The sequence below is a fragment of the Acipenser ruthenus genome, chromosome 3 (assembly GCF_902713425.1).
Source record: "Acipenser ruthenus chromosome 3, fAciRut3.2 maternal haplotype, whole genome shotgun sequence".
Classification (NCBI taxonomy): domain Eukaryota; kingdom Metazoa; phylum Chordata; class Actinopteri; order Acipenseriformes; family Acipenseridae; genus Acipenser; species Acipenser ruthenus.
This window is the reverse complement of record NC_081191.1, coordinates 18462990-18607168: the sequence shown is the minus strand read 5'-3', so window position 1 is coordinate 18607168 and position 144179 is coordinate 18462990. Positions and strand designations below refer to the sequence as shown.

The 144179-nt window shown below is 35.7% G+C and overlaps 1 protein-coding gene across 1 annotated transcript; it reads left to right on the top strand.

The window, feature by feature from the left end:
* Window positions 1-52833: 52833 nt before the first annotated feature.
* LOC117394235 (angiopoietin-1-like) lies at window positions 52834-141846 on the top strand. Its single transcript, XM_033992327.3, has 9 exons — window positions 52834-53566; window positions 101668-101823; window positions 102603-102724; window positions 105010-105242; window positions 118140-118270; window positions 118580-118681; window positions 125615-125781; window positions 136964-137094; window positions 139772-141846. Exons 1-9 carry the CDS (start codon window positions 53258-53260, stop codon window positions 139930-139932), a joined length of 1512 nt encoding a protein of 503 aa, XP_033848218.1. The 5' UTR covers window positions 52834-53257; the 3' UTR covers window positions 139933-141846.
* The last annotated feature ends 2333 nt before the right edge of the window (window positions 141847-144179 follow it).

The window sequence follows — 144179 nt, the reverse complement described above, 5'->3', positions numbered from 1 at the left end:
AAATTACATTTAAAGTTTTTTTTTTTAATTCGTGATTTTATGCAGCATTACTTTTTTTTCCTCATGAATATGAACATTTTCCTCATTATTCCAATTTTCCTCATTATTCCATGAGTAATGGTTTACTCAGAATTCCGTCTGTGGTCTGATAGCCTTCAGTCAGGCTTCATTTTCCCAGCGGTGGACTATGTTGCATTGCTGGTATTTCCAAAAAGCCTAAATAATACCTCAGTACGAAAAAAACAAAATCTTCTACTTACATATAGCTGTTCTTTGAGTTCAGGTACCTCATACAGAAAGGCGAACACGGTTTGTGAATTGTTTGTAAAACATGTAAAAGAATAAAAGTACAGCTAACTTGTGTATTGTTTAATTGGGATTTGAGTACAGGTTCATGTGTTTGTGTAAGTTTCAGTAATTTATTTGCGAAATAAAAAAAAAAAAGTTTTAGTAATTCAAAAAGAACTAGTAGTGTATGTGTTAATGTTGATCATGTTGTTTGTTCAGTAACGTGTTCACAGTGTTCATAAAGTTTATTCAAAGCCTCCTTCCTGGCTTTGTTAGAGAAGAGAGCACCATCCTGTGCTGTTACTGTGATATGCTGAAATAATGTTGCTGAAAGTAATCAGACTGCGTCCCATTGTTTGATTTCTTCAACTCGTCATTCAAACCAGAGACTAGTTGCTATTGTGGTTACTGTATTGCAATGACAGAAAACACCAGTCTCGATTTATTTGCTATACTAAACTTAAACAGATAGATTGAACGTGCAGGACAGCGAGAAAGCAGACTTAGGCTGGGACCAAACCAAAACTTTGACAACCCGCTGATCGCACTTAACAAAACTGTATTTAAGAGCGTTTTCTTTTTATGAGTAGAAGAAATAAGATACTTACAAAAAAAAAAAGAAAACGCTCTTAAATACAGTTTTGTTAAGTGCGATCAGCGGGTTGTCAAAGTTTTGATTTGGTCCCAGCCTTACTCCACATTGACAGACAACATTCAGAGGGTGTGTTACAACAGAGATTTCCTTTTGTTAAGTAGAAAAAAAAGTTACACGAATATTGCATTTTCATTTTTTTTTTCTGGCAGATTGATTTGTAACAGTGATTAAACATAGTTTGAAAGATAACATTCAAGGCTGTTTACTAGAGATTAAGGCCCTTGTACTGGCCAATCAGGTTAAAGTAAATAATTTTCTAATTCACAATAATTATACACATTTCAATTAGGAATGCCAATGGCAACAATGGGCTCTACTGGAGTTTCCTGCTGAACTAATCAAAAGGGAAAGGAACAAATTGTTCTTGATCAAATGTTACAAACATGTAGCGCTTTACACTGTTAGCCTGAGGTCTAAACCCTGACATTGGTCTCTTTCAGTACCTTATAAACCAGGTTGACAGTAGAAGTAAACATGTTCTTCAGAATACTTGCTCTCATTTCTTTAGTTCACCAATATTGACACTGTGGCACCTACAGCAACGATTAACCTTTGGTGGAAAGATATTCTTGTCTTTTTTATTTACATACTTTGCTTTTCATGTTTTCCATTTGTAAGGATATTATACAAAGAATATAACCCACTTCTGATGAATAAGATACTCTAATCTCAGCAGTGTGGAGTAGTGGTTAGGGCTCTGGACTCTTGACCGGAGGGTCATGGGTTCAATCCCCGGTGGGGACACTGCTGCTGTACCCTTGAGCAAGGTACTTTACCTAGATTGCTCCAGTAAAAACCCAACTGTATAAATGGGTAATTGTATGTAAAAATAATGTGATATCTTGTAAGTCGCCCTGGATAAGGGCGTCTGCTAAGAAATAAATTATTATTATTATTTAATCACAAGCCTACAATACTTACCGCTCTGTGTGATTTCACCGAAAGGAAATCTTTTTAAAATCCACTCTTGAGGAAGTATCAATGCAACCCACAATCGAGGAAGTCTGTAGTCATCACACAATCTAGGAAGTCATTGCAAATCCTACTTTGGGTACAAAGAGCCAAGTAAGCTTTGTGGTAAGTAGGACATGATTGTTTAAATAGGAATATATCAATCCAGAATGTTTTGGTAAACTTTACTGTTCTTTTGACTATAGCCCTTTGCACCCTATTTATTTTTTGTATGTATTTATTTATTTATTTTTTGCTTTATCTAATCTGCTTATGGGGACTACAGTAAAACAAATCAGTGTGCTGTGATTTTGTGTGAGAATCTTGTCATCTAACAGCATATCTTTTCTGAGCCAGACAGTTTTGAAATGAATGTTGTCATTGCGGCTCAGTGGGTTTAGGATTACTGTGATGCCCTCTCAGCTAAATGTTTTAATGAACAGCAGAGACAGTTCACATTTAATGTCTAGATATACTGTATGTGGTGGTGAGAAGATCCAGGTCAGGTATTTAAATGATAAGCACGAGACATATCTTTAACAGTCCTTTAGTGTCATTGAAGTGTGGTGTGCTGAACTCAACTCCGGATTGGACTCAGTGATTTTCACTTTAAAAATAATGTCCCTTTCTCTAACATGAAATACTGTACTACTATTATGGCTTCCAGTAGACTTTTGCAATATCATTTTGTATTTTCTTTGATTACATGATGTTAAATAAAAAGATTTAAATTTTGTTCATATAGTTTTTCTTTTTTCTTTTTTTTTTTTTGGATGTCTCAATCCTAATATTCTAGGTGATGCAAAACGTTTGGCCATAGCTGTAAAACCTCACAACAGCAAGAAACAGAAAATATATTTAAAGAAACCACAAATATTAAAAAAAAAAACCCAAAACCAGCTGTAATAATATAATTATCTAACAATCAAATCATTGTATTTCTTCATTTTGGACCAGGATCCTGCAAATGAGGTGTGTATTGGCATGTACAGGAACATTTTTATTCAGCCTCTGCCAATACCACACACAGATTCTTACTAGTGTTTCCAAAGTGTACGTCCCATTATTCATAATCATTACATTTCCACTGCAAAAACAACATTTAAATAACAACCAAAAGGTAATGCTGTAATAAGGTCAGACATTAACATTCCCCTCTTAACCACACGTGAGAGCACTGAAACCCCCAAATTGGTCATTATTTTTAAATAATTCACTCATAATGAATATTTATGGAACTACAATACACTTTATTTCTGCCAACAAGGGAACTGGAAGGCATTTTAAATAGATCATTAAATATATTGTACAGACTGAAATGATCTTCTGTATTAAGAATGTACTGGCAGATTCACCATATAGTAAGTGACATAGTACTTCAGACAATGCAGACACAGAGTCTTAGCTGGGATCCCACAAGGATTGCTGCATTGACCTTTGAGTCCCCGTAGGTTTAAGGAGGAAAATCGACCAGGGATAGTTTGCCTTAAAGTGCGTCAATGCTCCCTACTGATCAGATGCCAAATGGTCCAGACAGAGACTTCCCTGGGTGGACAGCTTGGTAACATCCATTGCTTGATTCTGTGAATGTAAGTGGATTTCAGAGGTGAGGAGACATTCACATTGGGCATTTTAAATTGATAGAACACTGGTTTATGGACTGCTTAAACCTCCTTTTGATTATCCACCCAGTTTTTTGACTAAACATCAAATGCCATGATCCAGTTCTGCCAGTATTGTAGGCAGTGTTTAATTATAGCAAAATGTTTTGTAAACAGTTAAGGTGTTATATGAATATAACCTTTAAAAAAAGTTAAATTGTCCTTAAATTGTCCTGTTTCTTGATCACAATAATCAACCATTATTTTGAGTACTGTACATGTGAACTTGAGAAGACACATGTTAACTTGTATACATTTGAACTCACTATAATTGTTCAATGTTCTGTTTTTCTATAGTGATAATTATTCAGGCAGTCACCATGCATTTCAGTATCCATAGATCTATATAATAGATTTATAATACACAATTCAACCTTATTATATTATATTACAATTTCCAGATTAATGCAAGAAGGCATTCAGAAATAATAAGCCTCACAAAATAATCAGACTTATATCCAAAAAATAAAATGTATAAAACAGTATGGTTCCCTTTAAGCTTGTGCACATAATAAATACAGTACAGCTTTCTTTGAATGAAATATTACAGTACTTTCATTTTTTAGAGACAGATTGTATCATAAGTATGGGATAAACAACGATAAGTGAAAATTAAACTAATTAGTATGAACTGAATATTATTTAAAGATTTTGGTAAGACTACATTAATTTGATTATTGCTTTGAATATAACACTACCAGTGGAAAGTCAAGGAACTTAAAGAGCATTTTCACCAGCAGAGGGAGTAGTGAATCATTTTACAAGATCCAAGGAGAGATTCTACCCTGAAAACCAACATACTGTGGCAATGGATTTTAAAATTTAGTGTCACTGATGAAGGCATTAGCCAAAATGTCAATCTGCTTTCATATCTGCCACCATGCTCTCACTGAAGTTCATTAATACATGAATAAATAGAATGTTTCTAAGCATCTTTAAAAAAGAAAAGAAAAAAATAATTGGAGTTAATACATTCTGAGACAACGTGTCAGTGAGGCTGCCTCTGAAAAAATAATAATGCTGGCTTGGTAAATAAGCCATCTTGTCTTGTCATGCCCTACTCACCTGCACTCGTGATGTATCTAGTTGTAACACTGTTAATGGCATGGGTGTAAAAGCTTAGATGAAACCCACAATAGACCGTTATCAGACCTGCAGCCCTTTATAACCATGTTGAGTGTACTTGGCTTCCTCTTCAACTATCTGTGGGAATGCTCTTTACATCCTCTGTAATTAGTGTTTTAGAGTGTATGCACAGTGTGAAGGACATCTACTGGTTTCTGTCTAAAATTAACACTTTAGTTGTGGTGTTTTAAAATGCAAGCAACATGTACAGACTGCATGATAGGACAGACAGTCAAAAATACATTTTTATTTTGTTCTGTTTTGGATCAGGATTTAGAATTATTGGATAATCTGAGTTACTGTCAATTCATTATATTGGTATGCTAAATGTTAATGGCACAGTTTCCAGTTTTTGTTTGGCAATAAGAAAATATAACATATTAAATTGTGTAAAGAAAAATAGCTTTCAGCTTGTTCACAATACGTCAAAACCTGTGTGAATTTGACTGTAGCCTCCTATCTATAAATGTTATTTAATAGTGTAATAATCAAGGCTTTTCTTTTCATCTGTTTGCTTTCTAGATGTTTTCACTTTAGATTAGGTGAGGGTGATTTATCCTGCAGAACATCATTTTAATTGATGCACTTGGTTTCCTATCCCTGTTAACATCCTGCAATACAGATAACAGAACCCCAGAAGAAGCCACTTCAAAGTGACAAGAAAGTCAAACAATGACTTTATTGTTATTACAGAGACTTGTGTGAATTTTGTTATGCTAAAGGATTTTCTTTTGTAAAAGGTCTGGTACTTGATATAAAAAACAACATCTAAATATATTACTTTAATCTTAAGAAACTGCAACAAACGTTTGTTGAATTGGAAAGAACTGAGGTCAGTTTCTTCAAAGTTGGGTGCCATTGATTTCAACTTTTATTCAAACAAAAACCTGGAGTTGCATTGTACAGAAAATACAGTAGATGGCAGTAAAACATTGCTTGAGATGCAACATTTTCCACCCACTGACAGAAATGAAAGAGACTGGATTTTGGAAGCAGTATAGTTCTAGCCCTCTGGATATGTGCTTGCTGTTTACCAGGAACCCTTTTGTTCAGCATTTTAATGGTTATACTTTTGTTAATAATGCTCATTATCTCGGGGAATAGAGAGCTCCTGAACGCTAAAACTACATAGGTCATGTTAAACGTGACAAGAAAGGATGACTGAGCCAACATATATAGACCATTTTGAGAAGGCACTGGTCATAAGCAACAGCAATGCAGTGTCATGACCTCTTCAAGCTAACAGGCACAGTAATCTTGCTATCAGTGCTAATTTATTGTTTTTTCAGCAGTGGTACAAAATGGATTTGGTAGAAGGTCCAACTATGAACCTACAAACAGCTAATTGCCGTGGCAATATATTGTTATGTTTAGAGGAAACAATACGTGTGTTCTGGCTTAAATGTTTCTTGAAAAAGCACAAAGTATCTTCAAATGCCTCGATTCATTAAAAGTCTGAGACCTAAACTTAAAAGGAAAATAAACACAGTTAAGAGTCAGTGTGCAGTTCCTCTGAAACTGATATAATTATATGGGAAATGTAGTTACGCGTTTGCAGAATATAGTATGTAATCTTTGACTAAGTCTTTAAAATCCCTTTTTTGGTACAGAAATATTTGGCCTTTTCAGTTTTAATTAAAAATCAAAATATGTTTACCTGTTATCATTGGAACAGCAAGTCTGACAATGCCCCAAGAGGTCAGCCGAGGAATAAGTGAGGCTTAGGTTTCTGCAATGTTTAACTTGGCTAACTTAAAACTTTTGTGAATTATTTGGTTTAGAGACACATACTATACTGAGATGATAAACAAATTCAATATAAAAGAAATATGAGAACTGTGCCACACACTTCAGAAGACATCTCCTTGTAGCATATTTATGTTCAATTTGTTTTTAATATCATTTTTAAAAAAATGTCTTTGATTCTAAGGAGTCAGTGCTAAACAAGCTTCCAATAAATGAATGGTTATGAAGCACCATACTTCATGAAAAAAGTATTGATTTATTTGAAGAATGAATATATATATTATATAAGATGTTGTTTCAGATTTTTCTAGAATTATGGAAGAGATGTGTAATCATGTGCTTTACAGTGTGTCCAATTTTATCACTTTTTAGGATACGGACCCAGTTTAGTTACCAGCACACTGTTCGTTAAGGAAGGTCGGTTAGGGTTAGAAAATAATTATTGTTGACTAGAAACAGGAGTGCCTTGAGATACTTTAACATGAAAATGTATAAATCTTTAAATGTATAAAAGTTGTTATTTCAAACCGTTTTTCTTAAATGCGAATGCTTTGAGTTGTGCAGATTTCATCATAGTTGCAATCTGCTTACATAATGAAAATTTACTTAAATGAAATACATGAAGATTGCTCAAAAGGCAGTCTCTGCAATGTTCTGCTCAGCAATATAAGTTTGAAAAGGAACAGTTATCAACAATAGACAAAAGAGCTTTATTAAAATGGTCATACAATACTGATAGTATGAAACTTGTTTTTGTCAGAATTAGACCATTTGGATGTAATGTACTAATGACAGTTATCAATTTTTTTCATTTATAAATTTGCCATTTTTTTTCCAGTCATGCAGTATGGGGTGAGAACTGGCTTATTTTACAATCACGACTCCTTAACTTACAAAAAAAAAACCAATCCCTTTACTAGACAATCCAACAGTATATGAAATGAAAACCATAACTATAAGTTGAGGTTTTGAGTCAATATTATTTCCACAGTGAACAGCAGGCAAATTGCCAGGAAAAGCAGCCTCATATCAAACACTGTAGCAAGTGCAAAGACGAAGGCGAGTAAAGTAAATAAAGAATTTTTTTAAAATTATGAAACAACTTAGTTGTTAAAAGGGCTGTATTTTTTATTTTCTCTTAAAAGTTGCCTTGCTTTTGTAAATGCTTCAGTATAGGAATGGCCTTCATTAATACATGTTCTAAAGAACGTGAATGGTACTGGTAGTGAGCTATGATCATCACACTATTCCTGAAAAAAACAACTTTTTACCCTTTTTTATTTTGACAAAGGTTTACAACAAATTTCTAAGTGGCACACCATTGGGTATAGTTTTATGCTAATTAAGGAGGGACTATGCTAATATTTAATTTAGCACGCATCATAAGAACGTACAAATAATTAAACATAGGCTTCATTAAAAAGGTGTTTACAATTACTTTAAGATTTTAGAATATTACAGAAATGTTACAATTGTACTTACCTAATCGTGGCCATCTGGGTTTACAACAGATCTAACTGGAGCGTTGTATTGGTTATTTCCTTTTTTGTTTTTTATATATCTCCAAGGATGGTTAAATGTAATTTAGTTAAATGTTTCTTTTAAGATTCCCTCATAGCACAAAAGGGATTCCTTAATGTGTTGTGCTAAAGCTGTGCCAACATGCTACCGCTACTACTAACTAAATTAAGTTTATTTTTTTAAACTATATAAGTTAATATGTTCTTTGTTTTTTGGATACTCAGCATTGCAACTATCAGAATCACTACACCTGTAAGGCCAGAGATACACAAGCAATTCTTACTGTAGTTGACAACAAAAAACTGACAACTGAATTGCTGTTGCTAAATGTATCACAGGCAGACTGGACAATTTACAATTATTTGAAGCAATTTTAAGATGGCATCTGTTTGCAGTAAACATGTTTCAGCAGCTGCAATAGTAATTGGAATAATTTTGAAAAGACTTTGAGAATACTGAGTTGGGCGGTTCATCAAAATATTTGGAAATTCATCATCTTCTTTATTTTGAGGCCTTTATATTCCTCACATCTAACATACCTTAAACATTTTCTATCATGAAAAAATTCAGTTGCAAAGTTTCCTCATGTGTCCACTTGTCTGATGCCATACTTCCTATTTAGCAAAACTGAGAGTGAAATCAGGTGATTAGAAAATGCAATATCATTGGCTGAACACACACAGGCACGTAGAAAAATTGTCAACTGAATTGCTGAAAATCGAGCAGTGGTCTATTCTAGCAACTCGATTGCCAATTAGTGAAACACACTCAATTTTTATTGTACATTCTTCATGCTTTTTGTGCATTACCATGGTTAGCTAAGGTTTGTACATGGTTTGTATGCTACTAAACATGTCTGCGATATACCATAGTTGCCTGTTGTTTAATGTGCTTTCACTAAGTATATGTCACATGACATATGTGCATATTTCTTGGGCAACACAATGCATGTTGAGTAAAAATGTATTTTACAGGAAGACTAACAGTACAGTTTACTGTTTATTGCTGTGTCTTTCAGATGAATGGTTTATTTAATATTGTAAGCTATCTATTTCATGCAGATGCTTTAAACATTTTATTTATATGAATGTCATTATTTTGGACATAAAGCAGATGTAGTCCTTCACATAACACATAGAAAACTAAATGCAGCGTATCTTAAGAACACTCCTGATAGCGGACATGGAAGACAATTAAACATGGTTATGGAGGGCTGTGGGTCTGATAACTGGCTATATAGGGTATAAGGCATGCTTTAACACCTCTGTTATTAAAAGTCTTACTCAGTAAATGAGGTGACAACTGCGACTGCATAATCTGTGTATAGTAAGTGAGTAGGACATGATTACATATTTGTGAAGCCAGCCTTATCATAGTTACAAAGGCAGGATCACAGCTGACATCTCTTCTCTCAACTCAATTTGGGGACAATAGCTGCTGTATCTTAAAAAGATGAGTATGAAGCATCTGTGCAAAATTCATTTTAGTTGGAAAAATTTCAAGCAAAAATGTATGTAGATGCAATTACAATATCCCAATATTTTGTACCCAATCCACATGTTTAACGATTTCACCTGCGCAGCGAGAATTCTAAAATGTAATTGCATTACAAAGTTGTGGGTGATGGGTTCAAAAATATGTGTGGATTTGGGTTAGTAATTATAAATAAAAGCTTCTTCATCACGTTCTGAGAGTCATAAGATTTAAAGGTCTGTAAAGGCTGTACTGTTTAAAATAAATGTAATTACTGTATATGGTCAATATAGCACCCAGTCTCTACTGTCCACCCGTATTCATGTTAGTGCCCAGTTTTCCTGGCGAAAGGTTAATAAGCATCCACGCAAAAAACAAAAAAAATTTAAAATGTAATGCAAAGGTAAATATCAGGACCCCACTGAGCTTACTAACAATGTGCCAGTGTCCAGTCCATGTATATAACTTCAATGTATATATCAAACTTGAATGTAGAGCATATATATCAAACTTTATTGTACATTTATCAAACATGAATGTATGTATGTATGTATATGTCAAACTTCATATATATATATATATATATATATATATATATATATATATATATATATATATATATATATATATATATATATATACACTGGTACATGATAAAAATTATCTCATTTGCAACAAACTCCAAATAACTGCTGCTGCCCTCTAGAGGATACTAAGTATGGGACTAAGTTAGTCTAACCCTTTCTATAGACTAACAATTTATAGTACCGTACTAAGTGGAACAGTTAAGGGGGAAAAAGGTTTTATTGAGAAAAAGATTATATATTAAAAATATAAAACTGAAAGATCATAATTGGATAAGTATCCACCCCCCTGAGTTAATACTTGGTGGAAGCAACTTTGGCAGCAATTACAGCTGTGAGTCTATTGACATATGTGCATATTTCTTGGGCAACACAATGCATCTCCTTGTAGCATATTTATGTTCAATTTGTTTTTAATATCAGCGTATTAAAAAAAAAAATGTCTTTGATTCTAAGTAGCCATACACCTTCCACTTCTTAATAATCATCTTGACCGTGCTCCAAGGGATATTCAAGGCTTGATATTTTTTTATACCCATACCCTGATCTGTGCCTTTCAACAACTTTGTCCCGGAGTTCTTTTGAAAGCTCCTTGGTGCTCATGGTTGAGTCTTTGCTTTGAAATGCACTACCCAGCAGAGGGAACCTACAGGAACTGCTGAATTTATCCTGAAATCATGTGAATCACTACAATTTTACACCGGTGGAGGCCACTTAACTTGGTGTGTGATTTTGAAGGCGATTGGTTACACCTGAGCTAATTTAGGATTGCTATTACAAGGAGGGTGGACACTTATCCAACCAAGCTATTTCAGTTTTATGTTTAATTAATTTTCTACAAATTTCTAGAATATTTTTTTCACTTGGAAGTTGTGGGGTATGATGTGTAGATAAATGAAAAAAAAAACTATTTTAATGCATTTTAATTCCAGGCCATAAGGCAACAAAAGGTGAACATTTTGAAAGGGGGCGTAGACTTTCTATAGGCACTGTATATTGAAAGCAAGGGATCCCACACAGGTGTGGCTCATGCGTTAATTAAGCAAATAACATCCCAGCATGCTTAGGGTCATGTATAAAAATGCTGGACAGGCCTGGTTGACTATAATTATGGCTAGCATGGCTGCAAGAGGAGACCTCAGTGACTTTGAAAGAAGGGTGATTGTTGGGGCGCGTTTGGCAGGAACTTCAGTGACCAAGACAGCTCAACTTGCTGATGTTTCACGAGTAACGGTGTCTCAGGTGATGTCGGCATGGAACTCTGAGGGAAAGACATCATCAGCAAAGGGCAACAGTGGGCGGAAGCGCATACTCCAGGATCGTGATATCCATGCATTAATTCGAAGTGCAAGGCAAAACAGGCGAGCAACTGCAGATCAATTGACTGCAAATTTCAACCTGAGGCGCGAGCAGTCAGCTTCATCAAAAACGGTCCGCCGAGAACTCCACAGAGCAGGATACCATAGTGGCCCAACGCCCTATTAAGTGACTTTACATTGGTGTTTCCATTTTTTGTCCACTACCTGTATATAGCCTAATGTAACTTGAAAATAGCCTAGGCCGTAATTGTATGGTGGTCTGTTTTAAACGAGTAGACTATTTTAAGACAGTTACCATACAATTGTTTTTAACCATCTGTTCCCCTTTACAACGCGGCCTCAATGCACCCGCTCTCGAGATCTGTAAAGATGTTAAGCCATTACCAGAGTTTTGTATGCGCGGCGAATACGATCTGCCCGAATAATATCCTGGCGTTATCGCTGTTTGCGTGACCCGTTCATTAGCTACAATGAACAGGAATTTAGAATGAGGTATCGCTTTTCAAAAAAATTATTTGAGATACTGGGATCATGGCTGCGTTCCAGGGGAAGAGGGGGTCATTCCATTGACCCCACACTGCAGGGGCGATTTAATCAATGCACACGAGAGCACCGTTTGCCGTACAGTTCATAAAGTCACTAAACTCATTGCAACGCTACACAAATCGTATATTCCCATGCCAAATGAAGTGGAGCAGCGGGACATCTGTACTAACTCTGCAGGTTCGTTGCAATTGACCCACTGGGTTTAAAGCTTTGGAACACTGTTTATTCATAAACAGACAGTAGCACCCAAAAAAGCAGGCAACAGCTCCTCAAATGGAAAACATTCACTCTGGAGCGAGCCACTCCCCCTCTCCTGCAGACTCTTCCACTGCTGATCACATAAATCCAGGAACAACACTGAGTAACACACAACACATTTTCCCCACAACCCTGCAGTCCCAGTGTCCTTTGAGCCTCTATATACCGTATTACTTTGAATTACCGCCACCCTTGAATAAGCGCCGCACTCACATATCATATTTGTAATAGACGCTGCTCTCAATAATGAAACATGTACTTTTTTTCCCCTACCCCATCTCAAATAAATGCAGCACTTAATAAAGAAACGCATAAAAAACACAGTATACCGGTATTGACTGTAAAGTTTCTGGAAGCCAAACAAAAAAAGAATACTGTTGGTACACAGCACTATGTACTGATACTAGTGTAGGAGCAAATAAAGCAGCATTAATTTCTGACTGAATTTGGGGGTCTGATATCTATATTTACAGTCAAATATGACAGGATTCTTTTATTGGGTAATTTTAACCTTCATGTTGACATTGATTCTGATTTCTAACTCCTTGGAATTTTTGGGGCTACTGGATTCCTTAGATTACATCCTGCATGTCAAAGATCCTATGCTTAATCGTGGCCATACTTTAGATCTGGTCATAACCCTAGATCTAACTATTTCTCATCATCTTGCCGTTCTTTTTGAGGTGAATCTGCCAGTATCTACAAAGACTGTGGACCATACATTTAAATCCCGGGTAATTAGTCCTTCAACTGCTATTAAGCTTTCTGATGTATTGAGCTCATTACCACTCTCTGAGTCCTTAGGCTGGTATCTTAGATACTATAGCGCCAATCAAAACTTGGAGAGTGTCTTTTAAAAAAAGCTCACCATGGTTTAATAATTTAAGGCAAACTATAAAGGAATGAAACAGAGACTTAACAGAAGTAGATTAGAGTAAAATAGAGAAAACATCCACAGAGAAAGGATGGCTATTTTTCAAAAATGTAGTACTAGAGATGCAAAATAAATACATCCCAAAAGTAGACAAATCAAAATCTAAAACAAAATGGCCAAAATGGTTTTATACATAAATTTAAAAAAAAAATATTTAGAGAAAAAACACACTTTACAGAGTGTTTAAAAGGGACCAAGAACAAAGTACACAGAAAGAGTACTTGAAACTGCAAGCGCAAGTCAAAAAGGAATTAGAAAGGCCAAGAGAGAGATAGAAATGAACATTGCCAAGGGGGCTAAAACCAATTCCAAAAAGTTTTTCCAATATTACAAGAGCAAAAGAACATTCAAGGAGGAAGTAAAATGTCTAAGAGATACAAATGGCAATATAGATGAAGAGAAAAAAAATAGCAAATATATTAAATTATTACTTTTTACAAGTTTTTACAAAGGAGGATACGGACAACACGCCCCACATGTCAACCTGTTCCTATCCAGTTTTAAATAACTTTAGCATAACAGTGGCAGACGTGTTAAAGGGACAAGGAGCACTTAAAATAAACAAATCCCCAGGGCCGGATGAGATCTTCCCAATAGTACTCAAAGAAATTAAAGAAGTTTTTTTACAAACCGCTAACTAAGATCATGCAATAGTCTCTCGAGACCGACAGACTGGAGAATTGCAAACATAATACCGATCCACAAAAAGGGAGACAAAACCGAACCAGGTAACTACAGACCAATAAGCCTAACTTCTATTATATGTAAACTTATGGAAACTATAATAAGATCCAAAAGGGAAAATTACCTACAGTATATGGTAACAGTATCCTGGGAAACAGTCAGCATAGTTTTAGACAAGGGAGATCGTGTCAAACTAACCTGCTTGATGTTGATGTTGATGTTTTTGATGCAACATCGGCAATGGATAATTGCAAAACATATGACAAGGTTTATTTAGATTTCCAGAAGACTTTTGACAAAGTCCTGCATAAAAGATTAATTCTCAAACTGAATGCAGTAGGGATTCAAGGAAATGCATGCACATGGATTAGGGTGTGGTTAACATGCAGAAAACAGAAAGTACTAATTATAGGAGAAACCTCAAAATGGAGCGAGGTAACCAGTGGTGTACCACAGGGATCAGTATTAGGTCCTCTGCTCTTCCAAATCTACATTAATGACTTAGATTTTGGTATAGTAAGCAAACTTGTTCAGTTTGCAGACGACACAAAAATAGGAGGGGTGGCAAACACTGTTGCAGCAGCAAAGGTCATTCAAAATGATCTAGACAGGATTCAAAACTGGGCAGACACATGGCAAATTTCATGTAATAAAGAAAACTGTAATGTACTGAACGCAGGCAATAAAAATGTCCATTATAAATACCATATGGGAGATACTGAAATTGAAGAAGGACTCTATGAAAAAGATCTAGGAGTTTATGTTGACTCAGAAATGTCTTCATGTAGGCAATGTGGGGAAGCTATAAAAAAGGCCAACAAAATGCTCGGATATATAGTGAAAAGTGTTGAATTTAAATCAAGGGAAGTAATGCCAAAACTTTACAATGCATTAGTAAGACCTCATCTAGAATATTGTGTTCAGTTCTAGTCACCTCGCTACAAAAAGGATATTGCTGCTCTAGAACGAGTGCAAAGAAGAGCAACAAGAATTATTCCTGGTTTAAATGGCATGTCATATGCAGACAGGCTAAAATAATTTAATTTATTCAGTCTTGAACAAAGAAGACTATGCGGCGATCTGATTCAAGCATTCAAAATTCTAAAAAGTATTGACAATGTCGACCCAGGGGACTTTTTCGACCTGAAAAAAGAAACAAGGACCAGGGGTCACCAATGGAGATTAGATAAAGGGGCATTCAGAACAGAAAATAGGAGGCACTTTTTTACACAGAGAATTGTGAGGGTCTGGAACCAACTCCCCAGTAATGTTGTTGACGCTGATACCCGGGATCCTTCAAGAAGCTGCTTGATGAGATTCTGGGATCAATAACCTACTAACAACCAAACGAGCAAGATGGGCCGAATGGCCTCCTCTCATTTGTAAACGTTCTTATGTTCTTATGATATTAAGTCAGAAACATTCTTTGTTGGAACTATAGCCAGCGAATCCCTAAACAGTATGTGGCAGATTTAAAGATGTAGACACAGAACAGGAGCACAATGCATGGTTTAGTTCAAGCCTACTTTCACAATATAATGGTTCATACTGTAGATAATTTAGATATTGGTATTTTAAACCTGTGAAAATATATTAAGAAATCCTTATAGTAAACTGAGCGGTTTAATAATTAAAATGCATAAAACACTATAAAATGGTATATTTTTATTAGCAGTTCTGCTCTTATGTGTGAAGTTATAGCTAGAGCTGCAGGAAACAGGTTAGTCTGGAACTCGAACAAGCCCTTTGTGCAAAGTTTTTGAGCTTTTAGCACTGTTAATGAAAAAGGCTCATATGGAGCTTCCATCACGTATTTGAACCTGAAGCTCTATAAACTGCAGAGCTCGACTACTTTCTATTTCCTGCATCTTCAGTCTGTCTGCATTCAGGAAGTTTGAGATGCACTCAATGGCTACTGGCTTGGTTTGAGAAAGACAGTAATCAATATAAGCTCTAAAATACGGTAACATAAATAGGCTTCCTAACTTAATAGGTACGTTTGCAACTTTGCTTTGTTGCACTGCAGTTTAAATAAATAAAAAAAAAAGTTGTCATGTCAAATTCAATCAATTACATCAGTGCTGTTTATAAAGATATTTAGAGCGAAATGAATGACAACTGATCATGTAGACAAAAAGGTATTGTAGCACTTTTTTAAAAACTTGATTTCTTTCATGTGTATATGTTAGGACCTTTTCGTGTTTTGGCTTGGGGTTGTTTTGCGAACTGTCAAACCTTCTGTCCTGTAAAGACAGATTCAAATCATTCAGCTGATCGAATATACATGCAACGTGAGCTCGTCGGCCATGTGTCGTTTCTGAAGTGCTCTGCCAAGTGAGACTCTTTCTGTTCAGGAAAAGCTGCCAGCACGCTTTTCAGTTTGTATAAACGAGACAAAACCTGACAGCCAACGAACCTCAGCATGGTCAAAACTACAGACACGCTTTCATTTGATCAAAAATGGAGTTGTATACGAAATATACATAAAACATCAATGGACATCCTCTGAGCACCATGCAATCAGTGGCAGGTTTATATTATGTTATGAATGCTTTATTTGTTTGAATACACAAGTCTAAGCCTCTGCAGTAGGTATTGCAGAGACCAGAATAAACATATCCTTTAAGGGAGGACTAAACTTCATAGTCGTGGTATGTGGAGTGTTTCAGTTGAAATCAGCAGACAGATTTCTGAGTTTAATATTCCACAGCTGTGAAGACGATTGCATAATTAAAGACTGTGGCAGGGTTGAGGCCTGCCCTGTAAATAAATGTGATTTGTTATTTATTTAAGTTTGACAGGGATGGAGTGAAAACCCATCCCTGCCAACTCAATGTGAGTGTGTGGCTGTGTGGTGTTGATTGAATGATTAATGATCAATCAACCCCTCAGCCACATTCTCTATAAAGCCTAGCTTCTCCTCGTTAGGGGGAGGTATGGAGAGAAGACAGAAAGAGTGAGTGTGTGCGTGAGTGAGTGAGTGAGTGAGTGAGTGAGTGAGTGAGTGTGTGAGTGAGTGTGTGAGTGAGTGAGTGAGTGAGTGAGTGAGTGTGTGTTTGTTTGTGCTATTTTGTTTGTCCAAGTAAAGTTCAGTGAAGGCTCTGCCCAGCCTGAACAGTTGTGTAGTGAAGCCTCCTGAACCACTGAACCCTCTGAATCATTTGGTTGGCAAAAATATTCACTGAGACAAAGCACATGAAGCGCTTCATGTTCTTTAGTGCCATCTCTTGGTAGATCTGCACAACTTGATACATTGAGAGTAAAAACAGCCTCCTATCTCCAGAGAAGGCATTTAGTAAAGTGGACAATTGCACCAATGCTCAGAGAAGGCAATGTGTTATAAAGTGACATTTCATACACTCTTGACAATATCAAGCAATTTCATTTTTAATTTTCTCGGTTAATTGGTTATCTATTATTTCTCGGTTAATTGCCTGGAATATTTATTTTACATATCAACCACACATGCGATTAACCAGTAAAACCTTCTTAAATAATCATACTAGAAATATGAAAGTGTTGTCCAATCAAAAACAAGCTCTTGTTGCTTGAAATAAAAGACAGCGTAATTTGATGAGACTTCAGCAACCGTAGAGTGTAAGATAAGTAGGATAAGTAGGATAGTCTGATAAGTAGGATATTTTGATTCATGCTTACAACAGATTCTTTGGTGGAACATATAGTATAGCTCTAGCTATAAAGTAGAGAGGTGGAAAATTGTGGGTTTAAATCCCTGCCATTTCCATTTTTAAAGAAATTGTGTACTCTGTATCCTTTATTCACTTATAATAGATCAGAGAATTTTTTTTTTACAAATAATGTTCATAAAGAGCTCTGTCTGTACATAATGCTTTTTTGTTTGTTGTTAATTTGAAAAATATTTAAATGTTTATGAAATATGAAACAAAAAGCAGCGTCTTGATTTAAAAAAAAAAAAAGTTCCTTTCAGCTTGACTGAAACACCACACTGTGAGCACTGTTGACAAAAAGAGTATGTATTGGGTAAAAAAAAATGAGTTTCCTTCCTGTCAGCTCCTGCTAAACACTGTTCATGGGTCACACGGCCTAGTGGTTCAAATTAACCGCATGAACCTTTGCTTCGTAACACTGTTGGCTTCAATTGGTTCATGTGGGGTCGAATCAGCTGAGGCTTCAGTCCCATCAGTACAGTTTTGTTAAACTGTTTATTTTGGCCGTTGTGCCTATTCTTTTGTTCCTGTGGTTTATTTTGTTAATAAATATGCACACCAGTGCTTTAAACTGCAGCTTCCAAGCCTCTGAGATGCTATCCTGACACAAAAATAAATGAAGACACATTTTATCTCCTTTCATGAAGGTTTCTGTAATATTGTTGTTAACCCACATGGTAAAATTATTCCTAGTGACCCTAAATTAACTATAATATTGTGCAACAGTTCTGCACTCTGAAACCATTCTGTAAAATTCAATCTCACCTTGTTCCAATATCAAACTGGGGTTGTTGCCGGTTCCATCTGCAGTCTACACTCAAATCTGCTTGTGGATATTAAACAAAAGTCAAAGATCACCTGTATGTTTATGTTTTTGTATAATTGATATTTGTTAATGTATTCACTAATTCAATATTTCCCTGACTATCATATATTCCCAGCCTTCATGTTTAGCCTGCATATTTTTTTGGGGGGGTGTGGGTGTAGGCCTCTGTTCGGACGGCAGCACCCTCGAAGGTTAGTCAGGTGATATCTTTACAATTGGAACATAAAGATCTATTGCTATTTTAATTAAACAATAATTAAACAATACAAGTTCCATTAAACAGTGCTTGAACCTACCCAACCCTCCACAATCATGAAAGAATGTGAACATTTCACTTGCTCAAATCTTTCACTTCTTTTCCAATCAGTTTGCCTTTTCTGAAGATTTTCACTCACTAATCCCTCACAGTATATTTACCTCCCTACAACAAAGTCAAGGGCACATGTGTAGGGTGTGATGAAAATGTGATGATCACAGAGCACTTAAAATGGCCATACAGCGAGAAAAAATTACTTTTAGTGGATTGTAAAGGTTTGGTATATCTAGGCAATTTGGCTATTACACAGCAGGTGCCTAAAATTAGCATTTTTTTACCAATTACTTACATGTACTGTACTTATTTCCAATTATACCGTTGTAGGTTTAGTACTAAGGTCCAAACACAAGATTGAAAGGAACATAAAATCATCAATATTATTGAAGGATGCACATAACAAAGTGTTTACAGATTATGAAATTGTATTCAAAACAAGATGACTGTAGTCTGTGAACTGGTCCTGGTTGTTTGGAGGCAATTTCGGGATCTTTTTTAAGACCAGGACACAAAGTTTGAAGGCGAAACGCCGAAGCGAGTGTTTATTTACAAAACAAACACAACTTACTGCCAAACGTGCTGCGTGCTTTCTCTGTCTCACACTCTCCACTCCTACTCCCTTCTCTCTCCCTCGCTCCACTCTGTGCACCCGGTCCCCTTTTAAACCAGTGCAAACAATTAACTAGACAATAAAACAATTACCCTCACCCCCATCCGCACGTGGAACAATTAATTAAACACCAACATTCATTATCCCGTCACCACAACACACACACACACCTATATACACAACTCTCACAATACCGGTACACAGAGATAGCTGACGTTGGACTAGGTAAATACAATAAAAATAAAGAAAGGAACAATCTTTCAACTGATGATTCACATTTATAAATCACCTTCATCTGAATCACACTTACTTGTCAAGTTCAATTTCGGCTTCTGTTTTATCAACATTGTTGCAATTTTTGGATCTTCAAAGATCGGTGCAGGATAGATTTTCGGTACGACACGAACACCTGCCACCCTCACACTTAGACTGCTTACAGTCGCAGTTCACAATCTGCAAAATACTCTCTGAAGCTGGGTCTTGTGTCATCCACACAACAGATAGTTCATTTCCCTCCATCTTCCATCCGTACCCAACAGGTGAGGGTGCCAATATTTTTTGGCTCAAAGAGCGTCTCAGAATGGCCACTGGGTAATTAGCTGTATGAGCATGTTGAAGGGCATCTGAGGTCGGTGGCATACTCTGCTGTGCAGGAGATGAGGAGGCCAGGCAGAAGACTTTATATCGGGCCTCATTCACGTCTGATTATGATGGCTGGCCATAGAGATGACAGACAAACTTCTCTAATAGTGCAACATTTTACTCTTTGAGCATGAATTCAGAACCAAGCTGCCTGAAGGCAGTAATGAATACTGGATGTTTCATTGCGAGTTCAAATGCTTTCTTCTTTCCTTTTCCATAGAAAGAACTTGTTGTACCACAACCTGTGAATGTGTGAAGTCCAATCAATGACTCGCAAATTTCAGATCTGAGGGCTAAAGTCAATAATGTCCTTATAGTTAGCACTGGCATGTTTGGCATGGAGGAAAATTTGTGTGTCGGCTTCCTCAGTGGCACTGACTGTCAACAATGAATCCACCACACAGAGCCGGTGACACTCCTCTTCATGAGTTACATATAAAGTAATGTCTTGTGTCAATGGTCGGAAGGTGGTGGCTGTTCAAACAGAGAAGAGAAACTAAACCAAAGCCTCTTTGTTTCGGCCACATGCCAATAACTTCTTACACTGATGCTGTGTTTTTTGTGAATTTGAATGAGTTCTATGCCATCCACTGCTCGCCGTGACCGTTCAAAATAAAGTAAATATGTCACATTCCTTCTTTTTTTTTATTTTTAAGATATATATTCATTAAAGCTGACTAGGACTTGAAGGAATACTCATCAACCAGATGTCCTAGGGAGTACTTAAGATAAATAAATAAAATAATACAAAAAAAAAACCACTTTAACTTAAAAAAAATGCATACATACATTATATATTCAGGGGTGGACAAATCTCTACTACGTGTGGTAGTCCGATGGGCTACCAAAAGGTAAACTATGGTAGCCCACCACAACTTTTTGGTAGCCCACATTTTTCAGTAGATAAACATTTCCATTTGAAGAACCATTAAAAAAATGTAGACAGATACAATTGTAAGGTGGTAAATGTTCAGAAAAGAAACACTCCAAGTACATAAAATAGTTTATGTAATTGTTTTTTTTTATGTTTCACCATTCAACACTCAAATATCAGTAATTTAAACTTGACAACAATCATGTGAAACTTTTTTTTTTCTAATGAAAGGCCTATCTTTTCTAAGCCAGTTAATTCGCTGTTACTAGTGTTAGCCTGATTTGTTCTGAAGGCTAAACGCCCACATAAGCCATATAATTAATGAAGAATGACTGACTCATACAGAGCATTGATAAAATAAACACTGCGCACTGTGATGTGTTGCATTTGAACTTTTAATTGAATTTTATCCCTTTTAGTAAAAGTCTAATTTGTGGAAAACACTTTGAGTAGTAATCCCATGATTTCCTATATGTACACAGCCTGAGTGCATCAGCTCACTCAGCTGCAGTTACAGTTTCAGCTAGGACTAGCCTGTCTATAAGCTTGTGGCTGAAGTTGATGTAGCAATCCATCTTCTTGCAAATTATGCAAATAGCAGGAAGCACAGGACCTGATGATTTTGAAGGCATGGCAGATCCTGAGCGAAGATGATGTATTTTTGATGAGGGTGCTGTTTCAGTATGACCCCGCACCCCCCCTTTCCTTCAGCACCGGTAGCTGTTTCATAGCACTTTATATTCTTTTCTTGTCTGTGAACCGCATATAGCACTCGCTATGAAATCCAGAATCTGGTGGATGTCATTTTCATATTTTGTGGATAGGTAATTTTGCAATGCTGCAATGACCTGTTCTTGACCATCTAATTGTATCCATTTCTCGAAACACTCGCGGTATTTCCGTCATCTGACATCTGTAATTTGTTTTATGTCTCCTTTTGCACTGGTGCATATGTGCATAAAACATTTAAAAGCAACTTGTTTTTTTCTGGGGTTTTTTTGCATTTCTATGGCATTTGACAGGTTCCATACCGGAAAATATCTTCCTGTATCCACATGGAATTGTTTACATTTTTGCGGCTCCTGATTGGTCCATTTGTGTATCACTGCATGAATCAGCCGGAACATGAAACAAAAAAAGTTCCATCTTTGGGCTCAAATTAAAAAAAACAAAAAACTGCAGGATTATACGTGGAGAACTTTTACTTTTGGCTTCGTGGGGTTCATCACAATTTTTTTAAATAATGACTGAGTAGCCCCACAAGTTTTGCTATGAACTTGAACAATAATCACCCTCTGCTGACAGCCTACCACAAGGGGTCATCATTTTTCCTTCATTTTATCTCTTAACAGTTACATGGAATACTCAAAAACTGCACCCTATGCTCCCAAGTATTCAACATTTTACTTAAAGTATTCAAAATTAAACATAATTGAAGTGCAGTCAAAGATATTTAATTCAATTATGGTACACATTTGCATGTCATGATACCAAAACAAATCAAATAGTAAAATATTTGTAATACTAATGCATATTTGCTAGAGGGCACAGATAGCTCAGCAGACACGGAGTTACCGCAGTTAATGAAAAAAAGCATTTAAATGTATACAGCATATGGATTGCCAGTTAATCTGTTTACTGAAGACAATAGGGGCAGCAACTTCTGTAAAATATCCTAGATGGGGTCTCTTTGTTGAGCTTTATTTACTGAGATAACGTAACAGGTTTACTGGAAATCTGAAAAAAGATCTTCCTAGTACAGTATCAGACTGCATCCCCAAAGCTAGACTGACACATGTTCTGATATAGGCTATACTGTACTGTAAAGTGTATGGCTGTATAAATATAGGAACCTCTGCAGTACTTAGTAAACTAATTATTATGTAATTTGCTGTCCCTTTCTGTGATGTATTTTCATCACAGCAGATCGGACAGACTTTGACAGATGTATAATAGTAGGTACTTGTTTGCTTTTGTTTCAAAAACTGCATAAATTGCTGATGTTATGCACGAATTTTCATGCTAATGTAACAGGATCAAAATGACCCGTTATTTCACTTTTTTTATTTTGCACTTTTATTTGTAGATTTTGATTTGCGTATGTTTTCTTTGATAGGGCACTTTATGATTGATTTGTAGCACTTTATTGTCGCTTCCCCACTCAGCACCAGAAGCTAATTAATGAATTACCTGGCAATTGAAAACAATATACTCATCTGACTATAAATACCCTTTGATTTTAGTTTTCTAGGATGGCCATCCACCATTTGTCTTGTCTGTCTGTCTGTGCCTGTATGGCAAGCCAAATTATCATTTAGAGATATCTCAAATTACATTTTAAGATATCTTGAAATTTTTAGAGACATCTGTAAAACATTTCCAGATATCTCAAAATGAATTACAGATATCTTTAATTGTGCAGTTTTTAAGGTTTCCAAAATTAATTTAAAATATATCTCCTCTTGCAGCCATGCTAGCCATAATTATAGGCAACCAGGCCTGTCCAGCATTTTTATACGACCCTAAGCATACTTGGATGTTATTTGCTTAATTAACGCATGAGTCACACCTGTGTGGAACCCCATGCTTTCAATATACTTGGTGTCCCTCATTTACCCAGCTGTTTCCATTTTTTTGTCCACTAAATCTAGTTGGGAATAATGTTTATCAATGTCCCCTCCTCTGCATGCACTGGCCTTTTGTGTTCTGTGTTTTGTGCTTGTTTTTAAACCAGTTGTTTTTATTTTCAGATCCTTTTATTGTGATTTTAAACAAAACCCTAATTTGTTTATTTTTTTGCACAAAGCACCTAAGTGCTTTTGTAATGATCTGCTGCTAACTATTTTAATTATGTGCAATAAAACATTATTTTAATTGACAATGACTGTATCCTGGTTGCTCTGTTCCCTGATTTGCCCTCCGAAAAAAAAGAACTGCCTTCCAGGTGTTACATTAACTAGGTAGATATCGTAATATAGATGTGGTAATTAATTATTGAGGAATTTTCACATCTCTTCAGAAGAATTTAACCAACTTGCTGAATGAGTTACAACTTATCTGTGTTCAAAACCAACCGCAATTTGGACAACAGGTCGACAACAGATCAGGTAAAGCAATTCAAATTGTTAAATATTTTGAAAGGGCTGAATACAGTAATACTGCCTTCTTAGTTGTACTGGTAGCTTCAAATAACCTGTACATTTATTGCCCAAGACATCATATTATTCCAATTGTATGCACCATTTGTACTGTTGCATGTCATGTTGAGCAAGGGTACAGTATGAATCTGAATTGAAACATCAATCATATTTTAGAAACATGCGACTTTTCATGTGACAATGTTTATTATTTCCATTTATGATTTAAGTCACTTTTTTTTTTTTAGGAGTTCAGGATGGGTTCAATAATACTGTATGTCATCCATATACAATACAGTACATCTCATTCCACCTGTACTTTTGTTTTATATTCAGCCACGTCAACCACATATGTTTTACATTACCAATTACTTAAAGTTTAAACTCTTGAGTCAAAATACATCATCAATTTCCCTTACAAAAGTGCATTTGGCCATTAATGGTTTAGATTTAGGAGTATTATTTTTTTTTTGTAATGTGTCAATATAAAAGTCTTTTGACCATGTATATTTGAATGCTATGACTAGAGCCCTACCCATTTTACGTCCGAGTAAAACTTAACATGGACCATGAAATTCATTCTGCACCGTGAAATCTGGTCTGTTTTGTGTACTTTTACCATGCACTAAAACCTAATAAAGTTATATGTACTGGTACAGGTTCCTGATGCAATTATTAGCTTGTTTCAATTTAAAAAATAAAGCTTATCACGAACTGGACAGGATTTATTGATTGACACTTGACAACAGCCAATAACTGGACTCCGGGGCGGGTTTAGTATGACCACAGATCTCAATTGGTAGTAAACCTAAATTTTAAAACGAGGGCCCAAAATAATAAAAAAATAAATGCTACAATCATTACTGGAGTGGATAATGTCTAATTATTTGGAAGCCAAACATATACCAAGTAGTCATATGAAAAGAAGAATACATGCCAATAATACACATACCGGTAATTAAATTATTCCCATTATGACTTTACTGAAAGAAGAGTTTCATAAACAATCCACTGGGATTTACCTTATTTTGGTAAACTTGGTGTCTATCTTTGTTCAAAGCATAACATTAGCAGGCTATTAACTAATAAGTGACAACCTGAAAGGAGTGCTTATGAAAGGGTAAATTATCAAAGGGATTTCCACTGTTTATTTCAGGATAAAGCTGGTTCCAGATCCATAATTAGGTGGATGGCTGCAATTAGTTGCATTTTTACTTTATACTATGGAAAGCTCTTTCAAATGAAATATATTTCCTCTCTGTCAAAGGCCCTCCTACCACCACTTATTGGTTTCTCAAACTGGCTTTCTCATTGGCTTTTTGTATGATGTCAGGTTCAACGTAGAGCAATATTTCAATATAGAGCTTTGCAGAAGAGGACAAAAACGTAAATATAGCCAATGAACTTTAATTTGTATACGTACAATGTATGTTTTCAGGTAATTTTATAAGGAACTTTCACTTTAAGAACCAATAGACTATTTAGGAATAAGCCTCTAGAGTTTTCTCTGACCGGATGTTCACACAAGGTTTAATGAGATTTTCTGTGTTGTAATCCACCCAAAAGAGCTTTTAATAATGGTAGTTATCTTCAAAGATATGTTTCTAAAGACTTACAACTGAGAAGCATGTGTTTTATAATATCCTATAACATACCATAGCATAGCATTACCTACCAATAAGATATAGTGGTTTCTTACATGCTTTGAAAAGGAATATAAATAATCTTATCTGGAAGTTTCTACATTTAGTGTCTGGTGCCTATTCTAATGCATCCATTATCTGTTTTCTTTTCCAGTATTAGGTTGGGATTTACAGGTCTTAGTGTAATTTAAAGTGTGAGAGACACAGTTACTATGACCACAGTTAGGAAACACATTCCTTCGGGCTTCGATCCATGTGTTGAAAGCTTTCTTGGCAGTCAGTACTCAACATACGAAGGTGTTTAAAAGTGGAATTTATTTAGTAAGGCAATGAGTAATGCTATATATTACTAGCTGACTGACTTATTTTTTGATGCACTGTTTTGTTACCTGATGATAACTTCAATTTGCCAAATACCAAAAAATACCAACATTCCACAAGTGTTCTTTGTACTATCCATGTATTATTTGCAAAATATTTTTGACTGCATATATATTTCTATACATATTATACACATATATATATATAATATATACAAAGTTTCCTACAGAAGGATAGTTTCAGCAATTCTGATCATTATGCTATTCCACGAACTAATATACAATCCAGCATTTTAGGTTAATGATATAAAAAAATAACCAGTCAAAATGTTTAAGAGTACATTTTTAAAATATCGGTACTGGTACTAAATCTACATTAGGCTGCCTTACTCATCCACATTTCCCACTACATAATTTTCTCGTAATAATAATAATAATAATAATACCTGACACTTCTACATTCAAAATGGAGCCTTGCAGTGACGTAAGTGCATTCTGTCTCTTAAAGGGATTGTTGCCTTGCCTTAGATTGGATAGCAGATTCCCCAACCTACGCAGCATTGATTTGCTGTGCGCTGTCACTGCGCCATTAAACGCGCTTGCACTGGGTTTTCATTTTGATCAGAATCGCACTTTTGGATAAGCCACGCCCTTCGGGGCAGACGCATTTGACTTTAACCACTGCGTCTTTGATTGCACTTGTTTCATCAGAATCAAGCCAATGTTGTTTGAATTGAATATCTTATGATTTTAATACATACTGTAACTTGTTCTTCATGTCAGTGCGAAGCAGTGGTACACTTGCAAAGTATGTGTATGGTATGGTTATGGTTATGGTAATGAACACCAACATTAACTTCAAAAACTAACTAAGCTAACATCCGTGATCACCTGTGACAGAAATAAAATGATCTTTGGTGGTAAATCTCCCTCCCGACCTGTGAGGGCACTAAGTAACGGGAACAGAGTACCCTTGACTGTTTGGCCTGACAATCCATTCCCAGGCTAAAAGGAAGTCGGTCATCTATAAAGGGGGCAGAGCTTCGTGCAGTAACTCATCGACCTGGAAGGGAAACGATGTGGCAGCCACGGATCGGAGGAGCAGCTGCAATCGTTTACCAAAGGGTCATGTGTGAGGGTACAAGAAGGGGACAAAGCGATGTAATCTGTTCCTTCGTTTTGGTTACAAACAACCCGGAAGTAGCTGTGTTTGTGAAATTGTATCGTGAGTGTCTGTTTGTTTTGTCTCTAATTGTTTCTTGTTATTTAGTAGACAGCTAAATACATCTGGAGCAATCCCCAGAGACCAGCACAAACCCGGACAGCACTTCACTTGTTACCATGAATAATTGTATTTAGCACCACGAGCACTACAACACTCACCCAGGACTGGTGAATGTGTTTGTGTATTGTGTGTGTACTATTGACTGTGTTTATTATTTGGAACTGCAGTTCCTTTAATTAGAACAGTGCAATACCCATTGCTGGATATTGCCTGGGAAATATTATTTACGGTCACCAGACTAGGATTATAAATAAAACCACTTGCACTTGGATTACCGCTGTCTGCCTTTCATTTAATCACCACATCACTCCTGTACCTGTACGCTGCAAGCCACTTTGCCACATCACCTTATTTATACACCTGTGACTATCTAACTCCCTCCCTGCCACCCAATAATCCACACACACACCCTCGTGCTTCGGCAGGGCTTTCATCCTTCCACGCTGCCTCAGTTGGCTACAATATTTCATGAAAAACTTGCAACTTAGTTGTTCTTTGCTGATATTAATTTTCAGCTTTCATATCGAAACGTGTGTACTTACTAATAATTTAAACTCACATTCGTTTAATAAACATTTAGGTATATTATGTAAAAAAAATAAATAAATGCTGATTCATAAAAAGGGCAACTCCTCAATATTTACTAATGGAGTCTTGCAGGAATTGCAGGGTTCGAAATTAGCACACACCAAATGCAGATGGATTTAGTCTGGGGCGGGTAAATTTCACATACTAATCCACTCCAGTTTTTATTGCTGATTTTATTATTTATTTATTTATTTTGGGGCCCAAGGATGCGAGAATTGGGAGTGCTTGAAGTGGGCGCACTCATAACATTTCTCTTGTTAACGTATGAGCATGGTTGATCTGCACTGGCTGTACTAATATCACGAATCAACTGTTTCAACCAATTAACATTACCATGTGGGGGCTGGCATTTAGTGTTTCAACCAATTAGCACTAAGCATTGCCATGTGAGGGCGGGTGCTTATTGTTTCAATGTATTAGCACCAAGCATTGCCGTGCTATAGGGAGCGTTTACTTTCTGAAAGACTTGTAGCAGCTGGTTTCGCTGTGATAACTGAGCTCATCAATGTCTGATGACAAAATGTGAAAAACTACATTTAAAACAAAGCTGAGCAAGGAATATTTGAACTGTTAAACAATAAACAAGCTATATTATAATATTATGTACATGTTATTGTTTGTGTTTGTTTAGCACTTCTAATAAGCTGCATGTTGGAATTATAGGTACTGTATAGCATTGTGCAGATATGCCACTGGAACTGGTTCTGCCATTTGGTGCTACTTGTTTTTGTACTTAATAAATGCTCAATTATTAAATATTCTACATTTTATGTTGAAACACCTGCCCAATGTTGTGGGTTTACTATTACAAAAACAGTAACTTGAAAAAGATTAAACAGTAAATAGTAGGTTTCTCAGAGCTTCTTAGAAAAAAAAATAATAATAATTTTGCCTTGCAATGCTTAGCAGTTATTCGTTACCTCTGCCCCCCAACCCACCCCCCCCCCCCCCCCCCACACACACACCCCCCCACACACCCCCACCCCACACACCCCCACCCCACTTATAAACAAAGTTAGGTGCCCATGGTTAGATTATATTTTTTTTTAAAAACAGGCCAAAGTTCCTCAAGTTTCACTTCTGCATCCAGTAATTCATAGCAAAACGCTTTAATGATTTACAAAAATATCAGTCTGTCTTTAATAAAGTACTGACTATTGCAGCCAACAAAAGCACGATTGCAATTTTGTTAAAGGTGACGCCGGCCACCAGTCCGTTGCTGCTCTGTATCTGTAATTTGCTGCTTAAAGTTAACATGGCACATCCATCAGTTGCAACAATGAAGTATAAAACTGCATGTGGAACAGCAACTATTATGTCAAACACAGTTAATGGGCTCTATGTATGATTGATTTTTCTTTCGTATCTTGACGTTTTGTAGGTTTTTGTGACTTTGTATTATAATATCGAAGTTTCTCACTTACCCTTGATATATTATCATTTTTTCCTGATTTACGACTTCAGTTTGTGCCTGTTATTTTATGCATGTCTCTCATTGGTGTAGATTCAACTAGCTGTTTGTATGTGAAACTTCCTGTTTAAATGTTTACTGGCTTTTAGTTACTTTAAAATAAAGCACCTTAAAATATAAAATAAACCAAAAAATACATATTTATTAATAGTCTATATTAAATAGCATTTTGTTTTGGTTTCTTTTTATATTTTAAGGTGCTTTATTTTAAACTTCACATTAATAATGAAGGAAAACACAGAAACAAATCATTGCAGAGTTCTTTAATTAAACACAAACTGAAATCTTTTCTTCTCAGTAATTTATTATGTAGTGCATAGACATCTGAAACCAGTGCTTAATTTGTAAAGAAAGAGGTGCCGGGGCGCAAGCAATGACAATAATAAAGTTCTTAAGAAGCGCACATTCAAAATCATAACAAGTTTATTTGAAAGAGTATTGTACGTTAGATTTTATAATCACGTATTCTACATCATAGGCAAAGTAGTCGTATGTGCATAAAAATAAATTAAAGGCAAATACAAAAAAAAAAAACACTATGTATTTTGCCCGTCCATATGCACAATTATTCTATGTTTTGTTATGGTTTGGCATTTAAATGGTTTAAAATTAAACAAAAAGTGGAAAGGCATTGAGATGACTCTAGATGGCCGACATTGATAAAAAAAATAAAAAACAAACAATACACACACCCTACACAAACATTGGTTTGACCCATGGTCCGCACTGTAGTAATATCACAATCGTGATTACTTAAATACATTTTGGTAACATCTTTGAAATCTCCCCGCTTGGAACTATTTTACCAATACACAATTAAAATACTTTTTAAGGAATTTTTTGATGAAAAATTAGTATTTTACATTATTGAAATCCTTTTTTTTCTATATTACAGCACCAACAACTTGACTTGTTGATGGTTTTATGAAACATACAGGACATTCACATGGTAGGTATTCCAAAACTGCTTGTTTGGACACATTTTGGAAAATGATTATGAATGTATACTGTAGGTCCATGTCTTTGTTAACATTTGAAAAAGTAATTAAGTAAATATTTGGGAAAGCTTAAAGAACTATTCCATAAGACAGAGTATTCCAGTTTTATTTATTATCTGCACATGGTACCTAACCTCTTGACCATTTGTTCTCCTGCTTTGCTTAGCTTGCTGGTTCTGTTTATTGATCTAGTTGTCTTACAGTTTATAGAGCTGAACTCTGGTTCTGGTCTTCATTTCATAATTTTTACAGATGGGCAAACATATAGGGCAATTATCTCATGTTTTGTGTTGATGGCAGAAGCCCTTTGTTTAAAGGGGAACTGTACTCAAAATAACAAGGCTCTCTAAATGCTCTGTATATATAACAAATGTGTCTTGATGTGCCAATTTTGTTAAAAAGTCAAGTGTTTGGCCAGTATTTCAATTTTTTTTGTCAGCTTTCTGGGTCAGGTGGAAATGCAGGCCGCCGCCATATTGGAACCTTTCTGGCGCCGCTGTTCCGTCATATCGTTGACAGCCACCCACACCAGTGAATGCCGGCAGAATGAATTATGTCGGAATGCAAAGCGTTCGGGTGCAAAAATAACAAATGGAAAAACAGTAACAAAATGTACCTAAGCCTAAGCATTTAAACCAACAAAGGGCGGTCATAACAAAACAATGGCTAAATAATACAGGAACGGGACATACGGTCAATAGAATACTATGAGTGACTATAGAACGAGTCAACGACAGGATGTCACACAAAGCACGACGGAAGAGAACTCCAATGCATTCAATGTTAATTTGTTTTTATGGTTTTTATACAATATTCTGCTCAAGGAGAGGCTGAAAATGCGTAAAAAACTTTATTCAACATGTTTTCTATTGAAATGGTTATACATGCATTTGCATTACAGTTCCCCTTTAACAAATAAATTAAAAACACATTTATATTTAACTTTTTTAAAACCTTTTTGAAGAATAACTTCTAAATACATGTACATTGAAGAGTGGTGTATATGAGTGTAAACATGTAATTGGACACTTCATATCTGGAGATTAAGGATAGATTATACTGCTTATCAAGAATGACATTGAAACATGTTGAGTAAGCGAGTTAGAGGTGACAGTCAGTACTGTGACTTATTTTAATGCCCGTACTGGGTAATAGGACTTATTTTAATGCGTGTCATCCAACGCGCATGCATTCCATCTACTCTTAGTTTAGGTTATCTCTCCTTTAAAGGCAGTGAATCTGTAATAATAAAAGAGCCAAATACATAATTTTACCAATAAAAAAAAAAGCCTGGCGAAATATAGAACAAAAGTCTGTTGTAACTGAAAAATGAATAGGAGCCAGGTTGCCTGAAGATTGTTTTTCTATTTCACTCTTTTCCTTTAATTCTAGTACATGTAGCATATCCAAACATTGCTTATTTTTCACTCTCCTGCAGGTTCTTAATGGTGTGTTTTTGGGTAGGTCTGAATCCAAGAGAACTTGTTTATAATAGTTCACCTTATGTCACATTTTTCCCAGAAAGAAAATTAATCAATATCGACAGATTGGAAGGTAACAGTACATAAAGGAGATATGGTTGTTTAGAGAACAATTCAGAAAACGATTCTCCAGCACTGCAGTTTTAAATACTTACAACACAACATCAATCAATAATGATGATATATGACCTAGTTTTGTACCACTGTTGTTCATTACATCCCCATAGCTAATAACAGAATAGTGTTACATCAAACAAAACTTGACACCTCGAGTAAACACCAAGAGAAATCCTTCCAACATATATACCCTTGATAATAATATTTCTAATTGTTTACATTTTAGAATGAGACTTTCTTGGAAATCCAAGTATTTGAAGAGGATATTATAATAATAAATGCTGACAATTGTTTGGAAAGGTGAAAAACTAAAAATGCAGATTACAAAATTAGATTATTAATATTTGGCAATAAAATAATTCCAAACATCTTAAACGTTTTTAATACATTAAAATGCTTCCTGACCAAGACAAAACACTGACAATGAGAAACATTTTATAAACTGTTTTATAAACATGGATTGTGATTTTGTTTTGTTTAATTAATTTAATATCTTTGGACAAAAGGTTTGTTTTCCCTTTATTTTGCTACTTTGTTTTTCATTTACTTCATCCTGCAATACTTGCAATACCATCAATAAATCTTAAAGACTGTGTGTTTGTGTTTTATGTCACTCATCATTGCCTCAGAAAAAAAAAAAGATTCATTTTATTCATACTGTTAATGTTATGTGCATTTGTGAGGTATTATGTTTGTTATTGTAATCACATAGGATACTCAATTTTTGCTTATTTGTATTAGTCAGTTTTACTTTCCATTATTCATTTTCCCCTAATGTATTTCTATCTTTTTTGCTTTCTTTCACACAATAGTCATTTATTTTTTATTATTTTTTATTTGAAATCGCCAATTATTTTCTCATTTTCTCCCCAATTTTGGAAAGCCCAATTATTATTATTATTATTATTATTATTATTATTATTATTATTATTATTATTATTTTTTATTTCAACCTGACTTATCACTGCCACCCCCACACTGACTCGGGAGAGACGAAGACGGACACACGCGTCCTCCGAAACAGGTGCCGTCAGCTTCTTTTCACTCTGCAGGCTAGCCATGCAGCCACCTCAGAGATATAGTGTTGGAGGAGCACGTAGCTCTAGACAACTTACAGGCAGGCCTGCAGGTACCCGGCCAATCTACAGGGGTCACTGGTGCGTGTTGAGTCGAGGACACCCTGACCGACCTAAGCCCTCCCCATCCGGGCGGTGCCTGGCCAATCTTGCTGACATCAGTCATTTCTATCTTTATTTCTTGGGCCAGTAATAGCTCCTTAGTGAGGACAGTGCCCATTGTACCCCACAATTTAATATTCTCAAATTTGGGGGAAAAAGTTGCATTGAATATAAAGTCAGAAATGGAGGATCAGACCTTGTCCTCAGTTAGGGTGCTCAAGGGTCTACCAAGACCCCATGTGACCATCAGAGAGCCAGTTGTAGTGTGTATATTTTGACTAGTTTAAGTTGCAATCATATAATACCTTATATGAATTCAAAATCATGTAGGACCTACCTATTTTGAAATAATCAGACTGGACACCCCTTCTAGTGAATACAAAGGAACAGTTTTATTGGAAATAAAACTAAATAAAGGAAAAATAAAGGTGTAACAACTAAAGTAATGCAGAAAGGAAAAAATAATTAAACTAAGTAGTACAGAAAGGAAAATGTAAATGACACCCCACTCCCAATAGCTGATTAGCGATCCAGAGCAATCTATGGCAGATTCCTTTAAAGACGTTCTTCGCGTCCAGACAACCGTACGAGAATTATCTACTATCAAGACAGCTGATTTTGATTCTAGCTTTAAATGCAGAATGATAATTGCCTTGTAAAACCCACATCAATTTGTATAAATCACATACAACAAACAATTACTATAGTGTTGAGTAACTCAAAGCATGAATTGAAAGCAATAACACTTTTCTTACATTCTACCTCAAACAAAACGTTAATTTTACTTTAAAGTCTGCTTATTCTCGCATTCATAAGAGGATAAAAACACTTTGTGTTGAATACTTAACAGACTTTCGCTGCCTCTTGAAGCCGGTCCGTAGCTCATCAAAACAGGCGCTCAAAGGCTCTCCTGAAGGCAAGGAAAAGGTCAAATTCCGGGGTCTTCCTTGCGTTGTGTCTATACACTATGGGACGAAAGAAATGTTTTTGCAAAAACAAGAGTCATTAACTGTTTAGAAACAGCAAATCCTCCACACAACGTGCACCCTTCATCCGAGTATACATGGGATATTCCGCCACAGACTCCGGCAATGCTAGCTTAATAACAGACTGAATATATCTCTGTCGACTTCAAATGATATGTCCAACTATCTTCCCCCGGTGATCAATCGGGGCTAAGTTAGAGATTTGATTCCAAGTATTTTTAGGATTTTAGATGTCTTATGCGGTGGACTCCCTCACCAAGGCAAACACCGGGGTCGTTATCCTATATCAGAGTTTCCAAAAACGGTATCTCTGTTCAAGCCGATCGCAGGCTGCAGGTCTTCAAATTGTCAAAGTTCAGAGCCTTGTTTTGTGTGTCAGGGAGCCCTGATTGAAAGTTGTTTTCATGCTTTTCTAATCGTCTTTTGATTGGATATTTTGTTTATTTGGGGCTGTGCCCAAGTCCTCGTGGGATGTTTTCCCATTGGCTGTTCTCGTTCCGAGATGGCACAGTGTTCTCAATTGGTCCGCTGTTTTGCCTCTGTCGGCTGGATTTATGAGGTGTTGTTCTCTGTCCATGGTTTCAAAGCATTCAAAACTGTCTGGTTTTTATCTTTTGGAAGACACCTCTGGTGCCACAGGATTTATTCAGCGATGGCAAAGATAAACCACGTGTCCAGTATTTAGTTTACAACTCTTTTTAAAAGCATTCTTTGTCAGTGGGGGAGTTTATGACAAGAAACCAAGCCGACACAGAGAATGGCTTAAGACACCTCTGTATATTCCATTTCGGTTAATTTCATAAACAGAATGATATTATGACCCAACCTGATGCTACACAGTTTTAAAGAATTATCCACCCGCCTTAGTGACCTGTATATTAGTCAGGAAGGGGCAGGATCTACTGAGGGCAATGATGATGATGGGCAGCAGTGTGGCGTAGTGGTTAGGGCTCTGGACTCTTGACTGGAGGGTTGTGGGTTCAATCCCTGGTAGGGGACACTGCTGCTGTACCCTTGAGCAAGGTACTTTACCTAAATTGCTCCAGTAAAAACCCAACTGTATAAATGGGTAATTGTATGTAAAAATAATGTGATATCTTGTAACAATTGTAAGTCGCCCTGGATAAGGGCGTCTGCTAAGAAATAAATAATAATAATAATAATAATAATGAACCCTTTGCGGTCCATTGTCGGACTGGGTCCGACATTGCAATTATTCCGCACAGGTCCTTTGTCGGACTGGGTCCGACATCATTATAGCAACGCAATAAACGGGCGTCTAGTCGTTTTTTCGCCGGAAAAAGCCGAGAAAACCATTCAATTGCTGAGTGGGAGCGACAGGAGCCGAGACAAGTCGAAAAAAAAAATAAAATAAATAAGGCTTATCTCATGAATAGTCATACATGGTATCAGGTATCAGATAACGGGGGCGGTCTGAAGTAAACAAGTTAGCTGACTGAATCAGTGCACAGAAAACACGGACATTTGCAGAGCTTTTTTGAGATGTTATAGTAATAAAATAATGACTTTGATCGCATTATTGAGGAGTTTGGTGATAAAACGAGTGATCCGGAGATGATCGATCGGTATGTACGACTATTATTATTATTATTATTTATTTCTTACATAGGTGAACGCTATAGCAAACGAAAGGGTGGGGCGGGGCTGGAGATGCCTAGTGAGTGCTTTGTTGATATGCAGGGCCATTTAAACCCGTTTGACTGTGAAAAAAAATACTTTTAAACAGCGCGTTTAAAATTAACTGTGCATGTGAAAATTAATTAGACCTGGCGTGCCTGACGCGCAATTAATAAATGGACTGCAAAGGGTGAAAGGGACCTTACTGACAATGATGCACTTGATCAATGTGTGAGCATACTAAAGTTTTGACAAAGCAGGTGCAAGACCTCAAGAATGAGCTGAGACTCTCAGGAAAGGGCTTACATTAACACCAAACTTGACAGGATGGAAGAATTGGTGAAGACATCCATGGCTCAGCTGGAGAAAGCAGTGGTGTCGTGTTTCCAGCGCCGTGATGCACACTGGGAAGTGCAGTTTTTCTGGAAATCCAGTACGCCATTACCAATGGCAGTTCAAGGGGGCAGAGCCCACTCCAGACCATTTTCTTTTATGTCTACCCCTAATGTCTGTCCGGGGGGCGCATGGGGGGTGTTGGCAGCTGGGCCAAGCTCCCTGTAAAGATTAGTTTTCCAGAGTTCAGGCGGGTGGGGGATGTAGTGATGCTATTAAGTTTCTTAGCCTTGAGACCGATGTCGGATGCAGAAGTGCGCACCTTGTATTACTGCAATCCCAAACTTGCTACTTGCCTGAGAGGGACAGTGAAGTTCGTTACTGAGCTCATCTGGATTGGTACCCTGGTGGCAAGAGACTACACCTAGAAAGAGTATTGGGTGAAGGCACCTCGTAACAAGCAGCCACAGGAAAAGCAAGCCAGCAGAGCTCAGTGTGCTAAAGCGGATAGATAAGACCACCCAAGTGCCAAGCCTGTCTCTTGGTGGTACAGATTGAGATCCGAGACATCAGTGGACCTGCTCTCCTTGACACTGGAAGTACATTTACCCTGATGCGAGAGAGGTTGTGGAAGGAGATTACTCACTCCAATGAAGAACTTACCCCATGCAAAGACCAGAATTTTGTGTTGGCGGATGGGAAGTCCCGCACTGCTTTGGGAAAATGGAGTATTGCTTACCTCTTCCATGGTACAATCTGGACCCTAGACAACTATGTCCTTGCCAACCCTCACCTGACATTTCCATTTGTTTTAGGTCTGGATTTTCTAGAAAAAACTCATATTGACATCTGTAACAGAAGGTATGGATTATCTTTACTACCCATTCTTACAGGTTGCAGAATGGAAATCTTCCTGGCTCCAGTCCATTCCCAACCTCAACATCTACTTTCATATTTCTTGCCAGCACTCCATTAACATCAGTTCAGAGCCACATCAGACCAGCAAGGTGTTATTTAATATCCCCTTGGGGGGACAAGAGACACAGCAGTTATGTCTGGAAGAGGTGGTCATCCGTCTGCACTGATGATGGGATTCCCATCTGTGGGAGAGCATATCGGGTTTCCCTACTTATGAAGGATTTGATAAAAGAGCACCTAAAGGACATGCATCGGGACAGATTGATTGAGCTCTCCAACTCCCCATGGTCTTCACCGGTGGTGCTAACGGAGAAGAAAGACGGGGGTTACCAATTCTGTGTCGACTACAGGAGGCTGAATACCAAAACATCCTTCGATGCATAGCCCATGCACCTTCTCCATGACATCCTGGAATCCCTCAGCGGTGCGGCTGTGTTTAGCTCTTTAGACCTACGCTCAGGATAATGACAAGTGGTGATGGAGGAAGGAAGTAGAAATGAATATATGGCCCTTAGTCATTTGCAGCATCATGCAGATGTTAGCTCTTAGTTATGCTATAAGTTCATATTGGTGTCTTACTAACTCTCCGAAAGTTGTACAGCTAGCCTATTTCTTGCACTTTTATTTACTACTGACATTTTAATATAAAACAATGTGAATTAAGTTGGATTTAAAATGTATCCAAAAGCTTGTCATCACCTATTCTATTTCTAAATGTACCATATGTATTTATAATATGACATGGAATAATGGTAATTTCATAATATTGTATTTGTGTTTATGTATTTTTATTTATTTTAAAACAAAAAACAGATGCATATATACAGGTGTATATATTCACAAACATAACAAATAGATGTTAATAAGTAGAGCTGAACTAATTTCAGGACATTAGCAGAAGCAAAATATCATAGTGGCACATCACTTCTATTATAGTCTTCTTTTTAAACTTACTTTTATTTTGTAGGATTTGATTCGAAAGGAAAGGGAATGTTATTGTTGCATTACTGACAGAAATGTAAAATGAAACTTTTAACAAACTAAACTGTTGTACAATAACATAGACCCTGCAGAAAGAACTGTAATTAAATGAAAACTCCCTTGGATATTTTAGTTATACAATCCTTGTTAGTAAGATTATAAATACAATCTGCCTGTTTGCATTTACACACACAAAAGAAAAAACAAAAAAACACAAAACACATGTTTTTTGAATTGTTTGAATTGCAAGGTAAAATGTAAACAGGTTTGTTATATTGTTCATTAACACAAAAGAAACACTAGACAAACATTTTGTTGAATGTTTTTTTTTTTTCAAAACTATTTTTACAACAAGCAGTTCATTTTATTTTTTATAATGTGTGATGTAAATGATTTGTCAGTCTTGTACATAGCCAGACTTGATTATGCTTACCAGTCAGAAACACAATCTACCACCGAATATAATTTTCGTGCTAAGTTCATATATTTTTTTTTACCGGACCTCATTTTGGAATCTGTCTCGCATTAATTCTATCCAACGACAGAATAACAGGGTGAATTGCACTGTCCTGAATTTCACCTCATTGCTAAGCAGATGTGGAGCTTGATCTAAGGAAAGTAATTCTCAAAATTCAGTTAACTTATGTTTAAACATATTTTCTTTTCCATATTTTCTTTTCTCATTTAACCCTTTGTGGAATTACCACAGTGCTCTGTGAACATTCATGGAGTGTTATCTATGGGGCATTTTACTAGAAATTTATTTTCAGTTATTTTTTCTAAAACTTTGGATAAAACAAGTATATATCTGTCCACTCAATATGCTTGTTCACCTTGAATGTTCACATTATTAAAGGGGTTGGTATGAATAAGCAAAGGGAATTTTTTTGAATTGTGAAGTACTATACTGACACAGCTACTCCAATTACCACTAGTATTGGACTACTGAATGTTACTTTAGTTAAAGGAGGTTAGTGCTAATCATGATCTGTGAAACAAGTTGTATATTATTTTTCCATAGCCTTAATTACCATAAATTGCAGCTTATAAGGTACACCATGTGTATAATGAACATGTCTGAGCTACCTTGGTCTACATCTAGTATGACAGTTCTTGTAAAAGGCACACCTGTTGTATAACACCCTATGAAAAAAAATGATATAATACATAGAATACTATAACCACACTACACCCTGTATATACATGGAACCTGTATATAACATGTTAAAATCTCTAAAATGGTGCAAGTCATACTCCGAAAAATATAGCACCATATTACAAAGAGAACAGCATCAGATTACTTTAACAGCTTGGATTTGCCCAAGTGCTTGATAATTACTAGCATTTAGAAATATTTCTAAAAAACAAATATATCAAAGTAATTAAAATGAGTAAAGAAAACCCTTATTATTCTATTAACAATCTGCACCCTAATATAATAACAGTATTTTATTGTTTGTGGTACCATTGGCTCCATAGTACAGTCTGCGCCACTTTATCAGGACGCCTTGGGAGAAGTAAAAATATCCTGAATAAGCGGATGTCCAAATTAAACAAGAGGCGTTTGAGACAGCCATAGTCACACTTTTTTGTTTCTAAATAAAAATAAAAAGAATGAAATCACATCACATTATGATTAGATGTTAAATACATAATTTAAAATACGAGTCGATTGTTTTTATTTTTTTTATTCCTAAACTAAATTAATCACTGTTTTTTTCTAATTTAAATGAAAAATAATTAAATGACATCTTAACACAAGGTAAGATGCAATGTTGACACGCCAACTTTCCTGTACAACAGCAGCCTGAGAAACCACAGGAGACTCCAGCTCCTTCAAGAGTTCAAGGTGGTTTACGCAATTCATGCAAATCACAGCGCAATCAAGCACTCGCTGCACTGTGCTTTGTGACCTGTCTTGCTCTGAAAAGCGATCTCTGTTCATCATTTGAAAATACTGTATCCCAATTAATCGAAGTGATGTCCCAATTAAACAACATAAATAGCTTTGGGAAGAACCGAGTTGTATCCCATTTAAGCAGAAATCCTGATTATCCGTATCCTGATTGTCATTATCCCGACCACTGTACTGTCTCTTTCACTGCTTATATAAAATTCCATGTATATGCAAGTCACAATAGCAACTGTTTAAAACTGCATAGCAGCAAAAAAAACACCAGAAATATAATTGTGGACTGCGCTGGAAATCCACCAAGAGTCCTAATTGTTAGCTGTTTTGTAATACATAAGTAGTTTGTATGGGTGGCTGCCTGATTGTAAAAGCAGGAACGGGTCAATGCCAGATTGTCCCTCAACCAAACTGTCCACATGTTGTGCAAACGGTATGGTGCTAAATGTCTATTTGAGCCAGCAACACAGCTGTAATTTCCTTCCTTGGACAAGCAGTAATTTCCCACAGTGATGTATGCTGGTATCTCTGGAATTAAATTCAAACACATGTTATTTGTCCTTATCAGATTCTCTTATTTGTCATCTTGTTTTGTTTCTCCCACAACCTTGCCTTCCTCCCCCTACCAGCTGGCTCTCGAGTCTTGAGGGGTTTCTTTATTGATAAAGTCAATCACATAGTCAAGACGCTCAATATCCTTTTCTGTTACCTAACTCCTGCATGGGTTAACATAAAATTCTAAACACCTGTTATATTGTATTCCTTCTGTAGAAGGGGCTCAGAAGTTCAAAAGCTCTCTAAATGACCATGTTCCCAATGTGATGTGCTGCTGTACACTTTTATAAGGTGTTTGGTGATATAATTTCATGTGTAGACATTTTCGAAAGATGGAACAGGAGTTTAGTTTTCACAAAGAGGATCTAGTATAAGATGTTGATATTGTGCCAGGATCCACAATAAGTTTTTGAGAAAGTATATTAATTACCAAAAGGTGAGCATAACTGTAGAAAGAGCATCTGTCTCCCACTGGAGCTTTCATGGCTGTTTATGGACAGAGCTCAGAGTGACCAGCAAGCTCTAAGTGCCTCCAAATTTAAACTTTCATAATCCCACCTGAGGAAGAAATAGACAGGCTGCTGAGCCCTTTATACCTCAGCGTTTTACTGCTCATGGGATGTGAACTCTGCTGAAAAAGATTTGCAAGGACTGCCGTGCTATAAGTTTTTTTTAAATGTGGATTTCCAAACGGGACACATAACTCTATAGTATATGATTAATTTGCTGACTCAGGACGTTTGCGTCAGACAGTGTTACGTGCCTGAACGCTTGGCTAGGGCCCGGAATTTTTTTTTTTCTTTCTTTCTTTTTTCCTTTTTAATATCAAACAAGCTGTGTACAATTTTTTAAAGAATAAAACCTAATTAGGTGTGGCAATTAAAATTAATTAACTCTACCGGTGTAAAAACTAACATTGACTTAGCCGAGCTACTGATTTGGACCCAATGCTGCTTACTGTCCTGTGTAACCTAGGCTGCGCTACAAATGTACCTGTAGTTTGTTTTGGCATGATCTATCACAGGGACTTCTCTGCTGTGTATTTCTGGTATATTTATATGGTCTGATATGGCAGTGTCACATTTATTGGTTTAAACATGTTCCTTTGTGCTGTTCCAAGATCCTGGACAGTCGTTCTAGAATGCAAGAGGATTGGCCCTCAACTGAACTGTAGTGACTCAATGTAATGTTGTGAACAAAGATTATGGGTGACAGTGCAGCTGTTCTAAAATCAGTGAATTAGTACTTCACAGATGTTGACAGCAGGTAGGGATTTACAACATTTGCCATTGTGTATAAATAATGGATTTGGGCAAAGGTCTTTAAGCAAATTATAGGTGTGTGCATATACTGTATTGTAGATTCAGCAAAATAATATGTTTGCAATAAATACATACAGTGCCTTGCATAAGTATTCACCCCCCTTGGACTTTTCCACATTTTGTAGTGTTACAACCTGGAATTAAAATGGATTTAATTAGGATTTTTTGTCACTGATCTACACAAAATAGTCCATAATGTCGAAGTGGGGAAAAAAATCTACATATTTTTCAACATTATTTACAAATAAAAAACTGAAAAGTCTTGATTGCATAAGTATTCACCCCCTTTGCTGTGACACCCCTAAATAAGCTCTGGTTCAACCAATTGCCTTCAGAAGTCACATAATTAGTTGAATGGGGTCCACCTGTGTGCAATTAAAGTGTCACATGATCTCAGATTAAATACACCTGTTTCTGGAAGGCCCCAGAGTTTGTTAGCGAGCATATCTAAACAAACAGCATCATGAAGACCAAGGAGCTATCAAAACAAGTCCAGGATAAAGTTCTGGAGAAGCACCAATCAGGGTTGTGTTATAAAAAAATATCCCAAACTTTGAACATCCCCCGGAGCACCGTTAAATCCATTATTAAAAAATGGAAAGAATATGGCACAACCGCGACTCTACCTAGAGAAGACCGTCCACCAAAACTCAGTCACCAGGTAAGGAGGGCATTAGTCAATGGTAACTGAAGGAGCTGGAGAGATCCACAGCTGAGATGGGAGAAACTGTCCATGGGACAACTATAACCCGGATGCTCCACAAAGCTGGGCTTTATGAAAGAGTGGCGAGAAGAAAGCCATTGCTGAAAATAACCCATATCAAATCCTGTTTGGATTTTGCCAAAAGGCATGTGGGAGACACAGCAAACATGTGGAAAATGTTTCTCTGGTCTGATGAGTCCAAAATTGAACTTTATGGCCTTAGCGCAAAACGCTATGTGTGGCGCAAAGCCAACATTGCTCATCACCCTGAGAACACCATCCCCACGGTGAAGCATGGTGGTGGCAGCATCATGTTATGGGGATGCTTTTCATCGGAAGGGACTGGGAAACTGGTCAGGATTGAGGGCAAGATAGATGGAACCAAATGCAGGGAAATTCTAGAGGAAAACCTGTTGGTTACTTATGCAACCAACAAATGTCTTTTTTTTTTGTTTAATTAACATTTTGCACCTTCAAAGTGTTAAGTATGTTGTGTAAATCAAATGGTAAAAATCCCAATTAAATCAATTTTAATTCCAGGCTGTAACACTACAAAATGTGGAAAAGTCCAAGGGGGTGAATACTTATGCAAGGCACTGTATACACAGAGAGAACGCAGATATACATTTCACTTTACCTATTAAAGAGAGTGAAAAAAAAACAATATTTTTTTTTTTGTCAGCATGCTGCTCGAGGCTTTACAATAAACACAGATCCTTGGGCTTGCTAGTAACCTCTCTGCTGGCGCAAGCGCTCTTCTGGTGAGCATTGGTTAGTAATACCTTGTTTCCCTCTGCAATTGAATGTATGCTGCCATGACCGGCACAGTTCCAGTGCTACTGGTGTCAAAATCCATTACAGTATTGGCCCTGTTGATGATTGATCCATGTGTGTGTTGAGATTCGTATGCTTGCTTCACCCTGAATGCACCTTGGTTCAAAAATGAATCTTTAAAATAGCATTTTTGTTTCCTGTAGAGATGCAATTTTAATTTTACAGAAATATTTAATGTGTTCACTGTAAACACTATGGTGAACACCATCCCACCATCTCAAACACCAACCTTGCTTGACAGTGGGGATAAGGATCTTGTCTGCCAAGGAACTTCCTTGCCATCCTGCACAGACTGAAGCATTTTTGGGAATTGATTATACATGCCATGTAACAGTTCCTATCTCTGTGTATCTGTGCCAAAGTCTGCTTACCACCAGCTGTGACACATTCAAGTGCTCTGGAATCACTTGCACAGCACCATTGTTTAAAGTATGTTAACTTTCAGCTTCTGTCAGATGCCTTTATCTTAAAGATATAATATTGGGCTTTAACTTAATAACACTATTTGTCAACCAAGCTATTTTATTTGATGTAACAATTGTGGCTTACTACATTTGTTTTTACTCCATTGAGTTTCAATCTTGATAATTATTTGATCCTTGGTATAAATATGTCCATAATCAAGCAATGGCAACATAAAGATGAACAGCATTAAAAACAAAGTTTTTTATAAGTTTTTTACAATTAAATTAGAATTATTCTCAGTTTCCATACACACCGACAATAACTAATACATTTATAAGGGTTATCATATCATGACTGACAAAATATTATCAGCAATGGTAGAACTTTTTGCTTTGATGGCTTTAGGAGGCAGTTACACAATTTAAATGTTGAATTGTTGGTAATTGTTTTAAAAGAAGCAGTATGACAGTGCTTTTCAAGTTTTTTTTTTTCAACCAAGAACTAAATATGGGTTTTACACATGTATTGTTTTCCAGTGTACATAACACACCTCTTAAAGTCACCCTGATGACACTTTAAACAGTGTGTGAATGCAGCGATGCATTTATCACCAGACTAAAATACAAATACAAAATAAATAAATACATACAACTTGAGAGCCAACATTGAAAACCACTACTGTATGAGCCTCAAAAAAATGACAGGTTTGTACAGGAACAATCCACAAATCCCATTTTAGAATTCAAATCCTGCTGTATGGTACTGTGCATCTATTGCTTCTTATTACAAGGTCTGTGAGAGTTAAAGCCCCCTTTTGATTTCCAGTTATAATGATACAGTCTATCATTGTCTGCTTTAGGATGTGCCATGTTGTTTGGTAACTGCAAAACAGGTTTGTAGGGGTCCCAGCTGCCTTTGCACTCCCGCAAGTGCTACACAATGCTCTTTTTTCTAGCGACTTATAATTGGTATTAATGGCGACAAATTATTGAATTACCCTTTCTCTTTCTGAGAGTCGGGGCATTCCAGCAAGTAACTTGGAGCTAGTTACACAGACTGTAGAAAGAAAAGAATGTGAGCTTCATTACCATTTGAAAGAGAATATAAATAGTTGATTAGGTATGGCATAATCTGAAGAAATTCATTCAGCTATTGTGAACACATGGTGATTTTAGATGTGTGCGGCGTCACGTATTCACTTGGAACCCTCCTGAGTAGTTAAGCACTGGCATCCAGAAAGAAAGAATGTGTGTCAAAAAGTATTTCTGTATGAGACGGAGTTTTAGAAACAGATAAATTGCATTACAAAATACCAACAGATGAATTGCAATGCAGAATACCAGTGCTGTGACTGTAGTGTAGGGAAGACTGTTTGAGACTTTACCTGCAAAAAACATTAGTATGGGTTATGTGGTCTGTAATGAATATATAACCATATGTCATTTAAAAACATGTACTGCTGTATACCACAACAAAAGAATGATAAAGTGTGGCAGAGAACAACCAGTTAAGGTAAACGACACTGAGGCCTGCTTTTTATTTATAGAGTAATCTTTAACCCCTAAACATTCTGCCACTTCAGCAAAGCACTGGCTGCCCTTAGAAGGTAAGGTGAGGTACATTAATCTGTCCCTAGATCACAACAAGACACCCAAAGGCAGTTTCAACAATCAGGGGAATCACTCTGAATGTGCAGAGATTTATTGCCATTATTGCCATTATTGCCTTTTCAGAACAAATGGCAAATGAATGATCAAAATCTGACTCAAAATCTGGGCACTAATTGTATGCTGTTGCTGTGTTTAAAAAATAAAAAAAGTTTAATAAAAACAGTTGCTCAGTCAAGGTTTTAAATGCGTTTTCAAAATCCACATGTATGGAACTAGTCATGTTTCACATAGGCTTGTTAAAATGACCTTGTTTTAAAAACATACATGTTTAATATTGACTGAAGACCTCCCTTATGAAAATGAAATGTATTGCAACATTATTTAAAATATATTTTCTACCTTCAAATATATTGCAAAATATATATAATATATTACCTGACTCAACATATTTAATACTCATCACAAAATATATAAATGAGCTGAAACAAATGTCAAAATATAAGCAATATCACACAGAAACAGACATTTTATATTGTGTATATAAGACACACAATACAAAATCTTATTTTCTTTAATATTAAGACCATTCATATTTTTGTATTTTATGAATATATTTTACACATTGTACTGCCAGACCTAGAGAGCAGCCTTGAAATGGAAAGGGTAGACATTGTAGATAAAGAATTTAATTTCTTACCTTCAATTTTTATTATTATTATTAATTAGTCATTTAGCAGATGCTTTTATCCAAAGTGACTTACAGAGACTAGGAGGTGAACAACTACTGCTGCAGAGTCACTTACAATAGGACCTCTTTTTATGATTTATCCCAGTTTATATGCCTGAATTAGGGCCCTATGAAATCCGTTTTATTATTTTGAATTTTCGGATTTATTTTTTCTTGATTTCGGATTTTTCAGTTTTAAAAATCTGTAATTTGTTAGTTAGTTTGTTTTTTATAACCACAAGTGTTTGATACATTGACAGCAATGATGAAGCTAGAAATGCATAAAAAAATACGAAAAACAACTTTCTAAACGGTTTTAATCAAAGTGCTTTCAGAAAAAAGGGTACAAATTGGCACAATGTAATAGAAACAAACTAGGAACATTGTAAAATAAAAAAGTAGGCTTTTTTAGTAGTTTTTGTTTTCAACACAAGCTGAACTATAACATTTCAAAATAGATTTAATGTTTTCATTAATAATTAATGACAAACAATGTAAATAAAAGCCTAAATATTTTGATTTATTCTAATTTAATAAAAAAAGGCACGTAGTAATATCTCCCTGAAAACTTTGGAGAACAAAATGCAGCAACTAGACCCTACATCCTGCAGTAGTCATTACAGCACTATCTGCTCAGAATAACTTACAGGTAGTCGTTTTCCCCCCCAAGCGATAACTCCCTATGCATGTTCTTCTTGGCTGATATATTAATATATATATATATATATGATTAAAACAAAAAACAGTTATCAGTAACAGCAGCAAGTAGGTCATTTGCATACACAGACGCAAAGGACACTGGGACTGCATGGCTATGGGGAACATTTCTATTGTCTGTTAAATTGCTGTTAATTACTGTGTTATTGTTACTGTTTATTGTTGTCATATTGAGTGTTACTCAATGTTGTTCCTGGATTTATGTTATGTCACCATTAGCAGTGATAGGGTCTGCAGAAGTGGGGGATGGGCTCGCTCCTGCAGTTAGTAGAGCCAGAGTGGATGTTTCTACTTGATGAGAGAAATCATGTGCTGAAAGACTGGATAAGCCAGTGCATGGTTGTCATGGTCATATTTACTGCTGAGAAGGGTGAGGCACAATATCCAGAGTGGGTGTCAAAAGTATTCTGTATCTTTATGAAGAATACGCGTTAAGTTAAATGATTTTAATAAAGAACCAACATATATCTTTTATTTACACAGACAGCAATTTGTTTGTGAAAAGAAGGTTGAATTAATGAATTACCCTTCAGGGTATACCTGCACCAGAGTTTTTGTTCTCATATTATATATATGCTTTTTGTCTGTTATAAAAATGTGTGTTAAAATGTATTATTCTTATAAACAGGTTATTTTTCACAACAGCTTTTTCCAGGCCCATTTTTATTGTCTTTGTTTTTCACTCAAAGGTCCTTTTTATTTCTTTGTTTTTATACATAGTGGAATATGGTCAATAGTCTTTCTTGTGACTAAATGTTTTCTTCAACTGTATCCTTCCTTTCTTGTGATAATGTAGTTCACTTCCTGTTAATAATTTTAACACTTAACTTTGGATCATCAGGCTATATGTTTATGTGACAGAGGCAACGTTCAAACTATTTAGTTTTGCTATTTTGTTTCTTAGTAGCTTAATTGACTATGATGGAAGAGAAAGTTAATTACTTTGAATATATTACTTGGAGACACTTTAAATGGATTGGTTTCATGAATACTTAAAGAACAGCTTGTTCTGGGTGTTACTTTAATTAATGTATTATTTTTGTTGTTTCAATTGACTTTGTATCACACAGAAAAAAGAAGATTGTAGATATTCACCTCACAATTTGGCACAAATGTCACTGCTTGAAAGCCTATAAATGGCAGGATCTGTGAGGCAAGTACTTATGCTGCCTGCAGACAGTGGGAGTGGGGGAGTGGGGGAGTGGGGGAGGATTTTCAGCATTATTGTATCAAACTTGTGGTGTAGTAACGACAGCTTTAGTCACAAGTGATTTTCAAACAGAATTTGTAAATAAAATCAATCCGATAATACTTTGAAATTGAGTTGATGAGGTCATTAATGAACACATGTCTCAGTAAAAAGCTTAGTTGTCCCAGGTCACGTACATTACTTCCTTTCTCAACGACTACACAAGGGAACTTGTTAATCAAAATGCATGCTAACGAGAGCAAGAAAAATAATTCACGGTTATCACCTGCTGGAAGCGTACAGGGACAACAGACACCTCCCTGTTCTCTGGCTGTGTCTGTCCCTCTGCGTCGCACAGGCTGACATGCAGGTACAGGGGAAAAAAAAGACTTTTAATCAGATTTCTTTTTTTTTTTTCATTAACACTGGAGTTAAAATTTACAAACTTTTGAAAATTCCCCCACTGTGTCTGACTGTAAGCAATGTCATTGTTCCCTGTTTCATGACAACTAAATTGCCAAGAACCAGACAAATGAAAAAAAAGGAAACATTTGTTCTGAACTAACAAGCTATTAATATTACACAGGGAAGCATATCTTAAGGTTCTTTAGTAAAGCAGTAACATCTATTACTAAATTCAATTATTTGTAAACAATAAGGGGCCTATTCAAGAGATGAGCTCCTCTGAAAAAGGAAATTAGTTAAGCACTTTCTGTTAAGATGCTTTTTAATTAGCTAACTAGGGACCCTATTCAAACTATGAGATCCACAAAAGATGTAGAAGTCAAGTAGGTTTTGCGAAGAAGCTTTTCAATTCTTATAAAGCCTGAAAAACTTAATACCAAAAAGTAACTTGACTTACTTCCCCTCTTGATGATCCCATCTTTTCAACAGGGTTCATTATTAAGAAAACCATTGCACATGCCGGAAGTAACAAGAAAAAAAAGTGGCCAAAGAAGAAAATTCACTTTCACATAAGAAATACCGGATTTTACCTAATCAAATGTTTCTTTTCGGTTCAGGGTGGCATCAAATGCAGTCTTTTAAAACATTATTGCATACAAAAACATAGGCATATTAGTATAGAGTACACTTATAAAAAATAAATATTATTTCAACCTGTTGTGTAATTTAACAAAAGAATGGACACAGTGAAATGCTTTTGATTATTTTCACACCTAGCATGTGTTATACAGAAACATTCTGATCATTCTATCTTCATTAAATTCTAGATGTGGATAAATGCTAAGAGTTTAATACACATGCACAATAGCCTGAAAAAAATGAAAGCGTGGAATCTGACAGCTTTGGTAGTTTCTGGCAAGGATTCAGCATTACACTGAGAAATTAAAGAATTCTGTACAAACTCCAACTGTGCTCTGCTTGTATTAAAACAGATGGGATCTAAATGGTTCACACAACCGTGTAATTTATTCTAATTTTGTTCAGTAACTTAACGATTACATACAATACAATTTGCTGGATGGTGGATCAGCCATTAGACTACAACTGTATGACGAATTGTGTTTATGTACTTCGGCCCTTTCGGCATTAATGAGTTAAGGTGGGAAACTTGTTTTGGTTACAATCTGAACCATACAATATCTTAGGAGCAGTTATCCACTATAATAACCAATACTTACCAAAGATTGCATTCATTTTCAGTGTTTTGTTACTCACTGGCGCTTGTTTGTTTGAACCTCCAGAGAACATAACAAAAGAAAACGTTAGTGGATATCATTTTTAAATGTCTATAAAAACTGGATTCCTTTGTATACAGTTGAAAAACTGCCTTAGCGCAATCCCTAATATTATAGTCTTATGTTAAGCTTACACACATGATTTGTGCCCCAGTGGCTGGTTAATACTGGCATAGTTTTCTTTTACTTTGAAAAGTCAGCCTAAACACCAGTCATCAAACTTTATGAAACATAAAGGTGTAGTGCCCTGAGCGGTTTTAAAAATATGTTTTACACATTTAAAGTTTTGTTATAAACCCATGTTGAAAATGTCTAGACTATAGGTGTTATCTTAATCGTATTGGTATAACTGAAACACTGTTTGGTTCCTGACCTGTAACAGAACCTGAAAATGTCATTTATAAATGTACTGCTGTAAATTGTACAGCAAAAGGAATATATGTGTTGTCTCATAGAAGAACACTGAGACAAGCAAGTATCATACACATACATACATACATACATACATTTACATTTGAGGAATAGTGCTTTATGATACAGAATTGAAAAGAAGACTTTGGAATATAATCACATATAACAAGTAGTGATATTTACTGTAAACATTTGTTTGCGGGACACTTTTACTTTGTTTACAATTTTGTATAGCTTCCTTATCAGAGCTGATGCCAGCCAACAGATTGGCCATTTGCTCAAGAAGCTCAGAATGAAATAAAAGAAAGTTATCAATTTATTAAGCAAAGTAAATAATGGTTGGTGTAAAAATGTGATATGTAATCAAACAAGACACATACAGGACTATTAAAAAGTAAAAAGCCATTTACACTACCAAAAAGATACACTTTATTACAATAAGGTACTTCACTATTAAATAGTCTACATGTAATACAATTCCATTTAAATAAGTAAAGAAAACTGCAGATAACATGTATTTTTTCTAATTAATATCCAATTTCATGGACACTTATTGCACTGCATGGAAATAATTGAACAATGCCAATGACACACATTATTAAGTTAGAAGATTATCATGGATAATGTGTTCATTGTTGGTCTACTGTTTTCAAGATGGGTGAATCTAAATTGCCATAATCTAAAGAGGAAATAGCTTGGTTTAACCACAACCAGATTTATTATCCTTTAAACATCCATACCTCCAATCAGTAGGGAAATTGCTTTGTATTATTTATATTTCAAAGATAGGCGATTCATATGTCTTTGTATGGGACATGCAGACTACCATTTGTAAGTCATTCTGCCATTGGGTTTCTACATGTTTGTGTTATGTGACAGTGACAAATAAATACCTAAATGAACCTGAGCAGTGATAAAGTATTTTTAAAGTGTTCTTGCATGCAAAGCATAGTCTATCAATGGACACTTCTGGTATTGTATGGGTTGGAAATTATAGTCCTGGAAGACCATTACACTTCAGTTTAAATATGTATAATGGAATAATTCAAGAGCAAGTAGCTTTACATTTTATTTTACCTTTTGCAACGCCTTTTTATCATGTTTGCAAATATTCAAATGCTGTGTTTTTTATTTTTTTGAGTCTAAGGGGTTTTTACTTGAGCTCTCCACTTCCAGCTGTCTTCCATTGTACATACTGTACATAACATAGGCCCTATCAGCCACAGTGTCTTTCCAGACAGAAGAGCCAGTGCCATCTAGTGCTCTGCCACTTTGGATGAAGACTCCTTTACTTTTTCTGCCAATATACGCCTGTGCACAAGAGGGTGCTGGCGCTTTACTTGATCTAGTCTACGTAACATATGTCTACAGCAGACAACTAGAACAGAAGAGCAAGTTGAATTGGTCAATTAAACAATGTAATTGATGTTTGGAACAGAGATCAGGGCTGGAAGGTTGATCTTTGTTCGTCCATGGAAAAGGATATTCCTGCACTTTTTATTACCCTTCACAACACAGTATACAATGTTGGGCCCAACAAGCACAATATAGTTTAATCTGTACATTTGGGATTTGTATTTTAAAGAAGAATCCATTGTTATGCAAAGGAAGTCCGAAACAGAATTAGTTGCTAAACATTTTTACATTGAAGGTCAGAGTTTATTGGCTGCAATTTTATTTTCCAAGGCTGTGCAGGATTCTTAGGGTTAAACACTGCAGCGGGTCAGAAACTTGAACTGTAGTGGTGGTTCTGAATAATTACCTGTTTACATTCCTGTGAAAGAAAACAGTATAAAATTACACTTCTCGATTATAATACTGTAACTAAAGACAGCTAGTACATAAATCCCTAGTGGGCTTTAATTGCAATTTTATTCAGTGAAACAGGCAGTGAACTAATGGGCTGATTGATGTTAGAACTGCACATCAATACATTGTAAACAGTTTGAGCTAGACTGCCTTTAAATTAGCATTTTTCTGTTTTCACTATAGCTTGAGTATCCCCATGTGGCTTTTACACATCACTTCACTTAAATGGATTGTAGTTTACTAAAGAGTTTTTTTTCTACAGAGTTGTTGTTTGGTTGTCATTAGCTGTGTTTACATGGTCAAGGTAATATATTTTGATTTGGTTTGTGCATGGTATTGTGGGAAATTTTGAACACCCTTGAGTATTCTGACAGAACAGCTTCAAGCCTCTGCAGAATTGTGTATATTCAGCATGCCCTAAATTAAAAGTGTCTGTTTACCAAGAGAAATGAACTGAGTAATGTTTACATAGTATTGATACTTCAACGCTCTGTTTATATTTGTTTGTACTGTAGCATGTTGCGGCACATCTTGTCCTGGATATTCATTTCACACTTTCCAAAATAACTGTAACCAGTCCAAATACTTTACACACCATAACATTTTATTACTGTATCTAGAAATGGTTACATGTTTAATTTTCTGTTTTTGCTTTATTCAAACTAACCCTTCCAAAAAAGGAATGGTAAAGAACACCACATATACTCTAACATTTGATTTACTCACAAATGGAAAGTACAATGAAAAAGGATTACACAAGTCATCAAAGATATTCTATAAATAATTAGCTTGAAACCCTATTTTAGGAATTGCATCTGTTCATGTTGTACCTGACTGCATATCACCTGTCTTTTTAAGATCCTTTAGATTTTGCTTGTTTAGTCTTTACGCATTAGTTTTTAAACAGTGCAGCTTGTATATAGATTTTCCCATGCAGTATTTCCTTTTTATAACATTGAATGCTGGACATGAAACAGTTATAAGATAGGATCAGAGAAACAGACTGATATAGATGCTAGGTGTTGGTGGATCAATCTCAGACTCTTAACAGCAATATGGCACAGGGGGCGGACTACCATACAAGCTTGAGGTCATGCAACCACTCAGCTTGTAAGACGATCCCCCAGCACCAGTTCATCAGACATCCTTAGCATAGGGGCACACTACACACATTCCACTCAAGTCATCGTGTGGGGAAGGCAGTCTGCCACAAGCTTGGTTTAAGCACAGAGCCCCAATAAAACTCACTGAGGACACACAGAGAACTGCAGTACAGAGGGGATTTTGGAGAGGAGCTCTGATTCACACAGCTGGCTGGGAAGTGCTTTATGCTTTGCAAGGAATTATTAGATTGAATAGCAAGCCTATTGATACCATTTTCTATTTAGTTTTAAATCTCAATGTTTGGTATTTGGCTTTTTATTCAATGCATTAAGGATGAAAAGACACTAAAAGATTAGTTTTTTTTTTTTCTTTGTTTAGTTTTTTTTTTTAATTTGTTGTTGTTGGCCAGGATTTATTATCCCTGAAATTAAAGGAAGAAAGGAAAAAAAAAACATTTTCATTCATAAAAAATACTTATTTTTTTTTACAATGTTCTGGAATATGCTAAGTATCCATTTACTTTTCTCTGTCTTCCTGGGGGCTCTGATGGCAGGTGTCAGTGCTCAGCGACGGGGTACAGATAGTAATGGCAGGCGATATAATCGCATCCAGCAAGGACAATGCTCTTATACCTTTATCTTGCCTGAAAATGAAGGCAACTGCAAAGAGGGAACAACAGACAAATACAACACCAACTCCCTTCAGAGGGATGCTCCACTGGTGGACCATGAGTTTTCTACACAGAAAATACAACACCTGGAACATATCATGGAGAATTACACACAGTGGCTTCAAAAGGTAAGGAGAGTATTTGGAGAGCTAATTGTTTAAATATGCATAATTGTGTATCTTAGCTGACTGGCAAATTGCTTTACAAAGACTGACCAGTGTGTCCTGGAAGTGGAAGGATAAAACACTTCTTATAGGTTTACTGATTTGGGTTAATTTGAAAGGACATAGGTAGTTCTGTCAGCTTTTCAAAGAATTGTAAAAATTGTAATTTTCTTTCTGTTTTTTTTTTTTGATCATGCAGAACAAGATAATGTATAAAGGTCTTCAATACAATATATTTAAAGGTTTTCAATACAATATATTTTTCAACTTTGTACTTTCTGTTTTTTATATATATATAATACTGTCATATGCATTCCTTTTTTATTTACCAAATATATATATATATATATATATATATATATATATATATATATATATATATAATGGTTGAATACAGTAATACTATTCTGTGGTTCTATAAATATGATGCATGGTTGTAAATTCTTTTGGGCTCTCATCAAATAGATATCCCTAGCTTGTATAAATTACGCCTATTTCATGAATGTGTCACACTTATTAGAAATGTATCCTTTAACCTTAACAAAACAGAGCAGATCCTGACAGAAACATTTTGAAAGCTGTACTTGATAAAACTGACTTATTGTGGTATACTTTAAATTACTTTTTAAAAAGTATTTAAGATATAATAACAAGTAATTTCTAAAGATGACCAGGAGGACAAACTTCTAAATATAGTAAAGTAAGATTTAGGTTAAAAGAAACTGTTTGTATGTGTTTTTCTTCCCTGGCAAAGGATTTATGACAGTCAATTTATTTGACAAAGCAATGTCAAGCCTGAAAGTGAAAACATTTTTAGGTCTTAATTTCCAACTAGCCACCTGTTTTTTAAACCACTGTTGCCAAAATTGAATCCTAGAATATATTTATTTCAATAGTTGATTTCGATTTCCATTCACAAATCATGCTAGTGTTCCACGGTCATTTAAAAAAGGATGACCCATAATTGGTTTAAAACATTTCATGGTTTTATTTATAACTGTGCAGTATCTGCAAAACAACATCAGATATGTACACAGTATGTTAGAGCATCACCAAGTGTAGTTAAGTAGTGATAAAAAAGAATGTGATGTATCTTTCAAAAAGTGATTTAAAGATTAAATTCAGTCAGGAAAATAAAAATATCTTTCACTTGGGTTGGCTCCAAGCAATATAAATCCTTTTTAAAAATACCATAATGTTAAGTTATAGCACACATCTCTTTGAGCACTTGATTGTAAATAATTAAGTAAGCTTTAGGTTTTAGTTTTAACATGAATATTGTATTTGTATGCATATCAACTGATGTTTCTGTCATATAAATTCCATATAAAATGACATGTTAGTTCTTAAACAAATATATGGGAATTGCTGCTACTCCTATTATATGTTCTTACTAAGACTGGTTCAGACTTGAGACTCCGACAGGTCAGAATGACCTCATCCACACTCTTGTGACATGCATCTTTTTTGGAAAGGCATACTGCCTTTCTCATGCGTCTGCGACCTGAAATCGCATTGGGTTGGATAATGTTGAAAAATGTCAACATTTGCTGCATGGTCAGAGTGAAGCTGCACAGCTTTTATAGCTGTGTGAGCCTGACGTATTGCATTCACTTGTGACAGAAGTGTGAACCAACCCTTACTCCTGCTATAAGCACTGGAAATTACAACGTTGTATTTACATCACATTATTTTAAAATCAGTGGTATAGTATTTGACGTTTATCTGAATGCCTACACCTTTAAAGAAGCATTCTATATAATACAAAGAGGGGTGTGGCACAAGTGGTGGAGGTTTACCAGCTAAATAAATAAATCATGTGTAAAACAATAATTATCGAAAACTTGTGAATAATGACATGCATTTGTTCAGCATATAATTTGACCTACACACTAAACCCCAGACACCCCTCAGTTATGTTTTATATGAAATACTTTTTAATGTTATCCATATATTAAAGAATACAATTATTGATTCATTGAGCCATACCAGTACTTGTGTTATGGTAATAATTGTCATTGGACATTAATAGGAAATAATGCACTAGTTCATGTTAAGAGGGTATGATTGCATAATTGGACACACCTGAGCTTAAGTAGACACACCACTGACCCTTCTATAATTACAGCTCACAATAAAAATTGGCATGGCTCAAACTGCTAAGAAATGTGTCTTTAATGATGCCCTGTTTGTTTCACTTGATTTCTCTGGGAATTACAAATCCACAATAATTGTTTTCCCCCATGGAGGTCCCCAGGCACTTAAAAGTAGGCTGCACATACACTGTTAATCCAGTAATCAGAAATAAAATGCTATTTTTAATGATGCAATAAAGATAGCTACTTGTTAAGTTACACGTGTTAGGTTTAGGCCTTGGTAAAACTGCATTGTAAAACTCACCTTTCTATCTTGTAGCTTGGTCATTAGTTGATAATGATATAATATTTGGATTTAGTTAACTTCTGAAACCTGTTGTGCAAACTGTCAAACTTAGTTTAGTAATATCAATACTGCAAATTAATCAGAAATAGCTTACCTGTGGAGAATTAGTTTAGCTTGTGCTTTTCATGATAAAAAAAAAAAAAAGTTGTGTCATCCATTTCCTAGCAAAACATACATATAAAGTTTAAGCTTTATGAAATTCATATGATTTATGGGTACCTGACTCATTACTTTTTTTTCCAAATGGAAATGTACCTAAACCTATTTTTTGGGGGTTTTGAAAATGGCAAAAATGTGTTTGGTAAGTACAGTTTTAGTGTGAAGAATCAATTTTAGGTTTGACAATGCCAGTAGGTAGTTCGTCAAATACAGCTGCTGGATTGACATACACGACAGCTCTTGTTTGGAATTTTCCATTGAGGAAGGTTTGTGCTTTCCAGTTGTTCATTTGGTACACCTGGCACAGTATACAGTGTTTTGTTTGAGTGTGTCATACAGTAATATTGTTTATGGCATATTACACATCTATGGGGTAGTTTCACAGACCCTGATAAACAGTAATCGTGGACAATCTAAATTAAGTTTAGGTAGCCCAATATTAGTGTTAAGCATAAGTTTCACAAAAGTAGTGTTTTTGGAGTTGTGGAATAGACAAAAAAAAATCATGGTTTCTGGTACAATATGCAGAACTTTTTTTTGTCATTGCCAGACTGTTATTTCTACAAGGTCCATAAAAACAAAATTAGGTATGGTGAGAACTATGTAAACAATGACCCCTTGTGTCAGAGGTTCCAGTGAATTAGGATGGCTTCATTACATTTGGTCAAAGCCATGACTGGAATAATTTCCATGTCCTTGAGAAGCAAGTACATAAATAGTCAATTGCCAGAGGTGACTGTATAAGAACCTCCGATTTTAAACTGTGAAAAATAAAATCAATCTTAACAATTTTCAAACAGCTTTTTTTATGTCTTTTGCTAGGTGATAAATAAAAAGAAAATATGCACTTTCAGGACAATAAATCTTTATAAAAAAAATATTATAATGTGTTTCTCCAGTTATCCTAGTGAATCATCCAGAAAACTGACCAATGATTGGAGTATCATCGGCTGGGGACCTGAAAACTGTTTTTATTTAAAATGACTATTTAGGTTCTGCTTGAAAAAAAAAAAAAAAACCTGGACTGCTACAGTAGTCGGAGTTACTGCCTTATGGCATTTATTATTCCACAGTTTTTTGTTTTTTCCCCTGTATCTAAGGTTACTATTTTTATTCTCTTGTATCTAAGGTTACTAGGAACATATACAGTATTTTGGGTGATTCATGTATGTAGCCAATTTAAACCCCAATCCTAGAATCAGAATCTTCTGACCTTAAGTTATATACTTCTGCATGTGATTGATATAGGCCTGCCTAAAATTGTAAGACATTGTTTGTATTGAACGTATATCTACTGAAGGAGGTAATGCCTCATCATTAAACATAGTCTTGCCCAAAGTAAATTCAGCGAGCAGCTACTTTAAGGTATTAACTCTACTCAAGAAGCCCTGATAACATTCCAGTGCAGTCAAAGGTGGCTTCTGTTTGCTGAAAGATTGCTTTGTCACCAGGCATGAGAAAAGGGCAGTTTGATGTGCTTGCCACTAATCTGGAAATATTTAGCTAGGCTCGAGATTAATATACTGTATGCCATCCCTTTTGTGCACAACTTCATAGCAGTGGAATCAATTAAACTGCTTTTTTATAGGAGGGACGTTTTCATTGAAAAATCGTGTCTGACAGAATAGTGTGGAATATTTACCATGACATTACATTTGTTTTATTATGCTTGACACAGCACAACAAGTAACACAATGCAATTGATCGCTACACCTGTGTATATTCAGCAGAAACCAAAAAGATGTTCTACTGAAAACTGTGGCATTTTCCTGTTGCTGTTTAAATCATGTGAATAGACAAGTAACTTGAATCTGAAATTCTTTTTCTATTGATTTTCCATGTTTGACTAAATTATTGGTGTTGGTCATCAATATATGATCAAAATACACCCGAAATGTTGCATATAGAACTATGTGTAAACCTTTATTTTCATTTTACATGCACTTTGCATCATACTGCAAGGTGACAAATGACATTATTCTGTTTATGAAAAAAGTTACTTTCAAAGGGCCACACAGCATGCCTGAACACACGAGAGAAGAAGCTAGTCATGTCAAGGGCAACTTCCTTTGTATAAAAGTTTGCTTTCACTGTTGATATGGGCCAACACTAACAAATTGGCTATGCAGTACTAGGATGCTCAATAGACTAGAAAGATCTTCCTTCCTGTCTTCCTTTTTTAAAAAGTAAAATGCATTGTACAGAGCTACGGGTTTATCTATGCTTCACCTGTTACCTCATAAAATCTAAAAGGGTTCTTAAATGGTCAGTTCAAGGAACAAATGGGAGTAAGGACTTCCAATAAGAAAATCAACATAGCATTAAGTTACAAATTAGACCAGTGTTTCTGATGTGCATTTGAGTACTGTACATCACCTCAAATGATTAGCCTCCAATATATAAGCATATCCAAATCACACTTGGTGGAAAATAATACTGTCTGCATTTTAAATTCACAAACAGAAAGGGTCCTATTTTGAAGGCAAATGCATATTTCAGAAAGACTAAAAACATTTCATAGTTATAAAACTATACTCACAGCATTGGTTTAACTGGTGCATAGCATCTTGCTGGTTCTATACTATCAATTGTGTTATTCCTTTCTGAAAATGTGTCATTCTCTTGCATTTGCTTCAAAGCAGCCCTAAAAGTTTATTTCAGTCAGGAAAACTCATGCGATAGAAAGAACCATATTTATTAAAGCTTAGACAACAAATACTACATTAAATATTTTTTCATTACATCTTTGGCATTTGGCCTCGCCCTTCGAGATACCCATGCCTATAATTTAGTTTGCTGATAGTGGAGAGGTTGTAGGGACGCCACGGGCAGTGGGCAAGATAGCTGCCCTCCCCCTTAGACGAAGCCAAAAACAGGTGGAGGCTGGAGAGGAAGAGGCGAACTCTGATGTACAGTGGGGATGAATGGATTGAGGGTAGATGTAAAGCCCTTTATAGCTGATCATTGGATGTGTTGTTTATCGAATGATGAATGAGATACTAGCCAAAGGAAAGTTCTGGTAATAAGAGCGCCTGAACCATAATTTGTTACCACAATTAGATTGATATTTCCTATAGGGGTCAGGGAATACAAAAATAAACACACAGTTTGTATTATATTATAACACATGTAATACAAACATTATAACACATACATTTTATAGCACAGACAATTTTGATAAGACATGTTGTCTATTAAAGTCTATATGATATTTGGTAGAAATGAGCACACCTGATTACTTTTAAAAATAGCATGTGTGCCAAAACAATATGACTGGAAAATTAACTTTACATTAATTAACCTCACTTCTGGGGCCAATTTTCTCACAAAAGAAGTATTCTGTCATTATCAATGAAATATCCTGTGTGGATGCATATAATGACCCCATATATGCACTCTGTATAACATTCATTTGTTTGTAATTCTACTGCTTTTTTAAATGTTTTTTTTAGGTGTATTTATTTATTTTATCCGGTGTATGACTTTTAGTTTTAGAATACATGCTTGTACTTAAATGTGTCCATAAATTAATAATGGCCAGTGATATATTGTGGTGTCTTTTTTATCTTCATGTAACAGAAATGTTGATAATTAGTTTCTGTTAAAATATGTTTGCATCAGGTAAACAAAAAAGATAAGACATCCATCTCTGGAAGTTATCAGAAACCCTAGACCATTTTCCTTAAGCCACGTATTTGTAGGAGATAACAGTACAGAAACAGGATTAGCCATGTCATGCAACTATGGAGGAAAGCGTTCTTGTCCCAGCTTTCCATGAGGATGTTTTGAATAGGCGTTCAATGAATGGGTTATAACGGCTTGTTTTACCGGGTTTCAAAACAAGCCCACCCCCAACCCGTTTAAACCATGTAACCCCTGAAATCCACCAAATATTTTTTTTACCAAAAACACAGAATTCCTGCTTTCTATTATACTCCTTTAAACCACCATCCCACTGTCTGCCATCTACCACATCGTGTTCCAGCACTTTTGAAACTCCCCAGATAAACAGCCAGCTTCAGATTTGTTTATCCATTTGCATAACCATATTAGCCCTACTTTGAGCACATCTGCAGATGTCCAAGTTATCCATGACACTATTCAACAACTGCTTCCTACACTTTGCTCAACGCAAATCAAAACATTTTGAAGAACAAAAAAAAAACTGCTTTAACACAAATAGAGAAGAGTTCATTGAGGAAAAGCTAATAAATAAGCTACAATAAAACAAACATTACTGGAAAAATGGAGTTAGAATCTGCGAATGACGAATATCTGATTACAAATTAACACGTTTCACTCCCACACAGCTTGGAATAGTTTAGTAGATCCTCTCCATATGATGACAGGGTCACTTGGAATTAGATTATTTTGCAAGACTTGGAAGCCAAAGACACAATAAACATAAAACACATTTGTTAAGCAATCCTGAAGCATAACATTTAGAATACTTGTAAAGTGAAAAGGGACACTTTATTCGATGAACATGTAAACCTTATTGTTCTTCAGATTATACAGCCCTAGTTTTATAGTTTACAATACAGTTTCTTAAAAAATGATAAATTATATTTGAGCCCATTTTTGTGAATGACACACGACAAAACAAAAATAATCATTAAACTAAAAAGATTCAAACTACGTCAGACTTCACACACTAGGCCAATAGAGATGTCTTTTACTATGAGGTGCAGCATTTCAGTATCTTAGGTTTTGATTACAGTATATACCATGATTTTAAAGCGCAGCATTACCGGAGAACATACTAACTTGCTTTACATAACCAAGAATGCTTACTGACCCGAAAAATAAATAATATCTTTTTTTTACAGAAGATGTTGATGAGTTGACAGATCTATCTGATGGCGAAGTTCATCACATTACACACCGGTCAAACAATTTGGTGTAAAATGAAAACCAGACGTATTCATAAAATTATTTCTGATCCTACTTCCTGAGAGTTGTGGCTACCACTGATACTTTTTACTACAGTTTTTAGGTGGTAGATCATGAAATTACACTTATGGAGACATTTCTATAGAAAAATTAATTTTAGTACATTTTAAAACTTATTTTTTATATTCAAGCTAGGTAATCACAGGGCATATTTTGTCATAGAGTCAGATTCTCAGCTGTTTATAAAGGTATAACACTGTATACTTTCGGTGGATATTTGTCCTGATACACAAGCCGAAAGTCATGTTGTCAGTCAGACCTCAAACAGGTACAATGTTCATCGGAGCAGAAGGGTTAAAGGATTGGTTTCTAAACTACATTACCCAGAAGAATGACGATGGCGCTTGTTTAATACATTTTGGTTTGCTATACGGAAACTGGATAAAGAGAAATTATTTCAGTTTGTGGCTGTTTCAGTGGCCGTTACGCTGTCGGTCTTACATCACAAAGTTGTATTAAAAATAAGTCAATAGATAGCTTTACAAACCTACTGCCAACCACCTGAGATTAAGTAGCTTTTAAAAAAATAAATAACTAAAAATTTACATATAAAATAGTTTAATGGTTTTTGTAATTTTATTATGATAAATATTCTTCCAAGTCTGGCGGTCAAACTTTATTGGCCTCCTGCTGTAGACAAAGACAATGTAATAGTATTGCTGCATTAATTTAAATACGTTTGTTACTGTGTGTGACTGAGGGTTTGTGAATTCAAAGGATATGTGTATTTGTGTACTGTGTATATATTTTTGCTTTGAGGTTTAGAGCTGCGCATTTTTCATTATTTTTTATTTTATTTTCATTTGTATGTGCGAGACTCCCTAGAAATCTAAGGGCATTTTTCTAGCAAAAGAACATTGTGACAAAAAAAAGTACTTGTACGACCGGCAAGTATAATGGTAAACCTTGTTGTTCCTCACACAAATCCTGTTGTCCCTGGCGTCGGGCGATATGAATTGCACACCCCTGTATATGGTAAATAATCATAATCAAAAAAAGTATTTTTAAATGCAGTTTTTATTATGTTAAAAACGTTCTAAAACAAAACTTGAAGTCAGTTGGAAAATTGAATTGACATTTTGAGATTAGGTTTGCTGTCTTGCTAAATTGCTTACTTTAGAGTAAAGGACAAGTAGAATATGAATTTAAATCTTTATAACAGTCAAACCATGTAAAAACAGCTACACATACAAAATACACATTCGAAAACAAGCTTTGAAACCAATAAAACATCAAATATATTTGTGTAATTCATCAAAGGAGTTGTAGAAAAGACCTAGTAGCCAACCATGCTAAGTCTGCCTTCTTAAAAAATACAATACTGTTTGGAAGTCTAAAGCAAGAAAAATAAACAATCTTTATCAGCAGTGGCTATGTTTACAACCGAAAAAATGTTTAAACTGCTATGTCTACAGAAAAAAATGCTTTTTTTGGGGATAATTATGAAATATACGATCTAAGCTTGCATTGCTTATGTTAAATTATATAAATATTGAGAGAACGATATTATGTCAGCCTTAATATTTAGCTTTGCACGCATTTAAATGGTATTTACTTGCTATTACCTGGAAGACTCTTCCTTGTAATGCCAAATAACTGTGATTCTTTAAATAAACTAATAAAAGTGCAACTGAGTATTTAATATAATTGTTACTAACTTATGGAGAGATAGCACACAAAAGACATGCTGTGGTGATGTTGAAATGAAAAAGCTGACATCTGTTTTGGGTTGCCAGTAGTACAGTATTCTTTAATACTATGCAGTAGGTGAGTACTGAATCCAAGTATTTTGGGGGAAAGGGCTGTACTAAAGCCTGATGAGTCTCCTGAAATCAAGCTTTGTGGACAGACATGATTTTGTTCAACCTCATAGTTTCATAAGATGCCCTGATTGGACTGTGGCCCTATGCCTGGATATCTCTGAGAATAATCATTGATGGTGTCTGGTAAGATATTGTTTGGAATGTGATGGCTGTTTGAAAGCCAAGTTGTTAAAGCTGTTCTGTTTTTTTTTTTTTTTTTTTTGGAACTGCTGCTGTTTTTAAGTGTATGTTTTGTATGGCACAGTGTTGTGTTTTTTTTTTGTTTTTTTTTCGAGACCCAATCATTCCTTGAACTAAACGTGTTGGTCCAATTGTGTGTTGAGATGTACTGTCCAGGGCTAAGGAACTGGTAAGCAGTCTGACATCGTTTATATAGACCATAACAACTGTACCATAACTACATTTAAACCGATCCTTGTATTTTCAGCATGTTTTACATATTACATTTTTGTGTGCTTTTTCTTTTTAATAAATCCTTTGTATAATGTATATGTCCTCTCAAATACTGAACAATAAGGTCTAGGTGATTACCAAGCCTATAAATGCTTCAGAACTAATGATGTTTACGTTATATTGGTTACACAGCATTACACAGTCTTACAGACTGTTAAGTAAAGTACCGTCTTCATTCCAAGGTCAAGGCAAAGTCTCCTTTTCCACATACCATGGAGAGAAGTGACCCATTTGAAAGCAAATATTTCTTGAAGCCCACAGTTAGATGTTAAGAGCCTTTGCAACTGTTGATGGCTTTGACATTGTGACACTGATGTAAATCTTAGCTGCTAAATCTGCACAGATATTGACAGAAATATTTTGTTAAATAATTAGCAGCAGAGATTTCTTTATATATCCTTTTACAAACACAGCTAAGAAAATAAATCATATAGCAGCTAAGAAAATAAATCATAAGCTATAAAACTTACCTATAACTGTTAGCAAAAAAAAAAAAGGGTCCTGGCCGTTAAATTAAATGTAATGCGTACTGAACACGCATAGCAGTTAAGCTGCACAGCTTGAGTTTGCATGTGATCAAGCTTCTGGTAATTATTTGGTTCCCGGTGTCTCAATGGTCAAATGTGAATATACTGCATGTGGTAGCTAGAGATGCCGGAACAGTTAATTGTAGCCTGTCTGGGAACTGCCAGAAACACATGTCCAGGTTTTCAATTAAAAAACCACTCACTTGCAATGTGTGTTTATGAATGGTACATAATAAACTGGATACTTGATTTTGAATTCTGAATTTCACTGTGCCGTCTTAGTTCCCCTCAACCTAATCTACCTGTTTACCTCTCGGTCAACCACATCTTTGGAAGGTAAATCTACTGTATATTACGCAAACAATATTCTGTGTTTGGAGAGAGTCAGGATGCTTTATGTTTCTATAACAAGGCGATCAATAAGGAATACAATATTATTGTTTCTTTATAAATATAAAGTATGTACATGCAGGCCTTTTGTTAAGTATATTCCATTTAATGCCTTGGAATTAAAAAAAAAAATCTGTTTCTGTGTTTATTTGCTTCTGTACTGTACCATTTAAAAAGAAATACAAATCCCAAAGAAATGCAAGGATGAAGTACAGGAACACTGCGTACTACATACCAGAAGCGTGGGTATATCTAGCGTAGTATACATTGTCTCAACACACCAGACGGATTGAGACAAAATGAATAGAAACTATACTTTTGATAAGTGTCTTTCACGTGACAGGTGACGAAGGGGCGGCTCTGGAGCAACGCAGAATCCTTCGATTTCTTCATGCGACAACTAGGGAATTGAGCAATCAGAGAACAGCTGATTGGGTTCAATCCCAGGTGGCAGACACTGCTGCTGTACCCTTGAGCAAGGTACTTTACCTAGATTGCTCCAGTAAAAAAAAACAACCAACTGTATAAATGGGTAATTGTATGTAAAAATAATATGTAAAAAAATAATGTAATTGTATGTAAAAAAAAAAAAAAAAAAAAGTGATATCTTGTAACAATTGTAAGTCGCCCTGGATAAGGGCCTCTGCTAAGAAATAAATAATAATAAATACTATGTACACCCTCAGTAGTTATTTGTTTTTTGTATGTGCAAACCAGAACATTCCTCCTCACAGATCAGTGACCTGTATGTTTAGTGTATAAATTATTGTTTGAGATCAAGCATGAGCATGTATTTATTTATTTATTTGTATGCACTGTATGTGGCACTACATCATTATTTTTTTAACTAAAGTCCATTGATTATTAGAACTCTTGTATGAAAGGTATTTTGTATGACATATTACTTTTCAGCAAATGGAGTGTGTTGCCGCCATGATTAATATCCTTGTTTTAATTGTGTGAAATAAATAAGTAGATACATCATTATCTGAGACTATTTTTAGACTATAGTTGTAAATCATGATTAATAGAAGTCAACATTTAATTCCCAGATGACAGAAAGTAATTCTGGCCAGTCCGTTTGCAGATTTTTTGTATTCTGTCCTTTAATCAATTTGGCATGCAGCTACTTTTCAGGCATGCATTTTCAGATGGGGATTGGGTAGATTTGGCTGAGAACATCCATTCTTTATTTACAATTTGCATTCTGTTTTCTGTCAGTTCAAACCCAGGACAAAAGAGACAACTCAGATTGCTAGCACTGGTACTATTGTGGTGATAACTGCTGTTTTAATTGTGCTATGTTGTATTTGCATTTTTTTATGTAATTGCAAAGGTTATATTTGGATGTTAAAGGGACTGTAGGTAATAAAATAATAAAGCATTGCCATTAGCTACATAGATCACTGGTGTACAATTCAGAAAGAAACACTGATACCGTATTTTACTAAATTAAGTTCAAGAAAGATCTGTTTATATTTCTTACTCCAAGGAAATCTGTTACTCTTCTAGGCCTTTTCACTTCAGCAGTGTTTTCTGGGTCAAAACATGTTACAAGCTGAAAGCATGTCAGTCAGTAGGAGAAGCAGCTATTATTATTATTATTATTTATTTCTTAGCAGACACCCTTATCCAGGGCGACTTACAATTGTTACAAGATAACACATTATTTTTACATACAATTACCCATTTATATAGTTGGGTTTTTTACTGGAGCAATCTAGGTAAAGTACCTTGCTCAAGGGTACAACAGCAGTGTCCCCGACCGGGGATTGAACCCATGACCCTCCGGTCAAGAGTCCAGAGCCCTAACCACTACTCCACACTGCTGCCTAGTCAAATAATGACAGGAAAGAAGTCGTTAAAGGGGTGGGGGGAAATGTGCAACACTATTTTAAAGCATTGATGAAAATGCAGATTTCCTTAATCTTATATAGTACCAAGTATCATGTTTAAATCATAATAATAAAAAAGCTTGATCCCTGTAACAGGGGGATTTGTTACGTGTGTGGGTCCACCCTGAATAATAATGAGTCCGACACAGAGCATTGGGAGTTGAAACGGCGCATCGGCATGCAGATTTATTTAACACACACGTGCTGCCACTACGGTAACAGCAATGGTGGCCCTAGTGTCAGATTTAATAAAGAAAACAAAACAAAACAAAGCTAAAAATAAAAGTTTGACACACAAGGCGAGCGCTAGCCTCCAGGAACCTACACACTACCTATGTAAACCCTCTCTATACTGTTTGGGAACAACATCCCACAAACTAACCTACTGCTGTTGCTCCTGAAGTCCCGGCCTCCCAGCGAGCGGGTCGTCGTGACGGTCCTGACTGAGCAGAGCCTTCACAGACACCGTCTTGCAGTTGAAGGGTTCTGTAGTAGTTATCTTGCCGAACGGACGCTCTTCTCCTCGATGTCAACAAAGAGCCCCTCTGTGTAGCATGGCGGTGCAGTTGCCTCGAGCAGATGCTTTGTGAGCTGCGTGCTGCCTCCCTGGGCATGCCCCACCCACCCAATCAATCAGCTCAGCTCAGCTCAGCTCAGCTCAGCTCAGCTCAGCTCAGCTCAGCACATTTGTGCCAGTACCAGCGACAGGGTATGAGGTGCATTTCCATATAGTGTTTGTGAATATCAGTGGCTGAATTATGTCCCCAACGGCACCTCATCATAGGGCCCTCCATGTCACAATCCCTAAAACTGCATAAAACTATATAATGATATATAATGAATCCCACTATACAACAGGTAAGATTAATGGAATTAGATACAATCACTTTAATGGAAAAATATGAAGATAAGGTTGTCATTAGTCTCATGGCACTTTGTTAAATTAAAAGCAGGCTTGCGTGGCATGCAGTATGTATCTGTGACGCCTTTGCCAGCAGTCTCTGATAAGGCACATACCTATAAAATGTTACAGGCATTGAGATAGAGTGGTACTATTCTTGAGCGATTTTCATAAACACAACCTACAAATATGGGAACTACATGCCTTTAGTGTATTAAACACTCTTCCTGATATATGCCACATTTTATCTCTTCAGAATCTTGTCAACGTTTAAATGTGTGGTATTTTTAACCGCCTAGCTAAGTAACCAAGGAAAAGCCTAACCAGGAAAAGAGACAACTTTAAATAAACACTACTGTTCTAAGTCATAATTACAAGCACATTTGCACTTCTTTCATGTCCTGAACAAGACCATAACAGCAGATGTATTTCCCTTGTTTGACTGTCATGAAATTGCAACTTGATATTATTATTATATTTACATTTTCCTAAAGCCATGTGTTATGTTGTCCTTTCGTGAAAGTGTTTAGTGAGTGAAGTGATGTATGTTATTGAACCTGTATGTATTTCCTAATAAAATACATGTGTGAGAGTGGGGTTATTGTGGTCCTAAATAAATAAATATAAATATAAAGTGGGTCAGGCTTGTGTTTTTGAATGTAAGGATAGTTTTACAGATTTACAGAATAACACACGAATTACTCTTTTCTGAGAGAGGCTAGGACCAGCTGAATTATACAAGAAAATATAAACAATTTTTATAATGTGAAGCAAACACCTTTATTTAAATGATCAAAAACAGATTTAGAGCCTATGACTTTGGTACCACTGGGTCTTGCACTTGTAATATGTGTATAGTAGTTTCTGTTCTGTTGTGAGAGCTACAGTGTATTTGATCATTCACAATTGTGTACAGAAAAGTATGAACAAGAGTTGCAATCTACATGTATATACTGTAAGAAATAAGCAATGTTTGCATACTCCCTCTATATGGAGGACCTAAAGAAAAATCTTATCAAAGAACCCTTAGAAACCTGTTAAGAAAATATGTTTCCTCCTCAAATATTTTAACTTGTGAATGCGTTCATACTAATCTTAATATTAATCACATTCAGTATGTCTTGCTCCAGCTGTACATTATATTGATGTAGATTATAAGGGTCAATTGCACTGAAAACATTGATTTATAATATATTTCAGATATTACTACTTGTAAAAGCTAAGCATTTTCTTTTGTTTTATGTAATGGAATACTAATAATGCAACAAACTCAAAATCTCTATCAGTAGACCTGGTTTGTCTTGTGTAATTATACAATAAATCACAGACTCTCCACAGCTACATAATATAATTTACAAATGTCAAATTTTAAAGAATGAAGGAATTTGGGAAACTTATTTTGAAAATAAACGGCATACATCTGGTATTCTTTTAGTTTCACAAAATGAGTGACGGTTCTTTGAATTCAAACATTGACTATAATGCAACTTTTCCTCTGAAGATAATACAGTAGAAGGTTTTGCCAACACCTGTTACCGCTCTCTGTAGCATCAGTTTTAATGGCAGAAATGACAGAACAGTGCATTGTAATATAACTTTAGAATTGAAATGTTTCTGACAACCTACATCTAAAATAATATCGCTTTATGAGCAGCTGCATTGGGATATTGAAAACAATGACAACCCCCTTGCCTAGTTCCATGAACTTCTCTGTCACCGTAACATAGAACATCACAGGGAAGTTCAACATGTTGGGACCTACCACAGCAACCATTTCTGTGCCATTAGGAACTGGCCTTCTTTACCGTTCAGTCTCACAATGCTGTTTAAAAAAAGCAGTAGAATGCTAATAATTTAACTGTAGCTACTGAGTGTACATTTTAGTAGAAAGCAGATCCTTTGGATCCCTCACTCACTGCAAAGTTTGATTATTGACAACCATTATTGCTGCCAGGGCCATTGAAGCTTGTACTGAAAAGAATCAGTTAATTAGAGATGAAAATGTCAAATTGCTTAGGGCCACCAGCAAGACTTTGTTAAGTGCCCCGCAAAGTAGGGAGATCAAGGCTATATTGTACTTGCAACCAAAGGCATCTAGTTTTCTTTCATTTCTCAGGTGATAACACAAATGCGTTATTACAGCACAACATAGCGACTGCAAGATTTGTTTTGTGCCAAGGGATGAAGAGACTAAATGTTTTACGCGCTCTAACTTGATATACATTGATTTTATCGAAACATCTTCCTCGCTTTGGTGGTTGTTAGCTACTCTCCAAACACTAAACATTTCTCAGTCAAGCTTCAGTTTGAAATATTCATGGCGCATGGTTAAAAAACAATGACGTTTCAAAACACTGGAAAACTGTTGCAAAAAAAACCAGACCAGAAATGTTAATTTTAATGATAATAAAATGTAGATGTAATGAGGTGGTCTACGGTTTACAGTTTTTAGCATCAAACGAAATTAAACAAACTCTTCAGATTTAAGTAGTCATTTTCTTTTTGGGGTAAGATCCAAACATCACTGAGGAAGCAAGTTTCCAGGTTACTGCATACTTCCCACACTTTTTGAAGTTGTTGTAGCCTCAGTTGACTGTGTTAACTTAAAGAATACTGAGAAGGTGACCCCCTACTGTGCCCAGTCCATACCCGGAAAGAAAAAAAAAAACCCTATTTGAAGAAATGCTTGTGGAAGCTTTCCACTTTATTTCTGTGGTCTTGTACATACCAGATTTTAGTAATAGCTGTTTCATTTGCATTTCTTAATATTGTAGTGTGCGTCTAAGTGGGCCATTTCATACCTTTTAAAAGTCTAATATTTTCAGTTATGAATAGCAGACCTGTAATATTTTTATTAGTAATCTGTTAGTAATTACCCTTTAATATTAGTTTCAATTCTCCAAAGATTTTGCAGAGTGCAGTGTTTCCCAAAAACCATGCTACTTAACCAAAAAATGTACTTCCTGTTCTCTCAGATATACAATATTTTATACTTGTATTTTCCTCATTTAAAGCCTAACTGATGTAGTAGATGGACTATGTTCCAAGCATATATTTTTTCATTCTTGTGTTTTTTGGTGTATTAATATTTCACCTTGCTGAGTTCAGATATTTAGTTTTATTATTATTATTATTATTTGCATTTATACCATCCAATTGGAAACAAAAAGTGATGTTTCTCAAAGGGCCAGTTGCTTTACTTGTGTCTATTACTTTTGTAACAAGTTGACAGAAGCAAGAAGAATATTTACCTGTATTTTAAAACAATTTGAATCCTGTTATAATAGCCAAGGCTTTAAATCAATGTAACTCTTATCAGCATGAGCAACCTTAGAAGCCTACCGTTTTTAGCTCACCGAGTGGCATATTGGTAATCAGGCAATCAGAAGAATTGAGGATGCTTACATTCTTATAGCTACAGTAAAACTACTTATGATAAATAGTACCAAACAGTGCACATCTGTATCTGTAGTTAACAGGCACCAATTATATTGTAATATAACTGTATTATGGGATACTGCAGCTTCAAGTGCTAGACTAATTTATCTTTCAATATTCTACTTTATATTAATTCATAGCACTGATTATGATACCTTCAGAAGTTTCCACCAGGCGAAACAGCTGTCTTGTTACTTATGTGCCTAAAAAATGATATTGTAATATATATGCCCCATTAATTTTATTTATTGCCTTGTCATAGCTTTTGTTTTAATAATCCATCTTCAGACTCTTCTCTACAAGTGCAAGTGGTTATAAATGTGATTAAGTTAATAGAATAATGGATTACAGTTCAGCAATGTATCCAGACTTGGCAAGATAAGTACTTTACAATAAAAAGTGTTTTGTTCACTTCACTGTAAAAGCATAACAAATTGAATATTATGTTATACAATTATTTAGGAAATAAATTAGGAGTCAGTAAACGTGTTAGTTGTTTACACAGCTGCGTAACATTAAGCAGTGTTGTTCCTTATAAATGCTAATTAGCTACATTTCCATTTGTGTGGTTTACCTCTGAAGGTTAAAAATAAGTTTCGTATTCTGTATACAGCATGTTAATCTTAAAAAAAAGTCTTCAGTAAAATAAATTTGCTACTGTGTGTAATTTCATAATGGAGAAAAACATCTTTCAAAGCAGTTTTAATGATATTCCATTAGGCTGGACTGCATTGGGTCTGGGAGTTAAATATTTGGCCCAGGAGGTGAGGAGGTGACCCCATAGATTGCCCCCAAGCGGAACCCCGTTGAAGAGGTGGCAGAGGGAAAGTTGGCGGAGCAAGGAAGGTGATATCCTTCTAGAGGCTGATAAGTTAATAATAAATTAATAATAGTACAGGGCTTTCTCTTTAGTTTAATGAGAAGATGTTCATCTTTGAGTCCTGTGGTTTGAGAGTCATGGCCAGCCCTTGTCTTACCATTTAATTCAATGGGCTGAGATGCCAATTCATTACAAATGCAGACAAGTTTATAGAGGCGACAGCTGATTTGGTGTGATGGAGCCCTCTTAAATGTTACCAAGGCTACAATTAAATATAATGACTTAGCAATTACAGCTTACACTTAGTTATTACATATTATACAAGCTAGCTGGCTGTGTTACTTAAGTATATGAAATGTGATCCTTTTAGTTCCAAAGAGAAATCAGGGAATGCCATAATCCTAACCTTAGATTATACATGACTAATCCTGTAAGGAAACACAACCCTCCTAACCACTTGAATGTACAGTAGGTGCAATCATCCTCCACTCTTTACATATTTGACTTCCAATTGAGCATGTTTAATGAGTAAACAGTCTGTCTGATTCTGATTATTGTCATAGATCATTTTCATAGAACCACCCTTCTAAACGTTGACTGCAGTACATTATAGTAAAAGGCATATTAAAGATTTAGTAATTCCATTATTGTGAAAGTGAAATGAAAGCATGGCGAATCACTGGGAACTATGACTGGGAACTGAAGCTTTAGAGTAATACTTAGATAGTAAATATAATCTACACTTTCATAATATTTAATTTCTTACCTATAAAATATACTGGCATGTGTTCTTTATGGTTTTATGGTTTCTATTGTTGTTTCTTCATTATATTATTTGCCATGCTGTGTGGTCCAGTGGTTAAAGAAAAGGGCTTGGAACCAGGAGGTCCCCGGTTCAAATCCCACCTCTGCCACTGACTCATTGTATGACCCTGAGCAAGTCACTTAACCTCCTTATGCTTCGTCTTTCGGGTGAGACGTAATTGTAAGTGACTCTGCAGCTGATGCATAGTTCACACACCATAGTCTCTGTAAGTCGCCTTGGATAAAGGCGTCTGCTAAATAAACAAATAATTAATAATTAATAATAAGCTATTCCAGCAAACATGACTCAAGGCTCATTGTGCAGGAAAGCATATTAGCACTGCTCTGTGCTTTGAAAGTTTGTCTATCAAAACCTGTGCAACACTAATATGCTTCCCCATCCTCACAATCAACCTTGAGAAGTCTTTTAAGAAGCATGGCAAATAATAAACTAAGCAGAAACAACAATATAAGGTAGGTTATAAAGAACACACATACTATCATATTAAACAGGTAAGATATACTGGAATATGTATCCTTCAGAACTAGACCACACCTATTAATACTTTGATATGGACAAATCAATATGAAACTAACAGGGTGAAAGCCCATAATGTATATAGTGTGTGAGAATGTAAGGTTGGCAGGGATGGGGTTAAATCTGTCCCTGCAACAATCACAGGTGTCGCCATTCCTCAAGTACGTAATTGGTGCTAATTGGGGAGTGGCCACATGTATTTAAGGGAGGAGAAATCCTTCCTCTGGGAGAGGGAGTAGGTGGATGCGCAGTGTATTGTGCATAGTATTGTTTTGTTTAACCTTTTATTTGGGCACTGTGCTGTTTGTTTGTTTTGTGTGTGTTTTTTTTTTCCACTGCAGTCCTGCTCTAAATCTCTAGGGAGCACTATCCCACGCTGACACCAAATGTGAAAGGATAGCGTCACTGCCAAGGCTGGTTACTGACAGGAGAGACTCAGAAACAGAGAACTGTAGTTTTAAGTGTTGATGCGCACTTTTATTAAACAAAAACAAACACAATACCAGAACAAACAAACAGGCAGGTTAAACAAAACAATAATATGCACAATAGGCTGGGCATTGGCCTTCACTATTAGTACAAACACTCACCGACTCCCTCTCCCAGACAAAGGATTTAACCTCCCTGAAATACACGTGGCCACTCCCAATTAGCATCAATTACCTAATTGGGGAATGGCCACACCTGTGATTTAACCCCATCCTGCCAACCTTACATTCCCGCACACTATTTACATGAAGGGTTTTCACCCTGCCACAGAAACATTTATAAAAACACTGTCTGCACGAATGATCTTCAATTATCTTCTCCTCATTTATTTTGTTAAATACCAGATTTATTAAATACTAATTTCAAACAAAAGGACATATTTATTGACCTCGGTGCTTAGGTCAAATTGATGGTTACAGTTATTGTCTTGTGAATGAGTACACAAGGGCCTTATTAATAAACAAATATGATCCAATTTCTTATGCCGTATCCACACAACCAGAAGAATGCACAATCAGAATTCATTATAACAAATATTTTTCAGCCAGTGTGGTATTCGTAATGTTTTGGGGTTTATTTTATGAACAACTGACAACCCAGTTATTAATTGGAACACCAGCTGTTCGTTGACATAACACCATATGTATTGGAAAGCTATTCCTTGGAATGGTTTGCACAGACAACACCACAAAAAAGTATCCAATGGAAGTGTCAACACACTAAGAAGGTGGATAAAGGGAATTTCATGTGTTCATGGAAACGCACTCCACACTGAGGAAGTGCTAAATGATGAACATCTGCTATTAGGGTTTAGACCTGCTGCTAGACAAGCCATATGGTAAAATGAAAAGAGAAATAGAGAATATGTGGTGATGCGTAATACTAAAATAATCAATGTGCAGACAAAACTATGAGTTGATTATTTGAGTTAATCACACATTAAATATGTTTGGAATAACCTCAAAGTTTTCTGTTTATCCTTAAAACTAAAAGTTTTTTTCTGCTTAAATTTCAGTGGTTACACCAAAGATACTTGCGGTCTTGGTCAAACTTTTTTTATTTGGTTTGCCCATTGAAACAGGTGGCTAGTTTTTGTGACGCCAGGGCCTAGACATAGATTTACGAAAAATAATTTTGCTTTGGAACAACCGCTAGTAACTTTATTTTCCACCAGGTCCTAGGTCCTTAATAGATGATAGTCTTTAAAAGAATTGACAATCCTAATTCCCTCAATGAATAGTGATTTCTTTACATTATTGTCTATGGTGGAAATTAAACATTTGTTAATTTACCTAATGTACTGTACCTTTAACAAATAAAGTAAAGTCATGACAAATGAAAATGTTAATGTAGCTGGGTTGTCCCCATTATAATCAGCAATTAAATCAACATTTCAAATTGGTTACAATTGAAACAAGGGTGTATGTATAATTTCAGCCATTAACATACTGTGCTATACCTAGCAAACAACAAAATTTAACATTGTAATGTGGTGTTTTCTATTTAGTCTACAGAGACCTTGGACTGAAGTATGAGGATGAGAATAGTGTGAGTTAGGGCACTTTGGTTGTTCATAAATCTGGCACTGTGCCTATTGTGTTTGGCTTCTACATACAACTAGAACGTTCCCATTTCCAGTGTTTTGACTCTTGTTCTTTTTGCAAGTAATAAATTCGCCCCAGTGAAGCATAGGTCGTTGTAAAAATACATGCTTTGTAAACCAGTGCTGAAGATTTACAGTACTATGTCTCTGCACTGAAGACTAGCAACAAAAGGTCCTATGCCTAAAATCAACAGAAGAAAGTGGAAAATCCCTCCACTGTTGTCACACTATCTCCCATTATTGCAGGCAGGGCAGTGCAGTAGTGGGAAGTTTTGTTACACATTGCCAAACTACAGTAACATATTTTTCTTTAAAACAAATAAAACCCCATACATGTAACAGAATGGGGCGCTGCTCCACATAGGCAGAGAAAAATGCAAACGAAACAAAACACTATAGGAAAATCAGGAGGTGGCCAAAGCTTAAAGTTGAAAACCATACACCGCGGAGAACACTGCCACAGATGCTTTTTATTGAAAACCACTGGCAAGAAAGAGGTTACAAACTGGAAACATGCCGAGCTCCCTACTCTAAAACTTGAGTGGGCCGCATAACGGAATCCAGACAAGAGGTAAATCAGTCTTTGTATTGCCACTGACGATTCTCTGCCCAGCCTGCATTCCAGTCTCCCTAACTACCACTTGTCTCCTCAAATAATGCTCCTATATCCACCCCTTACTGAATGATGACACGGCCCAGCAACCAATGACTTTCAGTCCTAAACTCCCCAAATGGCTGTTGATTTCTCCATGGACTGGGCAAGTGCATGAAATACAGGGTCCAGTGTGACTGATCACCCCTAAAATTAATCAGTGATGATAATGTATTGAAATACTGTAATTGCTCTTGCTATTGACAAAACAAAGCCACATGTGCTGTTTAGTTTTATAAGTAAGAAGAGCCTTGCATTCATGCTTGGTCTATTGATTTTTATTAGTTACGTAAATGATGTGAGGCTTAATGTAAACATACTCAACGTCGCCCTTGATGGAGGCATTGTATCTCGTATTCTCATCTCTTTAAGTTTCTGTATAATGGAGCGTTGACACAGACTAAACTGATTTTTACAGGAGAAAGGTTTCATGTAATAGAAAACAAAGGCAGCATTTACATGCCCAAGTCATGACTGTTTTCCGTACTTTTCTGGAAATGCGTTGCTATACAGTTCTGATTTAGGAAAAAAAAAACATCCATAACAATGCAGATTACTCCATTCATAGTGATTTAGGGGAGGGGATATTTAAATGTTCGTGTCTGCTCACTAAGTAGGAAAGGAACGACTCTGAATATCGTGAGGAGAGCTTCATGTGTTGCCATGAAGATAAAAACATTTAAAGAGAAATTAATTCACGTGTTTGTCGTGCATATTCTGAATTACGCCGTGCATTAGCTACTTGTTTGTCTGGTTACCTCTCCAAAACACACACACAAACACACAAACACACATACACATATGCACATAATTATATAAAATATAATTTCTACTAAGTACAGGTTTTACTACTTAGAATTTATATTTGTGTGTTTGTGTCATTAACACTGGAACCGCCTTTTACAATACATGTTTTTATTTTGAATGTAACCTACAATAGTCTATATATATATATATATATATATATATATTACACACACACAAGCCTGTTGTTATCTCCACTGGACCTGACAGCAATCAATTCCTTTGTTTTGTACAATAATGCACCAGGGAAAATATCAGTAGGAGAGATTTCATCTTGAAGCTAGCCACAGCGCTTCAGCAGAAACATTTCAATCAGAAAACTGCAAAGCCACAGGCTGCAGCAGCTCAACTTGGATTCTGTGCTGCGAGTGACACACACGCAGGATAAATCATATGTTACTTTCATTTTAGATTAAAAAATACTTTTGTTTTTACAGTTTTGTATGTACGTAAACCTGTTTACACGCTAGTTTGTTTTGAAATGTTTATTTTATTATAGTTTTTCATTTTTTTAAGTAGTGCATTATATGTGGCAAGTTAGAAAATAAACCCTTTATGTTTAATTGTTCATTTAAATATGGCTTGAATAAAACTTTTGAGTTGTATCCGATAGTTTGTCTTTCATTTTAATATTGATGGTGTTTAAAATGTACCAGCGGTTGTAGGTATGAGTATAACCACGGCAGTTCTTTAAAGTAGTCCATAAATGTACATTTGGTGTGTGTGTGTGTGTGTGTGTTTATGTCCTGTCTTGTTCTATTTTTTACTAAAATCATTTCACCCCATTGCTTGGTCAGATTACACACTAATGGAGATAAACTGTATTCCTCTTATTTTGAGTGTGTTTTGGCTGTAATTAATCATAAGTGGTTGTGGTTAGTGTCAGTGTGCCAGTTTCTCCTGCAACTCCAATTAAATTCAAGTGCATAATGCCAGATTTAGCAAATGGCAGGGTTAAGAACATACTTCAGGACTTGTAGATGGGCCCAAACATTTAATATTACTTAGAAAGGTGTTGCACTGGTGACATAATTTCTCACTGATGTTTAAAACAAGGGGTTTGAAAAACATAGTAATATATGTAGTAAATACAGTGCATTCAGTTTTTCTAACTTTGAAACAAGCAAAAAAAAAAAAAAACTTTAAAAGGTACAATATTTGGTTCTGAATAAGCTCACAAATTTTACTGAGGGAGCACATTTATGGATTTTTGGGAAAATCATTAAAGTGATCTTCAGTGCTCGGGGAGCCATATAAAATGGAAGAAGCACCAATCGGACATCCTTTTTCCATTATTAAAAAAAAATGGTAAAGAAAGGCATGCTTTGTTTTACTTCAGAGCAGATGATCTACTGATTGAAATAAATCTTATAAAATAAAAAGATAAATGTGTACCACTGGAGAGTGAATTATTCAGGAAGAATTATATGATGGGTTTTAAGAACCAGTAAGTATTTAATATGGCATTTTTTTTTAATAACATGGGACTGAAAAGGGAAAATATCTGTAGCTAATGGGCAGGCTGCCACAAAATATTTAGTAATGTTTGACATATGCATTCCTATCGGTTTTATTGCTGGTTATAAATGTCTTGTTCTATTATTTAAATTGTTTAGAATTGTTATTAATATAAAACATATTTTATTGAATATTACTATTAGAAGTTGTTTTCATTATATTTTGTTTTTGACAACATGGTTATTTGCACATATTAATCAATATTTTACAGAATGATCCTGTTTTCTTGAAATCTTGTGGTTTACACCTCATGAAGCGTGTAAAAACGAAGGAAGAGTGTTTGAGACAGGACATATGCTTTAATTTACTGAGGAGGCCTGCTATTGTATAACACTTTCAAAGCTAACAATTTGTGTTTTTTCTGTGGAAGAGGATATTACATTTCCGTGGTTTACCTACAATTGTAAGCTAAAAGGGTGATTCATTGCTACATACTTATTGAGATGCCATCCATCATCAAACACTTAAAAATCACCACTAGTACCGCTGTATTGTTTAAAAAAGTGAGGGTTAGTCGCAGGGATATTTGAAAACTGTAATCCAATTGTGCATAGAGCCATTATAGTCACCCGCTGCCTCTGTATTATATTGAATATTACACTCCTGTTTTGATAATGCTACCAATGCCCTTCCATTCTGTTTCCATGGTAACACATCCAGCTTCCTCGCTTTGGCAGGCTTGTTAGAAAACATCCCTTCAATATCTGTAAACATGTTTTGTTAAAAAAGAAAAAGTCAAGCAGTAAAGGATTTTTTAAAATGTGCTTCCCAAACCTACCGCCAGTTCACAGAGTAAACATGTTTGGGTTTTAAAAAAGTTCTTCATTTTCTGCAGATTTTCTAGTGGTTTTGGCTACCATTTGCTATTATGACAATACATGGGAAACAAAACAAAGACTGCACGAATCAGAATTAATTTGTCAGAATCCTTTGGGAAATATTTTAAATCTCAATTTTCAGTTTTATATATATATATATATATATATATATATATATATATATATATATATATATATATATATATTTGTGCATTGTATTTTTTAATCCCCTGACAGAGCGTCAGGTAGAAAACTAAGGTTACAACCGTGGCCAGTGCAGTTTACGATCCCTCGCTTCTCTTATGACACTGAGCTTAAGTTTGAAAGCGGCAACAAAGCATACACGAAAGATGGCACTCTGATGAGCCCTGTAGGTATAAAATTAGACATTAGCTGAGGAGATTTTCCAGTACAAGGCTTATCTATCGGATGCAGAGTTCTGCTCAGTGGCAGAGGCCTTAGTAAAGAAACACCCATGTTTGAAAGAGCCTGGATCTGTCACAAGCTATTATGGATGGAAAACTAGCCTGAAGTTCAAAATGGGGAACTACAGAACCAAGTTATGGAGTCTTCGCTGCCTAGAGCTGACTGCCAATTGCCAATATATATATATAAACTTTGCTATTTGACAAAAAAGATTGGTTGACATGCCAAATGACCAAATAATATTTGATTCTTGTTTTGCACAAAACACAGGATACTTAAGATATTATACCAATCTCTATTCCTTTAAAAACAACAATAAATCCCATAGCAAGAACACTAATAAGACTACAAAAAATGTCTACTCTCTGTATGAGAAACATTTGAAAATAGCAAAAAATGTTACCATTTGTTGAATTTCTCAGCAAGAAAAGTCAGTAAGCTACCAGGAATGTTTATGTAATGTTGAGTCATGGGCTATTAAAATCTGAATTTTTTAAACACAAACAATAATTCCATTGAACATGTTGTACAAAAAGAGAAAAGTAGATATAAATGCATGCAAGTAGGTGACTGATCCTGTAAATGTGTGTGTCTATATATATATATATATATATATATATATATATATATATATATATATATATATTCCTTTGGTGTTTCCCTGGAAATTGCAAAGAAAAATATGCATGTGCCAAACAATACAGAACTAATTGGTTTTAGTCCTTTTATCAAAGTGGAAATTTAAAATTGGGAATAGGGTCACTAAAAAGTATGTTTGTATGTCACAAACCAAAAAAGACTAAGAAAACAGCAACAACTTAAGAGTAGCTAAAATCACTTATATCAAATTCCTGGGTTGTTTATTTCTAGAGCTGCAAGTTTGAAAGGATGTGGTAAGTGAACACCCTCGAACATCAAGTGTGCAATTCTCACAAAATGTTGCAGACTTTAGCCTCCGTGCGCAGACTTTTGGTTTGATTAATTGAACAAATGACAGGTCCACAGGTGAACCGCAGAACTATTGAACTGCAGTTGAAAAAAATAACCTCCAGAATTAGCTACTTAAAAATCAAGTCACTACTGAAACTCATACACACTTAAGTGACTGTTGCAAATACTGTAGCCCACGGTCTTCCGATACTGCAAGATCAGCATTTGAAAAGTGTAAGATAAAGAAAGAGGTGACAAACTTACAGTTTATTCAAAGGCGAGTTAGCTGATGGCAAAAAATATTTAGTTGTGTCTGTCTTGTGCAGAGCTAGGGATCTACTGTAATTTTGATGAAAAATTAACTTCCATTCTGATAGCTTGGTTAAAAAGCCAATCAATTTTAAGGAAATATGTTTTTTTTCTCTCTACTTGCATAATTTAGGAAAGAGTTCCTTACTAATAAAATATATTTATTTAAGCAAAAGTGCCTGTCGCTGAAGGCTCTTCCTATGGTAACAGGAGTTATGCATGCCTAATTGAAGGAGACCGGCAAAAAAAAATCACTATAAGGACCCAGGTTACTAGAAGTTTTAAAATAACGCCACTTGCTTGTAATTCTTTGTTGTTTACCCTTATTCTGAGAATGTATGAGCTGTGGTTTGGCTTGTGTAGCAGTGGCAGACACAGGGTTGACTTCATGAGCAAATGTACAGTGTTGATTGGCTAGTTATGGCAGGACATTGATTGGACGATTTAGCCGAGTATTAAATTGTTGACCAACTGTGTCTTTGCTCAGTATCTGTGATTTTTAAATGTTATTCTCAGTTGATGCAACATGCTTCTATAATCACATGGAAATCCACTGGAGCTAGAACTGTATGCAGGTGGTACTAAATAGTTTAAAAAAAAAAGTATGCTGCAGGTCCCAGTTTGTACACAGTTTCACAGTGGATACAAAAAAAGAAAACAGCCATTTAGATTCAATAAGTAAAATAAATTCTTGAACAATTTGGTTGTAAAGCCAAAGATTACTTTTTTTTACCTGATCATAGCTGAATACTGTAGCCTATTTGCATTTTATACTTATATGTGTTTGTTTGAAAACAAAATTACTATAACTTATGGCTGGTTGAGTATACAGCTGAAAAAAAACATCTACCACAGTAGACTAAGCAGGCCTCAACTGAGGTCTTATGTGTGTATCTACTCAGGGATTGGTTATTTTCTCCTTCACTCAACCATACCTACAGTTATTGCTTAATTTTATAGATTATTTTATTTTTAGACTTCTATGTTTTGCCAGGCCCTTTTATTTTAATGTGTTCCTGACAGTGTACCAGCTGTTATAACACTGTTCCTCAGTCTGAAACTGTGAACATCTCATTTGAATTTTAAATTGAGGGTGACAATTTAATGTGTGGTCATTCTACTGGGTATTCTATTGGATGTATCCAAAATCAAATTGCGTTGACTATAATTTAAACCTGTTTTACAATAATAATACTATTTAATGGCGCTCAAAAGTGACCAAATAAAGATAAATGTTTAACTGGTTCAATATTTCTAAGCAAAATATAATCTATGATAAATGTCCACAGACAGTTGATCTCCTCATGATTGATTAAAGTTTCCATCTAAAACCATAGTTGTAATAAATGCTAACACAATATGGAATACAGAACCACGTGTCTGATGTGGCTGTTGAAATCACATCAGAGAGATAAAATCAAGGAACTGCTAAATGAAATGCTTTTTAGGACGATGTTAATCAATATAGGTAAAGAATTTAATAACATCGTCAACTGTAACAAACTTCCATAATTACCCCCCCCCCCCCCCCCCAGGTGGTAAAGTAAATAAGAACAAAAGACATTGTTTAGGAACACCTGAATCAACTTTTGGTACAATATATATCAGCAGCTGCCCAGTCACTGACAGATAGGCTATAATTTGTGTTTATAATTACTGTGCTCTTAACTAAATCTAGAGGCAGATTTTTAAATGAGTAATACAGTAGTCAATATACTATATGAAAAATGTACAAATGAAAGAAAGCACTCTGCTTTGTTAATTTAAGGTTAAGGTATTAATTAAGTGAAATTAAGTGAAGTACCTTGTTTTAAAAATAACTTATTTTAGAAATAGGACATATGGTTGATGTACCTCGCCAGTTTGATATATGTGGGGGACACTGATAATGCTGAAACAATTTGATACAATAACAGTCATACGATAAAGTGCTAAAATATGTTTATTTTGACTGGCAAAGGCTTTACATCTGTATGTGTACATAACTCAGTCAAGAAATATAACCCAGCTCTGCAATTAGGTAGTCTTGAGATTCAGGACATTGGTGCAACTCTCAGAAGGTCAGATTTTATAAAAAAAAAAAAAAAAAAAAAGAATACAGTAGGTCCTGAATTTTCCTGTCCAAATGTTTAAGTGTACATTTCTGGAAGACGGGTGATATCCTTGAAACTAGTTTTACTACAAATTGTAACTTCCTGTGTTAAAGAAAGGAATTTTAGAATTGATTAAATATGTGACAAACTTTATTTTGTATGGCATTAATAAGTATGTAAATTATATTCAATTACTATTTATTCAAGGTCAGTTACATGTTAATAAACAGTCAATATGCAACTGGGGTGCTTGTGTGCATCCACCATTGCAATATTTGTTCCATGAATTATTATAGCAATAATATAAACAATAAAATGTACTATTTGATATAATTAAACAATACTTATTCACAAGCTGTCAAGACCTCAAAGGTCTCTTCTGCAGAAACCCAGTGGAACTTTCAAATGCTATCCATTTTTAAAGATTTGTAAAGTTGTATTTATTGTATTTTGTTGTGGAAGTGTCAGAGACATTCTAGTGGGTGACTAGACTTGGGTCACTGAAACCTAGTATGCGTATTTACAAAACCTAATTGAAACCAGTTTCTGTATTTTTTATTTTTTTTTGGCATATGGTTGAATGTAGCTTACTAGTGTCTGGTGCTAACCAGGAGGCCAAGTCAATGGTTAAAATTAAAGCATGAGTCTGAACCAAACAATTTCAAAATGAAACCATCTATCATTTTCACATAATTTGTGTTATAGCAATATTAGAAATTTATATAAGAACTATGAAATGCAGCTGCAAAATCATTTGCATATGCAGTCAGGGCTGAGTCCCTTGATTTCCTGGAAGGCCAAATAACATCCTGTGTGTACAGTATATGTCGTTGCTGATCAAGTCCTGATCTCACCTCCCTCTCTGTCACTACCTTTGAATTTCATGCAGTCCAACTAACCTCTCCCTGTCAACTCCTGCTCATTGTTTTGTACCGCCCCCCTGGGCCTCTCACTCACTTTCTGGATGAACTCGACTATCTACTCTCCTCCCTCCCCTCTCTGTCTACCCCGACTGTCCTGTTGGGTGACTTCAACATCCATCTCTCCAACCCCAGCCACTCTGCTGGATTCCTCCCTCTCCTTCACTCCTTCGACTTCTGTCTCTCTCCGTCCCCTCCTACCCACAAAGCTGGCCGTCAACTGGACCTCACCTTCTCCAGGGCCTGCTGCCCCTCCAACCTCTCTGTCACCCCCCTGGACCTCTCTGATCACTATTTCATCTCTTTTTCTCTGTCTCTCCCCCCTCTCCCTGCTCCTCCTACCCCCACTGTCACCTCTCGCCGTAACCTCCGCTCTCTCTCCCCCTCTGTCCTTGCCTCCACTGCTCTCTCTCACCTCCCTCCTATCGACTCCTTTTCACAACTCTCCGTAGACTCTGCTACCTCCACCCTCTTCTCCTCACTCACCTCCTCCCTCGACTCCCTCTGTCCCCTCACCTCCCGACCCGCTCGCCCCTCCCCTCCCCATCCCTGGCTCTCCTCTGTGCTCCGCTCGGCAAGAATCACACTGCGATCTGCTGAAAAGAAATGGAAGAGAACCAAACTCCCTGCTGCCCTAGACCTTTACCGCACTCTTCTCTCCTCCTTCTCCTCTACTCTCTCCTCTGCTAAATGTGCTTATTTCCAATCTGTAATCCAAGCCTCCACTAACAACCCACGTAAACTATTCTCTACCTTCTCCTCCCTCCTAAACCCTCCCCCCCCTCCTCCTCCCTCCTCTATCTCCCCTGACGACTTTGCCTCCTTCTTCTCTTCTAAAATCTCAGATATCCGCAAACTCTTTAACACCTCTCCCTCCCCCGCACCCCCTCCTGCTCCAACCCCTACACCCACTACATCCCCTACTAACTCGCCCTCCCTCTCCACCTTCTTGCCCCTCTCAGACTCTGACCTCTCCTCCCTGCTCCAGGGTCACAAACCCACCACGTGTGCCTTGGACCCCCTCCCCACTCACCTCTTTCAAGCTGCTGCTCCTGCTCTACTCCCCTTCATCTCCTCCCTCCTCAACACCTCTCTACTTTCTGGCATCTTCCCCTCTGCCTTCAAAAAAGCCTCTATCACTCCCCTCCTCAAAAAACCTACCCTCGACCCCACCTCCCTCCAGAGCTACCGTCCTGTCTCCCTCCTACCCTTCCTCTCCAAAACCCTCGAGCGGACTGTACACCGCCAGCTCTCTGCTTTCCTGTCCAACCACTCTCTGCTTGACCCTCTCCAATCTGGCTTCCGCTCTGCTCACTCCACTGAAACCGCCCTTCTCTCTGTCACCAACTCACTTAAGTGTGCCCGAGCTGCCTCTCTCTCCTCTGTCCTAATTCTCCTCGACCTCTCTGCTGCCTTTGACACTGTTGATCACTCTATTCTACTATCATCTCTTGCTGACCTGGGGATCTCTGGCACTGCTCTGGCCTGGTTCTCCTCCTACCTCTCCAACCGCACTTACCAGGTAACCTGGCGTGGAGCAACCTCCACACCTCACCCTCTCTTGACTGGAGTCCCCCAAGGGTCAGTCTTGGGTCCTCTCCTGTTCTCTCTCTACACCCGCTCCCTGGGCCCCCTCATCGCATCCTATGGTTTCTCATACCATTTCTATGCTGATGATGCTCAGATTTTCCTCTCCTTCCCCACCTCTGACTCCACCATCTCCTCCCGTATCTCTACCTGTCTGTCTGCTATTTCCTCCTGGATGCACTCGCATCACCTCAAACTCAACCTCTCTAAATCTGACCTCCTTTTCTTTCCCTCCTCCTCCCCCTCCTCTGATCTCTCTATCTCTGTTCCTCTGGAATCTACCACACTCTCTCCCTCTTCCTCAGCTAAAAACCTTGGAGTCACCCTGGACCCCTGCCTCTCTTATTCCCAGCACATCTCCACTCTGGCACGCACTTGCAGATTCTTCCTGAGCAACATCCGAAGAATCCGACCCTTCCTCACCAACTATGCTACCCAGCTCCTGGTCCAGGCCCTGGTACTCTCCCGCCTAGACTACTGCAACTCCCTCCTGGCTGGCCTCCCTGCGTCCGCCACCCGTCCGCTCCAGCTCATCCAGAACTCTGCTGCTCGCCTGGTGTTCTCTCTACCTCGCTTCGCCCACGCTACTCCACTACTCCGCTCGCTCCACTGGCTCCCGATCACCGCTCGCATCCAGTTCAAGACTCTTGTACTAGCCTACAGATGCCTTGATCAGACTGCACCCAGCTACCTCCAGACCCTCATCTCTCCCTACACCCCCACTCGACCTCTCCGCTCCGCCTGCACTAGAAGACTGGCTCTACCTCCGCTACGCTCCCCTGCCTCCCGAGCCCGCTCCTTCTCCACCCTTGCTCCGCAGTGGTGGAACGACCTTCCTACAGATGTCAGGACTGCCCAGTCCCTGACCACATTCCGGCGCCTCCTTAAGACTCACCTCTTCAAACAGCACCTGTAGAACTCCTCTGTTGTATCCTGGGACACTATCACCCTTCATTTAAATATGCTTTATTTTGCTCTTATCTGCCCCCTATTTTACTGCATTTAATCCTGTACCTCAGAATATTGTAATCTCCCAAGTGTTTAATCTGTAGTATTTTGTACTTAATCATATCCTGATGTAACTATCACTATTATCTGCTGTATTATTGAATTGTGGTTTGTCACACTTGAGAATTATTGTATTTCTTGTTCTTATTGTATGACTTATATTGTAACACTTGAATGTATTTGTATTTGCTTGCGATTGTAAGTCGCCCTGGATAAGGGCGTCTGCTAAGAAATAAATAATAATAATAATAATAATAAAACAGGACTGTGCACCTTGCAGGGTGATCCTTGCAGTACAATCCCTGTATCTCAATCCATTTGAGTATGAGTGGAATCTCTTTAATTCAGACATATTGATTGACATAATCATTTTGTTACTATGCTTTATACACAATACTGTTACAACTACTGCTACTAATATACTAATACTAATACTACCATTTAGACCAAAGGGGAGGCATTCCTTCTGGAGCCCCTGTGGCACAACCCCCATTTTAGTGCGCAAGTGTTGGAATCCCCCGCGGTCTGGAAGCAGATGGTCTTAGCCAGAGTGGCCAGTCTGGAATTTCCTGGATCATGAGCGCTCGGAATGGTTAACCCCCGAGACGATCGCAGCCAGAGTATCCTGGAGGACCACCAGAATGCCCTGCCAAAGGTGCAGGACCTTACACAGTCTCCCCTCAAGAACAAACTGAGAAGGATCTCGGAGGGATTGGGGATCTAGAATGGAGAGTGCTCCACAGTGTCAGGGGAGTTCCTAAGTCACTTCATCAACTCGGACGCCGTCAGTCCAAGTCAGGGTTTCACATTTACCTACCATGCCCAAGATTGCAGCTCTTCTTTTTCCTGCTGAAGAACCTCCTGCTGCAGTTCTGGTTGCTTCCCCCTCCCCCCCATGTTCATGACTCCACCCAGGCAAGACTGCCAGGTCTCCTAGGGGGGGTCTTTTGACTGCAGAGCCATATTTAGTGCCGATCCCGGGTTCTTTTAGAGCACGCCCATGGGGGTATCATGGCCTTTGTCGACCAGTGGGCTCTAAATGCCGAGTGGGCATTTTCAACCATTTTTTTATTTTAAATTAGTTAAATGTCCATCCCTGAGGGTGCTAAATATAATGTTTCTCCAGCTGTCACTTGACAGTTTGAAGGTCAGATTAGTTTTGTTTTTGTTTGTGTGGTACATTAGGAGGCAGTGTGGTTTAGTGGTTAAAGTCCAGGGCTTGTCACCAGAAGGTCACCGGTTCACATCCCACCTCTGCCACTGACTGACTCACTGTGTGACCCTGAGCAAGTCACTTAACCTCCTTGTGCTCAATCCTGCGGATGAGAAGTTAAATCAGTGTCCTATTGTAAGTGACTCTGCATATAATGCACAGTTCACAGCCCACCTCTGTAAAGCGCTTTGTGATGGTGGTCCACTAAGGTGCTATATAAAAATAAAGATATTATTATTATAATATAGTTTTTGATTACCTCCTCAACTGTTAATTGTCCTCATTCATGACAAAATGTGCTTGTGGTTTGCAGGTGTTCTGTCAGAAACATAAAATTCAGATTACAGTAGTTGCACTGCTGCACGTCAAAGATCTTGAGGGGAGAGTTGACACTGTATGCATGCTTTACTGCTTTAATGTATATTTGATAGATTTCTGTGGCCACTAGTCTACATTATAATGTTGTAAAGTAATTTAGAGACACGCAGTGTAGATGAGGTCCCATGCACTTGAATCATTACTGCTTATTGGCAAAGAACACACAGCCACCATTTCAGAGTCTAAACAATACCCAGGACTTCATCTACAGTTCAACAGTCAGTAAAGCATACAATAGAGAAACTTCTTCCAATAGGATTCCAAGCAGCACAAGCCTTTCCTCGCTGCAGAAAAAAGCATGTTGCATCTATGCGGCATATTGAATTGCAGCATTGAGCCTTTGAATCCAGAAAACTGTTCTCAAAATAGATAAACAGAGGACACTCCATGAACATGGAGTAATGTAGTTGTTCCTCACATGAGGATGTCCAAAAAGGCAAATGGGTTGTTTATGACCAACATCATGAGTAAAATAAACATAGCACTCCGTGAACATTTAAATAGCAACACAAAGTAATTTGGAAGAGTATGATTTACTCTGTATACAGTACACCTCAAGTGTTTCTGAGAAGTTCAGGCTAATGCAATGCTGTGGTGAATCCATACTTTTTTACTTGTTGTTCAGTGTTAGCATCTTTGTATAAGGTCATGAGCAATTTCTCCATTACGTTATATGAACAGACATCTCTTATTACTGATTCTGTAATGTCATCATTATTTACATCATGCAAATACTGATGAACTGTTTAGTAAACATTATTATTTATACCAACATGACAGCATAAAATGACATGCAGGATGAGATCATATGGGTCATTTTTGTCCTCTATGGCTATTTATCAATTCATTTGTATTATCTACAATTGCAATACTATATATTCTTTGTTATTTTTGAAAATATAATTCATACAATTAATTAGGCATAATGAACACCAAACTGGTTGACAAGAGGGACTTATTTTTACAAGGAAGTATGCTTCAGTATGCTTAGGAAACACAATAGAGGTGTTCACCACAAACATAGTGGTGGGATTTGAAATGACTGTGGTAGCAATGTCCAGCTGATTAATGACCCAGGACATGTGAATAGAAACATGTTACATTTTTAGTGTTTAAATACAAATGTTTACACAGGAGGCATAAACAGTAACTAATGAGAATTTTAAGGTTCAATAATGTTAGCCGTGGGCCTATCACCAACATTTTCATGTACCCAGTTTGATGGTGGTCTCTTTGCTCTCCAACAGGATCCATTAGCTCCTTGATAACTCTTCATGTTTTAGGAAGAAGACAACCAGACCACACTGTGGCTGTTTGATAACACAGCACTGTGACATCATTAATCTTACAAGTCTTGTATACTCCGGGCCTTGCTGACTTTTCCTACACAGTAGGTAAGATAGCAGTGCCACTTATATTTTGACATAAAAACTGAGAACCATACTCAAATTTACATAACAGGAAGGCTGGATTTGCTTTGATGTACTTAACATTATAAACATCACATTCGTCTACTTTAACTAATAATGTTCCCAATACATAATCATTAAGAAAACATTTGTGAAAGGCAAACATAAAACAATAATACTTGCTCATCAGAGTTAACTTAAAGCAATTAGATATTTCCAAACAGTGTTATCTAGGACGTAATCTTAGGAAAAACATAAAATGACACATAAAACACACACCAGAGCAATTATGAACAACAATTCAACTTCTATCCAAGAACAACCAGAAAAGTAAGACAGAATTATTAACTGTCACGTATAAGGAATTCGGCTGTAGCTAGTCAGTTTCTGTTTTTTGAATTCCCAGTATTCTCAGTTTAGCCACTGACTAACCCCTTGTCATAAGACTGTTGCAAATGCCACGTATCCATTATAGACGATGGTTGGTATGTTTTCTAATACCAACAAGGCTTCAAATCTACTTTAGTTTCTGAGGTCTGTGATTGAATCATGCACTTCCAATATAATAAAAAAGGCCAACATCACATCATTGTAAAGTAATATGTGGCTTACATTTATATACACATTTTTTGAGAGAAATGTGGATTTGTTCTGAATATATTATTATTATTATTATTATTATTATTATTATTATTATTATTATTATTCAGTTGTACAACTAATAAAAAGAGGTAACATTGGTTAATATGGTAAACATTTCACATGGAAAGGAGCAGCAAAAGAGAAGGCTCTAGTTTCCTTAATTATGAAATTGATTCAACTTTATGTACAATACTTACATAAATAAAGTTGCTGCTATCTTTCACAATAAATGATCATAAAAAACTGCAGGGTGAAAAGGTTGCCTATAAAAACGCTCTATTAAAAACACTGTGTCCCTTAAGTGCAGACCTTTTGCCAGTTTCATTAAGTTTACACTAGCTAACCAGATTATTTTTTGTGCAGTGGGATCATAATTCATTTGACAACACTTGTGTTATACATATTCATAAAATTAAAACATAGAAATGTGCTAATGAATCCAATATACTTTGAAGTTCAAGCTGTGTTGTCATTGATTCATATGTGAAACACTTATTTTTTGTTATCCCTGCTTATTTCATAAAAAATCTTACAGGCCACAGTGTCAAACTCTACAATATTCCACATCGTAAAGTAATAGGTGGCCTTTGTGTTCTTTAGTTACCTCAAGGAGATACACTTAAAGTTTTATTGCTTTGGTCAAGTAGCAGTTTGGGAAAAATCCTGTTTATATGAATCCCACTTAACTGATAGCAATTAAGTACAAGGACAAGATTTACTGATGTTTAACCTATAGCACCCTGTATTGTGGTTTCTGGAATTTCAATTATATATATATATATATATATAATGAAAACATTAAGGGTTTTTCCAAGTGCAACTTAACTCCTGATAAATTATGACAATTAACCCAGATTAACATTATTTCGCCAATCAACATAATTTCGGAAATCATATTAGCATGATTATTTAATAACAAAATAGGCACGACGACTGCTTGAAAATGCCCAAGTCAATGCTACATACCGATTTGTTGATCAACACTGGAGTTATCATTTACAACCTTATTCTTGCCAATATTCTTTCATGTAAAATTCAAAGCTTGCTACTGTAAAAGAGTGCTGCAATTTATCCACTGAATTATACAGTCGTAAAATTATTCCTGCACACATAACTCTCACACATAGCCATTAGCTTCTGTCATCAGTTCTTTTTTCTGTTCATCAGAGAAATGAGAAAATAATAAGGTTATTGTTTGTTTTTATCTCCTCTTATTAAGTTGTTGGAGAAGCAATGAGGCTGCATGTGTTTGACATCTGTGTATGTATTTATTTCCATTACTAGTAGTGAAAGGTTGTAGAGAATTACAGAAGGACTCATTGCTAATTGTATATTTCAGTGGGGAATCACAACAGTCCAAATCATTTTTAAAAAATGCCCATGATAACATTCTCCACTTATTTTTCTTTCCTTTTTAGTCATTATTTCTGAAGCAGATACAGAATAGAGAAAGCTATTTTACAGAAGATAATGATTTTGATTGGCAAATCACCTACCACCCCCACTGAATGACTGATAGTGTCCTGTTTAAAATAATACGTTATGTTTGCTCCCCTTGTACTTCCCACTCACATCACCCACAAATGTTCAAATGAGAGAAATAATTCCTGTAAGAACACGCTGTATGGCATTCCTAAATGTCTACATCAGTACAGAGAACACAGAAGAAAAGAAGCCATTTGGCTCCTCAATGCTCATTCCCAGGAGCTGATTTTTCACAGAAATTCGTCTTAGCTGCCCTTAAAGGTTTCCAGTGACTCAAAATCAACAAAGTGGCTTCTAATGCATTCCATACACAGCATTCTGTGTGAAAAAGTGTGTTTTTCACAAGTTTGTCTCCAATCAATTTGCAATTAAGGTGACAGTTCTTGTGCAGTAATTAAAATAAACAGACATTGACATTGAGTCTGTCTGTGATAATATAATTATGTTGTTTACTTTTGATCGACCCGGTCCGTAGGTTCTGGATTAAGCACATTTATATCCACTCTATACCTATATCTATTTCAGTATTTTACTGATACAAAAATTATACCCAGAATACATAAAAAATAATCAAGGGATTTTGAGAAATGAATGGTAAAATCATATTATTTATTTGGAAATAAAGAAAAGGCATTACAAACAAATGAACAAATGCAGGTTTTAAATTTAGCCATAGATCACTCTCACAAATGCAATAAAACGTGATGTTAATTGATTCACAAGGCCTGTGGAATGTTTCTCAACAGAGGCGCTACATTTGCCGACATTGTTATGTCTATGAAAGCTTTAAGTCACTGTAGTATAATATAAATGATGATGAAAGAAGATAGTTGATTTAATATATGTTTAAAAATACATAAATATCTCGCCTCTTTGTAGATTCAGTAGGCCTACTTTAACTATGCAGTACTTGGCAGCTACTGGGGAGTCTGTTTAAACACAAAAAATAAATGGCAAAAGGTAAATCATATTGAACAGCAAATAAGGCACATTATTATTATTATTATTATTATTATTATTATTATTATTATGTTTTCAAATAGTAGTTCTATATAAATGTGAGATTACCGGCCTGTGTATTATTGGGTATTTTTGGAATAAATTTTATTTTGGGCGTGGAGAGACTTTGATTTTCCAAGTACTGGTAATGGATTACAAATAAGATTTAGGTCATGAGGTATAAATTGAAAACGGTTAAAAGTGTGTTATTTAAACACTGCAATACAAAGCTTTCACCCTCATTTTCCCACATCTGCACAATTATTGAGTAGTATTCAATCTGCATGTTTACTGCTGCGGACAATTATCAGCTAACAAACACACCCAAGAAGGTGCTGTCAGAAAATACGTTATTTGATTGCCATTGATTGATCCCTGATAATTCTGTAAATGAGGAAAAGATATTTTCTTGTTGTAGTTATAACATTCTTTTAACAAGTTTCATTGTGTGTGCAATTTAACAACCACCGTCAAAAAACAATACTCTTTATGAAGTACTCTATCTGCACACCTCTAATTTGAATGTATTTCCCCATGTAAATAAGTGGTACACATCATAAATAAATAAGTAATACAGTCAGCCTTCCAGTAACCTACAGTAATTCAACATTTAGTTTTGTTGAAAAGGAAAACATGGGGGATAGAACGTACTGTGTATGTAAAATATATGTCCATACTATGTATGTTCTGACAACCATCTCAATGGGCTAAATTCTCAAAGCGATCTACTTGTTATTATACAGTAATTCTAAAGCTAAACAAATCTAGATTACTTACAACTACTTGTTGTTTATTTTTGGTTTGGTAAAATGTGTCTGAATTATTATTTTTTTGTAGTTTGGATAATTTGGAATAAATAGTTCTAGCCCAATGTCCCATTAACGACTAAGACCTCTTGTTGAAACTTTTATCCGTGGTTGAGTGGTAGCTTTTGATTGTTAATATATTTTACATTTATTAGAATGCATTATTTATCTTAATTATGGAGATATAAATACTAATGTATGCCTTTTAATCCCAGTGGTGTTTCTACCTCATGACTGAAAATTACAGATCTGATTACTAGGAACTAGTGTAGGCATATAGGCATCAAAGATATGAAAGAATGTGTAATTTTCCATATGTTTTTTTTTTTTTTTTTTAAGTTTTTATATATTGAAGCCTTGTTTCCATCTATACAGATGTACACTGTAATGGTATCAGTTAAACTTGGGAAAAGGGAGTTCTCTTTTTTTACTTTATGGTGCAAATACAGCAATAGCATGTATACAGAGAGTAACTCCTTCTAGGAAGTTTAAAGGGGGCAGGATATTTGTCTGTCCAGCTAAAACTACCTTTGGGGTTGGTAGACTGAACTGCCAACTAGAACTGTGTTTTGATAAATGGAGAGCTCATCTTCAAAAAATCTGTTTTTGCATTAACAAACTATGATGTGTCTGCTTTAACTATGTCTAACTTAATTCAAGAGTTTTATGTATACTAATGGATTATAAATTTTAGAGAGACACACTTCAATAAACAATATATATGAATACTGCCCAGTGTTCCTTTAAATCACTGTAATTTTTCATGTCAGTTGATTCCCTGTGCTTTCCCTTATAAAATGTTTCCTATGGTACAGTAAATGATCACTCCAGATTTGAAGATTACCATTCTTTCTCCTTGATTTAATGTACTATGCATTTGTCATCATTTTTACCATGCACCATTGAAGCTTTGCCATACATTGCTTTTATTGCCCTATACTGCCAATTTGTTTTGTAATTACATGCTAAAACATTTTACAACAGAACTGGGGCAAGGGCACTATGTCAGGAGGCAACCAGATATTACAGACAACTGGTTAGAAGTCTTAATAGGACTTCAGTATGTGTTGTTTGAAATAATAATAATAATAATATAATAATAAACCTTTATTTATATAGTGTAATTCATGTACAATACAATTCAAAGTGCTTTACATACAGAAGAAAAAAAAAATACAAAAATACAATAATAAACAGTAAAAAAAGAGTACAGTTATTAAAAACAAAAGTAACAATAAAACTATAAATAACATAAATAAAACATAAAAATGTTATGGAAAAGCTATATTAAAAAGGTATGTTTTTAATCGAGATTTGAAGATTGCAATTGAAGGTGAGTCTGTGATAAAAGGGGGTAAGGAGTTCCAGAGTGTGGGGGCATTAAAATAGAAAGCAGCCTCGCCCATCCTTTTACCATTCACCCTCGGAATACATAAAAGGCCAGCATTTGCAGATCTCAGAGTGCGTTCAGGCTGATAAGGAATTAGCATATCATTTAGATATTGTGGAGACGTGATAGAGCATGACTTGTAAGTCCAGAGAATAAAGCGTTACAGTAATCTAACCTAGAAAAAATAAAAGCATGTACTAACTTCTTTGCATCATCCAAGGACAAGAATGATCAAACTTTCGCAATGTTTCTTAAATGATAGAAGGACACTCTAGTAATGTATTTTATATGTGGTTCAAAGGAAAGTGCAGAATCAAAAATAACCCCCAGGTTTTTCACTTCAGATTTTACATTTGATTTTAGCATACCTAGATCAATATTTGTCGAGTCCATCTGTGATTGGAGCCTAAAAGTAAGACTTCTGTCTTATCAGAATTTAACTGTAAGAAATTCTGAGACATCCAGCTTCTAATATCAGCTAGACATTTGAAAAGAACATTGATAGCTGTTGTGTCACCTGGTTTAACAGATATATAAATCTGTGTGTCATCTGCATAGCTGTGGAAATTCACCCCATGTTTACGAATAACCTCCCCGAGAGGCAGCATGTATAAAGAAAATAACATGGGACCAAGAATGGAGCCCTGCAGAACACCACATGTAATATCAGCTAGTCCAGATGTAGATTCTCCTAAGGCAACAAAATACTGTCTATTCATTAAATAGGATATGAACCAGTTTAGGACACTACCAGAATGGCCCACCCATTCTCTAAGATGATTAATTAAGATCTTGTGATCCACAGTATCAAAAGCAGCACTCAGATCTAAAAGGATCAGTACAGATAAACACTTAGAATCTGTACTTATACGTAGATCATTTACCACTTTGACAAGTGCAGTCTCAGTGCTATGGTTAGCGCGAAATCCTGATGGAAATTTCTCGAAGATGTTATTATTTCCAAGGAAACTATTAATTTGTTTAAAAACGACTTTTTCAAGTACCTTTGCTAAAAAAGGAAGGTTTGAAATAGGTCTAAAATTACTTAGATTGAACTATCTAGATTAGATTTCTTAAGTAAAGGTTTTACTAAGGCTGTTTTTAAAGAAGTAGGGAAACCTTCCTGACGACAAAGAGCTATTAACTATATCAAGGACATCATTGGATAGCTTACTAAACACCTCCTTCAAGAGAATGGTTGGTATAAGATCCAAAAGACACATAGGAAATTTAATGTACATAACTGTTTTATTTAAGTCTTTTAAGTTAATCAGAGAAAAATAATGTCATTCTGTTTCGATTGTTTTTGGTGGCACACAGAGCTCAAAATCATTTTGTGGAATTTGATCCTTAATTCTAAGTATTTTTCCATCAAAATAATTACTGAATTCTTCACACTTGATAGGTGAGGCCACAATGCAATATTCAGGTGAAGGAGATGGGTTTACTAATCTATCAATTGTTGAGAAAAGGACTCTAGCATTGTTCTTATTTTCTGCAATAAGACTGGAGAAGTAAGCACTTCTTGCTGACATTAACGCTGCATTATACTTTGATAGGCAGTGCTTTTATAGGCAGTAATGAAATGTAAGTAAGAAACTTTTTTTTCAAATTTAAATTCTGCTCTTATTTTAACAATTCAATGGTACCAAAACTAAAGAAACAAAGAGAAAACATACGCACATCCAAAGTCTTTCAAGGTGCAGGGTAGAAAGATTTTAAAGTGAAACCCGCACACTCATATATTATGCTCCAAAGTGTTTATATTTTATTATACCCAAGATCAACGTTTCGATCTGGAAGAGATCTTCATCAGGACAAAGAACATAACAAACACCACAGTATATATACACGTGGTTAAATAATTATAGTCAATTACCAACAAATGAGTAAAAGATAATAGCATCAATTAACAAATTCCTCACAAAAAGCCAATTACATCGTAGCCAATTACGTAAAACATCACATTTAAGTATTTAAGTTAGCAAATCATCTCCACATACATGAAACATACTGTGTGAAGACATTATAACAAGCATATTATGTTTAAAAAAATAAGTTTACACAATTATACTTATATAACAATTGTTACAAAGTAAAATATATATATATATATATAAAGCAGCATATACACAATCCAAAAATTGTTAAATACAGGATGATTGTTAATTATTATTCTGAGTTCATAAAATATGTTTTATTTTATTTTTATTATGTATTTTTCTAAAAATAACATAGGACCCACTATATAGTGGAACAAAGTCATAAAAAAAGTTTAATGTCAAACTGCTCATTAAGACCCTTAGGTGATATTGTATCCAGTGTATAAATCCAAAATGTTTCCCTTTGAAGTAACAGTGTGTGGACATTTCCTCCTCTATGAGGGAGATTTACTCTTTCAATACCAATATACTTTAGAGAGGATACATTATGGTTTTATCTTAAGAAATGTACAGCTACCGGATTTTTCATATCCTTTGTCCTGGTGCTACTCCTATGTTCTCTAATTGTGGTCTTTAAACATCTCTTTGTTTTCCCGACGTACACTAAACCACATGGGCATTTAAGCATATCGATGACATTAACTGTTGTGCAAGTAATAATACCTTTAATTGTGATGTTCCTACCAGTAACCGGATAGCTAAAGAAGTTACATTTGTAAGTAAAATTGCACTGTGCACTGACCACATTTATAGTTACCATCAGGGATTTCATTGAGGAATGTTCTTTGTGCAATGGGTGGTAAATCTGACTTAACTAAAAGATCTTTTAAGTTAGTCTTATAAAGATGAAACAAGGTGTCTCCTTAAACAAGTTACTTAACGTTGAGTCAGAACTAACAATGTTCCAATTTTTTTTTGATTATATTAAAGTGCTGACCTAAAGGAGAATATCGAGTGAAACACTGTATCCATTTCTCAGTAGGACATTTCTTCTTTAATTGCAAACAATCTGATTGTGAAACATTTTTTAATCTTTCTGAAGCATTCCATATCCAATCCTCAGCGTAACCCCTCTCCCTAAACCTATGTGTTAAAGTCTCCGCCTGTTGGTGAAATCGATCCTCAGAACTACAGATTCTCCGTAGTCTACTAAATTTACTAATAGGCAGACTTTTCATAAGCGGAAACAGGATGAAAACTATCCGCTCTCAAAAATGAATTTCCGTCAGTGGGTAATAAATCAGTACTCAAACTATGATTTTCCTTAATTATTAAAATATCCAAAAGATTTCTCCTAAACTGATCAGAACTCAATGTACATTTTACATTTTCATTGACACTATTTAAGTATTCAAATAATTCCAATAAATTCCAACAAATAAAAGGAAAAAAAAATATTAAAACTCCCTTTTCCCATTTTACATTTTCCTGTAAATAGTTTTGTTATCCAGGACTGTCCTTTAAACCAGACCAGCTGTGAAATCATTGACACAGATCTAATAGAACAGATCTAATAGATATGTAAAGACAGATGTGTTTATAATGCAAGTGACTCGCTGGTGTTTGTCATGTTTACACTATTCACTGGTATGCCAGTAACCATGAAGCAAAGCATTTCGGACCATATACGTAAAACATGTTTATCTCTAGATTTCTGTACATTTTTTTACTCAATTTAAAGCTGTATTCCATTACTACAGATTTAAGCTACTGCATTACAAAGAGATGGGGCACATGTAGAAAATGTATATTAACGCCTCACATCTTTGTGACTTTCAGGCAAAATGCTAAAAGATAAGGTAAAAGACTGTTCTCAACAATATAATGGCTCCCTTTTAGCATGGGTGGTAATAGTTAAATGCTGTCATTAAACTGGTAGCTGGTGATGATATAAAAATGCTCCTGAGAAATTAATGATATATAATTAACCCTTTGTTTAATTTTCCCAAGGAATCCATTTAAAAATTAAACAATCCTAAATAGGTTTGAGAGTCTTTTCTGTGTTAATGCAGTCTCCATTTTCTGCATCAGTCAATCTCCAAAGAACAACTGACTGAAATGCTTTAATATGCACGCTGGACCCAATCCAGAAAAATAAAACAAGGTCACGTTACCACGTACAGTAGTATTAGGGTGACTTTAAAATGAGTATTCCAAGATGTTCCACTGGAATTGGTGTGGCACGAGGTAAAGTAAGGTAAGACTTGCTCATGACAAATGTAAACGTACTGTATGAATGAAACATTTTGTTAAAGTTATCCAAGTTAATGTAAACTTTACTTTTTTGTCCAAGTCAATAATTCATAATTCAGGTTGCATGCACCTGCTGTCAGATACTGTACATAACATCAAGATATATTTAAGGAAAACTGCCCTTGTTGTCTCAGTGCTAGTAACTCATAATTTCTACATGGCTTCATTAAAATATAACCTGACATAATAAGTACAATTATTGAATTATTGGCCTAATCATCAACCTGCAATTAACTAACAACTTAAACATGTTGTAGCGGGGGGGGGGGGGGGGATCATCTGTGCTGACTATCTGGCACATGCGTGGTACTGCAGGAAGAGGGCAGCAGTCTTGTAAGATCCGCCTCTCAGGCATGACGACGACACTGAGAGGTGGGGAAGAGGGTGTGTTGACTTTCCCTCTCTCTGAGAGGTGGGCTTTGGGAGATTCCTCGGCCCATAACAACTGCGCTTGGTTGTGCATTCGGAGGGCCGTGTTGGGGAATATACAGTGACAACGGCAGAAGACGCCAGTGTAAAACAAGGACCAGGCAAGCCCGGCTGAGGGAGACAGCCTGCCTTAAAATAATTTCAAAAGTAAAATAAATAATTACGTACCCAAGGGGACGTGTGTAGTTATACGAGGAACTCTGGCCACCTCAGTGTATAGAAATAGCTGAGCGTAAGTCGGAGACCCATACTGACCAACTTAGCAGCAGTGGGGGCACTGCGTAAGCAGCACCTATATTCTGTAGTTTTATTACTGTGTTTTATTTCCCCTTTTCATTTCGCCTTTTGTTTTCATTATTATTATTTTTTTTTTTACTGTTTACCAGTGTTGGTATTCCTGTGGTCCTGAGGATCGTTGCCGGTACTCAGGCCATGGACAACAGCGTCCTCTGCGGGCTAAAAGAAAACATCAAAAATAATAAAACCTGGGCACCAGTGTGGTGTTTTCAAATAAAACTTCTGTCTCCCATGTGTGTCAGTGAATTGCCCACCACCCTTCCACACATGTGTATAAACAATAATAGTTAAAATAGGAGGCATATTGCAAACATGAGTGTGACAGGGAGACCCTGTCACTGGTTCTTGGGTGCATGTGTGCCTTTATGGAAGCAGCTTGTACGCACAACAGGAAACACGTTGCTAAGGAAATAATTGAGCAGGTAGGCTTGTCCGGCACTGAGATGATCGGGAGGTCCGGATTGGCTGGGGGGGCATGCCTGGGGAGGATGTGCAGAGCTCAAAAAGAATTGGCGCCACAGCTCCAAGCTACTGCACAGCCATAGCCATACAAACGGGTGCTGAGAGAAAGATTACTGTGTTTACATCGAGGAGGAGAGCGTCCACTCCATGGAGAGAACTACTACACAAAACCCTTCCACTCCAAGACGGTGCTCATGAAGGCATTGCCCAGCTGAGGCCGTTTCAAAAGAGGCAGGAGTTGCTGTGAGAATGCCGGGACTCCGGGAGCCCAGAAGTATTTCAGTTTAGGAGATGTTGAGCTTAAACAGTGTAGAGAGGGTTTACGTAGCGTAGTAGGTTCCTGGAGTGGGACGTTCCTTTTAGTAGGACTAGCGCTCGCCATTTGTGCGACAAACTTTTATTTTTAGCTTTGTTTTCTTTATTAAACCTGACACTATGGTACCCTAGTGTCAGCACTTGTGCTATTAAATCTGCCAGCATGTCAACTCCCATATAATTATTTTTTTGTTTTGTTTTTTGTTTGTCATGGTTTTAAACATACATGACTTTTGATAGCATATACTTTTTGTAAGCAGGACTTGATTTCATAATTATGTGTCTGTTTATTAAATTATCATATATTTGCAATCACTGCACAATGAGACATGTTAAAATGCAGTACTCTAAAAGCCTTAGTGATGTTTATATCAGCTGCATTTCTAAGATTTTGTCCTGGAAAGGTGGGTCTTTATTATAGCATGGTCCATTTGTAGGCAACTGCCCACCCTATGGTCAATGTATGGTAATTGGATAATTGGGCCCACTGCAAAAAAGTGGGTGTTCTGAAAATATTTACGTACATTGTTATAAAGCTAAATATGCAGAAACATTGTGTCAGCTTTGCAGTGGAGCAAATGTTTGAAATCTAGATTATTCTCACTTAATCTACAGAATAATGTGTCTATGCTGAAATAAACAATGGTATATTTACAATGTGTGGTTTTGTCTGAGCATTAACTTGTTATGAAACTTATGAAAAACAAACTTTGCCTGCATATCCAAATACACATTTATTGTTATGTATCGTTTACATGAGCACATTGATTGCATGCAGTACTGTATTTGTGTTAAACCTGCCAATGGTATCCTTAAGATATTTGTTACCATATGTAAGATACAGGCATATTGTTGAGTAGTTTTAACATTTTACTAATCAATCTTTCTTTGAATTATTGTCTTGACAAATACTGGGCCACAACTATAGTGCCAACATGTATCTTGGTTATATTGATGTTATTTCCTTTGTGTCAATAATATGCTGAAAAAAATCATTACAATTTTAAGGTTGCTGGGGGGAATATTTGTAGTATATGCTTAAGCCTTACTTTATATAAAACAGATTTTGTATAAAAGAAAAATCATACTTTTTTTACAGTACATCTGGGCAATAATTGGTTACAGGTGGTGAGTAGACCACAAATATTCAACAACTGTCATTGATATATTATGATCCTATAAACACCATCATAAATATAAAGATATGTGTTTGGATAAAAAGCTATTTTAATTACAGAAACATATTATAATCAGATTTTCAAAGAACCTATTACCTGTTATTGTTGCCAGTTTAGGGGATGATTTATTGTACATTTTACCTGTATAGGGAGGATTTCATAGAAATGACACCATATCCACACTACTGTAAATAAGGTGTGACTAACATGCAATGAAACTACTGTAAATAAGGTGTGAATAAAATGTGATTAAACTGTACTGTAAATAAGGTGTTGTCATTTTTGTCTCAATCCTAAAATGATTGGTTATGCAAAATTATGCCTATTTTTGGGTCATCCCCATGACCTCCCAGTTGGAAATTTCAAAGCTAATCACTGCAATACCTGGCTGCCAGTATAAGGGGGCACAGAGTTAATGAAAAAAGCATGGCAATATTGATTAAACGGTCTGAAGACTGTATTTATGATGGTACAGCTATTTATTTTGCAGAACTAGCAATAACCTTTCCTATAAATTCCTACATATGTAATGCTGATCCAATTCTTAATCTGTACATTTCTTCCAGATTGAAAACTATATTCAGGAGAACATGAAGACTGAGATGGCTCAGATTCAGCAGAATGCTGTCCAAAACCACACAGCCACCATGCTGGAGATAGGCACCAGTTTGCTGAGTCAGACAGCAGAACAGACACGGAAACTCACAGATGTTGAAACACAGGTATGTCCGAGGATAAATTACATATCAAACAACCCGAAAAACTGTACGGTCCAACGCCAATATTTGTTTAAATACAAACTTGCATTAAAAAAAAACATTGAGCGATACAGCTTTCTTGTTCTTATTCAAGCAGGTGTTTGTTGGAGGTGAGATATAATATGACTTTCAAAGGACATCAGAAATATTTGGGACATAACTGAACTAGGACATGGGAATGGTTCAGCTTTAAATGTCATTCAGTTTTGGCTAATATATATATATATATATATATATGTATGTATGTATATATATATATATATATATATATGTATGTATATATATATATATATATATATATATATATATATACATATATATATATATATATATATATATATATATATATATATATATATATATATATATATATATATATATGTATTAATGCTAAAAAAAAAGTTACAATGATATTCATAATGGTGTATGTGTCGCACCGGTGTATAAACAGTTTAAACGTTAAACAGTTGTAGCAACACGTGTGGACGTATAACGCGATATCTTTTGGAACCCTGCTACTTACTCTTTAAGGTCTAGTGAAGCTTACCAGGTTGAATTTTAAAAATCTTTAACTTTATCTAAAATACACTTTATAAAGAGTGCAAATATAAGCATAAAACATTTCAGTAGAGAAAGCTTTGTGAACACTTTCTAAAAATAAAAAAATATATACATTTATCTGTCTTGTATCTGATGAATAAATAATGAACAGAATAGTCATTTTCTTTTACTTCATCTGATAGGTTTTAAACCAAACATCTAGACTTGAAATCCAGCTGCTGGAGAATTCATTGTCTACGAACAAACTGGAGAAGCAGCTGCTGGTACAGACCAATGAAATCACCAAACTTCATGAGAAAAACAGGTAAGCATGAATCACTGGTACTGGCACCTGCTGTTTATTTAATATTCTTAATAGAATGGTATATCCTGGGTGGTATTTTTGCACAGTGCGGAGAGCCATTTTTCAACTAAAACTTCTGTAAAAGAAATATACATGTGGGATGTAACCTCAGGACTCAATGGTAAAACATTTACACATATTAGCTAAAAATACTTCTGATGAACATGCAGCTGGAGTAATTTTCCAAGACACCTTTTGCTTGATAATATTTTAACAGAGGGAATCATTGATGAGATATGATGTAATGTGTATTCATACCAACAATAAATCATGTTTATTCTTCACTTATAGGTCTCAGTGACATCACTTAATTTGAAAAAATGATTTGCAAACATTGACTCCAACAATCAGAAACTGCAAGTGCTTGATTACATGTTTTAGGAGTAAATAAGGATTGGTTTTACAGTTGATATTAACACTGTTTCTGACATCTTCTAAAAACAATATGTCCCATAGCTTGCAGTTGTTCAGTGGCAAATATCTTTCAGAAAACTAAAACTGCCCCCACACTCTGCATAAAGCAATACCAAAAACCTACTGCCTGATAAATATTACACATGTACAAAAAACATGCTTGTACACCTAATGACCAAATGCTTTATTTGAACATACTAGAGGCTATGTGGTCCAGTGGTTAAAGAAAAGAGCTTGTACCCAGGAGGTTCCCGGTTCAAATCCCACCTCAGCCACTGATTCATTGTGTGACCCTGAGCAAGTCACTTAACTTCCTTGTGCTCCGTCTATCGGGTGAGACGTAATTGTAAGTGTCTCTGCAGCTGATGCATAGCTCACACACCCTAGTCTCTGTAAGTCGCCTTGGATAAAGGCGTCTGCTAAATAAACAAATAAAAAACATACTGCTATTCATTTTTCTAGCTGTATGTTAATGTAAAGCCAGCTTTTTCATTCACTTTTTCCAAAAAAATTAAACTGCTGCTGCGTTCATTCAAATTAGATTGCTTTTCAGCTGGTCTGCTTGTTAAGCACCAGGGCTTAATTTTTCACCTTTGATAAATAAGAGATCAATCTAAAAAAAAAAAAAAAACATCAAAAAACGGCATACAAACTGCTATGATGTGTGTGTGATTAAAAAATACTGCAGGCTTACTCATATTTATTATTAAACAGTTTGATACAGTCTTGTTTCATTCATGACAATTTTGGGCTGTCAAACACCAACCCTAACTCCATCTCCAAGTGTAGACAACAAAAAACACAGACTAAATACATTTCTAGCAAATTACCGAATCTTGAAAGTTGTCCCACCCACAAATGGTACATTTGAATCGATGAGATAAGCACACTGTTGCCGAAATTCCATCTTCTGGCTTCTGCCTACTCTTCTAAGTAGCACGATGCAAACAATGAGGATTGCATATAAAAGTATTGAATGTTTGTCAACATACATGAGCAATTAAAAAACAAAAAAAAGTTGGGGTTCAAAAACCAGAGAACTGGAGTAACTCCAGGTCAAAAACAGGCAGTGCTATTCTGCCCTTCAACCTAGTAGAAGCCACACATTTTATTGGCTGACATCCTTTTTTTAAGTAAATGAAAGTTACATGAAAGATGGCATGATGATTTGTCTACCCTTTATTTTATTTTGATTGGAAAAGAAACAGGATCTCTTTGCAAACTGCTATGCCTGGTCTGCAAATGCAATTTAAAGCAAGAGAAAGTCCCATTAGGGTTGATAATAAAATTCCCAGCGTGTAGGAAAAAATATTACATAATTCAGTAGATTGCGTTTTTGCAATTCTTGTGTTTGTGAAAGCTTTCTGTAAATGTACTGAATCTACTGGTACTGAACTCAAAACACTGTTTTGGAAACCAAGCATTCTTTTATGTCATATATTTTAAAATAAAGGGTATTTTTACAAGATGAAATGCAACAGGGGCCAAGTAATAAAGATATGCTATCAAATACAGTATTTTTTCCCTTGTAATTTATTGCAGCTGATGCTGTGTCAGAAGTCAGAAAGTACAAACTGTTGACAGATTGCTCATAAAACCAAGAGATATTCTTTCCTAAACATTAAAACATCTGTGTGCTGGCTTCCCACCAACAAGATAGCAGGACACTTAAACCATAAAACATGATAAAAGCTTCCTCTTTCAATTTGCAACATGTTAAAGTGTAAGCAAAATCAACTATCAATAGAAATGCAATAGTTATGAAAGGGCATTCAATTAGGATGCAAGTTCAAACTATGGGTTAAAATAGATGAAAATTGTTATTTTCTCAGCTTCATGGAGAATAAAATCATTGGGATGGAGGATAGGCACAAGGAGGAGCTGGAGACTTTGAGGGACGAGAAAGAGAGTCTCCATAACCTACTGGGACGACAAAGTAACATTATCCAGGAGCTTGAAAAGCAGTTGAACAAGGCCACTAGCAACAACAGCATTCTGCAGAAACAACAGCTGGACCTCATGGAGACAGTCCACAGCCTCGTTAACCTCTGCTCCAAAGAGGGAGGTAAGGCCTAACTCCCTTGTTTCCTTGCAGGAACCAGACTCATAGCAGAGGGTTTGCTGCCTGACTTTAGTGTTTCATTTGCTTTACACAAAATTACTTCTGGGTCAACAAAGGTCCCTTTTTTCTCAAATTTCCAGGCATTATTGAGAGTTACTTTAACTCTTTTAATGACATCTGACACTGAAAAGGCCAAGAGCAATTTAAAACTCGCCAGGACCATATTAAGGAGCCCTATTTTGCAGTGGGTTACATCGTTGCAGTGACTGCAGCTGTTTATGTAAAGCCCAACCAAGAACCACTTCTGCTTACGGTTTTGATTTTGCAGTAGCGTCCCTTCACCCTGCTTAAAACCTTAGCAATGATGCTTACTTTATTGTAAGCATTCCAAATACAGAATATTGGATTTCTATTAAAACACATATTCACAGACCTTTTGGAACAAAAGTATATTACCTTGTTTGTTTACCTTTTAAATCAATAAATCAAAAGCCATTGTTTGAGATTTTATTAAGTAACTTTAGGTTTAATATTTTTGTAAACCACTGCAATTTCGGCAGTAGGTTACATACAAGATTTTAAATTGTATCTAATGTAATAGACCTAACAGTGATATGCTAAACTTACATCCCTCTATGTACTGCTTATACTGCAAGGGAATGGGGATTTCCTGTATGATACAACTGGTGACAGAAAATGAACAAAAGGGGTTGTCAGTTTTAGTAATTCATTGTTTTGTTTTTTTCTCTCTTTCACTGTATCGGTCACACATAATTGAAAGTAGGTGCACTGTCATAGCACATCAGAGAGAGCAAATTTAGGGTAGGGGAAAACGTGTTTGGTCACAGTGTTTGACACTTTGGCCTCAGAGCAAGTGAGAAATGAGACATTTACTACCTTGTGATTACACACTCTATGGAAAAAGGGAAATGAGGCTTATAGACAGTTTACCAGGTAACATGAATGGGCACATGAACAAAACCATACATCCACACACACATGCTCAGCATTACATCTCCACAGCGGGTGCTTAGTAGATGAAGTAAATCATTTAGGCCTCTGAATTATTACTGTGATAAAGATCCTGCATGTCCCACAGGCAGAACAATCAGCAGGCCCCATGTGGGTAAGGTAAGAACATGTCTACTAACACACTTCAGCAGCGGTTCGAACAAGACTTGGGGTTTCTGTTCAGTGTATTGAAATTATTTTTGTAAGATTAATGATTCGTTTAACCTATAGAGCGTGAAATGAGACATGGTGACTGTCCCTATGAAGTCACTCATTCTTTTAAACAAAGCAATGTTGAAAGTGCAGTGGATAAAGTTCATAAGTTCTACACCTCTTGAATTTTTCACTCTGAAAGTGCCACTGGGGAAGAAGTAGCCTACTGGAATTTATGCATTTAGACATTACCATGGTGTTTTCTAATGTTTGTACACTACATCATTTATTTAACAAATGATGTAGAGTAAATACATGTAACTGAATCTCCATCGAACAGCATCAAATATTAGAATATTTGACAATGCATTTTATCTGAATGTGCTTTACATCATTCTTCAGGAACCTATACCCTCAAGCAAAGCTTGCAATGGGTTGTTTAAAAGTCAGAATTGGAAACATTTATGCCCATTTGTGTTTAAATTTTGCTCCCCTTGTTGCGTGAGCATGTTTGCAGGGAGAAGAATTCCAAGGACCTCAGTTGTTGAAGTAGATCACTAACTTTTGATTGTTTCCAGGTTGTAATCCAGAGAAGACATATCTGATGACCAGGGGCCACAGGTCCTCTTCGCCCATTATCCTAAAAGTGATCTTTGAAAAATGTACAGTGCAATCAATAATGAAGCTGTTTAAGTTGGTGCATAACATTGTTTTTACTCCATTTATAGAATTGATGAAGCAAAGCATTGTAGCTCATACATTTATACTTTATGGACAAGTTCACTTAGTACTTAAGGAAATATATATTTTTGTACAATAAGTCATATTCGTTCTATAGGCACCCCACTGGACAGATGTAAATGAGGCATTAGCTGCCCCGCAGAGCATCCTCTGAAAATGCTGACCATATGTGAAATGTTTTTACATTGACACATCTTTGGTTTTTTACATAAATAAGCAACTTGGTCTATATTCCTACTATAGTTTCCTAAAAGGTATAAATAAAGAACTATGGCTTTATTTGCTTGATAAATAAGCCCCATTGCAATTCAGACCTCTTATCAAAGGTCCCTGTGCCTGGGGTAACCTAATTTCGCCTCATGGCTGTGTGTGGCAATTTTGCCAACTGAGAATATTTTGGCGAGGCATTTATCCTGGCAAGGACCTGGCATCGGGTCAGTTGACAAGGGGCTGCCACAATGAAACATTCTTATACTGTACACAACCACACATTTCCACTTTTGGTCTTTATTTTGGGTTGAATTGGGCAGGCACATCATGTTGGAGGGTTTGTACTACAGAATCAAGGGGTCAAGACTGGTACAGTAGCCTTCTAATTCGTCCGTATCTTGACAACGATTTGAGCAGGTTGAAAAAAGGGAGAGAGCTGTGACAGAACAATAGTAAGAGCATTGCAGAAGTCAATAGTTCTATTATGTGGTGTAGTTGTTATCTAGAGGTAGCAAGTCGACATTGAATTGACATCACTCATAGGAAAACCTGTGATTGGTACTCATATGTCTAATATGTCTTCTGTGAGTTTGAGATCTTTTAAAGATAGAAAATGGCATGCATTCAGTCTTTTTTTCTGTGTGTATATATATAGTAAATATGGACTGAGGATGTCTATAGTAGAAAATGATTTACCAGACTATCGTTACCGACAGGGGGCTATAATGCCTGAAGCCACAGGCTGAAGGCATTGCACCCTGGAGGTAACAATGGTCTTCCTTAATTTTCCACTATGTCTGTCTGCAGTACATAATTGATATATGAATCAGTCAAGAAAATAAGTGAGGCAAGATTGGATAGTAAATATGACTTTATATATTTTGTTCAGATATAGCTGATACAGCATAAGTAATTAAATAAATAACATAAATAAATAACAGAAAATGTTTTTGAAGTTCATACCACATAGTTAGCAGTTTTTCTCTGTCTCCATCTGGTTTGCTGACTGCTGCATAATCCAGTCTGTCTGTCTATCTTTGTTTTCGTCGAGTTGAATTTGTTTGAATTTCAGAGAGTCCGAAAACTGTGACAGCGACGTTTTAATCACCATTTTAGTGTTTGCGGCATCTTTCTTTTGTAGTATGTTTTGCAATTCATTTTCTGTTAACTCACAGAATCGCTGTTCAGCCATTTTTTCTTTTGAAGATTGCAGGAGAGTAAGGCGTTCCTTTGAAAAGGTGTGGGACTGACAGTGATGTGAGCCAATCACATGACAGATGGAGACTATTGACTGGTGGTGTAAGGCTGTTAGGGCAATAGTTCGATCTATTTTTCCTACAATGAGGTTTTAACCAGTTCCCCATTTTGAACTTCAGGCTAGTTTTCCATCCATAATAGCTTGTGACAGATCCAGGCTCTTTCAAACATGGGTGTTTCTTTACTAAGGCCTCTGCCACTGAGCAGAACTCTGCATCCGATAGATAAGCCTTGTACTGGAAAATCTCCTCAGCTAATGTCTAATTTTATACCTACAGGGCTCATCAGAGTGCCATCTTTCGTGTATGCTTTGTTGCCGCTTTCAAGCTTAAGCTCAGTGTCATAAGAGAAGCGAGGGATCATAAACTGCACTGGCCACGGTTGTAACCTTAGTTTTCTACCTGACGCTCTGTCAGGGGATTAAAAAATACAATGCACAAATATATTATATATATATATATATATATATATATATATTATATATATATATATATATATATATATATATATATATATATATATATATATATATATATATATTAGCTCCGAAGAGCCAGCTTCCTTGCTATTATTTAATATAATATATATCACGCATTGTATTGTTATTTTTTAAATAAAAACCCTATATGTTGACTTGGATGAAGGCGTCATCCAAATGAATAAATATTGAATAATAATAGTAACTATCAGCTTATCGGTGCATGATTTCAGGCATACGCAAGAAATGAAACAATGGATTGAACTTGAAGTGAAAATCTCGGCTTAAGGTAAAAAAAAAAAATAGGATAAAAAAATAATGTACATGTTACAAAATGAGATACCAAACACATTGAGTGCTGAAGAGAACTTGGCTTATATCACTAGTTGTTTGACCTCTTTCAAACAATATAATTAAATTGGTTTACTTCATCTGCTAATTAAATGCTTTGAAAATATGACTAACATTTTAATAAATTATACAAATACCCCTCTTTTGTAATTTGAGATTCTTCCAAAATATAAAAGTGTATTTGTAATTAGCAGGAAAACATGTCAGCAGAGAAACATTACAATAACATAAATCACATTAACACCCACATTACCAAAGACCTGTTTTTATCTGATATTGGTATTTCAGCAGTGAATGGCCTGGCAAATGTTTATACTAATTTGGAACATATTTGTGGGGCCGAGGGTATGCATTCACTTGTAAGTCACAGGTCTCTGGAGGCCTAGGTTTAAATCCAGATTAAGTCACAAGACAAATTAATTTAGTTTGGGGTTCTCAGCCTAGCCCATATTATACATTTTGGCATAATTTACTTGAGAGAGCCCAGAACTGAATTGTGGGATGTCGGAATGCAGTATTTCTCTCCAGTGATCTACCCTTGGTTTGTCTCCTCATCCTAGCATTTGATCTGCCATGTTCACATTCACTAAAATCTAGTTTATTTGTATATTGATGAATATTTATAAGCTGCGCTGTTGGCTGTGCCTGTGACAACAGATTTCTTAAAGAAGTAATTAATTCAAAGAAATATGTAAATGTTGATACATTTTCAAATGAGCTTTACTGCAGTACTGTTCAAACTCGTATTCTTAACTCTGTCATATAGTTTGAGGTACTTAAAATAATTCATAAAATAAGTTCTAGATTTGCAACCGCATGGATAAACTACAAACACCTGGATAATAAAGTGATTTTATTAGGACATAAAAGTCTTTATTTTAAAACACTAATAAGAAGCATTGTATGCAATACCAAATAAGTATGTTTCTAGCATGCTATGAACTGAGTATTACTGTCTTTAAACCTTGTAACTATAAAGCAGATCTATTACCACGAGGCACATTAGAATTATTAAAATTGCATTACACCTAAATTAATATCTCAAGAGAATATTTGTTAACATATGTACTGTAATAACGTCCGGAATGATTTTATTTCATTTCATGATTTATTTGCAGTTGACAGTATTTCTTATTAATATCAAGTCTGTCTCTGGAAACAGAAGTTATGACTTCTTTTTACCTTATTTTACTCTTTGATATTTTATTTTCATTTCTTAACGATGCAATTGTTAATCCTATGTTCTTTATCTTTGTAAAAAATGGAAAACAAGTTGACAGCCACATGATATGCCATTACTTCTCAGCCTATCCTATTTCCATACAGATGGTATCTGACCACATTTTTTTTGTCTATTTTTACAGGAACACAACCATTACATCCTACAATATAATTTTGATAACACGATAAAATACTTGTATTACTACTGGTTTGACAATAGTAATTACAATCATATGGAAATAAGGTTGGTGTTCATTTTAATTATTAGTTTGTGTAACTGCTGTACAGCGGGTGTAGGATATTGACTTATGATCCTGCCGTATTTTTCAGTAACGGTCAATGCCAAGACTGCAACGACATTCCATTTGAAAAAAAAAACTCTGTCAGCATCGCAGGAATCCATTTTGGGGGAAATGAAGATCAAATAGCTTACAGCTTACATTTATCATTGATAGTACTGCTGCACTGTTTCACTTAAAATCCTATTCAGGGATACCAAGATATTTAGTGAACAAGGGGTCTGATTGGGGTTAAATAGACAATAGAGGATTCCATTAATTTGAGTTTTTCTATGTGAGGTTTTCATTTCTCATGACCTTCTCCACATTTCAGAGTATTCTTATTGAAGGAACAGCTCAATCCAAGTGACTCTTGAGCTTTTGGCTTTTTATATTCCTGATCATGGTCAACAGGATAGACAACTTACCTTGCACTGTAGGGAGCTTAATAGTGACTGAGCCTAATGACTGAATCAGTTTTTTTATTAAAAAATAAGGGTAAAACCAAAATTCTTGTCATATAAGGACTATAACTGGAGGATGCATCTACTTGGAGATAACAATTGCACTCATTGGTAGGAAATCCTTGTCACATACTTAATCTACTGTGATCTCCTCGTACACTTCATGTACCTTGTAGTTATCACTTAAAACCATTTTATTTGAGCCATAAAAACTATTCTTAAATAACTAGAGTTAAAGCTTTGAGAATAGCGGTCACTGTTTCTATGGATGCATTTACTGATTTGTTGGTTCAGGGTGCATTTATTTAACAGTAGCTTTAGATTTATTTGTAGCTACTGTGCTGATCGAGCAGCATGCTTTCTTTCTTGGTTGTACCACACTACTCTATGCGTTCATGAGATGCCGCTAATACTGTATGTCTTTCTAGGCAAACCATGACCTCAGATTTTCCAAATTCTATTATATGGTGAAATGTACACACTTCTCATAGTATGCTTTAAACACAAAAAGATTATCGACAATATGGCCCATTAATAATCATAATATACAGTATATATGTATATATATATAATTTTTCTGCAATTATGACTTTGTGTAATTTAACCACATGAATGATATTAATGTGTGAATTAATAGTAAGTGTAAATCATTAATCAAGCCAAAATAATCACCTGCAGTTATCAGACATTATTAAATAATAATAATGCACAATCAGCTAATGTCAAATGTAGGTTATTTAAACAATTAGACAGCACTGATTCTGGAAATTGCATGTATTCACTTATAATATTTCATAAAGCATGAGAAATTTAAAGAATGTTGATTTTTTTTCAAACCGTGCTCTTCTGATACTTTTTGACATCTGGATTAAGAAATGTGTCTAACCTTGGAAAGTACGTACAGAGTTTAAGTGTTAAACTAAACTGGAAGGTAATTAAATAGAAAGATTAATATTTGTCCGTGTGGACAAATACTATGATGCACTGAGAAATAAGTCATGAAACTGTCATGAAGGAACACAGATAGCTTTAACAGCACCCTAGATAAACATATTTTTACTTTTTATGTAAGTACTAAAATGAATACTGACACCAACCAGATTTATGTTTACCTGTCACTCCAATAAATGACATATGCTATAAAACACACATCAATCATTCCTAAATAACCAATTAATTATGTACATTAACAGCTTTCTCTTGATCAAACTACATTCTGTTGGGATAAGTTACAGCTGGATTTTACAGCACTGCAGAATCACCATGGAATGCATCAATGGTATTTATAGTTTTATCCACTATTTATAGTGGTATCCATAGTTTTCATAGATTGTATCATACCCCTAAAGTGGCTGATACAATCCTTTTGAATTCCCTGGTACTATAAAATGCATACCGGACAAGTAAGGAGAGGAAAAAAAAGAAACCTCGTTTAAATGAACTACTGCACAAGGCAAGCGACACAAACTACGTATCTTCCTTCTGAAGATAGGATTTTTTTTATTCCTTCGCTATCCTGTGTGCATTGCACTTAGCCAAAAAACAAACCAAAAAAAACGTCCTTAAACCAGAGACACGCAACCCACGGCCCGTTTATCATCTGACTGCGGCCCAGTGTATTAATTCCATTTCACTTATGAATATATCGTAAATATATATATATTTTTTAACTTTGTTGACTTCCTTTTTCTAATTTTCATACTGCGGAGGGTAATTGTTTCTCACCAGCTTGTCTCCTCTCCTTTCTTAAATGCACAAACCCGCTGCATTGAAAGAACCCATTCCCAACATAGGAGGCTTGTTGCTAGGGAAGTGACGTCACTGTCCTGTGACTTTTGCTACATTGCTGCCTGCTACAACTGAACAACTTGTCTGCTAAAATAAATTAAATTTGCTTTGTATTATTGTGCAATGCGTGTGTATATGTGTGACAGGCTGGCTCGCAGTGGTGAGGTGTGGTGACGTCACGGACCAGGAAGTAACTGAAACCAAAACAATGGATGGGCGGGTGAAGCTGAATGCTATGGCACTCAGCTGAATTTATTAATAAACAAAACAAAACAAAAGATTTCAACAAACAAAACAGAAACCAAAGGGCACGAGGGCCAAACGAATAAACACATACTGTTTAGCAGTCGTTTTTTTAAATGTTATTTTTCCTCGCTCTTGCTCTCGCTCTCTCCCCGTACTCTCCTCTCTACTCAACCAACCCCGCAGCACGGACAGCTGCCGGTTCTTATACTCTGGGCGAGGGGTTAACTAGCTGTTAATTATCTTATTACCCCTCGGCCAGAGTCTGCACGCGTTTGGTAAGGATGCATGACTGTCAGCTAGTTAAATAATCAGTAGCTGATCAGTCATGCATCCTCACGAAGTTTCTAAATATAAATAATAAAAAACAATAACAAAAGACGCGGCGCTTTTATCCGCGCCGCAAACAAATACAAATAATAATAAATAAATACATAGGGGCGGGACACTCCGCCACAATATGGTATAACAGTATGATATTAATGCTTTGTTTTTAATTGTTTTGTATATTTTTGTTTGTGATGTGTATTGTGCAGTACGAAATACAATTAACAGTAATCCTAAGGGAAATTGCCTATATATATATATATATATATACCTATGTATATTGCAGCTAAGGGTTAAATTTGAACCCACGACCCTCTGGTCAAGAGTCCAGAGCCCTAACCAGTACTCCACACTGCGATCTAACACTGCCACCTCGCTTCAAACAACCTGCTGCTTACTTTTTAAACACAGTTAGAATTTTAGACCTGAAGAGGCATGTTTTCTTTGTTTTGACTTGGTACTAATAAAATAAATTATTGGATGGGACAAATAACATGACAACGAACGTGCGGCATATATTGCCTTTATTAAAGTATGCCAGATGCCCTTGGGTAACCGGGTTTTGGGACTGTTTCTAATCGATTTCCACATCTTTACAAGTTGGCAAAGCTTTACCTTACACTTCCAACCAATTCAGTGGATGCAGAACGTGCAGTCTCAATGTGCAATGGGCAAGTCCACACCAGACAGAGAATGTCAGCAGCAACGGCTGGGAGATGTTGCATGCTCACCTTTAACAAATGACAGCACTCTGTTTTAGTAAGGAAGCAAATACCACTATTTTTAGGCTTTTATAGTGGTCTGAAATATTGTCTACTTATTAAATATTATTTAATATTTAAACAGGTCAGCGAAATCCTAATTTTATTCCGTAACCTACCCGTGAAAAATCCGTAAATTTACCGCGATTTAAGTAGACCCCTACCTATGGGTGATCAAATCAATCCCTTAGCTAACAAGTGGCCATCACATGTTTGATACTAAAAAAAGGACAATAATTAAAGACTAAAACTAATATCTAAAGTACCCCCCCCCCCCCCCCCCAAGTGGTTACAATTGTGAAACTTATTGATATTTGTCTTTTTTCAGAGTTAATTACATTTAACTAAATTAACCTTTGCTGAAGACTTGTATAATTCTCTTTAAGCCAGTGTTATGTGTTCACGGTATACCGCATCAACATTTGTACAGTAGAGGAATCTTGTCATCACACTGCAATACCTATTTTCTTTATTACACAGGGACCACAACATTACTTGAGGACAGTTTTCAAATATATCCATGTGTGTATGAACTATTGCAGCAATAAAAACAACAGCTTGTAAAATCAGAAGGAATTTCACCCAAATGTATGGAGACTCAGAGGGAAATATAAACCACTTGTTATAACAGGAACTTGAAATTTATGGCTTGTAGTATTTAGTCCTAAGCACTTTGCTTAGGTTTCCAATTAAATATTGGAGCAATAATTATCTGCAGATGGCAATAGACTCACAGCTGACAATTGACAATGACAGTAGCTCCCTTTGCCCATTGCTAAACAGGTTAACCCAGCACTTGTTGTAATTACGTTTTGGTCTTCTGTTTTAATTACCTAATTGAGGATAATTAGTTAATTGGCTTCTGAATCACATCTATAAATAGAGGGATGGAGTTTTTTATAATTTGACAAACTACTCAAATTTAAAGGTTTATTCCCTAAGGAAAATTAATTTAGCTTCCATCCCATTTCCACTGCTTCTACTTTTAATATCAAATACATTTTCTCTGTGTCTCATGAACTCTCACCCTCCATGTTGGTCTGCTAGAGTTGACAATTTCCAGTTTAATCCACTGAACACTCACAATGAATGAATGGCAGAAGTTAATATTTCTTTTCAGACAAGTAATTTAAGGGTTTTCCATTGCTTTTCCCACAGTTATACTATGCATTTACCAAAGTTTACCAGGGTTTACCATATTTCTCAATATGCTTTACCATACCTCACTGGGTTTTACAATGCTTACCATGCTGTCACTGTGCTTTATTATACTGTCTTGTGCTTTTATGATAAACTTTAATAAGGGAATACCTTAGTCTGGACTTGTAATACATGCACCATACCCTTTGAATAGACTGGTCTCATGTGATCTCAGAAGCTAAACACGTTTGTGCCTGGTCAGCATTTGGATTGGGGGTCTCAAGGAAAACCAGGGGCTACTGAAAGTGGTGTTAGCGCCTTTGTCAGTGTACTCTTTTGTCAAGGTCGGGGCTCAACCAACACTAGGAGTTTGAAGGCATTGATAGGAGGTGCCATTTTAAACCTAGGCCCTGTCTACTTGTAACAATGGTGGGAGGGGGGAGTCAAACAAGTAAGGGGCGTGAGGACAAGCTAAGACTCCACCACTAAGGCATGCAATAACACAACTACGCCAGCTCTATAAAAGAGTAACCAAAGCATAGTATTTCCTACGTTTGCCCAAGTTAACCAGCACAGGTTCTTTTAAAAATGGAGTTCAGTGTTTTTATTAACAAGATAAAATATGCTTTTTGCATTTACAACCAGAGATTATATCAAATTGATAATTTTCCAGGGCTTCCTATAGACAGAGGCAGAGGCATATTAGTTAACACCAGCTACACAAATTACAGACAGTGTTGTCATCATCAGAGGCTGTAAAGCACTGAAGGGTATCTAAGCATAATAAAGCAATCCAGATTTAGTTACATTGGTGAAATGGAGATGTTGAGGACGCCATAAATGAAATATTAAAATCAAAGTAAATCGGAGATCCAACTAAACAGGGGAAAAAACCTAGCGAGTCCTCAATTTCACATCTAATGGACTTCAGATATCGAGCATCAGGCACGTATTCAATTGGCTAAATAATCCCATTCTCACAGCTATCCAAGAAAGGAACTGGATTTTCATTTTACAGGCTAAACAATCACATAGGAGCCATTCTAGATCTCCCCCTACCCCTCTCACTAGAGTCAGAGCCAGTGCCGGGCTAAGAATGTAACAGCAGCAGTAACACATGACCTACAATTGGTATATGTGGGTACACACCACTGCCAGTATATGCTACTTTTATAAACTTCACACACGGCTCACCCCAATTTACACACAAAGTAGCGGTTTGTCAAAAACCTCTAACGCCACACTCACTTCCCAGCCCGGCACCCATGCTCACATGAGCTGCTCGTTATCCTGCACGTCCTCCCAGCTCTCCGTTATTTTTCTTAATCAAGCCTTATAAAGTATCCAGCTACACACAATTGGACTAATTGATTAATTACACTGCGATTTCCTTACACAAATTCGCAAGTGCTTTCAAAACAAACCAATATAAAATAATCAAAGTGCAATGAAAAAAAAACAAAACATCTTAAATCATTTTAAATCCCAAATAAAGTGCAAAGAAAGCTTAACCCTGTTACATTATGGCAAGCCAAATGATCACTTAGAGATATCTCAAATTAATTTAGAGATCTCTTTAAATATTTAAAGATATCGCTAAAATATTTAGAGATATCTCTTGATAACTTCCTGTTCATTTCAAGATATCTCTAAATGGACAGGAAGTCCATTCAAAACATAACACATTTTCACATGAAGTCATTTAGAGATATCTTGAAATGACTTCATGTTCATTTCGAGATATCTCTAAATGAACAGGAAGTTATTTCGAGATATCTCTAAATGATTTAGAGATATCATTAAATGAACATGAAGTTATTTCAAGATATCTTATAAATATTTAGTGATATCTAAATGAACAGGAAGTTATTTCGAGATATCTTTAAATGACAGTTTGGTGTACCATGCTAGCAAAACATTATTTAAAGATATCTGAAAATCAATTTGAGATACCATTATTTCATTTTTAGATATCTATTTGAGATATTTTACAGATATCTCATGTTTATTTAAATATATCTGCAAATTATTTACAGATATCTCAACATATTTCAAGACATCTTCAAATGTAATTTGAGATATTTCTAAATAATAATTTGGCTTGCCGTAGTTACATACTCTTTAGACATCAGGGTATATTCAACTGATCAAAACAGCGATAATAAATGTGTAATTGTACTACATTGTAAAGACAAAATTCCCCTAAGATGATGTTGGTGGTTTTATCAACATATCATTCTCTTAATTATTAAATTAGTGGCAGTATTTAGATTCACTACTGTTTGGAACCATTGAATAGAACACACAATAAGATAATATGGTACTTTGAAGGTTTTTTTTCTGCTTTCTGGGTAGATATCTATGCAGGTCAGTAACATTCCAGTTAAACTTGTGAATATTAATGTTTTGTTTGTGACTAATGATTTCCATTCCAATTCTTATTTTTTGTTTTGTTTTGTTTTTGTCATTTGATACAGTTGTACCAAACAGTACGAAAAAAGCTGAAGAAGAAAATAGGTTTAGAGACTGTGCAGATGTATACCATGCTGGTTTTAACAAAAGTGGGGTATATAATATCAATGTCAACAACATGTCAGAGACTAAAAAGGTAATTTACTTTAAAATAACTGCTGTGGTTTGTGTATTTACAATAAAATAAACAGTCAAAATGTAAGCATTTGCTGAAAAAATATTTTATTCTGTCATTTCTGAAGTCTATGGTTTCTGTCCAAGCAGATGAAAAGCAAATTAGGACTTATCAAACATTTCCAGAATCACTTTCCTTGCATTATACTGGACTGTCATAACATTTAAAAACATGTTGAGCGTCTAATAAATCAGAACAGTCTGAAGTTACAGACTTCTGAAAAGACAGAATTTTAGACAAGTTAAAGTTTAGTCTTCTTTGTTTTTCCAGGTCTATTGTAATATGGAGGCTGTTGGAGGTGGTTGGACAGTCATACAGCACAGAGAAGATGGAAGTGTGGACTTCCAAAGGACGTGGAAAGAGTATAAGATGGTGAGGAAAACTGAACCTTGTATTGCTAACTCTCCACATAAATAAAATATATGGACAAGGGGCATGAGCGTCCACAGAATTAACTAGGGGGGTGGGAAAGATGTTTAAAAGTAGTCAGGTAACGTGGTTTGGTATTACATAATAATTCTTCTACGCCCCATTTACATTAACAACTCAGACTTAAGTTAAAATCCGATGAAAACCAATACTTTAATTGGGGTTGCGGGGGAGGGGATTGGGGGGGTTCTGTTCGTAATTTTATTTAAACATAGATGCTCAGAAATCAAATCCTGCGAAGGAGTAAATTACAAAAATAAATAAATAAATAAACTTTGCACAGTGGAGCTTTGAGAGAGTAGCTCATACCCAAACGGCAATTAATAGTGGTAACCCTAGTCTCCATATTGACTTAGATTATCAAATTCAGACTTATGAACTTACGTCAAGAAATACAGAGTAACATCACTTCAACACCATGACGTACGCACGTACGTCAAATGAAAACCCAGTTACAGTACCATGCCATACATGCATACGTCAAGTTTCCCATTCTATTCTATGATCGGTTTCTCAGTCTAGCATTTCAGGTTTCATTACCTAAGGCAGTGCTAGTACTGTGGAATGTACAATGGAAGTGGGGGGAGGGTCAGATGACATTTGTATCCAATTGCCTGTTGTGTAGAGATTCCAATCTACCTGTGGGCATTTAGATGCAGGCGTCTGCAGCAGCCAGATCCATCACAATGCCTGCACAAAGTAGCTGTGTACACGCATTTGTGACTATCCCTCCAACACAAGGGAAGCAGAGACCGCAAAAAAGGTGCAGGGTCTGTCGATAATGGCACACGTTTTGATGTTGTTTGGTTTTTATTTGATAATTACTGTTTACTGATTATTATTGTTATTAGCGTTATTAGCAGCATTTTTGTTTTCATTGTTCAAACAAAAAATAAAAAAATAAAATAAAATAAACATGTTTTTATCTCTATATTGAACATGGGTATGTAGTACACAGGAGCATAAAGGGTTAATGAAAAACACATTTTAGGTGATTTATTTGTGTTTTATTCATCATGTGTTAACATTTTATAGCAATTACAGGTTTGAAAACATTATTGTTATTATTTTCAAAATCTGGTACCTGGGAAGGGGTTTCATTTTTACATCTGGAGTTGAAGTGGTTAATCTAATTAGTAATAAGGTACCTTACTGGTCCAGGTTTCTTTGCGCTCCTGGTTGTTTGAAAGTGTGAGTTCTTTAACGTTGCGCTGCCTTTCTCTCCCTGTAGTCTGCACACTGAACGCAGCGGGGAAAAAAAGGTCCTGCCAAGAATCTCTGGCCAGCCAGCCAGCTTCTTATCCTTTTGATCAGCTTAGTGTGCTTTCCTATAGCTTTCAAAAACATGATATCATCACCCGAATAGATGACTCCTCTGTACCACTGCATACCACTAACTGAGACAGTTAAGGTTTAAAAATAAAACAGATAGATTTGTTTTGTTTTCTCACTATTTATTATTTAAGATGTGTAAAGTAAATTACTAACAATTAATTAAGATTTGGTCATTTTATATGCATTCTGAGACAAAAAAAGGTCAAATTTCAGGGTAATGCATTTTAACAAGACCAGTATCTATTTACATATTTGTTCTTAACCAATTTTTTTTGTCTGAAAAAGATGACTGTACATTGAATTTTGTTTTATGAACTTTAGCAAAGACATACCTCATTGTTTTTTTCATAAAAGAATCTTAGAAAAAACTTTTTGTTTTTAAATATATAAATGTGTCTGCTTTCTTTAGCCTTCTGTGGCATACAGAAAAAAAGTAATATGGTGGCCTTTCAATTTTATAGCTTTAAAACATTTCTTGACATCTATTCTTTGAAACAAAACCAAAAATTGCTTGTCTTCTGGCAATATATTATATAATGAATTATATGCAATGAAACACACTAAGGGTCAGTCAGCACATGGATTTCCTACAAGAAATCCGTTTTTAGGAATTCAGAAATTTGTAAAGGAGAGGCGAAAAGTTAATAATTGGGCATGCTAAATTGGGCTGAAAACCGGGGTAAAATAATTGGCGAACACTACATTAAAAAAAAAAAAGAAGGGAGATTTCTTTTGTAAGAATAAACACAAAAACATGTTCACTTGTGGTCATGAAAAAAAACATAAAAAATACTGTTAATGCTCAGTCTTTCCACATTCTACGCATTTATGAATGTGTAATACAAATTCAAAAATATTTTTAAGCTACTTGGATACTGACTGGGTATTGAATATAACAGGTGGGTGCTACAATACTAGAATAGGGTTGGGCAGTTCACGAAAGTGGCAATGAATTCTCTGTTTGTTTTTGGCTTTAGCCAGGGCTAAAGTGTGTTTCTTCTCGGAAAAAAAAAATGTAAAGCAGGGTACTGGAGGACAGTGAAATGTAAATTTACTACACTGCTACAAGACAAATAAATAAACTATAGCCTAAAAAAACAAACAGTGAAAACAACAATTTCAGAAATAAAGTTCTCAACGTATCTAAAATTGCATTTCACATAGGAAAGCATTTTTAAAAAAAATATTAATTACATGTTTTATCACAGTTGAGTACCCTACAATACCAAACAGGTAGGTATGAAAATAGACTACTTTGTAATGAGACCATAAAAAGCCTAAATCTGCTAGTAAACACAGTTTGGTAAATAAGGACACCTACATGTATGGTATGATATATGCCACATTTGTTCCCAAAGATTTAGAAAGCCTGTAGTTTTGTTATTTAGAGGCTTGAACAAAAGTTATTGTACTTCTTGCTCTTATTGTATTACTTGTATTGTAACACTTGAAATGTATTTGCTTACGATTGTAAGTCACCCTGGATAAGGGCGTCTGCTAAGAAATATATAATAATAATAATAATAATAATAATAATAGAGGTTGTACCGTTTTTGGTAAAGCAATCATATACAAATTATGTCAGTTGTGTAATTAAAAACTAAAGCTTTCAATCTTCCTGATTATATGTGATATTAGCCTGTAAACTTAAAATGTAGCATTGCCTTATTTTATGCACCTGTGTTTTTTTTTTTATGTTTACCTATGATTATATGTTTGCTTATAGAAAATATTTGTACATTATCTTGTCAACTTCACTTGTCCTATACACACAGGCTATTTTTACTGTATGTAATTTAACTACATATTAAGAAATTATGTTATTTACAAAATAGTTATGAATGCACTTTGAAATTGAATCATTTTTGGATTCATATTAGTAGCAAATTGAAAAACAACAGGGATGATTTACTAGTACTAGCTTGATCAACTATTGGTGTGGGGTCCATTTTGCCTTCATTTTAGTGGTTTCAAGACATCTGGTATTTCTTGTCAACTTTTTCAAACATCTTCAGTGGTGTGGACCTTATTTGCTGTTTTAGTCTTATTATGTTTTTCACCACTGTGCTTTTTTTTCAGGGTGTATTTCCAAGTATAATGTTATCTGGAGTTTGACACTGTTTTTGAATGCCATTCCTGATGCTAATATAACTCAGCTGTGTGGAGAACTGAGTGGTATGTCCTCCCACAGCCAACTGTAAGCGTTGAAAATATTAACATCTGTTGTCTGTCTTCACCAGGCAGAAGAAATATGTAGACTTTACCATGTGAGGTCTGGCATCATAAACATATACCATTTTATTACACAATCTATTCAGGTCTGACAAAAGTATGATTTAACTGTGTGAACCAATGTGTAGTAACAATGATGTCAGTAGCCTTGGTCAATGATCCACATTTACCCAATGTACAACATTTAAAAAAATAATTTGTTTTGAACCGCTGCTATAATAAAATTCTAAATTGACTTGTTATAAATGGGTAGTGGTTGGGGTGGGTGGGGGGTCGAGGATGTGAGGCCCAGGGTGGCAGGAGGGGAGATGGAGTTGCAGAGGTATCGAAGGAAGGATGGAGTGATAAAGAATGTAAACAGAAAGAACAGGAGGCTTGACTAGTGATTTAAATCCCAAGGTGATTAAAGGGGAGAAGCCCATGCTCCAGCCCACTGGATCACACCATGAAATGTAAGGTATTGGCACTTATGTAACGATTTTGCTAATACAGTACATGGGAGGATATTTTAATAGAGTAACCTAAGTTGCAGATGCTGCAAGCTTGAGGGATATTTAATAAGGAGATTAAGTTATGAGCAATAGAAATTGAAGAACTATGTATTAATGTAAGAAAATAAGCTGTAAAGAGATGAATACAGGGAATGTAAGCCACTATATGTGCTACTGGCTCTTTGTAAAATAGCCTAGAACAGGATAGGGAAGAGTACTACATTCTTTCCATGGCTCAATCCAATCTATTGAACTGCTCTCTACGGCACCGTGATTCAGTCCTATCCAAAGAATTTCATTCACTCTGTTCTGCACACATACCAGTCTGAAAACACTGCAGTCTTGTTTGTACTTGTGGCAGGGCGGAAACCCTGAATGTGTAAATAGTGTGATTTGTATAAATAAAGATGTATTATTTTGAATTTTAGTTTGGCAGGGATGGGGTTAATTCCACGTGGGGAGTGTAGCTGGGGCCTTGATGGGGCCAAAAACAATGTTATTTTGATTCTTGCACCATTGCATGTATAGATGTTATCCTTCGGGCACCCTCTGCTGCAGCAAACCACAACTCAACTGCTGCTATTTATTTGAACAATGTTGCACGACTCTCGCCATGTATGCTACAGATCTCGCTAAGAAGACGCAACAAATATTTAAATTAGTATATTGCGGCTCTTTTCATTAACATATTTCCTCTTAGTACATATGACAAAATGTATTCTTTGCGAATTGTTGCAACGAAAATGCAAATTTCTGTATGTTAGCGCTGCGACTGGCCCATCTTAGTACATCTACCCCTTAGTCTTATCAGTAATTTTTATTATCAGGAGTCTAAGCCAAATGCATACTGCAAGTAACACTGAAAAACGTATTATACATTTAAAACTACTGTGTATTTCATTTTTAAAATACAAAAGCAAGGTGTCCTCAACATCAGGAACTAAACCATTTAGAAATACTGACAGCTTGCATCCACAGTTTGCTATTCATAGGCCTGTATTATTGTACATCAGTTTTTCGGAATCGTTGACAAAGTGTTCACGGAAATATTGCAGCAACATCTGCAGCAACATTTTTCTTTTTCTTGCATGGTGGTGCATTATCCTCTGCTTTCAACATCTCCACTTTTGCAAAGATAGTTGTGGCAATGTGCCCCGCCCCTGTGTGCATATTATGTGTTGTATGTTGCGTGCGTGTGTTAATGTTGGTGTATAGATTGGTACACGGGATATAAACGGGTCTGTGTTTCACGTGTGATTTAAAAAGGTAGATTTGTATTTAGGCACAAGGAGGGCACAAATCACTTCACGTGCTGGTTAAATGTAATATGTGAGCACGGGGTTGCACGTAATGAATTCACGTGCTGGGATTCAAGTGAATAATTAATTAGTAATTGAATCCCAGCACAACAGTATATATAGAGACACGTAGCATTCATTTGGGGTTGGGTGTTCGGTGAGTGGAGAACGGGATTGGAGACGGAGGTATTTGTGGAAAGTAATAATAGTTAAATCTGCTCACCGTGTTTTGTTCGTCTGTCTGTGCACTGTTTAGTTCGTTTTGTTTGTCTTTTTATTTTGGCGTATAGTGCCGTGTCCTGTGTTTTGTTACAAACCTTATTTTTCTGTGCTGTTTATTAAATGATGAGCGAAACCATTCGCTCAGCTTCACCAAACCACACCTCTCTGTCTGTTTATTTCCTGCTTCTGGTCTGACGCCACCCACTCCGGCCGTCTTTGTGACAATAGTGCATGTCTTAGTGCTGTTTCGTGGAATTGGCATTGATGCGTGAGCGCTATGGCAACTTGAAATGCATCATAGGATCAGTATTCCCAAAACAGCACTAAAATACAGAGGCAGTGATCTGGATGCAAGTTAATACATTTCCCAATATCCTTTACACTCAGCTGTTCGAACAAGGCAATTTGTTTAATTCAAATTTTTCTCCCCGGGGGAAATTCCTGTTTAGTGAATTTGTACAATAAGAAGTAATTTACAATAAGTGACTGCTCTAAAATTCGTGGTATCAGGAAATTTGTCTTCTCCGAGTTTGTTTTAACAAGAATTGACTGTAGTTAAATCTGGCTAGTAACATGCCAGAATGCTATAGCATCCAAACCACAAGATCTTTAATAGACCTTCCATGTTTGTGGTAAGAGGAAACCTGATCCAGATTCTGTCCTCGCCTTATCCACAGTTCTTTATAAAAAACATCTGGAACAATTTCACTGTTTAACTCATGTATAATCTTATAATGAAAGCAAACAAACAAACAACAAAAACATGTTCTGTTAATGATGTTGATTAGAAAACTGGCCTGCATTCTATGGCTTGGTCAGTAATTAGAAACCTATAAAATGTTATGTCTTTTTAATAACATATTCATTACAGCATAGTACATTGTATTACAGAAGATAAATTACAGTTTGAATGAGAAAACAATAGGCAGCACCTACATGACATTGCTTTAACATGTGTTTTCAATTTGACCTCATAAATAGGTAAGGATAGGGCTGTTTAGCACCCAGTGTATTCATGTTAACTATTGTGCTATTTGAAATAAAAACAGTTCAAACCAACATAATATTGTGCCTTTAATGTTAAAAATAAAATGCAAATCAATAGTGTATTTATTACAGAGTGCAAACTGTTGTTTTCCTGGATATGTTCCACAGCAAACAACTATATTAACATGCAGTCCAAAATGATGCTACTGCTGATCTAACAGTACCAATGATGGATGTATGTCTCAGAGAAATGTAAACATTGTAACAGCAAACAGAATGATTCTAAATGTATTGCCTCAACTTTCCTCTAGGGTTTTGGGAGCCCATCTGGTGAGCATTGGCTTGGAAATGAATTTGTTTTCCTGCTTACCAGTCAGCGTCAGTATTCGTTGAGAATCGAACTGACGGACTGGGATGGAACTCAAGCGTTCTCTCAATACGACCGGTTTTATATTGGGAATGAGAAGCACAATTACAGGTAAGGATCATTTCATGGATCCCATTTTAATTATAATACAAAAAACAAACAATAATTTGCATTACACTCTAAACTTTGGACTTTGGAAACCCTATACAAGGTGAGTACATTGGGCGGGAGGATGATACATTTGATTCTGAAAAGTGCATGTTTTGTTATGGTTCATTGAATTTGTAGAGCAACTGCAGCACCTCATGTTTGAGGTTAATGTGTTTCATTTCACATCTTTATTTAGAATTGACACTCATTCACGTGTGTAGTAAAACCTTGTAGTTCCTATTTAATTACATGTAATAACAACATGTTTTGGAACTTGGCAAATTGTTTTGCAATAGTAGATAGAATTGTTTAATATGATTTTATAGCATGTATGCCTAGGCACTGACTGGTAATTTGTGTTGGGAACTCCATAAACTAATGTCGGACTGCATACCAATAGAATCCAAGAACCGTGTAAGTGAGTTTGACAATTTGAGAATGGTGTGGAACATGATAAGCCTTACCCCACCTCTTGCATCACTTGGCCTATAAAAACAAACCATTTCCATTATCCAGCGTCATCAGGTGCTTTCTGTTCCAAGCTCCAGTACCGTACCCTTTTTAAAAAAATGCAGCCGTATACTGTATGTGCTGAGGATTACATCTAGATTAGACCAGGGCTGTGTGTTAGTTGTGCACATTTGACTCTTTATTTTCATCCATGTTTTACATTTTCATTAGAATTTGTTACATACTGTAAATACATAGTACAAGGCTGGCATAAAATTGCTTGGGGAATATACACAGGTCCTGTGGCATATCTCCCTGACTTAGAGTTGCACTGGCACATAACAAGCCATGGGTAACACAATGCGGAAGCCAATATGTACATATCACATGGTAAACAGAAACAAATAAAGGAAGCAACTTTATGCCAGCCTATTCTGAAAATTACATTAAGTAAAACCTCTCTGGAAAATATGGCAGAATTGTAAAATGTGTAAAAATATTGCACAATATTGTATGTGCTTATAAATGTGCATTATCACATGACATTGTATATTTAGTAGGGGTGTGTATCTTTGGGTTCACAATAATATTGTACCTACCTCGATACATGGGTTGTGATACGATACATATCATGATACAAATAATACAACGTGAAAATGTGTAAATAAATCATTAACAATTAGCAGTCACTTATTTTGAATTTCTTCTTATAATATGAATTCACTTTACACAAATGTCCTGTTTGTGCAAATTATTTAGAGACCCCAAGGGAAGAAAAAGTGTAATTAAAGAATTTCCATAGTTTGAACAGCTGAGTGTAAAGATTATTTATTGGGCAATGTATTAACTTGCATCCAGATTATTTAAAAGCATAGGCATAAGTACAAACTTGAGAAAAATGTTGGATTTAAGACGTTTTTTCTTAATAACTTTTTAAGAAGACAGCCCCAGATGTATTTTTTTGCATTAAATGTCTCTTTCTTAAGCTTTTAAAAGTCTTTCAATTACTTTTAAACCTCCTGTTTACTGTACTCTCAAGGGGACAGCATGGAGCCAAAATGTAAAAAACCCACACATTTTCAAACATCAAGTTCACCCATATTGCAGCATATCTTAAAATAGTCACCCATAACATAAAATATCACTAGATCTTCATTTAAGATTAGGTGGAGAAGGGTTCAGACCAAAAGACATTCAACTTTTAGATTGAATTAATTAATTAATTCCAAAATATAGAAATGGCTTTTACTTTGCAGTTAAAGGATAGTGTATTCTGAAACAGATTATTGGGGTACATTTCTAAAGTAGTTTGTTTTGTAATACAGTAAAACATCTGTGAAAATCCACAAAAGACATTTATTAAAAAAATTAAATTGATATAAAGTTTTTTAATGACAATAATCGTTACACATTTCTCTCTATGAATAGATTTGTTCTCTCAAATTCTTGAGGTATGATGGTTTCTCTCCTGTTTTGAATGGAAACCAGCCAAGATAAACCACAAAACTAGCTGCTAAATGAAACAGGGAACACAAGGCATTTCTGCTGAGATGCTTTGGCACTTTTGTTTTCAAGCTTAATTACTTAGACATTGTATGTGTATGGAGACCCACAATGAAATTGTTCACTTTGTCTTAAGAGTGCTACCTTATTTAGATCAAGCTGAAACTGAGATATTTTGGCAGTGATTTGACTACTGAAATGTAACACACATACACACTGGTGTATAAGGTCAAATCATTATAATGTAGAGTACCCATTAGTCAGAATAATATGGATAACTGCCAGTTAACTAAACTATTTTGTTACTGTTGCCAGCACCAAAATTTTGTCAAAGCTTAACAGAAAGAACAAGCTTGGGAAAAATATTTGATATGTGTTCATCTAAGAAATACAGCTGATTAACCCATCTATCTAAACCATGTCAACCACCAAATGTGCTTTCTGTTTCCAATCAAGATTTTATTTAGATTTTTAACAGCATTAAGATGGCCTAAACAAAGCATCTGGAATTTCAGTCATAAAGCTGTGTGTTAAGATCCAGGTTAATGACTTTTTTTAATATTTGAAAAAAATGTATTTATGATAGAACAAACAAATGTTGTTTTTCATCATTTTAATATATTTTTTAAAATTAAAATAACAGACTCACAGTAATTAAAACTCCCCTGGGTTTGTGATGAAGAGTACAACACAACAAATGTTGATACAAACAAATATATGTATTCTGCTTCATTGTACCTGTGTTTATAGTTACAAGGTCTAATTGCAGGTAGATAATTAGGTACTGTACCAGGAACCATCAGACAGTAGTATTGTATAAATATATGCATATCCCAAGTTAACATCTATAAAAAAAAAGAAAAAAAAGCATTCAAATTTGATGGGCTAATAAATGCAAAAAAACGTACTATTCCAGACTTTTTGTTATCTGTATATTTGGTCTGAATTCTGTTATTGATGTACCTACCAAGCTGCAAACAAAACTCATTTTATAGTAAACCACACAGTACATTTATACTGTTGCCACATTTTGCAAAGTAGCAGTTTTGTTTAACAAATATAACACAATGGTTTTTTTTGTTTATGATACAGAGAATATTTTTTTTAAACTACCGTTCTCTAGGGCAGTGGTTTTCAACCTTTTTTTTTTTTTTTTAAAAACTGTAGTCCTTCTGTCTGGAGGTTTCAACTCAAATACCCCTTTACAATTTTTTGCTCTACTGAGCGGTACCACAGTAAACTAAAGGCAGAATAATCTGATTAAGAAATGACATTTGTCCTCTTTACTATATAATTTATGTCACAACAGTCTGGCACTGCCAAACTGCTGGTTTAGAATACCAAACCGTAATTCTTAAAACTTTTAATTATAAGTCTTTGGATGCACAGAATCACCAGACAGTATTTGGGAAGCTTGTCAGAAACACACATATTGTCTTTCTATTTGGCAAAGTTATTATAAATAATCTAAAATAGTCTACATTATAAATGTTTATTATGTTACCATTTACTTCCCATCTCAGAATAATTGTGTGCCATTTAACATCAAAAACATTAACCTTAAAGAGTAAGTAGCGGGGTTCCTAAAGACTACAGCGTTTCACGTCCCCACGTGTTGCTACAACTGTTTAAATAACATACCTTTCATTTTTTTTTTTTTACACTTATAATTTTAAAGTTTGTTTCAAAGCTCTTTTCAAAATGTCCGCTCCGTTTTTGTTTTGCAATTAAGGCATTTATACATGTATGATCTGTATGTACTCCATCAAACCGAAAACAAATTCAATCAGTCGCTATTTCTGTCACTTAAATGCAGCAGCACCTAATATCAGAGTGGAAATCTGTGCAATCGATATTACATATGTGTATAGGTGGATGATAATTTTGAAACTATAGGTCAGGCTGTAATTTATGCACAGTGGTTTAGAAGTACCCCTGGTTGAAAAGCACTGCTCTAGGGTATTGCTTTATGGGGACTGCACACTTCTGGTTGTGTCGGTGGGGAAACAATAAAATAAGAACACTGTTTAATTTTTCCTGCAATATACAATAATACCATTGTCTAAAGAAAGATCGAGAGAACAGGAAATTTACTCTTTGCTTCTGTGCACACATGTCATAAGGACAGCATGAACTTTGAAGAGTGTGCAATTTTGGGTTTAAAAATATTTCAGCGCCACTGTAGGGTAACTACCATCTGAACAATAGTGCGAAAGTTCTGGAAGAAGGAATTGGTCCAAAGAATAATGAAAAGAAGATGTGGGATGAACCTTTTTCATAAAAAAAGGTTCTAATTACAGCAAGCCCTGAGTGCGATGTTCAGCATGTGGCAGCATTTTTAGTCTTGTGGTGAGTCAGCAGTTTAAATTCAACTGGTCAAAATCACGATGTTTAGACTTAGTAACCATATTGTGAAATAAAGCAAAATGTTCTGAAACATTTAAAGATTTGTATTTCACTTAGAAAAACAGGGAGCCAACTTAAAACTTCCATTAATACGCCTAATGTAGGCAGTACTGCCAATGTCCACAGAATCAGGCCTGTGCTAGGGAAAGACTTGTGATATCTGAGGTGTATTCTTCTGAGTCTGAAAGCTCCACTAGTCAGAGGCAGCTTGCCACAGCAACACAAAAGTCTGGGAAACCACGTGGCTCAGTGTCAAAAAACCTTGCCTGGGTGGCAGCACATAATCTCTCCAGAGAGCTGTTGTGAGAAGAGGCTGTAAATGAGGCAGGATGCACGCCCTCAGACGATTAACACAAGTAGATTTGTTATCTGTCTGAGAGAAACATGAACTAAAATGAATAACTAATCACTGACAGACCCTTTTGAATTAACATCCCAACACCTTTTAGCAGCTGTATTATCTACCAGTATTTATCTTTTTTCTAGCAATACTGTTTATAGTTACAGTACATAGAGTTTATCTTTGAAAATATTTTAAATGTTAGGTGAAGAGAATGAGGTGGTGTATCTGTATGTTAAACATATTGCTATGAAAGTAAAGCACATAAACACATTTAATACAGCAGTAATACACATATACTTGTCATCTCTAAGTCAATCAAAACAGTTTTATAAAGCATTAATTAATTAGATACATATCTTACTTTGTCATGAACATCTGGTTTCCTTTTTAAGGGCATGGCATTGACTTTTCTAGGTTTGAGGACACGAGTAAATGTACTTAAAGACAAGTAAAATCGAATATTTCCTATATTTCAGCAATTCCAAGATATATCATTATTTTAACACATTCAAAGGTCAAACAAAAAGCCTATTGGCTGGGTCACGGTGTCGGGTTTGGATCAGAAAGTAGAGACAGGCAATGACCCATTCCCTCATATGTGACTATCAGCCACAAGTGACGCTAGGGGAGTTGAGCTATGTTTGGACAGTCCGTTTGTATATTTTGCCAGGAGTCTTACTGCCACATAACTCATCTTGGCACGTGGTTTCATGAATTGGGGACAAAGAAACCAGATGAGTAGGCCAAGAAGTATTTATTGGTTTTAAACCCTAGGCAAACCAACATTTCCTGTTTGTTTATTCAAAAGGTGCATAACGTGGTAACTATTTTTGTGTTTTAAAGTAGTCTCTTCGTCAGGGTTAACTGGAGAGAACAACTGTTAATATAAATTGCTGTAAACAGTGTCAGCAGTAGCATAGGGATATCCATCCATATTATTATGGAACAAGTTGGACTAAGCATCCTTTTATTAAATATAGAGTCGATTCATAAATTATTGTCATTGCTGTGTAAATAATAAATAGGTATCTGGAAACTGAAAATCACTTTCAATTGATTTAAGGCCTGGTTCTGCTGTTTCAAAAGCAAATGATAGCAGAGCTTCATTTTGAAAGGCAGGAGAAGTAGAAGAACCAGCTGACCTTTCAACCTGCCAACACTGAGATGTGAGTGAATTACTGAAATGAAAAAAACACAGTGCAGTCAGTATAACAAATTCACCAGAACCAATATTATAGGTTTAGAATTGTATTTTGAGGTTTTTTTATTTTTACTATACTTTCAGAATAAAATAATATAGCAATTTGGAGTAAACGCTTTCAGAATGAAATCCTCCAACCCCTATTGTTCAGGATTATTTTTTTTAGACAGAGGTAGATCACTCCCCATCTTTCACAGTGCAGATGTTATGACAGTGCTGTCTGTGTAATTGCTGCAGATACACAAATACATGGTTCTAGTTTTTTTGTTTTAGTTTATACAGTATTCAGCTCATCAGGAACACATCAAATCATATTTTTCATCAGAATTATTAGTTAGATAGTAGTGAGGCAACGTTCCAAATGTGTCATTTCAAATTGGGTTGAAAAACAGTAAATATAATTTTTTTTTTTGTTTTTTTAAGTTAAAAAGCTGTGGATGATTTCTGAGGAAAGTGAGCTGTAGGGAATTATTTGAGGACATGCCTGGAAATATTCCGGGGTTTTCCATTCACTTATTGAGTCACTTATATGTAATAAAATAGCATGTAATAATGTGGAAATTCTATCTAGTAAAAGGGGTTCCCTAGTGATGTTTCATGATGTCATAGTCTAGTATGCATCAATCTAATGTGCCACTTAAGTTTTGGCTGACTCGCAAGATATGTATTTGCTAGTCAGTGTCCCATATCCTTTTTATTATAGAGTAGCAGGGAGTGGCCATCAAAGATTTTTTCAAGATGTTGCTGAAGGACCTATGGGCTGATCAGTTGGATTGACCTAGTGGTGGGTGTATAAGCATGTGTTAACATTTGCTTTCAAACATGATTTTTATTATTTATGGACATTTTAAGGGGGTAGCTTTTTTACTTTTCCTATCCTATTTAATATAATTCTTTTTTTTATGGATAACATTTTTGTCTTCGCTATTCAAACATAGTTTGCAAATTTCAACAGGTATTTATTTGATAGAAGTTTGGGATCTAATTGCTAAAAAGTCCACCATTCAAACAGTTAAAAATCAAATTGCAAAGCAGAAGTTTTTACATATGCAGAAACATCATTTATGACTTTATGAGGAATCTCAAACAGATTTTTATGTTATTGTTTCATTTATTTTAATCAAGTATGCATTTGCAGTATTTCACATATATAGTAAGCCTAAAATACACTTTGAAACACCAGCACATACAAAAATCTTGGATGCCTATGCCAACAGCTCCCATGATTATAAATATGTTGCTAGTCCATTTTCAGCGATTTAGAAAAAGTTTCATTTTTTGTGGAAAGGGATTCTGCATTTCTAAGCAGTCACCAGCATTCTATGTGATTTATTTAACAGTGGTCTTTTCTTTGTGTCTTTAGGCCATTTTACTTTTATTTCTTCTCTTGAGTGATGAGTTGTATTCTGTTTGTAACAAACCATTTGTCACGCAGACGCTGGGGTGGGTGGGGGGGGGGGGGGGGGTGTAGCTTTTCCATGTGTGTGGGAGTGATGCCCAGTTTCACATTCATAACAAAGGGGCTTTGTAATCTTGTCACACTCAGTGATATCACAAATTACTATAATATATACAGATTGATGGATTGTTGTATAATCATTTTAACTAAAGTGAAAAAAGACAAATGTTAAATAGAAAAGCTGTTAAAAGGACATTGTGTGTCAGTTAATCCAATTTTGATAAAACTTGTTACAAATATTAAACATTTTGGCATTTTAACAGAATTTTAATGTACTGTCAACACAGCCTAACAGCAAATTAGCCAAATGCAATGGGGATGGCAATTAATAAGTTGTATAATTTTGTGTTAGATGTGACTTTTCAATGCCTTGTGGGAGGAGCTACAAGCAGTCCTGGAGTAGGACCAGTTCATAAAAATTGGAGAGTATAGTGACAGTTAACATTGTGATGTTTTTGTTAAGAGTTACAAATGACTGATGCTTTCACAGAAAGTTACATATATGTGACATCTAGACAACAAACACCAGGAAACCTGACCAATGACAGAACCAGTATTACATTTTATTACGATTCCCACTGAATGCATGATTTACTGATAATGACAGCTTTGTAGCATTCACAAAGTGGAAGCATTGTTTAACTTGACAGATATGAACCCCTGCCAAGGCAGAGATCTGTAAGGGTGTGTGTTTGTGTATTTTGCAAACCCATTTGTCTTTACAGCTATCTCAAAAACTAACAAAGCTCTTAAGAACTGGTTTAGAACTGTAGAAAACTATGTAGAAAAGGAATTCTTGACCCTCCTCAAGCTGTTTTCCCACTTTACTTGGGGTATCTACTGTTGACTGTTGTCAAGCAATGTCAGGGCCTGTCCAAATGAATGCTGGGAACTTGGATTTCCCAGAAACAATACGTTTTGCTACAAACGGTCAAGATTAAAATATTTACTGCATATCCGAGAAATAACCATGTGATGTGAATGCAATCTTCTTAGGCCTGGAAGCACAGATGTGCCATATTGATCTCCTCTTGAATGCAGATATTTAACTCTCTCTCACTCTGATCTTCTCATTTAAATTGCACTGCAATTTATCAGCAACATTCACTGTGTGAACCGCAATCTGATACCACATCTGGTCTGCTAGTATGTGGTCTCATCAGACAATAACTTTAACAATGTAGCACCCGCGTGAGAGAGATATACTGGCTGGAGACTAATTATTAATGATAACTGTAAAATTCAGAGTCTGTAGTTTATGAAATGTCAAGATCATTGAAAAGGGGGACTTGCCAGTATATAGTGCTCAATGGTTGTGCAAGCTGTACACCAGCATCTAAGATAATCCTTAGTGGTTGGCTTTCTCATTGCTGACTGTTGTTCAGTTTGATGGTTTGCTACTACAATTAAAATCGGAATGCATTACTTAAATAATTGCCTCCATACCTGTTAGATTGGCAGTGTACAGTATTTTAAAATAAATAGCTCATAAGTGACACAGTATACACAAGTAGATTTACACAACCAGGTTTATTATTATTATTATTATTATTCATTTCTTAGCAGACGCCCTTATCCAGGGCGACTTACAATTGTTACAAGATATCACATTATACATTATTTCACATTATACAGTTATCACATTATTTTTACATGGCTATTGTTGTTTACTGAGATTTGTTCAATAGTTTCTCCCTTTTTTTAAAAAAACAAAGGTGAAATAATGCAGTTTTCAGTTTGTGTAGCTGCTCTTGCGAAAAGAGCATTTTCTGAGTATAAAACAAGAACAATCTATCTGCAGGAAGGAGAAGCTGAACTCAAAGCATGGGGGGGGGGGGGTGCTATTGTGTTTGATTCACAAGTGATAGTCACAAGCTCTTATACAAATGAACATCCAGGAATATGTGTAAAAACATTGTGTGCTATGAGTTTTCATACATAATTATTGCTCTTTGTAGTTGCTTGCTATTTATAGTGTTACTTTTTTTTGTTCCACACTTGATTCTTAAGTGTGCTCTGCTGACTTCAGCAGTCATTCATTTCCTACTGAAAGACATTAAACACTCTGACACACATACCTCCCTTATGCGTCTCCTTAATCTCACTTTGGTTCACTTATGTGATAACACTCCCTAAATCTTCAAAGCATGGGTCTGTGTAGTACGTCTACTCCCTTTTTGGATAGTGCCATTTGTATACAATCTTTTCATTGTGTATTTCTGCTTATTTTTATAATGTACACTGTTGTAAAATTTACTGTGGTATGAGCTTGGCAGCATGGCGGGAAGGAAGATTATTTACTAACTAGGGACAACCATTTGAAATAATGTTGTGTAGGTTCTTTGTGCAGTCCTTTTAGTCCAGAAAGATATATATATATATATATATATATATATATATATATATATATATATATATATATATATATATATATATATATGAACCTAATGAAGACATGGTAGTGTCGAAAAGCGTTGTTTGTTTGTTTTTATAATCATGTTAAATAATGATCAAGTAGGTCATCTATGTATTAGACTTGTTATTCTGCTTATAGACATGTTTTTTTTAAAAAGCTAAGGTGTATATATATATATATATATATATATATATATAAATCCAATGATAATAACTTGATCGCCTTAAAGAGGCCTGATAAATTTGAAACCAATATTTAGTTTACAATGAAATCTGTTAAACAAATCCATTATCCACAAGCTATCTGTCATCACAACAAGGGGAAAGTTTATTATAGCCTATGCAAGTACTGAAATGTCCTATCATTATCAAGGTACGCCTATACAGAAGCCACACATCGCTTAGTTTGTTTGTGTTAGTCTTAGGCATACACGATTTCCCCATTCAAATAAACCAAATCAATTTTCTCTTTATTGTGACAGAACAGTAATCCTTCTTGACTATTGTTGAAAGGTGCTTGGTATTACTCATGGCAAGTTCAGCTCACTGAAGAATGTAAAATTAATTTGTGTTAGCATTGCAGGAAAAGGTCTGCAGACATGTGACTTCTTTCTCACATCAGTACCCAGTGGCATCATGACAATAAAATTGTGTTTGGTATACCCCAAAATAACAGAAAAGTTACAGTGACCAGTCAACAGGGCCTCGATTCTTCTATACATTTACAGTAGCTAGTCCTATGTATTTACTTCAGTGTTTTCATTTGATTTATAATATATATTTTCTGAAGATACATTTTACAAAACAATAGAGGCTGCTTTCTTTGTAAACAGGAAAGCCCAAATGTTTTTGACTTCACTATCTGCATGATTGTTCCACTCTGACACAATATTTCCTAGGAATTTGTGTTCATGCAAAAAGTTAATATAGGGACATTTTTTTTTATTTGGTTATATTTGCACCACAAGAAGGTTCAGAGCACATTAAATGGTTCTTTAAATATTACTTTCAGCTTCAAATCTCATGGGAGTTTTGGTATTTTTTTAGTAAGTTTCACTTTCACTGGAATCCAGTGACATGCAGGTTGTTTTATATGTACTGTACATTTATTATGTTATTTTTAGGGGCCTTAATAATGGACGAAGTAAATGCTGTTTATCTGCTTTATAAACCACACACGTTGTTGTTGTTGTTATTATTATTATTATCATTTTTTCAAATAATGCAAGGATATATCCAAGTGTACCACGGTTGACAAAGACCCAATCTGCCATACATAAGTACAGTATTTGTTTCGATAAAATATTGAGTAGGCCTAATTGTGCAGTCGATGGTTCTCAGTGTAAAAATGTTCTTTTCTTCACAGGTTATTTCTAAAAAGTCACAGTGGGACTGCAGGGAAACAGAGCAGTCTGGTTATACATGGTGCAGATTTCAGCACTAGAGATGCTGACAATGACAACTGTATCTGCAAGTGTGCTCTGATGCTAACTGGAGGTAAGAAAACAATGTATAACCAGTCGGGGGAGGGCAATGGTTCACACGGTGGCATGGCTCATTAAACAACTAACAGCCTTAGCATACAGCATGGAATGCCCTGAGCAAATTTACAGGAAGCCAAAGCAGCCCAAAACCTCACTCTCCATCTTACTGCCTGACATATATTTTGGTTTCTACTTAACGCTTTCATTACTGCCACCCATAAACCCACAGGGTACTGCCCTGGAGGGAACATTCTTCGGAATTATCACAAGAAACTCAGAAAATGTTTCCCATCGTCTCAGTGGCATAGGTCTGTATACCTGGAACCCAGCAAATAAGCCTCCAGCTGATCCCAACGACCATTTCCAAATTACAATACTGTACTGTACAGAAACTTGTCATAAGTAAATAGACTTGTCCTAAGTGTGTATCTATTCATTTATGACGAATCTCTGTGCATGAATCAATTCAAACTTATTACATAGATTCATATTTATAAGAACTGTTTTTAGAAAAAGTATGTATTTGTTTTGTTTTAAATATTAAAACATATTTTAACCACTATAGCATATATTAAACCGCTAAAGCTGATCACCTGACATACATTTAACAAGGACAAAACAGCTGAAGAACAGCAATAGTCACGAATATAAATCAAACATTTATATTTATAGTTGGATGTCCTTCATAAACTGTCAATTATGTATTAAAGGTTGCTGATGGTCCATAAGGATCATCTTTTACTACATGCTATCGACCTATTTCATCCAGGTTCAAAATGTCCATGGGAGAGATGTATTATGAAGGGCAGTTACCAAGCTGAGAAATTCATCCAAAACATCTGATTTCTGGCGTGAAATATAAAGGCCCCATACACGTCTTTGAAGTGTAGATTTACAGCCTTTGGTGTAACACATCAGAGTTTTCACATAGAGTATTTATGAGGGTCCCTCAACACCCTTTTCCATTCTATTAAGTATGGTATGGGAAATACTGTATTAAGCATTTTTAATGTGAAGTAAAATAATTTCAGCTGTGTGAGTTAGACAAAACGATAAAAAAGCTTTTCAGATTCTACAGAAAAGGTACTCAAGTGCCCCAATACTCCAGGTTGTTCCAATGGTAAACTAAATATTATGATATAAAAAAGGGAAACAAAAACTGGGGAACTTAAGGACCAGGGTTGCGCTAACGTATTTTAGAGGCCATTTGCTTAAAAAGGAAGAAACGGACCTCATCAAAGGCCTTTTATGACACATTTTTCACGCATTTACTGAAGAAAATGAAGCAATATATTCCAAATTATAAACCTCACATAGTGCCTCAATCAGGTTCCAAAAACAGCTGTTGTTCAAAACTTCGAAATTTAGAACGAAACTCGTCGTCTAACATCTTGGTATCAAACTGATATATAGTATTAAAAAGAAACAGTTATTTTAATAAAGTGTGTTTATTTGAGATGAAAACAGTATGTGAGATATATCTTGTAACAATTGGATCTAGTGATACCCCAAATACTATAGGTCATCTAAATATTTAAACAAGCAATCATACAAGAAACATAGTACATGTATCAATGTCTTCATTATTCATTTAAAACATAAATACAATTTCAGGTGGCCCATCCAGTAAATGCGCTCCACATGGAGTGCAGGATGTGCCCTATAGTCTGGACGTCGCAAGTTCGAGTCCAGGCTATTCCTTTGCCGACCGAGGATGGGAGCTTTCAGGGGGCGGTGCTCAATTGGCCGAGCACCACCCGGGGGGAGGGAGGGTTAGGTCGGCCAGGGTGTCCTTGTCTCACTGCGCACCAGCGAGCCCTGTAGTCTGGCCGGGCACCTACGAGCTTGCCTGTAAGCTGCCCGAGAGCTGTGTTGTCCTCCGATGTTGTAGCTCTTGGGTGGCTGCATGGTGAGTCCGCAGTATGAAAAAAAGCGGTCGGCTGACGGCACACGCTTCTGAGGACAGAGTGTGTTTGTCTTCGCCCTCCAGAGTCAGTGCAGGGCTGGTAGCGGTGAGCTGAGCCTAAAAATAATTGGCCATTTCAAATTGGGGATAAAATAATAAAAAATAATTGGCAAGGACTAAATTTATTTAAAATAAATAAATAAATAAATAAATAATAATAAAAAAAAAACAAATACAATTTCGAAACTCTTTTTTTTCAGAAAGGAAAAATGCAACCAACAGAAATAAACATTTAATTTAGGTGATTGAAATCTAAAGAAATACTGTGCTTTTGTCTCTTTTAAGATCAAACATGGTATATAAAACTGCCTTGACTTCTCAGTTTTAAATACATTATTACAGGTTGGTTTTCTAATATCAAGCCCACAGTTTGATCATGTAAAAAAAAAAATAATAATAAATAAAAAATCAATTTTAGCAACAAATTACATTTCCAAAACTGTTTGGCAGTTTACCCTAAAGGAATAAAAAATGAAGTGTCGGAAACCAGTAACCACCAATGAATATTCTGTAAAAAGACATTGGTATTTTGAAAAGCAAATTGCTGCAGTACTCTGCTAATTAAATGTAAAGTGTTATACAGCTACTGTTTGAACCAGCTACATTCCCATACTGGCTTTCAGTAACATCTGTGTCTTCCACATTATCTTTATTAAATTGATATTAATTTTTATAACATCATAGGTATGTCAAATATATTTAATTTAAACCTTTGCTGTTCCAGGTTGGTGGTTTGATGCCTGTGGACCTTCTAACCTAAATGGGATGTATTACAAATCAGGACAGAACCTTGGAAAACTAAATGGTATAAAATGGCATTACTTCAAAGGCCCCAGCTATTCCCTGCGTGCTACATCCATGATGATTCGACCTTTGGACTTCTAAATAAAGCTTGACATTAACGCTGTTGACACAACTGGCATCTAAAGAAAGGACTTTGTAAGAAATCTTCACTGTAATGACCAAGGAATATGAAACTGGTACTTCCTTGTACTGTAATGGTGCTACCAAATCGATGGCACTGTAGGACCAAGTCAGCACATTTTGGGGCTATACACTTTAGCTGAATTTGGCTGTGCAACTGTTGGCTGGGGTTGTTATGGTTATGGAATTGTGGGTGAAGAAAACTGGGATATACAGTATCTATACTGTAAATTGGGCGTTGTAAGGTGAATATTGTCAAAAACGGTCTCGTCCCACATGACTAGCAGAGTTATAACTAAAATATGAAGTGGCTCAAAAAACAGCTGGCAACAACCTTCTCCATTGGAGATGTAGTATGATGTATTGTTTTTCTATTTTTAGTGTTCTGCTTGCTTTCTTTGTGCAGCTATTTTCCATCAGTATTAGGAAAAAAAGAATAATAGTGCTGTGTTCTACAGAACAAACACATATAATTAAGGGGCTATTTTTTTCATCAAGTCATGGAAGCATCAAACCACTATTTACAAAATGTTAATGCACACATTAACATTTTGAAATGTTATATACCCTCACTAAGCTTAATGGTTGTGTTGAACTATAAGAATAGGGGATTACCCAGGCGACCTCGCTGTTACAAGTTAGGTGAAGGTGTTTATCATTACTTCCCCTGCGTTGACAAGTGGGTTGCAGCATTGAGGTGATTGCAGCATTGGACACTCTAAATAATAAACAAAAAATACAGAAATAGAAGAATCTCCAAACATTTTTAGACAGTCAAGCAAATCTTAAAAAATAGTAAATCTTATTTAATAATGCAAAAAAAACAACAAAAAAAAACACGTTTGAAATAAAGTATAGTTAGGCACAGGTCATTGAACGCCCACATACCTGTCCTTTGTAAAAATTCTGTACGGTAACTTTCAGCCTTTAAATTTCTGCTGAGGAACTGGTTAAAATTACATTCTCAAAGCTATGTACTCCAGAGTGTCATTTATAAAAATAAATTCTGGAAGGAAAAAACACCAGTTACATGAATAAGAAACTCTTAATGTAAGACTTTTACAAGCCTGGAAATTAAATGGTTCAGTTGTTTTATTTCTGGGTTGGTAACTTCATTAATGTGGTTTTCATTTCTAAAAGAGCTTTGAGAGTCTAGCCAATAGTTTCCACCACTAAATAGTCTCAAACTATATATAATAAAAGCAAGAAAATGAATATTTTGTGAGCAAATCACTGATTTTGTATTAGGAAAATGCATCTGTCGTTTCTAAAACGATGACAATTATTTGTTTATAGCATTTTCACCAAAATGTTCATTTTCACCTAAATGAAGCTGGCTAGGGAAAGTGGTAATTTTCTCTAAACACAATTCTTCATGAATGACACTGCTTTTTACTTCAGCTTATACATAATGTGCAAAGGTCTCTTTCTTCTATAGTCAAAATGTATTGTGTCATTTTAATTACATATTTGTGATCCATATTTTTCATGTGATGCAGCTGAACAAAAGCATGTTACAGTATTTACTGCTGATTTATTTATCTGGGTTTGAGTTGAGAAATTGTTTTCAACTCTTTGTAATAAACCACCCAAGACAAACAGGTACCAGAGTATTGTTTTGTTTTTTCTTATTTGCCAATACTCCTAACTTCACAATTCATAATATGTTAATGCTGTTGCACTTCCTCATTTTGGCTAGGACATTTCCACGGCTACAACTTTGCTTTCCGAAAGGGGAGCCTCTGCCAGTTTATTAGACGTGTTAATGTAATTAGTGCTATCATCACACACAGCCAAAGACAGAGAAGTCTTGATTTCAACATGGATAAAAGAACAAATAAACAACACTTGTTGTCAATAGCAGCTGTTCAAAAACAAATTGCCCACCTGTTTCTCTTTATTTTAAAATGTATTGTGGCAATACAGAGCTATATTGCGTCTACATTGAAACCTGTTTATGAGGGGCAAATGAAAATCAACTTCCTGAAGGCAATGAATTATTGGATGCTATGATGTCTATTACTTCAAGGAGTAAAGTAATGTAAGAAAAGCTAAAAAAAAATATTGAGCATATACAGATATATACTGTATTAAGCTTATTTGTGGTTAAATTGTATTTCATTGTGGCATCATCCACACAACACAAAAATTGAATTACACAATTTGACTACTCAATTTAATATGGCCATTTCAGGCTTTCCAGATGTAGTCCCTTATTCACAGAGTTCTTCTGGGAATATATTAATAAAAATAGGAACATTTACAACACAAAATAATATCGCCAGACACAAACAATTTCAACCAGTCAAAACATACATTCTACTTTCATTTTTATTCATGAATCACTGTGAAAATAAGAGGATTTAGACATCAAATATCAGCAGGAACAAAGCCCTACCATAAACTGTTGAAGACGCTCACTTATTGTAAAATTTGAGTTTTAATATGTAATTAGGATTGTTTAAAAAAGGGTATCAATTTTATTATAACTTTTGTAAGACTTGGTATCTGAATGGACATAATACTGTAACTTGAAGAACTTCACAGTCATATCATAACATAGTGTATTGTTTGTCCTGTAATAGTGCAGAGTTACAAAGTGGTATATCACATTAAAATTAGGTATTAAGTAGAATTAGATGGGTCAACCTGACATGCTCTTCAGACATTAAAAAAAGGAGCTTTGATATAATGGGTTGACAGACACTATGTAGGAGAATGCGTATGCAGTGATGTTTGATGGCAAGAGCCTTTCTGATACAGAGCATAAGTACTGGTATTATAATATGTAATTATAGACTTTAACACATAATCATTCATTGGTTGTATCTACATAGGTCTTGCCCTCAAGAAGAACTTTAAAAAGACAGATAGTAAGGACACTCTTATAAATCTTTGTGATGTTAAGTAAACCTTTTTTGATTAATTGTAAAAATGATTAAGGAAGGAAAACACTCTTAAATTGAACTTTTCTGTTTTCTTACCATTTATTAGCATATCATCAACAGTCTCAAAAGTCCCCTTGTCATTTACCCACAATCTTATATATATATATATATATATATATATATATAAATGTGCTTTTGGGGTAAAGTGAGGAATACATTATACAGTAGAACATCAGTCTCCCTGCGTTTCAGCTAATGGTGATACAGGGCGCTTAAAACTCAAGGTCTGTGCTTCTCACACATTCCCACAGGATTTTTATACTGTACAGCTTGATAAGCCACAAGATGCAGAGAAATGTGTGTCAGTTCTTTCAAACATACCAATATGGATGAGAAGTGCAGGCTGGATAAAAAAACGAAAAAAAAAACCAAAATACATTCCGGTAGAAAATGTTCTGTAAGCAACTGCTAGTGATATGCTGATACAGTAATAGTAAAGAAAATGAGTTTACAGTCATTGATCCCAGCTCCTTTTATATGCAAAGATAAACTCATTTTCTGTACTTGGTACAACATGTGTTTGTCTGAATTATTTTTAGGAATGGAGGTGCTCCTCTAAATAGGGCATCAGACTATTGGAATTGGATTGCATACTTATTACTGGAAATAAGTTGGTTTTGAAGTCTAGAAGCAGTTACAGAATTATTATTATTATTATTATTATTTTTTAAGAAACATGTGTCTTTTTATATATTAGTAGTTAATCAAGCCCAGACTTTAAACTATTAACCAGACAGACCTTGCTTAATCCATCAACCATTTTATCTTGAATTAAAAAAACTAAAGTAGCAATATATCACAAAACTCTAATCAAGCATTCACGCTTCTCAAGTAGTCCTTGTTATAAAGTATGGTTTGAATCAAAGCTCACACCTCAGCAGCTCATATATACTTCTGGGTGTACAGCATTTTTGACTCTGATATGTTATGGTTCGGAAATCTCACAAGCGTGTGCTCCTGTGGGATGGACAACTTGGCTGGAAACCAGCTTCACTTAAGCAGGCCGCCAGTTGAAATCAGATAAAAAGCAGCTATGGTGGTGTTAACATTGGCAAAGTTTACATGTAGAGTGAGAATTTCTCATACTACAGCCATGACATTTTGTAGTGCTACAGCTATGGCCAAAAGTTTTGCATCACCTAGAATTTTAAGATGGAGACATAATTTTAAAATAAAAACTCTGAACATAATTTAGATATTTTATTTAACATTGTGTAATCAAAGAACTACAAAATTAGAACGCAAAAGTCTACCGGAAGC

Coding starts and splice junctions, on each gene's coding strand:
- LOC117394235 (XM_033992327.3), top strand. CDS start 53,258: ATGTTCTGGAATATGCTAAGTATCCATTTACTTTTCTCTGTCTTCCTG. Junction 53,567..101,667: donor ACACACAGTGGCTTCAAAAG/GTAAGGAGAGTA, acceptor CATTTCTTCCAG/ATTGAAAACTATATTCAGGA. Junction 118,271..118,579: donor ACATGTCAGAGACTAAAAAG/GTAATTTACTTT, acceptor TTGTTTTTCCAG/GTCTATTGTAATATGGAGGC.